General features: G+C 42.6%; 9 protein-coding genes and 1 pseudogene across 13 annotated transcripts; 4 read left to right on the top strand and 6 right to left on the bottom strand.

Annotated features, from left to right (window-relative positions):
* The first annotated feature begins 3,055 nt into the window (after window positions 1-3,055).
* Window positions 3,056-16,178, top strand: LOC106564912 (sodium-dependent phosphate transporter 1-B-like). The gene is made up of 11 exons (XM_014131420.2): window positions 3,056-3,349; window positions 5,038-5,749; window positions 5,904-6,044; window positions 6,212-6,297; window positions 6,598-6,694; window positions 11,149-11,268; window positions 12,522-12,755; window positions 12,892-13,411; window positions 13,577-13,762; window positions 13,889-13,973; window positions 14,233-16,178. Exons 2-11 carry the CDS (start codon window positions 5,389-5,391, stop codon window positions 14,386-14,388), a joined length of 1,986 nt encoding a protein of 661 aa, XP_013986895.1. The 5' UTR covers window positions 3,056-3,349; window positions 5,038-5,388; the 3' UTR covers window positions 14,389-16,178.
* An 8,388-nt stretch (window positions 16,179-24,566) lies between these two features.
* Window positions 24,567-29,965, bottom strand: LOC106564891 (prenylcysteine oxidase). 2 transcript variants are annotated; one of them, XM_045690214.1, is made up of 7 exons: window positions 29,697-29,965; window positions 29,189-29,333; window positions 28,741-28,947; window positions 28,454-28,628; window positions 28,101-28,324; window positions 27,802-27,954; window positions 24,567-26,584 (listed from the first exon to the last, which is right to left on the bottom strand). In XM_045690214.1, the coding sequence occupies exons 2-7, from the start codon at window positions 29,301-29,303 to the stop codon at window positions 25,914-25,916; spliced, it is 1,545 nt and encodes a 514-aa protein (XP_045546170.1). In that variant the 5' UTR covers window positions 29,304-29,333; window positions 29,697-29,965; the 3' UTR covers window positions 24,567-25,913. The 2 variants fall into 2 exon arrangements, with proteins under 2 accessions (XP_045546170.1, XP_013986859.1); XM_014131384.2 differs by having other exon boundaries at window positions 28,113-28,324.
* On the top strand, window positions 29,923-31,503 carry LOC106564906 (protein FAM136A). 2 transcript variants are annotated; one of them, XM_045690255.1, is made up of 3 exons: window positions 29,923-30,218; window positions 30,506-30,544; window positions 30,651-31,503. In XM_045690255.1, the coding sequence occupies exons 1-3, from the start codon at window positions 30,114-30,116 to the stop codon at window positions 30,891-30,893; spliced, it is 387 nt and encodes a 128-aa protein (XP_045546211.1). In that variant the 5' UTR covers window positions 29,923-30,113; the 3' UTR covers window positions 30,894-31,503. The 2 variants fall into 2 exon arrangements, with proteins under 2 accessions (XP_045546211.1, XP_045546205.1); XM_045690249.1 differs by having other exon boundaries at window positions 30,416-30,544.
* Window positions 31,504-31,604: 101 nt separating this feature from the next.
* On the bottom strand, window positions 31,605-38,991 carry LOC106564898 (germ cell-less protein-like 1). The gene is made up of 15 exons (XM_014131397.2): window positions 38,611-38,991; window positions 36,872-37,061; window positions 36,432-36,555; window positions 36,232-36,328; window positions 35,502-35,599; window positions 35,231-35,343; window positions 35,071-35,136; window positions 34,574-34,658; window positions 34,365-34,455; window positions 34,100-34,240; window positions 33,933-34,002; window positions 33,287-33,362; window positions 33,024-33,169; window positions 32,731-32,818; window positions 31,605-32,591 (listed from the first exon to the last, which is right to left on the bottom strand). Exons 2-15 carry the CDS (start codon window positions 37,045-37,047, stop codon window positions 32,451-32,453), a joined length of 1,512 nt encoding a protein of 503 aa, XP_013986872.1. The 5' UTR covers window positions 37,048-37,061; window positions 38,611-38,991; the 3' UTR covers window positions 31,605-32,450.
* Window positions 38,992-39,067: 76 nt separating this feature from the next.
* LOC106564883 (vitamin K-dependent gamma-carboxylase-like) lies at window positions 39,068-53,297 on the top strand (annotated as a pseudogene).
* Window positions 53,298-53,715: 418 nt separating this feature from the next.
* Window positions 53,716-65,939, bottom strand: LOC106564872 (sorting nexin-24). 2 transcript variants are annotated; one of them, XM_014131353.2, is made up of 7 exons: window positions 65,714-65,939; window positions 65,130-65,213; window positions 57,375-57,479; window positions 57,137-57,231; window positions 56,984-57,013; window positions 55,941-56,005; window positions 53,716-55,765 (listed from the first exon to the last, which is right to left on the bottom strand). In XM_014131353.2, exons 1-7 carry the CDS (start codon window positions 65,780-65,782, stop codon window positions 55,695-55,697), a joined length of 519 nt encoding a protein of 172 aa, XP_013986828.1. In that variant the 5' UTR covers window positions 65,783-65,939; the 3' UTR covers window positions 53,716-55,694. The 2 variants fall into 2 exon arrangements, with proteins under 2 accessions (XP_013986828.1, XP_013986836.1); XM_014131361.2 differs by lacking the exon at window positions 65,130-65,213 and having other exon boundaries at window positions 65,714-65,929.
* Window positions 65,940-68,176: 2,237 nt separating this feature from the next.
* LOC106564861 (protein-lysine 6-oxidase) lies at window positions 68,177-89,497 on the bottom strand. 2 transcript variants are annotated; one of them, XM_014131341.2, is made up of 7 exons: window positions 89,483-89,497; window positions 77,414-77,522; window positions 72,879-73,010; window positions 69,337-69,490; window positions 69,046-69,141; window positions 68,717-68,832; window positions 68,177-68,532 (listed from the first exon to the last, which is right to left on the bottom strand). In XM_014131341.2, the coding sequence occupies exons 2-7, from the start codon at window positions 77,455-77,457 to the stop codon at window positions 68,526-68,528; spliced, it is 549 nt and encodes a 182-aa protein (XP_013986816.1). In that variant the 5' UTR covers window positions 77,458-77,522; window positions 89,483-89,497; the 3' UTR covers window positions 68,177-68,525. The 2 variants fall into 2 exon arrangements, with proteins under 2 accessions (XP_013986816.1, XP_013986807.1); XM_014131332.2 differs by lacking the exon at window positions 89,483-89,497 and adding an exon at window positions 77,711-78,573.
* A 1,860-nt stretch (window positions 89,498-91,357) lies between these two features.
* Window positions 91,358-96,916, bottom strand: LOC106564853 (eosinophil peroxidase). The gene is made up of 13 exons (XM_014131319.2): window positions 96,780-96,916; window positions 96,366-96,525; window positions 95,563-95,747; window positions 95,290-95,422; window positions 94,959-95,088; window positions 94,626-94,832; window positions 94,114-94,477; window positions 93,676-93,836; window positions 93,202-93,460; window positions 92,907-93,077; window positions 92,468-92,705; window positions 92,057-92,333; window positions 91,358-91,977 (listed from the first exon to the last, which is right to left on the bottom strand). The coding sequence occupies exons 2-13, from the start codon at window positions 96,521-96,523 to the stop codon at window positions 91,963-91,965; spliced, it is 2,298 nt and encodes a 765-aa protein (XP_013986794.1). The 5' UTR covers window positions 96,524-96,525; window positions 96,780-96,916; the 3' UTR covers window positions 91,358-91,962.
* A 17,240-nt stretch (window positions 96,917-114,156) lies between these two features.
* LOC106564846 (prosaposin) lies at window positions 114,157-119,438 on the top strand. The gene is made up of 12 exons (XM_014131306.2): window positions 114,157-114,244; window positions 114,392-114,447; window positions 116,330-116,404; window positions 117,003-117,128; window positions 117,227-117,346; window positions 117,478-117,546; window positions 117,649-117,832; window positions 117,959-118,101; window positions 118,194-118,274; window positions 118,409-118,519; window positions 118,718-118,788; window positions 118,871-119,438. The coding sequence occupies exons 1-11, from the start codon at window positions 114,190-114,192 to the stop codon at window positions 118,751-118,753; spliced, it is 1,056 nt and encodes a 351-aa protein (XP_013986781.1). The 5' UTR covers window positions 114,157-114,189; the 3' UTR covers window positions 118,754-118,788; window positions 118,871-119,438.
* A 184-nt stretch (window positions 119,439-119,622) lies between these two features.
* On the bottom strand, window positions 119,623-131,218 carry LOC106564841 (S-adenosylmethionine synthase). The gene is made up of 9 exons (XM_014131294.2): window positions 130,901-131,218; window positions 124,602-124,679; window positions 124,250-124,372; window positions 124,008-124,120; window positions 123,735-123,878; window positions 121,867-122,085; window positions 121,502-121,684; window positions 121,159-121,292; window positions 119,623-120,973 (listed from the first exon to the last, which is right to left on the bottom strand). Exons 1-9 carry the CDS (start codon window positions 130,989-130,991, stop codon window positions 120,871-120,873), a joined length of 1,188 nt encoding a protein of 395 aa, XP_013986769.1. The 5' UTR covers window positions 130,992-131,218; the 3' UTR covers window positions 119,623-120,870.
* Between the last annotated feature and the right edge of the window lie 11,377 nt (window positions 131,219-142,595).

Genomic DNA, 142,595 nt, shown 5'->3' with positions numbered 1-142,595 from the left:
TGTGGCCTCCACGTGCCTGTATGACCTCCCTACAACGCCTGCGCATGCTCGTGATGAGGTGGCAGATGGTCTCCTGAGGGATCTCCTCCCAGACCTGGACTAAAGCATCTGCCAACTCCTGGACAGTCTGTGGTGCAACGTGGCGTTGGTGGATGGAGCGAGACATGATGTCCCAGATGTGCTAAATTGGATTCAGGTCTGGGGAACGGGCGGGCCAGTCCATAGCATCAATGCCTTCCTCTTGCAGGAACTGCTGACACACTCCAGCCACATGAGGTCTAGCATTGTCTTGCATTAGGAGAAACCCAGGGCCAACTGCACCAGCATATGGTCTCACAAGGGGTCTGAGGATCTCATCTCGGTACCTAATGGCAGTCAGGCTACCTCTGGCAAGCACATGGAGGGCTGTGCGGCCCCCCAAAGAAATGCCACCCCACACCATGACTGACCCACCGCCAAACCGGTCATGCTGGAGGATGTTGCAGGCAGCAGAACGTTATCCACGGCGTCTCAAGACTCTGTCACGTCTGTCACGTGCTCTGTGTGAACCTGCTTTCATCTGTGAAGAGCACAGGGCGCCAGTGGCGAATTTGCCAATCTTGGTGTTCTCTGGCAAATGCCAAACGTCTTGCACGGTGTTGGGCTGTAAGCACAACCCCCACCTGTGGACGTCGGGCCCTCATACCACCCTCATGGAGTCTGTTTCTGACCGTTTGAGCAGACACATGCACATTTGTGGCCTGCTGGAGGTCATTTTGCAGGGCTCTGGCAGTGCTTCTCCTGCTCCTCCTTGCACAAAGGCGTAGGTAGCGGTCCTGCTGCTGGATTGTTGCCCTCCTCCACGTCTCCTGATGTGCTGGCCTGTCTCCTGGTAGCGCCTCCATGCTCTGGACACTACGCTGACAGACACAGCAAACCTTCTTGCCATAGCTCGCATTGATGTGCCATCCTGGATGAGCTGCGCTACCTGAGCCACTTGTGTGGGTTGCAGACTCCATCTCATGCTACCACTAGAGTGAAATCACCGCCAGCATTCAAAAGTGACCAAAACATCAGCCAGAAAGCATAGGAACTGAGAAGTGGTCTGTGGTCCCCACCTGCAGAACCACTCCTTTATTGGGGGTGTCTTGCTAATTGCCTATAATTTCCATCGGTTGTCTATTCCATTTGCACAACAGCATGTGAAATGTATTGTCAATCAGTGTTGCTTCCTAAATGGACAGTTTGATTTCACAGAAGTGTGATTGACTTGGAGTTACATTGTGTTGTTTAAGTGTTCCCTTTATTTTTTTGAGCAGTGTATATATATATGGGGAATACAACCATCCCAGCTATGCGGATTTTGCTGCGAAGAGACAGAATCATTAGACCATTTGTTTTGGTACTGTCCATATGTAGCTTGTTTTTGGTTGCAGGTCCAGGAATGGTTGAAGAATTGCGACATTTACCTGAAGCTAACTCTGAAAATAGCACTGCTGGGTGATTTGAAAAGTCATAGTCAATCGATCAATAATATAATAATACTTTTAGCAAAAAAATGTATCTCAATTTACAATCTGTAGAAACAATGAGAATAGAAAGGTTCAGAACTTTTGTGAAACAGCACAGTTGATAAATATATGTCAAATAGAAATAAAAAATGGATGATGTTAAGAGATAGATGGGAGGGGTTGAGTGGAGCTGAAGGGTGGGACTAAAAACAAGATAACTAATGTAAAATATACTGTGTCCATAAAATGTGTATAGGTTCAGAACTTTAGTGAAACAGCACAGTTAAAAATATATGGCAAATAGAAATCAAACTGGATGGTCTTCAGAGATAGATGAGAGGGGTTGAGGGTAGCTGAAGGATGGGATTAAAAACAAACAAAATATAATTATTGTAAAATGCATTGTGTCCGTAGAGTGTATGTAGTGTGTATAAACTGGATTTAGAGGCCTAAGTGTTGTTGTCCATTAGTTTACTCCAATTAGGGGAGGGGTGATAGGGTTAGGGGAAAATAAGAAAGGAAAATGTATTTTACAAAATATATAAATATATATATATATATACAAAAAATATATATGGGGGATAGGAAATGATGCAGACAATTTCATTGATGTAAGCTACACTCTATCTGCAATATTAAAGCTGATCTACCTTCTAAAATATATATATATATACAGTACCAGTCAAAGGTTTGGACACACCTACTCATTCAAGGGTTTTTCTTTATTTTAACTATTTTCTACATTGTAGAATAATAGTGAAGATATCAAAACTATGAAATAACACATATCGAATCATGTAGTAACCAAAAAAGTGTTAAACAAATCAAAATATATTTTATATTTGAGATTCTTCAAAGTAGCCAGCCACACTTTGCCTTGATGACAGCTCTTGGCATTCTCCTAACCAGCTTCATGAGGTAGTCACCTTTAATGCATTTCAATTAACAGGTGTGCCTTGTTAAAAGTTAAGAAAAACCCTTGAGTGAATAGGTGTGTCCAAACTTTTGACTGGCACTGTATCAACAACAACAAAAAAGTTGCAGTCACGGGAAATAATGCATTGTTTATGAAGATGAAGAAAAAAAATCTTAATGAAAACAACAACAAATTTGACAGAGAGGTAGATGTACAATATTCCGATTTTGGGCCATCACAGATTTGCCCCCTGGGGTCCCAGGAGTCATTCCTATCAGTTGTGTGCTGTTTACTCCTGTATCAATGTTAATATGGCAAGCTGCTCCTTCCAGGATGTTTATTTATTTATTTTATCCAACCTTTAGTATGTGGGCCAAAACAAGGGAGGGGATGTTCTGATTAGTGGTGTAGTAGAGGGGAAACGCACTAAACCCAGTGAATTTAGAATTAGTTCAATTCGGCCTCCCACATGCTATTGGAAAATGTGGGTCTTGCCCATTTTGAGTTTGTACAATCTTTAACATTACACTTTATTGCGTGGGATGCTGCCATAGAGCTACACAACAGAACACTTTTCATCAATGAATCATGAGGTTACAGTGTAGGTCGATGATTGACAGATTTTCAGAATGGGGCTGGGCATGACGATGGGTGTTACCAAAGCGCCACCCTCTGATGCTCCATAAAGACTAGCACCCGAAATGTATAAATGCGGATATAACGGCTCGTGACGCAGTCAAACGCTGTTTTTACAGGAATATAACAGACTAAACGGCAAGAGTACGTTAATATACATTTTTTGCTTTATATAGTTATATAAATATTTTTAAATTCAAACTAGTCGTTTTCCGTGATTGTTCGTTTCCTGATCCCGCGCGCGCTACTGAGCAAGTTATGCGCGGGCTGAACATGTCCTAGTCTTCTTCAACATTGACAACATGTGGTAAGTTAAACATGTCCTTATTTATTTATTTTAAATAGTGCGGTTTTAATTGGTAACTAATTCACGTTTTTGTAACGTTGGTTACTGTGACTGATATTTATGTAAATAGCTTGCCGGCTAACGCTAGCAAACGTTTGTTCAATCATGATACTAGCTAACATTAACAAAAAAAGTTATTTCACATTGACCGTACATCGTAAGGATTATAAAGTCAGCTACCGAGCTATACTTTAGCTTAATTGTCATTCATTTATAATAATGAAGCGTCGCTAATAATAGCTAGCTTTCTAGTATAGTTTATATGGCGGGTATTGACTATTACATTGGTAAACCTAGTTAGGTAGACGACGGGCTACGGTTTAGTTGTTACGAACATGCGATGTTGCTGGTGCGAGTCATGATTGAATGAATTATGACACGTGCTCTGTGCGTCGTAGTTATAACTAGATGTCTCTGCAGTTTTAACTTAGCTAACGTTGTTACCCATCATGTTAAATGTCTAGGCAATAGTTATCAACTTCACGATACCCGAGGATGTTGAGTGCGGAGGCGATTCGTTTGTTGACGGAGTGTAACTTTAGCCTACCTCCGACTATAATCGAGTCGGTATCAGTCGATACTTTAGGCAGGCCAGCCTGTATGTAAATTATTGCATTAGTAACGTGTAGCTCACTACCTATGTTTGTCCTGTGTAGTTGCAATATTATTCGTTGGGTGCTGCAATCCGTATTATATTTTAAATATACAATTTTACACGCCTCCGCTAAGGGAACCGGCGTTATTTAACGCAGAACGGACAGCCCAGTCATTGAACGGCGCAATTTTAAAAGGTCACATAATAAAGTGATTAAACTACGTATCGCAGAACCCAAATAAAATAACTCCACTATACACAGGACCAACAGGGGTACAAGTTAACGTTACGTATGAAATAATGGATATGTTTTACGGCAAGTATCGACTGATACCGACTCGGAGGTAACCTACACTCCGCCAAAACTCGCCGCCTCCGCACTCAACTCCATCGGGCATTGTGGAGTTGAGAATTCTTGGCTATTTAACGTTAGCTGGCTAGTGTTATGTTGCATCGTCGTGTATACATTTCTCTGCTACGTTGGCAAGGAGTATATTGGCAATTTCTGTTATGTTGTCTAGCTGCGTTTGGTTAGTCTCATCCTGCGACATCCCCCAAAATGGCTTCCTTATTGCATTGTCTTCAGGCAAGACAGACTGTATCTATAGCGGTACCCATTCGGTCATTGCACGAGACAGTCTGGGAACGAAGTTGGCTCAATTGCACACATAGTAGCTCACCAGCTCATTTAGCTAAGTAGCGAGCAAAGTTTTGGCGTTAAAAGATTTAAAAACAGTTTTTTTTACTGAATTTCTTATTGAATGACCTGGCCACACTTTAATTTCGAAAGAAGTAGATATGGTCAGGCTCTAGGTTAGCTATTGGTACTACTGCTGTTTTGAGTAGGATTGCAAAATGGTTAACCATGTGTTTTTTTCGGGTTAGTGGAACCCTAGTTGCTGTGGTAGGATTTGAACATCATAGATTTACCTGCAGCTGGTCTCCTCTGACATAAGATTGTATATCAATGAATGATCTGAGGCACACTTCAAGCATTGAAGTTGGAAGAAGGGATGATTACTTAACATAGACATTTCTCCCTCTTGTCTTTCAGGATGTTCTGTCATTCACCTACAGTGACTGTTGAACAATGCATGTCTGTTCAGTCTGTGTGATTGCCCAAAGCCAAAGAAACCCTAACAAAGCTAGTAAAATTACAGGATAGCAATAATACTATACACTTTACCTCACCATAATTTATTGATGTTCAGTCAGGGACAGCACATAGGCTACTCTCAGTAGGTTCAGTTAACCCTCAACTTTAAGGGTTAGGGTTTCAAAGAGAAGTAATTGTATACACACATTGATACCTCATTTAATTTTGCTGCTAGCAAATATCACATTTATTTTGATATACATTCCCTTATATCGTGACATCAATCTTTAGAGCAATCAATCACGCACAATGGTTTCGACTACTCTTGCCACCCTTACCCTGGTGGGAACCACACTAGGGATCACGGCCCAGATCACTGGTGAACCACTGACAGACTACATGTGGCTTCTCATAGTTGGCTTTATCATCGCCTTCATCCTAGCCTTCTCTGTGGGGGCCAATGACGTGGCCAACTCGTTTGGCACGGCAGTGGGCTCTGGAGTGGTCACCTTGCGGCAGGCCTGCATCCTGGCCACTATCTTTGAGACCGTTGGATCTGTGCTTCTGGGAGCCAAGGTCAGCGAGACCATCCGCAAGGGCATCATCGACGTGGGCATGTACAACGGCTACGAACATGTGCTTATGGCTGGCTCTGTCAGTGCCATGTTTGGTGAGTAAAACAAATGATTATAATACCCCTTTGTGGGTAAGACATTTTATTTATTTCAATTTGGACATCTTGTGTATGGTTGTACTATGATGTAATGTTGAAATAGAGCTGGAACTGTTTAAATGGTCAAGTTGGCTTTTATGCTGCTTCTTAGGTTCTGCTGTATGGCAATTGGTGGCCTCTTTTCTCAAGCTGCCCATCTCAGGGACCCACTGCATTGTTGGTGCTACCATTGGCTTCTCACTGGTGGCCAGAGGTCAACAGGGGGTCAGGTGGCTGGAACTCCTTCGGATTGGTGAGTCAGCAGCTTCCATTGACCACAGCTTACTTTCTGATCCCCAGTAGTAAAATTAACAGCTTCTATTATGTGCATTGTTTTATTCAGACAACTTTGTACGAGTAATGCAAGTATCTGGTGTTCCTGAGAGCACTAAGCAATGCTTATTTTTGTAATCTCCACAGTTGCCTCCTGGTTTCTCTCCCCCCTTCTGTCTGGCATCATGTCAGGTGTCCTTTTCTACTTTGTTCGTATGTTCATCTTGCACAAGGTAAGCTGACAAATCTGCTTCTATCTAAATCTAGATGTTCTTCAATTGTATGAAGCTTCTTGTTGGAAATGCTTGTAGTCTGTGCCAGAACATAGATGTCCCAGACATCATAACAAGGTCATTATATTAAACAAATAATAAAGACACTCCTTGTTCTTTGGACAGGGGTATTATTCTCTGTGTAATCTCACAGGCCATTATGTTAAAATGTACTGACACACCACCTATTCTGCCATCGAATGTAAGCTGACAGTACAATGGGGAGCATGGTGTTTCTGATTTCTGTTTGTCCCTATGTAGAAAGACCCGGTGCCCAATGGTTTGAAGGCCCTGCCTGTCTTCTATGCTGTCACAATGATGATCAACCTATTCTCCATCATCTTCACTGGAGCTCCAAGTGAGTATCGTTGTCCCAGTCTGCCTTCACCATGCATGCCTGCCTACAGCCTAAAATAATCTGCTCCCTTAGCCAGTCGGATACCTACACTCTTTTTTTTTTTTCAAGACTGAACCAGACTGCTTACTGTTCTCGGAGAAGGCCTGTTATTTTAACCTGTTGTGTTTTGGGTCTTTTCTTGAATGTGGTTATCTCATCATGATAGAATTAAATTACAGAGAGGAGTACTTCACAACAGGGAGCTGGAAATAGGATTTATCTTTATTCTTGACGACAGTGTGTCCCTTTCCCACACAGAGGAAGCAACTGGGTGTCTTTTGCCTCCGTCAGTAGTCTCGTTGAGTAGGGCCATATAAAATCTGCCTTTGGGACAGAATCCAGATGTAAAAAAAAAAAAAAGAGAGAAACAAAATGCAACAATGATTTGTATTTTCCTGTGACTTTCTGAAACAGCACAGGAATGCCCCAGTCTGCGTGTTGTATGTCTGGTCTATACTTTGTGTAGCTGTTAGCGACAATGCTAATGATATCTGTCTGTTGGTAGATGGCAAGACATTCCCAAAAACTCTCAATTAAATGTTAGCTACAATGTAGCATATGCCTACATAGCAGAATGAAATCATGATTATTTGCATCAATCCATTGGCTATTTGTTTTGTAAACTATGCAACTACGAGTGCTATAGAAACACTGCTAACCAAACAATGGTCTCTAGCTGGTGCACATTTGCATTAAAGGGTAATTACACCCACATTTCTTAGCTATTTCTTTCCTTTCTCAGACACCAAGTGGTTTACTGATGTGGTTTATGCATTGGTGTAGACTTACAACATCCAATTTAGTTTTTTTCTATTAAAAAAGTGTGCTTTCTGGGAGCATATAACAGAAGCCTGGAAGAAATTGATTTCATAGGACCCTAATTGAGAGCACTGTGAATTTTAAGGTCTGCTATATTGGTAACTTTTTAGCTTTGAAACTCTAATTAAATGAGCAACTTTTGCTCCTTGTTTTCTTCTACCTACAGGACCGAACAGTTCAAGAATTCAACTGGCCTGGGCCATTAAATGAAGGCTACAGGCCAGAGTATGACTTGATGTGTATATACGCACATCAGCACACCCACTCAGAGGAGACCACATGCACTCAGTCACATAATGTATTGTTGTCAGTCACATCTACATGTGAGTGTACTGTACATGGGGACCTTTTACTCTGGGGTACCTCACATGAAGTTCCATACAGAGATTGCATTCCAGGAATCCTGCTCAATATATTCCCACACAACTGAGAAGAGCTCAGGGAGGGATTAATTGGAGAACCAGATATTACATAATGACATGTAGGCCTACTGTAGTCACACACTCGCTGAGGAGGACGTATCTTTACACATACTGGCACACTTTTAGACTCTGGCCACTGCCTGTAACTGGAGCCGGCTTATTACGGGGCTAATCCTGATCTTTAGCCACACTTGGTCGGTCAGTCACTTCCTCATGTTATAAGCACCTGGATTAAGAATTCAAGACAAGAGCCCATGATTAGCCCCTTCCCCCACTTCCCTTTTTTCCCCCTGTTCATTCAGGTGCATTGTATCCAAATGGGTTGTACTATTTCAGAACACATTTCAACTGTCCTCACATGAGAATCTTTTGAACCACAGAAATCACAGGATAAGTAATGGATTACATCACCTTTTTTGGCTCTGGAGTTGTGTAATAGTGGTGACTGATCTACTAGTCTAATACAGCCCCATTTAAACTCAATGGGTGAAGAGGGAGGCGGCCAAGACAGGGAACTGTACATTTTGTTTCCTGTTTTAGGACTGTTTCTTTTGGTTTAACAGGGTGGTGTGAAAGCACTCAGGCAATCCTGCAAGCGCGTTCCTATACACAATATAGCCGATCCTAGTGCCAGAGAGCTCAGTTGGAATGGGTGAAAAATGAATGTATCTCAGGCCTGAGAACTGAGGTCAAGAGTGGGTCATTTACAGAAGAGGCCTTGGTGTTCCACACCTTGTAAATCACCAAAGTTATTTTAGCACAGCTCTATTTAGTCATTAGGAAGCTGTACTATTGAAGGCTTTGCCGACAGAGGAAAGGGCAGTCACCATTTTATGAGCATGTCAACATTTAGCCTACGTTTGATTTGTGGAACCAACCAAGCAAATACTGGTCCCCTCTAGTTAGAGAATCAAATATATTTCTTCACTCACTTGGATAACCTGCCTGCCTTCACTACAAACTGTTCACTTTCAAACAGTGGACACACCCCTTGTTCCTATATTTCAATATGCTTTAGCTAGAATGCTGATTTTCTGCTTCGGTTCCCCTTTGGAAAACAAACAGTGGGTGGCTTGGTTGCTTAGGTTACACTAAACCATTGGGAAAATAGAAATGACTGATCACAGTGGAGCAGCTGAGAAGAATGGGTTTAATAAACTGAACTGTGACTCAGTATACACTGCATGCCAGAAATACTACAGTCTCTAAATGTCTGAATGGTACATCTTGATAAGGCATATTGCCTGTTTACACAAATTAAACTTTTTGGTGGGGCTCAATAAGCGGACACCAGCTCATTACCGGAGTAAACGGCAATTGAGAAATGAGTTTATAGTTTTCTGTGGTATAAGGCCCTTACTGATTTTTATAACATAATAGACTCTGATAGGCAAGCAATGCTAAATGCAACTGAAATAGTTTGGGTAGCCTACTTTTATGTTCATACAGTTAGGAAAAGTTGAGCGTTGACTTTTTTTTAAATTCTGTTTACTTTTTAGTCTATCAACATTGTTTATTCTACTAGTGGTAGGAGTGACACGAACTGGGACCATAAAGAGGATAATTGGCCAAAGCCACCCATCCCAACTATACAATTAACGGTCATGAGGGCTGGGGCTGAAATACTCTTGGGGGAAAAACGATAAACCATATAATTGTGTAATGTAGGCCACGGGATGCAAAGGTTTAGAAGGGAGGGGTTTGGAACGCAGCAGTTGTTAAATTCCACTTCCAGAGACCTCCATCATTCATCCCACTGGATGGAGTGGTGTAGACTCGCCCCTTTTTGTGGGTGTGTTTATTACAACTGGCCCGTTGCTGTTTTTTTAGCCCTTTTTTGTCTCTAGAAATGTACTCCACTATAGGTCATCAGCACGTACTGTCAACAAATGTCCCTCAGCACATACTGAATAATACAGACTCCATTCTCATCTTTCGGGGACACTTTGCCCACTGTTAATTTGGCCCCAGCCACCCCCTCCTACCCCACACAAATGTCTACTGGCCGCACCTGTTTTGGGCTGTCCCACGGTCACTGAGTCATTCTACACTAGTCTAATGGAAGAAGCCTCCGCTGTTCTTAGAAGAAAAACATTCTAACGCCCCCTTCCCATTTCCTCTGCCTCTCCCCTCCTGGAGGGGGTGAGTTTGTTGCGTAACTAAATACTCATTGCTCATGTGGCACGGCCTGCAGTCTCCTGCTGCTGCATGTGAGGATGAGTCAGTACAGACTACACAGGAGAGAGCATGATGGACTCTGCCCTTCAATGAACACCACGATGAGACACCGTTATCTCAGGGCCCTGGCCTTCCATTTCCTTTAGTTTTTCACATCCCAGCATACAGTAAAAAATATTATGCGTGGTCAAGGTAACCGCAAACGTGTAGCTTTAATTTTCGAGCTGCACTTTTGTTATTTACTCTATATTGCTGACTCTCCAACATGTCGCTTGCTGCCCCCCAGGGTAATCTGTCGTGGTCCTTTTCCCTGTCAGCAGCACGCACAAGACCGCATTGGCACCCCCACAAACACTATCGCAGTCTTGGCACAGTCTTTTATGCTACTGTGAACACTGTTAAAGGCTTCCTTCTATTTAAGTCCTCTCTCCTAACCTCTTTTTAAGGCACTCACTGTGAGAGGAGCATGTGAATGCGACATCCCTCGTCATTCACATGCTCCTCACCCACGGCATTGTGTAACTGTTCAGATATATGGGCACGCTACCGTGCCATATTTAACTGGGACGTGTGCCACTTGCTGTGGCCGTTCTTGTAGCTAGTGGTGAAGGTGTGTGTTTGAGGTGATGATATTTTCCCTGGAAATATGACCATGTGCAATGAGTAGATAACCATGGATGACCAAAGGAGCGTTCTAGCATTTCACCCTCTTAATGTTTTTCTCTGTACTCTATGTTAATTTGTTATCCTATTGAATCATTCTTTACTATGTTATGGTTGATATTGTATAATTTAGAGATGTTTTTTTTAAGGTGAATATTTATAATAGGAATGGGCTACTGTAATTCTAGCAGCTAGAGATGAGGAGCCAGGTCCAGATAAAATATTAGTCTGAAGACCTACTGTAAACCTTTAGAAAGGTAGCTCCTGCTGCCTTGTTTTTCAAAACCATCTTTCCTCTTTCTCCTTCTGTCTGTCACTGCTTGGTTACTCCAGTGCTTGGATTTGACAAGATCCCATGGTGGGGCACACTGCTCATCTCTTTGGCCTGTGGTGTGCTGACCGCCCTGTTGGTCTGGTTTATAGTCTGCCCACGCCTCAAGAAGAAGATTGAACGTAAGTCAATTTTCTTTCCCCTTAAGTTTGCCACACCTCTTACAAAGCTGTTCATTTATGGTTTTATTTGATTAGAGAATTTGAAGTACTCATTCCACGGTCTTACCTGGAAACTATGTTTGATTGGGTGCTGTTGAAGTACTGCCCTACATTTGGGCACGGAAAGTGTCAGAGATTAATACTGCGTGTGTGTGGCTTCAACCATTCACGCCAAGGTTTTAATCCAGCAAATGGATTCAGGGCCGCAGATATGTTGTTTTACACTAATTCTGTGTTCTGGCTTGTCTTGGAAGTACTCAAGTCTGATCTTTTTAATACAAATCTGCATTGAATTGACAAGGAGCTTAAAATGCAGGGTGACAATTGTGCTGGTCAAAAGTAGACCTGTCTATTAATAGTGAAAAGGAGTCGCATCACGTCATCTGAAATCCAGGATGAAAAGGTTAACCCTTTTCTTAAATAGCCTCCCTTTGAATGGGTACAAAAATGAAAAGTTAGATTTTATATAGTCTGTATTATCTTAACTTCACTATAAGGGGCCAATAGTTGGTCTTGTGAAAGGTTAATACATTTGCTGCTGATGTACAGCTGACATATCCGTGATAGAACTGTCTGGTAGGGTCCTATTCTACTAAATAGAGGTGCTTAATTGGTTCATAGTGATCCACTCATTGGCCTTTACCTCAACTAGAATAGCCATGGGTTGACTTAAAGTATTGACGCGAAGTTGGCACTGAATCACAGGGTTAAGGCTGCAGGTGACTACTGACGTAGCTCAAGCCGAAAACAAACTGCTGCCGCCTCAGCTCCTGTACTAACCAGTTTGGATGACGCAATCGGGTCAACTGGCTAGGAAGCAGACCAAACCGTTCTTAGGACTCACGAGGTGGACATATGTTTGCATTGAGTATCTGAAATCGCAAACAAAGTCATACAGGATACATCCACTTTCAGACCTTATCTACATAGGCCTACATGTAAAGGTTTTAGTCGATGGCACAATGTAAATATGCTAAAATTAGTACAGTCATTAGCCCTTTTCACCTGCGCTTATGAACACTTTGGCTCTCTCAAATTTGAATGCGTTTACCCCTATAGTAACTGCTTTTGTTTTTTTTCTCAGCTGGTTATGCAATTCTTGTGTAATTCTTAAATGTTGAGGTGTATAAGAACCAAATGTGCATGTTCCCTCACTGTACCGTATTCGTGTTTTGTCTCGAGCCCAGGCAGTCTAACTCCTCTTCCCCCTCCAGGAAAAATCAAGTCTTCCAGCCCCTCTGAGAGCCCCCTGATGGAGAAGAGGGAACTGAGGGAGGGGCCTGTACCCTGTACCATCCTGACGCCTGTCCCTGAGGAGCCCCCTTCACCCCCCTCCCACGCTGACCCAGACACACTCTCCCAACCTCCCCAAGAGGAGCGCAGGGTCACCTTTGGCATTGGCGATTCTGATGATTGTGACAAGGAGTCTGAGAACGGCAATGCCAATGGTGAGTCATGGGGAGGTTCTGGCTGCCTTGGTAAATAGGTTGGGAAGAGTTAGAAAACGAGAAATATTCTGTGAATAATAATGGTAATCCATGACTGACTACACTGTTGCTTACTTTAAAGTCTATTTTTAATCAGTCCCAAAAGTGCAGTTCAGCAACGGCCCGGCTCACGTCCCCAGCAACGGTTACAGCCAGTACCACACGGTGCACAAGGACTCCGGCCTCTACAAAGACCTGTTACACAAGCTCCACCTTGCCAAGGTGGGCGACTGCATGGGTGAGGCAGGCGACAGACCCATCCGCCGCAACAACAGCTACACCTCCTACACCATGGCCATCATCGGCATGCACGGGGACTTCCGGCCCAAAGAGGGAGAGTTCCACGCCAGTGAGGACAAGGGTACAGAGAAGAAGCGTGTGCGCATGGACAGCTACACCAGCTACTGCAACGCTGTGGCCGAGCACGGAGCTCCTGAGGGCCTGGGGGAAGCAGAGGTGACTCTGGAGATGGGAGAGGAGGACGCTGGCAGCAGCCGCAGCTCTCTGGAAGAGGATGGCCATGACCATGACCGCCCAGAGGTCTCAGAGCTCTTCAGGTTCCTCCAGATCCTCACAGCCTGCTTCGGCTCCTTCGCCCACGGGGGCAACGACGTCAGGTAGGGAGATGTTCCATCTAGGATGATTTGTCAAGATGAATAGTCATTTTACGGCTGTTTTTAAGTCTTTTTGGACTAGTAGTATTGTTGCTGCTTGTATGTTCATGTAGAGGGACTTTTTGTACTTGGTTTGTATTTGCGTAACCTAGTCTCTCTCTCCTGCAGCAATGCCATTGGTCCATTGGTAGCGCTGTGGCTGGTGTACAATAGTGGTTCTGTGAACTCCAGTGCCCCCACACCCATCTGGCTGCTGTTGTACGGAGGTGTTGGCATCTGCCTCGGGCTCTGGGTGTGGGGTCGCAGGGTTATCCAGACCATGGGCAAGGACCTCACCCCAATCACTCCCTCCAGGTATGTACCAGACTGACAAATCCAAGTCAGTCAAATGGCACCTTTACAACATAACATTCCCCACAGACCTGAGACTTGGACAGACAACCAACCGTTCACTCAATTCTGGATTTATTTTCCTTGCAGTGGTTTCAGCATTGAACTTGCCTCAGCCCTGACCGTTGTGGTTGCCTCCAACATTGGCCTGCCTGTCTCCACCACCCACTGCAAGGTAAGCTGTTCAGCCTCGGACACAGTGGTCTGACGGGGAGGAGGGCTGGGTAATGTGGAAGGCAGGGAGCAGTAAACAGGATGTCTGCTTTTTGGCAGTTCAAACTGGTTTTAATTTCCACTTTAAAAAACTAGAAAGCAAGATAAAAACTGAATCCAGTCAGCTACTGTTAGGGGGAGTGTTGTCCACGTCTTAATGGGCCATGGTTCCTAAGTGTTTAACAAAGGTCAGTGCGTCAATCGTGTGTGTGTGTTGCCAGGTTGGCTCTGTGGTAGCGGTTGGCTGGCTGCGCTCCAGGAAGGGTGTGGACTGGCGTCTGTTCCGGAACATCTTCATGGCCTGGTTTGTGACTGTGCCCATCTCTGGCCTGATCAGCGCTGCCATCATGGCCCTCTTCACCTATGTCATCCTGTAAGCCCAAGGCTTCCTGCACCCCACAACAGGGGAGGAGAAAGAACAAGTGCCCACTCGCACCAGGGGAGAGGAGGGGGAGTGAAAAGGAGAAGTGGTTGGAAGGCAATTATATGCCCCTAACCAACATACCTAAAGGAAGAAATACATGAAGAAATGTTAATGGTAAAAAAGGATGTTGTGATATTGGCCTGTGGTTTTTGGCTGTGTCATTCTCAACCTTAAGTGATGGTTGTTGGTTCCGCCAGATTACTTCCAATGGGACATTCATTTTTTCTGACTTGGCTGTATTTTTTTTGTGCTTTTCAATGCTCATGATCTTGTAAATAACTAATCAAAGCATTTTCTGATTCTCCACTACTTCCATTTTTTTATTGTGTAATTATGTACATACTACCATGTTCCTGTTTTTTTAATCTTATTTTACAAGTTCGTATGACACAATTACAATGCAGTATTGGCCTTTATTGAAAGATCTTTCTCCTGACCTACATAATAAAAATGCTCAAAGTAACCTAGAATAAGCAGTATTTTTAGGTTGAAAGTGAAGTTATTGGGGTGTTCACCACCTTTACATGCCATTGTCAAATGTGTTTGCGTATCTTTTTGTCACTAATCAAGTTAAGAATTGTGTGTGTGGAATTGTTTTTCCTCATGTGCAGGGGTGCTTGTTTTCCCCTCGCCCTTTCCTGATCAGAGTTTGACTGTCACTCAGCCATTCAGCAGAACCCTAGTCTGTGTAGAAGTACAGGAAACAATGCGCAAGCCCCTCTGAGCTGATTGTCTCAACTTGTTACAATGGTCCCTCAGATTTTCCTCTATTTTAGGTAAGTCACTGGCTCAGCATTATTCTAATGCAATAGATTGTTTTGTCAGACTACCTAATTTAACTGAAATGTGCTCAACATGAAACCAGACTGAGTAGACCCCTTTTGTTTCTCTACTTACCTATGCTCTTTGAGCACAGAGCAGGTGTTATGGTCCTGACCTCACCTAGCTCTTACCACACTGGCTCTTGGGACAAATTATAATTTATTCATTGGCAAAATGGCACATTTTTCTAAGTAATGTGTTGTGGTCTGAAACAGTCACACTTTCATATCGCTAGTTATTTTAAATAAAATTGTTTTAATGGCATTGTAAGAAGTTAATTGTCACTTTCAATTGTTTTGAAGCAAGTGAAGGTTAAAACGATGTAGTACCATACATCAGTATATATTCTGAGTCAGCTTTGGCATTATTCATGGTGATAGCAGACCTCTACTGAACACGAGGTTACCTGAACAAATATTCTGGTGGAATGTTGGTAAATGCTGAGGGGAAACATTCAAATAAAAAGACCATATATTTCCTGTTAAACTTGATTGCGTCAAACTAGATGGTGCAATGTGTTAGTTCTGCTCAAGCCTTCTGTAGTCTATTTTTGTTTTGCAATTTAACTTCAGAATGTTTACTTCCCTGTACTCATGCTCTGTGGAATGTACACTTGCATACACATTGGGTTACTCTTGCCACCTCCTCTCAGCTAAATGTTTTTATATCTGGTTGATGAGATTAGTGAGGTGGCAGGTTGCTACCCTAAACCTGGTGTGGGGACCTTGACCAGAGGCTCTGTTAGAAAAGGGGGGGGGGTGCTGTGATGCCATTGAGCATTGCCGTACTAAATGCATTTAGACTTATAAATGCTTTAGTTGCCTTTTTTTTTTTTGTAGGCACCAAAGAAAAGACTGGTTTGTTAAGCACAGACCGTCTACTCAGACTGGACGAAGGAAAATAAATACAAATTGAAAGCTATTACCTTGTATTTTCTATCTGTATTTAAGTTTTTATTTTATGAATTAAGGTGCTGTGAAAGACTCACTTCTCAGAAACGATGACATTTCAAATAAAGACCTATTGCATAAGGATGGTCACAGCAGTGTAATAGAATGGTAAATGTTTCTCTTTATTGACAAACTGTTCCGCTGCAGTGTTCCTCGGGTTCTGTAATGGAAGGTGGGGAGGTCTGCAGGCTCCGCCTCCTGCAGGCTCACTCTACCTCAGCTGTGATGCAGATAGTGAGAATTGATTCCTTTAGGTTCTGACCATCACACACATCCTACTCTCCCAGGAGTCTCAAAGCCTCGTTTATGACTCATCAACCAACCCCCATCGCTTCCTGACCTGAATCATTCTAGTACATAAGCTGTGAAAAGTCATTGATACGGAACATTAGGGCTCCTTTTATGCCCAGTAAAGTGAATTGTCACGTAAAGGGTAACCCCATGATCTAGAAACTAGTTGTAAATGATTACAATACATATTTATTTTCAGGGATCAAGACCCAAAGCCTAAGATGATGGACTGAACATGTAGACAATGACCTTGACTATTGACCTTGGTCCTATATTTTGTCCAAAATGTGCCTCCGTTGACTCATACAGGCTAGGAAAGGAACGGTGCATCTCGGGTCCATAAATAACCCAGGACACAGCAGATGATGCAGAATTAATTAAGCACAGATGAGCGTCTGGGGATAGGCATCTTAGAGTGCCCTGGATTTCTGTCCTAGAAAGTCTAAAAGCAAGGGGGGCAATATTCAAACAAACAATGTTGCTTCTGCTGTCAGTGTCCTAGCAGTTGTGCAGTAAAACCTAGGACTTGTAGTTTAACTAATTCAACTAGTTTATCTTGTGACTCGTTCTAGGACAGTCTCTCCATGGAGTGTTTTGGTCATGAGGTTACTAATAAAGTCTAGCTCTATGATGTGGTTTTCCCCATGAACTCACAGAGAGGAAATCTTGACCATATAAAGAATGCTTGACAACTGGTGTATAACGTTTATATTTTTTACAGTGATTCAGACTGGCTGGCATAGTTAACTTTTTTCACTGTCTTTTTGCAAAAGTAGCTTAACTATTATTCAACATATGTTGATGTGCTCACTACAAAGAGCAGTTTTTAGGACAACAAAGATGTCATTACTTGTTCGCGTGAGTGTAATAATGTGTTCACTGCCAAGATGCTATTATACAACCTTGGTAAATTTGTGCTTACTGTGTGTTGTAAGATTTCAGTTTTACCAGACGGAAATGTAGAGGGTAACTAGAGGGTAAACCGATGAAGCTCATTCCTTACCCGTCTATTTCATCCCACTTGGGACACAGTCTTTTCTGAATCAAGTCAAACCCCAGCAGTCTCACATTTTATGAGTGGAAATATTCAACAGCTAGAGCAAACGCATGCAGGCACATACATGGAACATGGATGGAACATGGATACTAGAGGGGTCAAATTAAGAAACGATCACCTTTGCAAGACGGGCAACAAGACCATTGTCAGTTGTTCAAACTATGACATGTACTAACAAGTAGATATCAGTCATATCCTACCTAAATTGCCCATTTCATTGGCTTAAACGTCGGCTTCAAGGTATTCTAGGAACGGACAGAAGACATTAAAATCATATTTTAACACAAAATGTAATACCAGTGAGTGATTGGCTAGTATTGGGTTTCAAATGTGTTGTGGATATTTTGTTACATTGGATATAATCATCTTCTCTGAGTAACTTGAGAAAACATGAGACTCCGAATGTTCTATGCTTACCTCGCTTGTGCCTCATACCTGTGAGGAAAAAGGTAACCCAAGGTTATAACCAAAGGTTATGAGGGTATATGTGTTTTTACATGACACACTATATACAGTGCCTTCGGAAAGTATTCAGACCCCTTGACTTTTTCCACATTTTGTTACACTACTGCCTTATTCTAAAAATTGATTAAATAAAAAATTAAATCCTCAGCAATCTACACACAATACCCCATAATGGAAGAAAAAAAAACGTATTTACATAAGTATTCAGACCCTTTGCTATGAGCCTCGAAATTGAGCTCAGGTGCATCCTGTTTCCATTGATCATCCTTGAGATGTTTCTACAACTTGATTGGAGTCCACCTGTGGTAAATTCAATTGATTGGACATGGTTTAGAAAGGCACACACCTGTCTATATAAGATCCCACAGTTGACAGTGCATGTTAGAGCAAAAACCAAGCCATGAGGTCGAAGGAATTGTCCGTAGAACTCTGAGACAGGATTGTGTCGAGGCACAGATCTGGGGAAGGGTACCAAAACAATTCTGCACCATTGAAGGCCCCCAAGAACACAGTGGCCTCCATCATTCTTAAATGGAAGAAGTTTGGAACCACCAAGACTCTTCCTAGAGCTGGAGGAAACCTGGCACCATCCCTACGGGGAAGCAAGGTGGTGGCAGCATCATGCTGTAGGGATGTTTTTCAGCGGCAGGGACTTGGAGACTAGTCAGGATCAACGCAAAGATGAACGGAGCAAAGTACAGAGAGATCCTTGATGAAAACCTGTTCCAGAGCGCTCAGGACCTCAGACTGGGGCGAAGGTTCACCTTCCAACAGGACAACGACCCTAAGCACACAGCTAAGACAACGCAGCAGTGGCTTCGGGACAAGTCTCTGAATGTCCTTGAGTGGCCCAGCCAGAGTACGGACTTGAACCCGATCGAACATCTCTGGAGAGACCTGAAAATAACTACAGCAGCGCTCCCCATCCAACCTGACAGAGCTTGAGAGGATCTGCAGAGACAGGTGTGCTAAGTTTGAGCCGTCATACCCAAGAAGAATCAAGGCTGTAATCGCTGCCAAAAGGGCTTCAACAAAGTACTGAGTAAAGGGTCTGAATACTTATGTGATATTGTGATGTTTTTGCTTCGTTATTATGGGGTATTCGTCTAGGAGCAACAATGGCTCAGCCACGAAGTGATAGGCCACACAGCCTCACAGAACGGGACCGCTGAAGTGCGTACCGCGTAAAAATCTTCTGTCCTCGGTTGCAACACTCACTACCGAGTTCCAAACTGCCTCTGGAAGCAACGTCAGCACAATAACTGTTCATCGGGAGCTTCATGAACTGGGTTTCCATGGCCGAGCAGCCGCACACACGCCTAAGATCACCATGCGCAATGCCAAGCTTCGGCTGGAGTGGTGTAAAGCTCGCCGCCATTGGAGCAGTGGAAATGCGTTCTTTAGAGTGATGAATCACGCTTCACCATTTGGCAGTCCGACTGACAAATCTGGGTTTGGCGGATGCCAGGAGAACGCTTCCTGTCCGAATGTATAGTGCCAACTGTATAGTTGGGTGGAGGAATAATGGTCTGGGGCTGTTTTTCATGGTTCGGGGCGGGCTAGGCCCCTTAGTTCCATTGAAGGGAAATCTTAACGCTACAACATTCAATGACATTCTAGACAATTTTGTGCTTCCAACTTTGCTGCAATAGTTTGGGGAAATCCCTTTCCTGTTTCAGCATGACAATGCCCACGTGCACAAAGCGAGGTCCATACAGAAATGGTTTGTTTAGATCGGTGTGGAAGAACTTGACTGGCCTGCACAGAGCCCTGACCTCAACCCCATCGATCACCTTTAGTGATGAATTGGAACGCCATACTGCGAGCCAGGCCTAATCGCCCAACATCAGTGCCCGACCTCTCTAATGTTCTTGTGGCTGAATGGAAGCAAGTCCCCGCAATGTTCCAACATCTAGTGGAAAGCCTTCTCAGAAGAGTGGAGGCTGTTATAGCAGCAAAGGGGGGACCAACTCCATATTAATGCCAATGATTTTGGAATGAGATGTTCGACGAGCAGGTGTCCACATACTTTTGGTCATGTAGTGTATTTTGTTAAAGATTAAGAGGTAAATACTCGCCATCTACATCCTCATCAGACTCAGACTCTGTTGGAAAACGGGAGAGTTAGGCTTATACATATACCTAGATAAATCTGAAATATATCATTTTTATAATCTACAGGTGTGTCTTGGAACACCATGCATTCAACCTTTCCTTACCCTCATGGTCTGCATCAACGTTTCTGTCTGCTGGAAAACGACAGGAGTAAACTTATGTCATCTGAACAAACTAAGCAAAAACCACGTGCCCATCAATAACTCATTTTTTCCCCTGTGAGTTTTGTAATAACATGTGACACATGCTCTTACCCATGTCCTCCTCCTGAGTGGCATTCTGCTCTGTAATTTTTTTTAAATTAAATAAATTATGACACGGCCCACATTTACAAAATCGTATGGTAAATCACATTTTATCTGTCACATGCTTCGCAAACAAAAGGTGTAGACTAACAGTGAAATGCTTACTCACGGGTCCTTTTACAACAATGCAGAGTTACAGATTAAAAATAGAAATATGGTTGATTAATAAGTATGCACATGCATACAGCAGACCACAGTGCTTACCAGTATTTTCATCTTGAACAGCCTCTACAGTAGACATATGAAAAATAACATTTGTTAAAAGAAAACGAGGTCAAATCGTATTATTTCACTATCAATAGGCCAAATGCACAAAAAGACAGATAATGGCTCTGATGTCCCCTTATTTGTTTTTAGAAGTGTAGGATTCCCTTACCCAAGTAGTGTACATCTTCACTATGTGCATTCTCTGTAGATGGAAGGAAATATGGAAATGATTGTTCCTTCATTGTGTTAATTAAAATGAATACAAATTATATGGCGAGACAATTTCAGACAGGTCATAGACTTAAATCATTTCCTGTGTCACTGTCTTACCATTCATTTGCGCTGCTTCGAACTCCTGATCTGAGGACAGAGAAATGCAGGGAAATGATTTTTGCTTAATGCAAACTTTAGCACTACGAGCCATTTGTGCCCTTGAGTACATAAAAGAGAGAAGTTCAGTCAAATTCATTTCAGTTGTTAACGATAAGGCAGTTGCTGTGCATGGAGCAGAAGCTCCTTTATACGCGTCTCTGAGATATGGATCATTGTACTTCTAATTTGCGGGTCACTTAGCTGCTCCAGCCCCACTGGAAAAAGTCAAAAACCTATGAGTTGACAGGAATGCACTCAACATCATCAATCAATCATCATCAATCATCCTCATTGTCATCATCCATAATGGGCTTCCTTACCATCCTCTGCAAATGTGTCCTTTTTTTCTGCCGATTCCAGGGATGCAGCGAGAGCTGGGGATGTCAGAAAGCAATTTATTATCAAATTTGAATATTATATTCTCCAACACAAATCATATGTGATTATATCTCACCAACTCATATTTTTCTCAGGCCATGTTATCCATCAAATGTAAGGATTCAATAGAAACCCAATCACATACAAATAGGCTACAGGCCTTATTTATAGGCCTTATATAGGCCTTATAGGCCTTATTTACATTACCATTGCATAATACAACATGAAACAGCATTCATCTCAGTACAATGCTTCATCAAATGACACAACTGAGGGATATTTAAACACACATATATTGGACATGTTATGAAATTAAGAATATAAACCACACAATTATCATACCAGTATGGAATCCTGTTGCGGCCAGAAAGAGGAATATGGGCACCTCGACTCTCATCTTGGCTCCGTGGTTGGTTATAGTGGGTGTTATAGGGTCAGTCCAAACTGGGTATTGTTTTTTTGTCGGCCAGTGGCCCTTTTATACTGTCTCTCTCATCACATGCTTGCATGGACAGGCGGCTGTGGTACCATTGTCCCTCCCTACCTGTGGGCATCTGGGTGGCACATCCCGGCCACAACACAACAGACGTGTCATTATTCAGGGTGTGAATGCCACCCATTGTCGGCTCCTCTGTCAGATGCCCCTTTATTTGGGGTGCTGGTGTGTGATTGGAAGGGGAGGGTGTTTGTAGGACGGTCTGTCCATGTTGTCAAAAGCAAACAATTTCCTATTTTTTATTGTGTATCATTGACACTGTGTTCTGATGTGGGGTACAGACCACCTCAGAGAGACAATTCATCCATTGTGCACAGACCTGATGATGTCATTTTTGGTACAGAGCATTCTGTTTTAATTCTATTTTGTTTGGGAACAGTGAATGATATCTGTATGACATGTGAACCCCTCACTGATCTCTGATAATATCATTGCTACTGTAACTTTTTTTCAATAATTTTGTTACGTAGCAATGTCACCTTTACTTTTAGTGACCAATTTCAAAATACAGTTGAAGTCGGAAGTGTACATACACTTAGGTTGGAGTCATTAAAACTCGTTTTTCAACCACTCCACAAATTTGTAGTTAACAAACTTTAGATTTGGCAAGTCGGTTAGGACATCTACTTTGTGCATGACACAAGTAATTTTTCCTACAATTGTTTACAGATTATTTCACTTATTCCAGTGGGTCAGAAGTTTACATACACTGAGTTGACTGTGCCTTTAAACAGCTTGGAAAATTCCAGAAAATGATGTCACGGCTTTAGAAGCTTCTGATAGGCTAATTTACATAATTTGAGTCAATTGGAGGTGTACCTGTGGATGTATTTCAAGGCCTACCTTCAAACTCAGTGCCTCTTTGCTTGACATGATGGGAAAATCAAAAGAAATCAGCCAAGACTTCAGGTTCATCCTTGGGAGAAATGTCCAAACGCCTGAAGGTACCACGTTCATCTGTACAAACAATAGTACGCAAGTATAAACACCATGGGACCACGCAGCCGTCATTCCACTCAGGGAGGACACGCATTCTGTCTCCTAGAGATGAACGTACTTTGGTGCGAAAAGTGCAAATCAATCCCAAAACAACAGCAAAGGACCTTGTAAAGAAACAGGTACAAAAGTATCTATATCCACAGAAAAACGAGTCCTATATTGACATAACCTGAAAGGCCGCTCAGCAAGGAAGAAGCCACTGCTCCAAAACCGCCATAAAAAAGCCAGACTACGGTTTGCAACTGCACATGGGGACAAAGATTGTATTTTTTGGAGAAATGTCCTCTGGTCTGATGAAACAAAAATAGAACTGTTTGGCCATAATGACCATCGTTATGTTTGGAGGAAAAAGGGGAAGGCTTGCATGCCGAAGAACACCATCCCCACCGTGAAGGACGGGGGTGGGAGCATCATGTTGTGGGGGTGCTTTGCTGCAGGAGGAACTGGTGCACTTCCCAAAATAGATGGCATCAATCGGAAGGAAAATTATGTGGATATATTGAAGCAACATCTCAAGACATCAGTCAGGAAGTTGAAGCTTCATCGCAAATGGGTCTTCCAAATGGATAATGACCCCAAGCATACTTCCAAAGTTGTGGCAAAACGGCTTAAGGACAACAAAGTCAAGGTATTGGAGTGGCCATCACAAAGCCCTGACCTCAACCCTATAGAAAATATGTGGGCAGAACTGATAAAGCGTGTGCAAGCAAGGAGGGCTACAAACCTGACTCAGTTACACCAGCTCTTACAGGAGGAATGGGCCAAAATTCACCCAACTTATTGTGGGAAGCTTGTGGAAGGCTACCCAAAACATTTGACCCAAGTTAAACAATTTAAAGGCAATGCTACCAAATACTAATTGAGTGTATGTAAACTTCTGACCCCCTGGGAATGTGATGAAAGAAATTAAAGCTGAAATAAATCATTCTGTCTACTATTATTCTGACATTTCACATTCTTAAAATAAAGTGGTGATCCTAACTGACCCAAGACAGTAATTTTTACCAGGATTAAATGTCAGGAATTGTGAAAAACTGAGTTTAAATGTATTTAGCTAAGGTGTATGTAAACTTCCGACTTCAACTGTATGAAGCAACCTTCAAAATATAGTTTACAAGGCTACCAATTACTTCACACTGGAAGGTAAAGCTACCCTTAAGAGAAAAGTGTTACCTTTACTACATCAAAACTACCTCATGAAAAATGTTATCTAAATCTTTAAATGTCATATAATACAAAGTTATGAATTCAAGAACACATCACTCTGGAGTCAGATGTTAACAGTGCAATGAGATCAGTGTGACAACCAGAAAGTGAGTGTGTGTTGACTGTAGTTGAAGTAGTTCTACTACCGAAAACACTACGATGATTTTAATTTAGTTAACTACTGCCAAGCTAATGCAAAATGTAGTTAAATTACTAGTTGAACGACATGTAGTGGAACTACTCCACAACACAGGGCAAATGGCGTTATCTGCAAATAAGAAAATGTGGTTTGTGCTTTGAATGTCCAGTTTGTTGAAGAACATGTGGCTATTTGCACCTTTGGGGCCTGGCAGAACATGTATTGTTTAATTAAAGATGACATTCATCACTTCAGTGTTATCTCTTTATTCTGATTGTAAACATTGATTTCAAGTCCCCAAGTCTCCTATTTACAAAAAATGGACAAAACAAGATTGAAGTCATTTAATTTTTCCTGGAAATCCATAGAAGACCATGTCAAATACAGCATAAAACATATCGCAATTACAAACTCTGATTTCAAATTAGTTTACAAAAGCTTGCATTTCCATGCCAACATTTGGGAGTCAAATCAGCTGATTTCAAAATACTGTCCCTCTTCCATCAATATAGTTAATGTCTAAACGTCTGGGAATTTTGCTATAAAATTTGTCATATTCTATATATCAAAGTGCACCATTTTCTATGGTTGTACAGTATCTAACACATTATCACAAACACATAGAAACCCCAAAAACCTCAAAAAGTGTGTTAGAAAGGCTAAACCAACAACGATTATTTTCAGAGTCATTCTAGACAAATTACAGAGACACGTGAAATTTACCTCCCAGAATAGAAGACAATATTTTCTGAAGGATACTTATCACTCACAGTAAAATAGATTTACTTTGTGTTCTTATATTTCACTTTGGTCCCAATGGAAGACTAGTTTCATGGCACAATTTGCTCATCACATAGATGACATAAACATACCTAAAACATGCCAAAAACAGAGACTAAATATTTTCTGAAAGCAAGTAGAAAGGCGGATTCCCAGATATAAAGAGCATTGCTTAGTAATTTAAAAGGCACAATTTAGAAATATGTAAATAGACTATAGTACATTTTCAAATGACATCAAATGATCAGTGCGAATAGGGGTTTGTTCTTCATGGGTGTATTCATAATTGTATAACACCAAAAACTTTGCAATAATCTGTTGGCCAATTTTCCTTGCAAGAACTATTCAATTGCACAGCCGCTTACATTTCACCAACCAATTTGCTTTACAACCTTTTCAACACTACGCCAGAGGTAGAGAGCTTGAGACGCAGCATGAAGACATACGTGGGTCTAGAGGAGCCACAGGGTACCTCATCCAGATGTATTTGACACATTTAGAAACGCAGAAAGTTAGCAGCACCATCTAGTGCAGCTTTATATGTGAAAACCCAATGCATGCACATATTAAACAATAATTGTACTTTTACCCTGCAGTATAGCATAGCTCGCTATGCTGATGTCACAGTGATCATTCTATTCAGCACAGTATTAGAATATCTCCTGAATATCTGATGAAAATGATGTGCTAATGTTGCAGTTGATATTATTTCAGTTGAATTTTTCAAATCAAAATATATCAATATAGTGGGTCAATGGATATAGCTTCATAATTGGGAAGAACACCCAATACTACTGTTCACGTACGCAGGAGTGTTTTAGTGTGAAATATCTCTGACTGATATTATTGCTGTATATTATTACTTTTCTCCACCTCTGTTGTCCCTCCCTCCCTTTTCAAAGCTCTCCTCTCAGACGTGTGTGCAGGTCCTCCTGATCGATTCTGCCCACCTGGGAGTTCCAGCGGTGATGTGCCAACAGTGCCAGGTTCCTGGCTGAGATGGCGCTCATCTCCATGGCGCTGGCTGCCCACTCCACAGCATTCAGGTAGTACAGGCGCTCATGGAGGATGAACGGAGGGGTCCTACGGTGAGGTGGATTGTAAGCGGGGTACGCCAGCCACTTCGTTTCTGAGGTGGAGTCCCATGATAGGAACATGTCCCGGAGCTGCTCCTGGGACAGAGGCTGAGGAGAGAACACCTTCCACACCTTGCTCTCGCTGGCTGGCGGGCGTAAGTAGCTTGGTGGGATGTGCACAGGGTCAATAGAGCTCAGGCTGTTGATGATGGAGCCCTTGGTGTCTGTGGTGAGAACGTCTGACACACTGAAGGTAGAGGGCTTCTCAGAGGTGCCCAGGTAGGACACGTTGAGGAGGCCGTGGACCAGGGTGGTGACAGTCTGGTGGTAGCGCCCAGGGTACTGGGAGGGGATGGGCGGGGAGAAGCCTGCAAAGGTGATGTCAGACTTTCCCTGGTGGAGAGGTGTGGCCACAATCACTATGTCATACAGGGAATGGGCGGAGCCAGAGTCCCCAACATAGTTTACCTCATAAAGACTGGCTGTGATACCTGTGAACAGGAAAGAGAGACTGAAAAGATTTGGCATGGGTCCTCAGATCTTCAAAAAGTTCTACAGCTGCACCATCGAGAGCATCCTGACTGGTTGCATCACTGCCTGCTATGGCAACTGCTCGGCCTCCGACCGCAAGGCACTACAGACGGTAGTGTCAAAGACCCCCTAGTCATAGACTGTTCTCTCTGCTACCGCACGGCAAGCGGTACTGGAGCACCAAGTCTAGGTCCAAAAGGCTTCTTAACAGCTTCTACCCCCAAGCCATAAGACTCCTGAACATCTAACCAAATGGCTACCCAGACTATTTGCATTGCCTGGCCCCCCCCTTTTACGCTGCTGCTACTCTCTGTTATTATATATACATAGTCACTTTAACTCTACCTACATGTACATATTACCTCAATTACCTGGACTAACTGGTGCCCCCGCACATTGACTCTGTACCGGTACCCCTTGTATATAGCCTCCATTTTTTTACTTAACACTTATTATTTCTTAAAACGGCATTGTTGGTTAAGGACTTGTAAGTAAGCATTTCACTGTGAGGTCTACACCTGTTGTATTCGACACGTGACAAATAACATTTGATTTGAGTAGACCCTTAGCAGCTACAGAACAGATTTTATATAACTTGCAGATTTATGTACTAAGTACCTGTGCTGTTAGTTACTTGAGGCATTTGTGTATATATACACATAATTGCACCCCCTTTTGCCCTCAAAACAGCATCTATTTGTCGGGGCATGGACTCTACATGGTATTAAGCATTCCACAGGGATGCTGGCCCATGTTGACTCCAATGCTTCCCACAGTTGTGACAAGTTGGCTGTATGTCCTTAGGGTGATGGATCATTCTCGATACAAGGGAAACTGTTGGGTGTGAAAAACCCAGCAGAGTTGCAGTTCTTGACACTCTCAAACTGGTGCACTTGGCACCTACTACCAAACCCCGTTCAAAGGCATTTAAATATTTTGTCTTGCCCCTTCACCCTCTGAATGGCACACATACACAATCCATGTCTCAAGGCTTAAACGTCCTTCTTTAACCCGTCTCCTCCCCTTCATCTACACTGATTGAAGTGGATTTAACAAGTGACATCAATATGGGATCATACTGCTCTTTCCATGACATAGACTGACCAGGTGAATCCAGGTGAAAGCTATGGTCCTTTATTGATCTCACTTTAATGTTTTGTACACTCAGTGTATGTACCTGCTTTAGATGGTCGCAACTTGACAGAGATAGCAGTGACTCGTGCTGGGATGAGCTCGGCCTTGCTGTGGTACAGGAGTCCTGAGCACACCTTCTTATTACCTCCGTCCACTGCCCACAGGCCTGGGTCTGCCCCTGCTAGAGACACCGCCCCTGGAGACAACATCACACCACACATTTCACAAGGATTAGTTCAGTTTCCTTATGTTTTCAAGATAAAAAACATTTGATTGGATGGCCACATAAGAGCACTCAGAACCACTTATCAGACCACTTTGGTGTGCATTTCTTTTTGTTACCTAAAAACCTACCCACAAATCCATTGATGCGCACACTTTGGCCATAGTTCACACGGGTGACAGGTGCCACAACGTCGTTGAGGAAGCTCTGAGAAAAGCCCTCCCCCAACATGGCCTCCTCCAGTGTCTGATTGGCTAGTGTGAGGAAATCGTCACCACCCATTGCATGCAGGAGCTTCTCCACACTGGTGAAGGAGTAGCCAAACTGCTGGTACTGGTAGATTCTGGAAAAACAAGAACCAAAACATCACATACCTACAATTAGCACTCTTCTCTCATTAATAATTTCATAATTTTCAAAGGTTTTGACTGCTGAGTTGTAAATAGACAGGTAGCAGAAACTAAAGTCTCACCTCATGAACTTATCCAGAACACTTTCCACCCACATCTGCATCCGCAGGAAGTTGAACCCGTACCGCCAAAGAAGGCGCAGGAAGTTCACAATAAACCAGTCACTCTCTTCAAAGATGAGCTCTTTTCCATTGAAGATGGCCATTTTTCCAGGGACATCCCGCCTCTGGGAAAGGCCTGAGAGAAACAGGGGAGAAATAAAGATGTGTGTCATTAGACTGTCTGTGCATGTGTACTGCAATCTTTCAGGAACAAGCAAGTGTGTCTCTCATAGGCCAACATGTCTCACCTAGTCTTTCAAGGAAGTGCTTCATGTGCAGATTTAGAGGGTGGATAACTGCGCCCCCCGTCTCGTACTCATAGTCCCCCATGTTGTGGGTGGCCAGTCGCCCCCCCACAGTGCCTGGCTCAAACACATCGATCTTCACCGCTGCCCCAAACTCCTGTCTCAGGAAGTAAGCTGTTGCTGTGCCACCGATGCCCGCTCCAACCACAGCTGGTAATAGAATGAAACCGCAATGTCATTAGAGGTCCAAGGGGAGTAAAATGAACAATTCATAAGTGAAAAAATGTGTGTCATGTAAATATGTGTAATAGAAATGCTCTCTGGGCCAATAGAACTAAATTCATGGAGATTTGTGAACACACCTATGCAGAACGGATGTACTAGTGTGTAGCCACACAACACTGGATGCCATTGACAATGGAATGTGGAGTCTGGACTAGGATTGGTTTACCTATCCTCTTGGGTGGATCTTTGTCTTCTGGAGCTGAGGCTAGACTCCTCCGTCCAGCTTGACAGAGCCCCAAGAACAGGAGTGCCCTGATTGACATGGTTCTTGAAATCATCATGGGTATTCAATTCCTTTCAAGAAAGGTTATCTGAGTAGAGATTTAAAAAAAAACATATTTCAATTACAAAAATAACATAGGCTACACATTCACACCTGATCAGTAGTCAGAAACATGTCACTTTAATATGATTGTGTGAATTGCTGGGTCAATTAAGGACAGACAGCATAGACTGGTGGTGACATGTGTACTATCAGTGTTTTCAATAAATGTGTTAATCTCTCTGGGTCAAAGGGCAGCACACTTGATCTTTTGAGGAGCAGTCTTTCATGGAGATGGGCATTTTTTACTGTTTGATATCTTAAAAACATAAATGATATGACCCCTCTTAGTTATTTGGCTAAAATCAGACAATTAAAAAGGTCTGATAACTGATAAGTGTACACTGCTCACCATTTCAAATGTCAGTAGAGGTGAAGACTTCTCAAGGAGTTCACAATGAAGTTTTACTAGCTACGAGTTTACAAATGATTTTAAAAACGAAGCAAGCTATTGACTTATCTAACTCGTAATTTGGTCAAATAAGTCGCTGAGAAACAAATATAGATCCCGCACAGTATTTTAAATTTAAAGTTAAGACTTCAAAGCGGAGACTTCGGTCACGTCGGTACCATATTGGGAACCGGAAATTACCAAGATAATGCCGGAAGCTAGAGTGGATGTGACGTTGTTTGTATTAGAACGGAGAGGCATGCTTTCAGCCTTCTTAACTTGCAATAACTTATCGTATGTAATTGGTGTGGCTGTTATTCAGCTGTGCATCGTAGCTAAACGTTATCTTCTAACAGTTCAGCTTAAATAGTCACTCAAATGAGAGCAACATTTGAGATGACAGAGGCACATCAAGCTCGTGTACTGAAAACCATTGAGGATATGGTTCAAAGTTTAGAACGGAACCACATTCGCAAGCTGCAAGTAAGTGGTCATGTAAATGCAATTTCAGCTATGTTCAAAACATCCAATATAATCCAGTATATTGTGCAGTGCATTATCAACAAATCACCCTCTCTTTCTCCATGCGTACATCATTTGCAACCTGTAATTGTCAACACTTGGGCTTATCAGGTGCCCAGTTCAAAAATGTAAGAAAATCTTTCTTGTGCATAATGTAGCCAGGGTCTCATGTTGAAGTGCAGTGCAGAGTGCTGCGAGCGCTCCATAGACACAATTGTATTGAACACTGCAACACCCCTCTGGCTCAGGCCCAAGGACTAGTGACCAATGAACTGGAGAAATTTCAGGTGAGTATTTTTTGTTTTAGTTGATAACAACTTGAATATCTTGTGACAGCCGATACAGAGAATGTGTAGCTTGATTGTGATTATTTTTCTGACTCTCCATGCCCAGGACCGGCTGACCAGGTGCACCATGCACTGTAATGACAAGGCCAGGGACCTGTTGGACTCTGGGGCCAAGGAGCCAGCCGTGCGGGCCCTGATGGAGAACTGTGTGGGCAGCTGTGTAGATGACCATGTCAACCTGATCCCCAGCATGACACAGACTCAAAGAGAACCTGAACTCTATTCCACAGTGAGAAGGGGAGAGCGTACAGCAGATGCACGAGACATCTTGGACTCCATGCTACAGTGACAAAGGGGTTCATAAAGTTTACTCTCGGACTGTAATAACAGCAAGGATATCTAAACAATTGGAAATGCAGTGTTTCCCCTATATGCATTTGAATAATAGATGCATTGATGTATGCCCAAGGAAGACCCCATAACCCCCCCTCTCCACACTAACTGCTGGAAAAAATCCTAGGCGTAACACTGAAATGGCAGATCCAATACCTCAGTGAGGGAAAGGGACATTTGGGGTTTACAGCTTGCAAGGGTGAGATTTGAGTCCATGTCAGCAAGGGTGGTGGGGATATACCTCTGCTCAGTCAGAAGAAACTACAGATCCCTTGCAAACTGGTTGGCCTACATGTTTCTGTGTGGAGCACTTACTGTTTATTGGTTTAACTTAGACCAGAGACATGCCAGATGAATGTTCTCAGCAGGCCTGTGACCACAGAATTGTCTAACATCAAAATACTGCTATTCGTGAACTGTGTGTGAGGGTAATTTATTACATTTCCTGATAACCTAGCTGTTGTATGATTGTCTTTATTCTGCCTGTGACTGTGCTCTTAATATCGGCAACCTGTTCTGTGAAACTTTCCCTCCATCAGTTTTTTTTATATAAAAATGTAAACAGGGAGGAATTGCATTGGTAATATATTTTAGCCTGAAATTCTTTAGCTGCGTCTTTTGGCAAGTCATCAAAATGTGAATTATAATGCAACACACACACCTTATACAGCTTTTGAAAACACCAGTTTTAATAACTAAGCATGTACAGCATAGTGAAACCTGTATAATGTACAAATGTATGCACAGACACTAACGGTGAACTAATTGACAGCATTTCAGTGAGGATATTACAGCACAAGTTAGTCATATGTACAGGATACACATGGTATACACTGTCCAACGAAATGCTTACTTGCAGGTTCATTTGACAATGCAGCAATACGATATGAATGACTGCAAAGTGTGAAGGTAAGCCCCCACTGTTGAGGAAACTGACAGATCAGTAAACTATTGTCAAGACTGCCATGTAACTTTGGTCCAAAATAAATCAATATGCACAACATCTTACAATACATTAAGGCAGGTATATTACAATTATCCAAAATGTAGACTAGAAATTAAAGTAATATTTTGAAAGTTTAAAAGCAGCACCATATTCTGCCATAGGTATTTGAAATTCACATCTAATTCAGACCCACTAGTGGCCAACATACTCAACTAGCAATACCGTATGTGTTAGTAATTACATAGATAGTAATGGATAATTCCCTGTGAGAGATGACCATGGTCACACTTCTGATAGCACCACAGCCCACCCGTGTGGACTATTTATTGGCAGTGTAAGTTTTTTTTCTTTCATTAAAAAAGCAAAATAAATATAAAAAGGCATATCAAATGAATGAAATCAAATAACCATAAACTGAAGAACAATGAATATTTTTGAAAAACAACGTATCCCAAAACACAATAGACTGGGCTAAAGAGCATGCAGATGCCAGGGCTGTGTGGGGTAGAAGCTGTGGGCCACAGCCTGGGGTCAGAGAGGGGACTGGTTGAGGGTGTGGAGCTGATATCAGGATACACTGCGGGCGCTGCTCTCTGGTTCAGGGGCATCAGGACGGCGGTCCATATGAGGAGATGTATACTGGAAGTTACAGCACACATAGAGGGGGAACGACAAGAGCCGACTGTCCAGGTTCATCACCACATACTCCTGGAAAAGAGACAGGAGTAGAATGTAAGTTACAGCCATAATTATTTCATCCGATTCAGGCAATACTTAAGACCGAGATGTGTTAATTTCAAGAGGGGAGGAAAGTTTCAGAACGTAGATTATGTGTGGTCTGACTGACCTGGTCTTTCTCCAGGGTGAGAAGCTGGTAACCAGTAGATCGACTACACACCAGCTTCCCACTATTATCAAAGGAGGCCAGGCGTAACCTGAACAGAGATGAACAGCGAATGACAGGTGAGGGGCTAGTCAGGCCTGACAGAGCACATGTAAATCACGTGGCAGTTATACAGAACATAATTATACCATTACTAATACACACACAATGCACTGCCAACCTTTGAAATCTATAGCTGTCCTATGCGTGTTGTGCTGATCACAGTCTAGGTCCTGTCTGCAGCGTGGAACACTAACCTGTATGCTAGATGCCTCCGAGGCTGCAGACTCACAGCTCCCCCACATGGCTGGCTCAGTGTATTCCTCTTGAACACTATGAAGCGGTTGGTGTAGGTCACTAGCAGGTCAAAGCCAAAGTTGAAACCTGTCCACCGCCAACAGTACTAAGCAAGAATAAAAAGTTAAAACATCCTCTTATTTTATCTTTGCTTTTAAGTGCTTATTATATGATTCAGAATAAATCATTTCCTTATTACACAGAGACTAATCGTTTGACTCACATCTCCATCTTTGGTCAGTTTCCTGCCACACCTCATACTGCTTGACTCAAACTCCTCCTTGTTGGCATCCTGTGGACTACAAACACAAATGTCTTACTATAGAAATAAATAGTAATGGCGTCTTTTTGAAGGCATCAACTCTGCCATGGTTCATTGGACAATGCCTACGTAGAAATTAATGTTTCTTTTTGGTTAAACGTGGAAAATAAGGTCTGTGGTAAACACAGGCTTAGGAGATCTTATACATTTTGTTCTGTGAAATTATCTTCGTCAGCTAATGTCACTTTTTGTGAATTTTGAAGCGTTTATGTAATAAATAAAAAACAAAGCACATAAAGGCTTCATAATTCATAAAGGTCATGTTAACTGACTGATATTATCTCACAGAACAAAACCTATAAGATCTCCTAAACCGGTGTTAACCTCAGAACTTATTTTCAGCGTTTATCCCAAAACCCTATTCTTTCCCCATTAATTTCCGCCATGGGGTGGCCGAACGAACCAGAGGTAACTCATTTCAGGGTTTTAGGACTACAAGCTGGCGAGCTCTATTCTAGCGGAAATATATTTTCAGTCACTGAAAGTGGCAGATTGGCATTAATGTTGTCATGGTGCGATATTGCTGGTTTGGAGCTCCAGTTCTCACCCATTGTCATTGTCGTGCTCCGTCCGTAGCATGGCAAACCACTGGCTCTTGTACACGGAAGTCAGCCAATCTGTGGTATGAGGAGTTGAACAGAGTAGATCAAAAATGACTACAAAAACAGTTAAGTGAATGTGAAACATAAACCACTATCCAATCATCAACCTTACCGGGTGGGAGAATGTTGTCTCTCTCCAGGATGCGTGCAGACGCCAGGTCGTTGATGATGTATTGAAGGCGCACGTGACTGAAGACGGGAGTAAAGGGAGCGCCGTCCTCTGTTTTTAAGAAGGGCTCCTCCTCTCCCAACTCTGCAACAGCATGCACGTAAGGTCCATTAGAAAAGACTGGTCAGCCAGCGTCTGTCTATTCTAAAACCCCTTGTTCAGATAGGCTTGTAGCTAGCTATGACATGCACTGTGGAACAGAACGTACCAGTTCTGCGTTTGCAAAGCCAGGTGTCAGCGTCAGCCAGCAGTTGCTTGATGGGACCGTCCCAGGATGGATTGAGCTGAAGGAACATCCACTGAGGAGAGGGAGAGTTACAAAGAGAGGGTATGAATGAGAACGAACAAATGGGGAAGGGGGAGATAAATCTACGGTCTTCCTTACAGTAGAGACAGCCCAAAAGGCTGAAGTAGTACCTTTTTCAGGGCTGTGTAGACGTCCATCTCCACCTGCATGACGAAGAGGTCAGACGACTGGATCAGCGGTTCCATCACGTCCGCTCTGCAGATACAGCACACACCCCGCTCACTGACCACACAACACGTAGCCTCTATTACCAGTATGTACAACAGTTCTTGTGCTTACGTTGCTTCCAGAGGCAGCTTGGAACTCGGTAGTGACTTACAGTTGACCGGGGCAGCTCTAGCAGGGCACAAATTTGATGAACTGACTTGTTGGGAAGGTGTCATCCTATGACGGTGCCACGTTGAAAGTCACTGAGCTCTGCAGTAAGGCCATTCTACTGCCAATGTTTGTCTATGGAGATTGCATGGCGGTGTGCTCAATTTTATACACCTGTCAGCAATGGGAATGGCTGAAATAGCCGAATCCCCTAATTTGAAGGGTCCACATACTTTTGTATATATAGTGTATGAGCCCTAGGGAAAAATATGAAAACATTAAAGAGACGCACCCTAGCTCCTTCATCAGGTCAACATTCTGATGGGTCATGAGGTTATTGAGGAGCCATTCCTGACACCTGCAGCAGACACACAAGCATAAGCATGTAGAGCGAGACGAAAATAATTAAAATGTGTAATATTATTCAATAGGAGTGTAATGATGGGGCTTACTTCTTCATAACAGAGTCCAGGCCGTAGATGCTGGCAGAAGAGTAATAGCCACACACAGTCTTGACACTAACGTTCTCTTTCATGGTCTCGCCACATTGCTGGATCAGACCATCCTGCAAAGACACAAAGGCATGGCTTTGATCATCTATTATCATTCAGAAAATTCCATTCCAGTAACTTTCAACCCACACATATCACTATCATCTCAACATTATATACAGTTACATTCCATGTAAAATATACTGTAGTGTGATAATGACCATCTACTGACCAGTTGGAGCATACAAGCTGCTGCTAGGATACTGACCACCCTGCTGGGCTTGATCAGAACATCATCCCGGTACAGAGATCCAAACACTACCTGCAGAGCTAAAAACACACACAACAAATGTGTATAGTAACTGCAAAAAAGAAGTTCAGTGACATAAACAAAGCGATTTGTAGTATTTTATTCCTGACAGCAGTATTGTAGTACTCGAGTCCGACTCGAGTCCCGATTTTGATGACTTGTGACTCAACCATTAGTGACTGGGATTCTCCTTTCTCGTGACTTGTATCTGCACTTGGACTGGCTACTATGATAAGCAGAATTTTAGCAGCACTGGGTGCACATATCTGCAAGGGTTCTGTTCTCTAGCAGTGGAAAGGATGCGCCACACCTGGCACACGCAGCCGACATCAGCTGGTGAGCTGCAGGGGAGCAAGTGATGATTGTGGGCAGACAAGTAGGCAGGCAGGCTCCGCTTCGATCATCGGCTAAGCGACACATCGCGCAAGCGACTGTCCTGCTTCCCCGTAACCACCAGTCAACTGTTTAGCTTTGCCTGGTTAAGAAACACAAAGTGCTTTAAGAAATTGAAAACAATACTAGTATCGAGTTTTTATTCGTGACTCGACCATTGATGACTCGGACTCCAGCCATAGGGACCTCTAGACTCGACTTGGACTCAAGGTTTAGTGACTCGACTACAACACTGCCTGAGAGTGACTTAAGTCCTCACCCTCTGTGTCGATGTTCTGGTCTGGGATCTCTAACGGTATGACCATCATGTTGGACTCCTTCCAGGATCCACTGAACATGCTGGAGAAATACCCTGACTACATAATTAAAACACAGGGAGGAGAGAGGGAGTGGAATGAGTCACAGGCATTGGCTTTGTTGAGACTTCAGTGTGTAGTGTACACAGAACAGTGCACTAACCTGGCACAGGTAGACTTTGTGCAGGTTCCACTCCTGCCCAAGGGCACAGATGCGGATGTCACTGTTCTCGCCGTTCAGGAACAAGGTCTGATAGATGTACTTAGAAGTGCTCTTTAGCTTCTTCCTGTTACAATTCCAAAACAAACCAGCAGAGGGCAGGCCAAGGTTAGAAACAGGCTGGCCATATGAAAGACATGAAAGATGTGTGAATACCTCACCTGTGCTGTGAAGGGCTCTCTACATAGTCTACGCAAACAGAGTAGACAGCGTCGCGTTCCAAAAATTCTGCCGCACACATGTACGTGGAACTACGTAGTGCGTGCCGCAAACGGGGCTCTGTTTGTGTAGACCTTTAGTGTGTTTTTCTCTTACTCTGTTTTGCTGTGTGTGTGTGTCACCTGTGTTCATGAAGTTGTGTGTATGCGTATGGCTCTTCTCACCTCCGTGGTGTGTCCAGTAAGGCATCTTCCTCATCAGGCTCACTGTCACAGTCGCAGTGTGCAGTCCGTTTCCTCTTTCTGCACTCACATCCATGCTTGCCACTGGCACATGCAGTCTCAACTGCTTCCTCCGGATCCTGGGAGGAGGCCTGCATGCGGCTGCCCAGGGTGCCCATCTCTCCCCTGTACACTACACACAAAACAAGACCGTCAGCATGGATGCATTGTAATTCATGAGCTTCACTACTCAGGGGTAAACTAGATTAGGTCACTTTTTTGTTGATGAGTAACTATTTCTTAAAGTTATCTAGGTTCAGACCAGGAGAACTTTCACAGTTGTTTATATACACTACATGACAAAAAGTATGTGGACACCTGCTTGTCGAACATCTCATTCCAAAATCATGGGCATTAATATGGAATTGGTCCCCCTTTGCGGCTATAACAACCTCCACTCTTCTGGGAAGGCGTTCCACTAGATGTTGGGACATTGCTGCAGGGACTTGCTTCCATTCAGCCACGAGAGCATTAATGAGGTCGTGCACTGATGTTGGGCGATTAGGCCTGGCTCGCAGTACGGCGTTCCAATTCATCCCAAAGATGTTCGATGGGGTTTAGGTCAGGGCTCTGTGCAGGGCAGTCAAGTTCTTCCACACCGATATCAACAAACCATTTCTGTATGGACCTTGCTTTGTGCACTGGGGCATTGTCATGCTGAAACAGGAATGGCCTTCCCCCAAACTGTTGCCACAAAGTTGGAATAAAATAATCGTCTAGAATGTCATTGTATGCTGTAGCGTTAAGATTTCCATTCACTGGAACGAAGGGGTTTAGCCCAAACCATGAAAAACAGCCCCAGACCATTATTCCTCCTCCATCAAACTTGACAGTTGGTACTATGCATTGTGGCAGGTAGTGTTTTCCTGGCATCCGCCAAACCTAGATTTGTCCATTGGACTGCCAGATGGTGAAGCGTGATTCATCCCTCCAGAGAACACGTTTTCACTGCTCGAGTCTAATACACCACTTCAGCCGACGCTTGGCATTGTGATGGAAACCCTGTTCATGAAGCACCTTACGAACAGTTATTGTGCTGACGTTGCTTCCAGATGCAGTTTGGAACTTAGTAGAGAGTGTTGCAACCGAGGACAGACGATTTTTACTCACTACGCGCTTCAGCACTCGGTGGTCCCGTTCTGTGAGCTTCGTGGCTGAGCCATTGTTGCTCCTAGACGTTTACACTTCACAATAACAGCACTTACAGTTGACATTGGCAGCTGTAGCAGGGCAGAAATTTGCCTAACTGACTTGTTGGAAAGGTGGCATCCTATGACAGTGCCACGTTGAAAGTGTCTTACTTCTTCAGTAAGGCCATTCTACTGCCATTTGTCGTCTATGGTGATTGCATGGCTTTGTGCTCGATCGTATACACTTGCCAGCAACGGATGTGGTTGAAATAGCCTAATCCAGTAATTTGAAGGGGTGTCCACATACGTTTGTATATAGTGTAAATGATAAACACAATTAAGTCCTGTCCTCTGACAACAATACTGCGGTAGCTAACAACGGTAGCAGGCTAACAATCTCAGGCACTGTGTCCAGCTATCATTGTTTTTGTTGTTGCCACAGCTCCTTAGCTAGCTACCTACAACACAGCTAGCTAGCTACTTTAGCGTACGACCGGGTAGCTAATACATGTAATAGCTAGATAATTTACGATATACAGAAACTTAATTTACCTGATATATATAACAAGGCAAACCCGTCGGCTAGCAAGCTTTGTTGACAATGAATTTAAGCACGCCTAGCTATGTTGCTAGCCAGCTCAGCTGTGACAGGTCACAGACGTAACTTAGCTACTGTTAGCTAGTACAGTACCTAAACAATAAGCCTCCTCAGCTAAATTTTTTGGGACAAAAAGGTAATTTAGCACCAGATATTGCGGAGCTAGTTAATCCGGCCAAATACGATCTACCAATAGCCTGAACATCATTAGTAATGTTTAAAAGGATATTTCAAGAACCATTGTCAAATTGTCTTCCTATTTTCCATAGCTAAAACGATGCAGATACCACAGGCTCAAGATTTGTCTTCTTCTAGCCTGCTAACTATGATGTGCCTCACGCGCTTCTGCGCATTGTTGCCATCTACTGTACTGTAGGTGATATGCAGATTTGGACAGGCTACCTGGTGCTAGCTAGTGTGGGAATATGTTTATATTGGATGATTGTTCAACCAGATTTATATATTTAAAAAATGTGTAGGTGACCAATGACCACTCCCAGAAACAATGCAATGTTATTTCAGGAGGTAATTTAGATGTGTTTTATTAACCATCTCCAAAGACCATTCTCATCCCAACCGCTGTGGTCATATCATTTCCAGGTCCCCACTAGCAGTAGTAGATGTGTTTCGTGAAGAAAAAAAAAACCAATAGACGCTGAGCACGGTTTCAGGTTCCCGGTCGACTTTCCATACAGCCTTCCTTTAAACACGGGCTGACACGTACCCAACTGTTTACTTGTGTTGAATAACTCCCCGGGAAAAGGAGGTGCCTTCTTCTGCTAGGTTGACCTCCCTGTCCATATATCTAGTGTTTTTTGTGGTTGCGTAACCGAGTTAAGTATGGAGGCAGGTTCGTGCGACAATGCTGCTGCAGGTATGTAACAATTGTTGCTTTGCAGCTCTGCTTTCAGTAAATTGTTACACTGTTTATAGCAAGGTGAGATTTAGTTTGAGTAATACGTTAATTACGGTGAGTGAGTTGCATTACATCCTTCTTATACGTGCAACATACGCAATGAGTTTATAATCAGGAAAAACTATTAATTGGGTCTTATGGTTTATAGTGCATTGTGGCATTTACATACAGTACACAACACATACCTATTGCATTCTTGTGAACAGTAGGGTAAAGATGTTTCTCTTCTGAAGTGTGAATTGGTATACATCTTTCCCCTTCTCGCTTAGGTACTCCTTTCATTGAGTAGTCTTCAGAACAGGGGGACTCTTCTGGGAGTAGTGATGAAGGGACCATGGACAAGGAGATGGCACCAACAGCAGAGAGGGTAGTGGAAAGTGAGAGCAGGATGAAGCATCTGTTTGGGTTTGAGAAGGAGGACCTGTCCTCCTGGCATCACCAGGTGTATCTCCTAAACCACCCGACTAACCCTGCTTCTCTGGGCATCTTCCACTTCGTGTTTGGTGACCTGTCAGTCATTTTCACTAAGCTTAGTTATCCTGAGTCAAAATGGCTGCAGGATCTGTCATTTTAATTTGTGCCTGAGGATGTAATAAATTGAATAAGAAGTTGAGTGTCATATGCTAGTCAAATCATCAGCTGGTGGTCAGGTGAGTGTAGTCTTGTGTCTGGCATTGGTATAGCATAGCACTTATAACACCAGATAAGTGGGTTCGATTCCCAGGCTCACCCATATGTAAAATGCATGCAAGCATGACTAAGTCGCTTTTGAGAAAACCGTCTGCTAAATGAAAGATATTATTATAATCTTCTGTCTCTGTCCTGCAGGCATGATAATGACAATAGACATCACACAGGAGCGAGGCCATAGCCACCTGGATGGGGCTCCCGTGTGCCGCATTTATCTCTTCAACTTCCTGCAGCCGCTGCCTCTTGATTATATGTACCTGGTCTATGTGGTAATGCTCTTTGGTAGGTCAAGTTCTGATTCAGTGATTAGAACAGCAACTGTATGCTGTCCCCTTTGTGTGTGTGTGTTTTAATGAGAGCATCAATGTTCAATTTCCATGTTTGTGTCTTCTTTATAGGTGCTGTGGGAATCATGCTGGGCTGTTTCTACCGCCTCTCCTGTCTCATGTTCATATCCACCTACTGGTACATCTTCTTCCTGGACAAAACAGCATGGAACAACCACTCTTACCTCTATGGCCTCATTGGCTTCCAGCTGACATTCATGGACGCCAACAGATATTGGTGAGTAGTTAATCTCTTATGAAACCATTGTACTAAAGAGTTGTTAGGTATAATATATTTGGTTGATTGACATTCTTTTTTTTCAGTATCTTTCTGTGTGTGTGTCATTGTATGCACACTTATGCACTTATAGTACCAGTCAAAAGTTTGGACACACCTACTAATTCAAGGGTTTTTCTTTGTCTTTATTATTTTCTACATTGTAGAATAATAGTGAAGATATCAAAACTATGAAATAACACATGGAATTATGTAGTAACCAAAAAGTGTTAAACAAAAATATATTTTAGATTCTTCAAAGAAGCCACCCTTTGCCTTGATGACAGCTTTGTACACTTTGCATTCTCTCAACCAGCTTAATGAGGAATGCTTTTCCAACAGTCTTGAAGGAGTTCCCACATATGCTGAGCACTTGTTGGCTGCTTTTCCTTCACTCTGCGGTCTAACTCATCCCAAACCATCTAATTTCAGTTGAGGTCAGGTGATTGGAGGCCAGGTCATCTGATGCAGCACCAAATGGGATGGCGTATCGCTGCAAAATGCTGTGGTAGCCATGCTGGTTAAGTGTGCCTTGAATTCTAAATAAATCACAGACGGTGTCACCAGCAAAGCACCCCCACCCCATCACACCTCCTTCTCCATGCTTCACGGTGGGAACCACACATGTGGAGATCACCTGTTCACCTACTCTGCGTCTAACAAAGACACAGCGGTTGGAACCAAAAATCTCAAATTTTGAATAATGTTCATTGCTCCTGTGTTTCTTGGCCCAAGCAAGTCTCTTCTTCATATTGGTGTCCTTTAGTAGTGGTTTCTTTGCAGCAATTCGACCTGATTCACACAGTCTCCTCTGAACAGTTGATGTTGAGACGTGTCTGTTACTTGAACTCTGTGAAGCATTTATTTGGGCTGCAATTTCTGAGGCTGGTAACACTTGATGGTTTTGGCGACATTTTCCGGATTGACTGACCATCATGACTTAAAGTAATGATGGACTGTCGTTTCTCTTTGCTTATTTGAGTTGTTCTTGCCATAATATGGACTTGGTCTTTTACCAAATAGAGCTATCGTCTGTATACCATCCCTACCTTGTCACAACAACTGATTGGCTTAAACACATTAATTAACTTTTAACAAGGCACGCCTGTTAATTGAAATGCATTTCAGGTGACTACCTCATGAAGTTTGTTGAGAGAATGCCAAGAGAGTGCAAAGCTGTCATCAAGGCAAAGGGTGGCTACTTTGAAGAAGTAGCCACCTTTTTCCATGTGTTATTTCATAGTTTTGATATCTTCACTATTATTCTACAATGTAGAAAATATTAAAAATAAAGAAAAGCCCTTGAATGAGTAGGTGTGTCCAAACCTTTGACTGGTACTGTATATTATTATTTTCAGATCAATAGATGGATTACTTAATCCTTAGAAATAGAATGCCCAAGTGCCACATTGGAACTATACTCTTCTGAGGTTTCAGGTCTGTGCCAAATGCATTATATTGAATCCAAGGAAACTTGTCTTCATTACTACTCTATTAAGCGTATCTGCCTAATTACATGTGTGTGATAAACCTTTAGGATGCTCCTATAATATGAATATCTTGATATTTGTCCTTGGCAGATTTTCATAGTATACTTCATTGTTGGAATCAAGAAATTGGATGCAGACTGGGTGGGGGGGATATTCCATGTCATACTTGGCACACCATTGGCTTTTTGACCCTTTCAGGTTAGTTAAACAGGGCCCTGCTCTGTCATGTTTTGCATGGATTATCAAACTGCCCCAATCTCACAATGTTGTATGCGTTTTATCCTGTGTGTCTGTCCCACAGGATGATTCTGCCTACTGAAATGGTGAGTCTACTGGTTGTCCATGGAGGTGGTCTTTGTCTGGATCTGTCTGCCGGCTATCTGCTGTTTTTCGACGCTACACGCCCTTTTGGCATTTTCTTTGTCAGTTACTTTCCCTGTATGAATTCCCAACTCCTCAGCATCGGTGAGAACCCATTGATTAATTGTATTTAGTTATCGTAACGAATGATCAAATATTATAATTCAAAATCCATGAGGGCTGCTTGTAATTACTAAGCATCGTCATTAAACGATTGCATTGATAAGTATTTCCTTATCACTTATCTTTTTTTATTTATATAAACTTTATTTTACTAGGCAAGTCAGTTAAGAACAAATTGTTATTTACAATGACGGCCTATCCTTGAGGGCAACATAATGCAAGCAGTCTCCTGTGACCCATAAAGCATTTTCAAAGCTATCTTTTCTATAATGATCCACTATTTAAGTTCATCTATAATCCCCTATTGATCACATTGTCCTTTATTTTATCTCCTGGTATGCTTGTCTACACCATGCTGGCCACGAGTCCTCTCTTCTGCTACCCCGACTGGCCCAGGAACTTCTTTAGTCGCTTCCCAGAGTTCCTCAGGCCAGTGCTGCCGCTCACGTCTCCTCCCCCACAGCCCAGCATCTCCTGTGTTTACCCAGAGACCTAAAACACCTCTACAGGATCCACTCTGCGCCCAAGGCCTCCAAAACACGGTTTAAACACAAGCTGGCAACTCTGTTCACCATTCTTTACATGGCTGAACAGTTCTTCCTGCCTTACTCTCACTTCATCACACAGGTACTACTGTAGAAATGGAGGATGAGTTTGTGATAAACTTGTAGTCCTTTCCATGTATTGAATTAAGAAAAAGCCCTGATTTGAATGTCACAGTTGGGAGTCACTGAGTGTACCGCTGTCAGCTAAAGTTATTTCCCAACTCTACGGGTTACCAGAATCATTTCTCAATCAGTGTCAACACTGCTATACGTCAGCACCAAACAGTAGTGTAGACTGTGTTGAGTCAGCAGAACGATGGGAGTTGCAGAGGGGTGTGGAAGGAGGCTTTGTAGAAGTAAAACTGGTCCATACATCCTGCTGTCCTGATCTGGAGTGCAGTTCTGTTTTTTATTTGACCTTTATTTAACTAGGCAAGTCAGTTAAGAACAAATTCTTATTTTCAATGACGGCCTAGGAACAGTTGGTTAACTGCCTTGTTCAGGGGTAGTAGAAAGGGATCTTATACGGTCTCTTTTGATATTCCTTATATACAGTTGAAGTCAGAAGTTTACATACACCTTCGCCAAATACATTTAAAGTCAGTTTTTCACAATTCCTGACATTTAATCCTAGTAAAAATGCCCTGTTTTAGGTGTTAGGATCACCACTTTATTTTAAGAATGTGAAATGTCAGAATAATGGTAGAAGGAATGATTTTTCAGCTTTTATTTATTTCATCACAGTGCCAGTGGGTCAGAAGTTTACATGCACTTAATTAGTTCTTGGTAGCATTGCCTTAAACAATTTATACTTGGGTCAAACGTTTTGGGTAGACTTCCACAAGCTTCCCACATTAAGTTGGGTGAATTTTGGCCCATTCCTCCTGACAGCTGGTGTAACGGAGTCAGTTTTGTAGGCCTCCTTGCTTTTTCAGTTCTGCCCACACATTTTCTATAGGTTTGAGGTCAGGGCTTTGTGATGGCCACTCAGTACCTTGACTTTGTTGTCCTTAAGCCATTTTGCCACATCTTTTGGAAGTGTGCTTGGGGTCATTGTCCATTTGGAGACCCATTTGCGACCAAGCCTTAACTTCCTGACTGATGTCTTGTGGATATATTGAAGCAACATCTCAATTTTCCTTCCTCATGACGCCATCTATTTTGTGAAGTGCACCAGTCCCTCTCTCAGCAAAGCACCCCCACAACATGATGCTGCCACCTCCGTGCTTCACAGTTGGGATGGTATTCTTCAACTTGCAAGCCTCCTCCTTTTCCTCCAAATATAACGATGGTCATTATGGCCAAACAGTTATATTTTTGTTTCATCAGACCAGAGGACATTTTCCAAAAAGTACGATCTTTGTCCCCATGTGCAGTTGCAAACCATAGTCTGGCTTTTTTGTTGCGGTTTTGGAGCAGTGGCTTCTTCCTTGCTGAGCGGCCTTTCAGGTTATGTCGATATAAGACGTGTTTTACTGTGGATATAGATACTTTTGTACCCGTTTCCTCCAGCATCTTCACAAGGTCCTTTGCTGTTGTTCTGGGATTGATTTGCACTTTTCGCACCAAAGTACATTCATCTCTAGGAGACAGAAGGCGTCTCCTTCCTGAGCGGTATGACGGCTGCGTGGTCCCATGGTGTTTATACTTGCGTACTATTGTTTCTACAGATGAACGTGGTACCTTCAGGCGTTTGGAAATTGCTCCCAAGGATGAATCAGACGTGTGGAGGTCTACAAAAACTCTCAGGTCTTGGCTGATTTCTTTTGATTTTCCCATGATGTCAAGCAGAGAGGCACTGAGTTTGATGTTAGGCCTTGAAATACATCCACAGGTACACCTCCAATTGACTCAAATTATGTCAATTAGCCTATCAGAAGCTTCTAAAGCCATGACATAATTTTCTGGAATTTTCCAAGCTGTTTAAAGGCACAGTCAACTTAGTGACCTGAAAATAGTTGTGCAGCAATGCTCCCCATCCAACCTGACAGAGCTTGAGAGGATCTGCAGAGAAGAATGGGAGAAACTCCCCAAATACAGGTGTGCCAAGCTTGTAGTGTCATACCCAAGAAGACTCAAGGCTGTAATCTCTGCCAAAGGTGCTTCAACAAAGTACTGAGTAAAGGGTCTGACTACGTATGTAAATGTGATATTTCAGTTTTTAGCAACAAACAAAGTTTGTGGTTTGTCATTATGGGGTATTGTGTGTAGATTGATGAGGATAAAAAAAAAAAAAAAACATTTTAGAATAAGACTATTGTAACAAAATGTGGAAAAAAGTCAAGGGGTCTGAATACTTTCCAAAGGCACTGTGTGTGTACATTGAGTGTACAACAAATTAAGAACACCTGCTCTTTCCAAGACAGACTGACCAGGTGAATCCATGATCCCCTATTGATGTCACTTGTTAAATCCACTTCAATCACTGGAGGTGAAAGGGAGGAGACAGATGCACAAAAATCATATATATTTTTTTACGTCTGCCATTCAAAGGGTGAATGGCCATGACATAGAATTGAAGTGCCTTTGAACTGGGTATGGTATTAGGTGCCAAGCATACCAGTTTGTGTCAAGAACTGCACCACTGCTGGGTTTTTCATGCTCAACAGTTTCCTGTGTGTAGGAAGAATGTTGGCTGAATGGACATCCAGCCAACTTGACACAAATGTGGGAATAATTGGAGTCAACATGCGCCAGCATCTCTGTGGAATGCTTTCGACACCTTGTAGATTCCATGCCCCAATGAATTGAGGCTGTTCTGAGGGCAAAAGTGTGGGGGAGTGCAACTAAATATTAGGAAGGTGTTCCTAATGTTTGGTATGTTCAGTGTGATATATACTGAACAAAAATATAAACACAACATGCAACAAGTTCAACGATTTTCCTGAGTTACAGTTCATATAAGAAAGTCAGCCAATTGAAATAATAAATTAGGCCGTAATCTATGGATTTGACTTGAGTGGGCAGGGCGCAGCCATGGGTGGGCCTGGTAGGGCATAGGCTCACCCATTTGGGAGCCAGGTCTCAACCAATCAGAATGAGTTCTTCCCCACAAAAAGACAGACAGAAAGAAAGAGACAAATACTTCTCAGTGTCATCAGCTGTCCTGGTATCTGGTCTCAGATGATCCCGCAGGTGAAAGAAGCCGGATGAGGAGGTCTTGGGCTGGCATGGTTACACATGGTCTGCTGTCGGACGTACTGACAAATTCTCTAAAACGACATTATGATGAACATTAAAATCTCTGGCAACAGCTGTGGTGGACTTTCCTGTAGTCAGCATGCCAATTGCAAACTCCCTCAAAACTTCAGACTTCTGTGGCATTGTGTTGTGTGACAAAACTGCACATTTTAGAGTGGCCTTTTGTCTCCAGCACAAGGTGCACCTGTATAATGATCATGCTGTTTAATCAGCTTCTTGATAATCCATCCACCAGACAGGTGTGACATACCTTGAGAAATGCTCGCTAACAGGGATGTCAAAAATATATATATAAACACAACATGTAAAGTGTTAGTCCCATGTTTCAAGAGCTGAAATAAAAGCTCTATTACATTTTCCATATGCACAAAATGCTTATTTCTCAAAAATTCTGTGCACAAATGTGTATAATTATTGCTTTTTGACCTAGGGCTATAACAACTGGACCAATGGCCTGTATGGGTACTCCTGGGATGTGATGGTTCACTATTGCTCCTACCAGCATGTCAAGACAGAAAAACAGGAGAGGTTGGATACCTCAACCCTGGGGTAAGCCACTGAACCATAACACCAATATAGAGTCATAAGAAAGGTTAGAAAGCAAAAGTGGAAAACATGGGGATTGTGACACTGAGGAGTATAAGCTCAAGTCGATTCATTAACCATTCAACATCCCATCTGAACAATGATGGCACTCTGGGTCTGATTTTTAAGTGAACTACATACAGAAAGTAATCAGCCCTACATACAGTAGGACCTCCAGAGATAAGAACACATTGGGAATGGAGGTCGCCCATAATGTTCATTCATTCACTTCAACACACCTTTGTAGAAATTATTGATTGCGTAAATCTTATTTAATTATGAACTTTTCTGTGACAATATCTGGGAGAAGGCGGATCTGAGTACCTTGTACTGCAATACTCATGAAGGTTTTGTGAATGTCTTATGTATACCCCATTCATGTGGTGTTCATGTTTTGTGTGTGCGTATTTACATGTTCTGAAAAGCTCTGTGGTGCTCCTGTAGGTGTTCACTCAGTCGGCGGTGGAAGGACCATGGGGACATGCTGAAGCAGTGTGCCACCTGCCTGAGGCGCCACCTGCCTCACTACAACATCTCTGACCCAGAGATCTACTTTGACATCTGGGTGTCCATCAATGAACGCTTCCAACAACGGTACTACATGGCCTTTTTGTGATCTTTCACATCCTCCACATGGATAGAAATGTTCTTCGCAGTTTGGTCTTGAATTCTCTTTTCCCTTCCATTAGGATCTTTGACCCCCATGTGAACATTGTGAAGGCAGACTGGTCACCATTCGGCCCAAATCCATGGCTCACACCTCTGCTGGTGGACCTCTCTCCCTGGAGGACCAAGTTTCAGGAGATCGAGGACTCTTTGGACAACCAGACAGAGATCGTCTTCATCGCAGACTTCCCAGGTTCGGGGTCTCCCCCTCTCCCTCATTGTTTTCCATTGAGAGTAATTATATTTGGGTAATTTAGCAGACTCTTATCCAGAGCGACTTACAGTTAGTGCAATCATTTTAAGATAGCTAGGTGGGTCAACTACATCACAGGCATAGTAAATAGACTTTTACTCAAGGTGAGGAAGGAGGGGGATTATTTAAGATACTCTTTGAAGAGGTAGGGTTTGAGGTGCTTTCAGAAGATCGGCAGGGACTCGGCTGTCATAGCTTCACGGGGAAGCTGGTTCCACCATTGAGGTGCCAGGACAGGGAAGAGTTTGGACTGGGCTGAGCGGGAGCTGCCCTCCTGTAGGAATGGGAGGTCCAAGAGACCAGAGGTGGTGTAGGGTTGGGGGTGTAGGGTTTGAGCATAGCCTGAAGATAGGGAGTGGCATTTCCTCTTGCTGCTCTGTAAGCAAGCACCATGGTCTTGTAGTGGATGCAAGCTTCGCCTGGAAGCCAGTGGAGTGTGCGGAGGAGCGGGGTGACATGGGAGAACCTGGGAAGGTTGAAAACCAGGAGGGCTGCAGCGTTCTGGATAAGTTTCAGGGGTTTGATGGCACAAGCTGGGAGCCTGCAGGAGCGAGTCACTGCTTTAATGTTTGCAGAGAACGACAGGGTGTTGTCCAGGGTCACACCAAGGTTCTTTGCACACTTGGAGGCTGACACTGTGGAGTTGTCAATCGTGATGGAGAGGTCTTTGAGTGGGCAGGCCTTCCCTGGGTGGAAGGGCAGCTCCGTCTTGTTGAGCTTGAGGTGGTGGGCCGACATCCAAGCTGAGATATCTGGCAGGCATGCAGATATGGGTGTCGCCACCTGGGTGTCAGAAGGGGGGAGAAGGAGAAAAGTAGTTGTGTCATCCTCATAGTAATGATAGGAGAGACCATGTGAGGATATGACGGAGCCGAGTGACTTGGTGTATAGAAAGAATAGGAAAGGGCCAACATGGTGATTACTGATTCCTCACCCAAAGTACATTTCAATCCTAATCATGCATGTGTTGGTTCGTCTTTCCTCTAGGTCTCCACCTAGATAACTATGTCAGTGAGGACCTGGGCAACACCAGTGTGCAGGTGCTGCAGGGCTTGCTGAATGTTGAGATAGTGGATGAGAAGAACTACACTCTCCAACCTGGAGAGCAGGAGCAGGTATACTCCTTCGTCACCCTACCTGCTTCAGCCAGCCTGTAATAACACCCTTCAATGGATGACAGCTGTACTGTAGTCATTATAATGGTGTGGAACTTACTGCTAAACATATGTTTCACATTCCAGTTGCCATGATGTAGCTAGGAGTACTCATTGTATGTGTGTGTGAGCAGCTTCCTGCTGGGGCCTACCATAAGGTGTACAGTGTCTGAGGAGCCGTCGTGCTACATGGTCATCTACGTCAACACCACAGAAGCAGCGCTACAGAGGAACTTCACTAAGCTGTTTGAACTGCATGAGCGGGTCCGCAACGGAACAGGTCAGGGCTTAAATATACAGCGCATTCAGAAAGTACTCAGACCCCTTCGCTTTTTCCACATTTTGTACGTTACAGCCTTATTCTGAAATTGATTATATAAATGTTCCTTAATAATATACACGCTACCCCACAATGACAAAGCAAAACTGTTTTGTGTGACATTTTTGCCCCTTTATTAAAAATAAAAAACATACCTTATTTACATAAGTATTCAGACCCTTTACTATGAGACTTGAAATTGAGCTCAGGTGCATCCTGTTTCCATTGATCATCCTTGAGATGTTTCTACAACTTGGAGTCGACCTGTGGTCAATTCAATTGATTTTGAATTTAGCCATGAGGTCGAAGGAATTCCGAGACAGGAATGTGTCGAGGCACAGATCTGGGGAAGGGTAGCAAAACATTTCTGCAGCATTGAAGGTCCCCAAGAATACAGTGGCCTCCATCATTCTTAAATAAAATAAGTTTGGAACTACCAAGACTCTTCCTAGAGCTGACCGCCTGGCCAAACTGGGCAATCGGGGGAGAAGGGCCTTGGTCAGGGAGGTGACCAAGAACCCGATGATCACTCTGATAAAGCTCCAGAGATCCTCTGTGGAGATGGGAGAAACTTCCAGAAGGACAACCATCTCTGCAGCACTTCACTAATCAGGCCTTTATGGTAAAGTGGCCAGATGGAAGCCACTCTGCAGTAAAAGGCACATGACAGCCCGCTTGGAGTTTGACAAAAGGCACCTAAAGGACTCCCAGACCATGATAAACAAGATTTAACTATTTGGCCTGAATGCCAAGCGTCCCGTCTGGAGGAAACCTGGCACCATCTCTACAGTGAAGCATGGTGGTGGCAGCATCACGCTGTGGGGATGTTTATCAGCGGCAGGGACTGGGAGACTAGTCAGGATCAAGGGAAAGATGAACAGAGTAAAGTACAGAGAGATCCTTGGTGAAAACCTGCTCCAGAGCACTCAGGACCTCAGACTGGGGTGAAGATTCACCTTCCAACTGGACAACGATCCTAAGCACACAGCCAAGACAGCGCAGGAGTGGCTTCGGGACAAGTCTCTGAATGTCCTTGAGTGGCCCAGCCAGAGCCCAGATTTGAACCCGATCAAACATCTCTGGAGAGAGCTGAAAATAGCTGTGCAGCAACGCTCCCCATCCAACCTGACAGAGCTTGAGAGGATCTGCAGAGACTAATGGGAGAAACTCCCCAAATACAGGTGTGCTAAGTTTGAACCGTCATACCCAAGAAGAATCAAGGCTGTAGTCGCTGCCAAAGGTGCTTCAACAAAGTACTGAGTAAAGGGTCTGAATACTTATGTAAATAACATAATTATACAATTTTTTTTTTATACAAACCTGTTTTTGCTTTGTGGTGTGTAGATTGATAAGGGAAAAAACTATAATACATTTTAGAATAAGGCTGCAACGTAACAAAATGTCAAGGGGTCTAAATACTTTCCGTATGCACTGTACACACAATAGGAACTAGCACGCAACATAAAGGAAGTGCTAAGCCAGTGTTTCCAAACCCTGGTCCTCCAGTACAAATGTTCATTGTAGCCCTGTACAAACACACGTCATTCAACTCATTGAGGGCTTGATGATTAGTTGACAAGTTGAATCAGGTGTGCTTGTCCAGTGTTATAATAAAATGTGTACTGTTGGGGGTACTGGGACCAGGGTTGGGAAACACTGTGCTAAGCTAACACATTGTCTTGTCCCTGCCTCCAGAGCTCCAGCCACTCATCACTGGAGACAATGATGACGGGTCAGAGGTCAATGTGATGGATCCCGTCGTCCGGCTGTTTCTATGCCGACAGCGACGAATTAAGGAAGTGAAGAAGCACAGGGAAGCCAACATGTTCGAAAGGCTGAACCGGTTTACTGTGGAAAAAGTACATGTTGCGGCGAACGTGAGTGTTTTGTTTTCATGCAACTACCAAAACCCATGGCAAAACTCATACTTATGTCTGTATTTGTCTCAATGTCCTTGTCCGCAAACAATTTCCCCATTAGGATTATAGTCATTATCCTGTCTTCACTTAAACCCATGCGATTCCTCCACTTTCCACTGGTATCCTGCACCAGCTTGGCGCGTTTCTATGTTTTGTAGTAAAAAAGGTAAATATAAGCGTTTCCAATGACATCATCGGTATGCATCATGATTTTAACCAATTGTCTACAAATTGGTTGTCACTTATCTTATCTATTTTACTACAAAACATAGAAATGTGCCATTTTCACATACACTACATGACCAAAAGTATGTGGACAACTGCTCGTTTAACATCTCATTCCAAAATCATGGGCATTAATATGGAGTTGATCCCCCCCTTTGCTGCTTTTACAACAGCCTCCACACTTCTGGGAAGGCTTTCCACTAGATGTTGGAACATTTCTGCAGGGACTTCCATTCAGCCACAAGAGCATTAGTGAGGTTGGGCAATTAGGTCTGGCTCAGTCGGCGTTCCAATTCATCCCAAAGGTATTCGATAGGGTTGAGGTCAGGGCTCTGTGCAGTACAGGCAAGTTCTTCTACCCCATTTCTGTATGGACCTCACTTTGTGCACGGGGGCATTGTCATGCTGAAACAGGAAAGGGATTTCCCCAAACTGTTGCCACAAAGTTGGAAGCACAGAATGTCATTGTATGCTGTAGCATTAAGATTTCCCTTCACTGGAACTAAGGGGCCTAGCCCGAACCATGAAAAACAGCCCCAGACCATTATTCCTCTTTCACCAAACTTTACAGTTGGCACTATACATTCGGACAGGAAGCGTTCTCCTGGCATCCGCCAAACCCAGATTTGTCCATCGGACTGCCAGATGGTGAAGCGTGATTCATCACTCCAGAGACCAATGGTTGTGAGCTTTACACCAATCCAGCTGACACTTGGCATTGTGATCTTAGGCTTGTGTGTGGCTGCTTTTGACCATGTTAATACCTCAAGGATCTGACCCTTTTCTCAAATTTCACCTAAAATGACATACCCAAATCTAACTGCCTGTAACTCAGGACTTGAAGCAAGGATATGCATATTATTGATACCATTTGAAAGGACACACTTTGAAGTTTGTGGAAATGTGAAATTTATGTAGGAGAATATAGCACTTTAGATCTGGTAAAAGATGTTTTTTTGTTGCGCCATCTTTGAAATGCAAGAGAAAGGCCATAATGTATTATTCCAGCCCATGTGCAATTTAGATTTTGGCCACTAGATAGCAGCAGTGCATGTGCAAAGTTTTAGACTGATCCAAACGCACATCTGTTCAAAATGGGGGAGACACCGATCCCGTCAAGGTTAATGTTCAGATGGTGCTGAATTCTCCTTAATGTAGACATTAGCATTTTAGGAAGGAGTACATGTCATATAAGGCACATATCTTTGAGGGTACCATGCGCTCTGTGTTGTAGGTTTCTGATGACAGCCATAGCCATGTGTAACCTGGTGGTGGGCCTCCCTCTGGAGCAGCTGACCAGGGAAGTAACCAGAGACAGAGGCCAACCAGGACGAGGTCTGCCACGATCAGCTCTAGGAGTATTGTTTGTGTGAGAAAATGTATTAGTAAATTAATTTAATGACAGTGAGAAGATGCTAGACTGTCAAAGGATTTTTGTAAAAGCCTGCATTGTATTTGAAAATATGTTTGGAATTGTGCAGGGGCAAGTTTGTTATGACTGATCCTCCTGTTTTACAAAAAAATACATTCCAAGATTGTTGGATTTAACTTATGCAAAATTAAACATGCACCTTCACAAAAGGTCTCTCTTTGCTATGCCTAACTTTGTCATTTGATTGAGGGTAATAATTGTGTTTACTTGATAGCTACCTACACATAGCTAGCTAGAATAAAATGTGTTAACAAGAAATTAATTAAAAGCAATACAAATAAAGTTGTCCAGTAGTGGTGGAGCTGAACTTCATATGCTAGCTTTACTATGAGACAAATGACATTGCGCATTATAAAACCTATGGTAACAAGTCAAACATTGTCTCCAAAATGCAGCTGGTACTTTTCTAATAACGTGATACAAAATTTGCATTCTCAGTGTTTTGAACTTTAACACTCATGCATGCTTCAGATTTTGGGTAAACCTTAAACGGGGGAAATGTAAAAGATTTATGAATATGTAGTCCACACAAATGCCAGGAAGTTTCACTCATTATTTGAGAAAAAAAAGAGAAACCGTTATTGAAATGTCATGCTTTATTGCAGTCTGTCTTAATCATGATATTTTACAGATTACTGTGCTCTGCCTAAAGTGCTACAGTACAACTCCACAGTGTCATTAATGGTAGGGTGTCATGGCACAAGATACATACTGTACAGGACATACATATGCTTTATACACACACACACAAGGAAGATACATAAAAAAACATTGGATTTGTTAACACTGGGCATGATTTTCTCTCAGTTGAAGTGGACAGTTCTATACATGACTTAAACTAACCCAAGTTTACCTTTCATTTAACAATTTTTTCACTAAGTGCGCTAGTGTCCACCTGGTCTCAATTCAGAGAACACATTGGATAGAAATAAAGGATGGCAGAGAATTCTAGTCAATAGAATGCCCAGACCATCCTCATATTTTAGAGTATCTATAGTATTAACCATCCATAATTGTCTAACGAATGACAAGTGCAAAGTAATGTTAGACCAACTAAACTCTACAAAAAAGTATCAACTGTGTATTATTACAGCACCGCTAAGAGTTTAGATCTGGAGAGCTTCAGTCGCTAAGTTGGATCAAAACTCTGGCATTTTAAAATGGCCCTTTGTTGTAGGTTTACAGCAGCAGTCCCACGTTCAAAAAGAGCAACAATGAACCACATTGTTCTTCTTTACAATAGAGACACACTCTAAGATAAGGCAGACAAACAAAATACATCTTATTACACAGACAAGTTCAGCTTCCCTTTTTATATTTCAGCTTTTTAACCACCCGTTTGACGCACTTGATCGGTTGCCCTTCATTAATTCATAGCTAATATAGAGTTAACCGTTTGACCTATTTAGGTTATTTCATCAACATATCACAGTGTAAAACCGTGAGGTCTCACCTTCATTTTAGGGAAATACCATTAGTAGATGCATACAGCCTGCCGGTCCATAAGGCTGAGTCTATATGCATACAGCCTGCCGGTCCATAAGGCTGAGTCTATATGCATACAGCCTGCCGGTCCATAAGGCTGAGTCTATATGCATACAGCCTGCCGGTCCATAAGGCTGAGTCTATATGCATACAGCCTGCCGGTCCATAAGGCTGAGTCTATATGCATACAGCCTGCCGGTCCATAAGGCTGAGTCTATATGCATACAGCCTGCCGGTCCATAAGGCTGAGTCTATATGCATACAGCCTGCCGGTCCATAAGGCTGAGTCTATATGCATACAGCCTGTCGGTCCATAAGGCTGAGTCTATATGCATACAGCCTGCCGGTCCATAAGGCTGAGTCTATATGCATATGCCTTAGCTCCATTTTCATTAACGGGGTAGTGTACCTAATAAACTTTGAGTGTCAGTATAGTATTCATTTTATGTGTCTGTGTCCATGAGTTTCTAGTGGATAGACCAATGGTTCAAGAGAAAATAGCCTAGTTAATGGGGGGAAAAAAGCATATTTAATATTAAACACCAATGTTGTTCACTAAATTGATGGTTAACATTTAGGATAATCCTTGACAGCATTGTCATAATTTATTTTAAAGTGATCTTATTTGATTATTTATTTTACATGTGATAAGGCCACACAGAAGGCCAGAGATTAGACACCTGTGATAATCTGATGTACTCAAATGGGCCACTAGATGTCTTGTAGTAGATTAAATAAAATCCTTGAAAATTACCAAATTCTGGTAGTTTACTGGTAACTTTTAAAATGTTCAGTAATATACCCTCCCTTTGCAACCATGATCATGATACAGTAGTGTTCATCTTTGAGTAACAATACTTCAGATAAGGCATCTCTCATAAACATATCCATTAATGCTGGGAAACAAACTACAAAATGACTATGAATAGATAAAAATGGTATATATATATCCACACACACACAACTATTAGAATAATGTTCACAAAATTGAGACGCTTACAAGTTGTACATTTCTGAATCATCCCTTTGTCGTCAAGAGTTAGTAAGTCCTCCAAACTGGCATACAGTAACTCTACCTTGGTTGAAGGTCTGGGTAAAATATTCCATGTATCACTCCTTCTATGACAACATTTGAAAATGTATCTACGAGGAGAAAAAAGTCAAACTGATTTGTTCTATACAATATTATGTTTCCCCTTCAAATGATTAGCTAATGTATTTACCTAATTAAATATTACGCAAAGAGATCTCACTTTAATATTGCAACGATATTGATTGTCTATTCATGGGCATGTGAAGATGTGTAAAGATGTGTTACCGTGGGTGGATGGGAGCAGGTAGGGGTCTCGCTGGTAGATCATGGTTGGCTGATGGGTCAGTTTACTACAGAGAGACCAGGGAGAAGGATAAGGGGGTTAAGAATCACAAGCCTGAATGCCAGACCTCTGACAAAATTATGCTGAATAGTTAGCCATTTTGACATTATACTTTGGAATTAACCTACATCACAAACTACTATAAACTCAAACTATACAAAGGTAAAATCCACCCAAAACCACAAATTATTTTAATTTACAGTGTTAAATAACACTAATATGTGAGAAGAATATTTGAGAACAAATATGTTTCATTTTGGCGTTATAACAAGGTTGGTAGAAGCATGGGGAATTTTTTTAAATAATAATTTAAAAATGAACATTTATTATTTAAAAAAAATAATATAAAAAAAATAAAAATCGCTGTTGAAATACGTTGCAGCTCAAGTCGATTACAAAATCCGCAATGCAATGCTCTCTCTATGGGCTAGCTAGCTAGAAAAAGTAGCTACACACAATATTACCAAAGACAATATCAGCATGTAACGGAGATAGTTAGCTGTAAAATCGCATAAACAAACTGCACTACCAATTTAGGAGTATACAATCTCACCATGTTCAACCTGCATTCCTATTGCCTTTCTATAATATCTCTGGCAACTGCACCATACAATGCACCCTGGACTAAAGAAGCCGACAAATAGGAAAAATGTGCTAGACCCTCCATTAAATTACAAATATCTCGAGGTAGGAATATCACTAAAATATGGTCAATGGCTCATTTGAGAGAAGACATCTTCCCGAGTTATGACATCAGCCAGTATTGAAATTTGACAATGTATGATAGGTTTTCGCAATCTAAAAGTCGTATTCCTATTAACTTCCAGTGTAGTGAGAGCAACTATTACGGTGCTACGTAATACCGGATTTCTGCCTGTTTGAACGCCAATAACACAGATACACATTAAATGACACAGGGAATTGATAGGAACAAATACAATATAACATTCAAAATGGATTAATCTTTCAAAATCACTTAACAAACCTTGACTCTTCAGATTCCATTTCAAATGACCTTTAATGAAAGAAAAACATTCAAGATTCAGAATCAGTTTGGGGATTTTTACATAAAGGCAGGAACTCTATTCTTGCGGAGAGGAGAGATGTTCTATATAGGGCACACTGTATAAAAACTCACCCACAACTTTCTGTTTTTGGCAGCGAGGGAAAGTGGCGGATGTTGAGGAAATCCAGGAATATCTTTGGGAGAACTTCATTCTCCATAATTATAGTCTGTTAAATAATGGACACAAGAAACAAAAGCAAATGGAATTTGGGGAAAAAAAATCTAATTGTACCATTTTAATGAGCTGTATTGATACAAAATATGGGTTAGAGGAAATAGTCAGTGTAAACCTGTAGGTGTTTTCCATTACCTGTAGGTAGAGTTCCAGACCATGTCTTCTCTGCTCCAGAACTTTGGGAACCCAGTTACGTACATGCTTAGAGGGGATCTCAGGCAGCTTTATGCTCTTCTTCAGCTGAAATAAGCACATTTCAAATTGAGCATGGTTACAGGGCATGGATTAGGGTAGAGGAAAAATTCAAAGCCTAGCTCAAGCCTAATTCCAGCTATTATGATTTTCATATCCTTCACCCATAGACTAAGGCTATTCCACTAATTATCACCCCACTAACCTAGTTCCAGCCGTATAACATTATTCACAATGATGACTCAGTATATGTTCTGAAAGTATTGTGGGCTCTGTTCTTGCACCAGGAATATACATAAAAGTATGTGGACACCCCTTCAAATTAATGGATTTGGCAATTTTAGCCACACCTGTTGCTGACAGGTGTATAAAATCGAGCACACCAACATGCAATCTCCATAGACAAACATTGGCAGTAGAATGGCCTTACTGAAGAGTTCAGTGACTTTCAACGTGGCACAGTCATAGGATGCCACCTTTCCAACAAGTCAGTTTGTCACATTTCTGCCCCGCTAGAGCTGCCCCGGTCAACTCCAAGTCAAATCAAACTTTATTCATCACATGCGCCGAATACAACAAGTGTAGACTTTACCGTGAAATGCTTACTTACAAGCCCTTAACCAACAGTGCAGTTCAAGAAGAAAATATTTACCAAGTAGACAAAAATAAAAAGTAACACAATAAGAATAATGAGGCTACATACAGGGGGCACCGGTACCGAGTCAGTGGTACAGGCTAGTTGAGGTAATCTGTACATGCAGGTGGGGGCGAAGTGACTATGCACAGGTAACAAACACACAGCGAGTAGCAGCAGTGTACAAAAGGGGGGTGGGGTCAATGTAAAGTGTCCGGTGGCAATTTTATGAATTGTTCAGCAGTCTTATGGCTTGGGGGTAGACGCTGTTGAGGAGCCTTTTGGTCCTAGACTTGGCGCTCCGGTACAGCTTGCCGTGCGGTAGCAGAGAAAACAGTATTACTTGTGTGACTGGAATCTCTGACAATTTTATGGGCTTTCCTCTGACACCGCCTATTACACTGCGTGCACAATTATTAGGCAAATTGTATTCCTTGGGATTCATTTTGTTGAACAAACACAATGCTCTCAGTCAATCCAAAATGTTATCGAACCTCAAACCTGAATGTTTAACAAAGGAAAAGTGAGTTGTCTTTCTCAGGGAAATATACTGCTCAAAAAAATAAAGGGAACACTTAAACAACACATCCTAGATCTGAATGAAAGAAATAATCTTATTAAATACTTTTTTCTTTACATAGTTGACTGTGCTGACAACAAAAATCACAAAAATAATCAATGGAAATCCAATTTATCAACCCATGGAGGTCTGGATTTGGAGTCACACTCAAAATTAAAATGGAAAACCACACTACAGGCTGATCCAACTTTGATGTAATGTCCTTAAAACAAGTCAAAATGAGTCTCAGTAGTGTGTGTGGCCTCCACGTGCCTGTATGACCTCCCTACAACACCTGGGCATGCTCCTGATGAGGTGGCGGATGGTCTCCTGAGGGATCTCCTCCCAGACCTGGACTAAAGTATCCGCCAACTCCTGGACAGTCTGTGGTGCAACGTGGCGTTGGTGGATGGAGCGAGACATGATGTCCCCAGATGTGCTCAATTGGATTCAGGTCTGGGGAACGGGCGGGCCAGTCCATAGCATCAATGCCTTCCTCCTGCAGGAACTGCTGACACACTCCAGCCACATGAAGTCAAGCATTGTCTTGCATTAGGAGGAACCCAGGGCCAAACGCACCAGCATATGGTCTCACAGGGGTCTGAGGAGCTCATCTCAGTACCTAATGGCAGTCAGGCTACCTCTGGCGAGCACATGGAGGGCTGTGTGGCCCCCCAAAGAAATGCCACCCCACACCATGACTGACCCACCACCAAACCGGTCATGCTGGAGGATGTTGCAGGCAGCAGAACGTTCTCCACGGCGTCTCCAGTGCTCAGTGTGAACCTGCTTTCATCTGTGAAGAGCACAGGGCGCCAGTGGTGAATTTGCCAATCTTGGTGTTCTCTGGCAAATGCCAAACGTCCTGCACGGTGTTGGGCTGTAAGCACAACCCCCACCTGTGGACGTCAGACCTTCATACCACCCTCATGGAGTCTGTTTCTGACCGTTTGAGCAGACACATGCACATTTGTGGCCTGCTGGAGGTCATTTTGCAGGGCTCTGGCAGTGCTTCTCCTGCTCCTCCTTGCACAAAGGCAGAGGTAGCGGTCCTGCTGCTGGGTTGTTGCCCTCCTACGGCCTCCTCCACGTCTCCTGATGTACTATCCTGTCTCCTGGTAGCGCCTCCATGCTCTGGACACTACGCTGACAGACACAGCAAACCTTCTTGCCACAGCTCGCATTGATGTGCCATCCTGGATGAGCTGCACGACCTGAGCCACTTGTGTGGGTTGTAGACTCCGTCTCATGCTACCACTAGAGTGAAAGCACCGCCAGCATTCAAAAGTGACCAAAACATCAGCCAGGAAGCATAGGAACTGAGAAGTGGTCTGTGGTCCCCACCTGCAGAACCACTCCTTTATTGGGGGTGTCTTGCTAATTGCCTATAATTTCCACCTGTTGTCTATTCCATTTGCACAACAGCATGTGACATTTATTGTCAATCAGTGTTGCTTCCTAAGTGGACAGTTTGATTTCACAGAAGTGTGATTGACTTGGAGTTACATTGTGTTGTTTAAGTGTTCCCTTTATTTTTTTGAGCAGTGTATATAAGTGTGCACAATTATTAGGCAACTAAATTACAAAAATAATTTCTCTCAACTCAATTGTTTATTCTCAATTTTTAGAGTAAGTGTAACAGATAAGTAACACAAAATGACAATTATATAACATTTTTGGCCTTTCAAAAATATTCAGTGACCAATATAGCCACCCTTATTTTCAATAACTGCCATGAGCCTTCCATCCATGGAGTCTGTCAGTTTCTTGATCTGTTCACGATCAATTTTCACTGAAGCAGCAACCACAGCCTCCCAAATGCTGTTCAAAAAGGTGTATTGTCTTCCATCACTGTAAATCTCACATTTGAGAAGGGCCCACAAGTTCTCAATAGGATTTACGTCAGGTGAGGAAGGGGGCCAGGTCATTATTCAGGCGTCTGAGGCCCTTGCTGGCTAGCCAAGCAGTGGAGTACTTGGATGCATGTGATGGAGTATTGTCCTGCATAAAGATCATGGCCTTCTAGAATGCTGAGGACTTCTTCCTGTACCACTGTTTGACGAAAGAATCTTCCAAAAACTAGCAGTAGGTTTAGGAGTTGAGTTTCAGTCCATCTTCAACCCGAAAAAGGTCCAACTACCTCATCCTCAATGATAGCAGCCCATACCAGTACCCCTCCTTCACCTTGCTGGCACCTGACTCAAAGTGGTGCCCTGTGTCCATTACTGATCCAGCCAGGGGCCCATCAAGAGTCACTTTCATTTCATCTGTCCATAAAACCTTTGAAAAATCTGTCTTCAGGTATTTCTTTGCCCAATCTTGACACTTCAACTTATGAATCTTATTCAGTGGTGGTCTTGTTTCAGTCTTCTTGACCTTGGCCATGTCTCTGAGCACTTGACACCTTGTACTTCTGAACACTCCAGGTAGGTTGCAGTTCTGGAATACGGTGGCACTGGAGGATAATGGGTTCCTGGTAGTTTGACGTTTAATTCTTCTCAAGTCTTTTGCAGTTAATTTGCGCCTTTTCTTCCCCATGCGTTTTTTGCGCCCCAGTTGACTATTCACTACAAAACGTTTGAATGTCCGGTGGTCACACCTCAATAGTTTAGCTATTTAAAGAGTGTCGCATCCGTCTGAAAGGCATTTTATATTTTTGGTTTTTCAGTGTCAGTTAAATTTATTTTTTGGCCCATTTTACCTGAGGTAATGAGGCTGCCTAATAATTATGCACACCTTGATATAAGGTGTTATTCACTTTCGCCACACCCTCCCTCATTACACAAATACATATCACCTGAAAATGATTAAATCCAATAAGCATTCAAGTTTATATGGTTTGGAGTTTGAAAATGTGAATAGAAACAATGATAAGATCAGAATACTCACTTGCCTAATAATTGTGCACGCAGTGTATATAGGTCCTGGATGGCAGGAAGCTTGGCCCCAGTGATGTACTGGGCCGTTCGTACTACCCTCTGTTGTGCCTTACGCTCAGATGCTGAGCAGGTGGTGATGCAACCGGTCAGGATGCTCTCGATGGTGCAGCTGTAGAACCTTTTGAGGTTCTGGGGGCCCATGCCAAATCTTTTCAGTCTCCTGAGGGGGAAAAGGTTTTGTCGTGCCCTCTTCACGACTGTCTTGGTGTGTTTGGACCATGATAGTTTGTTGGTGATGTGGACACCAAGAACTTGAAACTCTCAACCCACTCCAGTACAGCTCCGTCGATGTTAATGGGGGCCTGTTCAGCCCTCCTTTTCCTGTAGTCCACGAACAGCTCCTTTGTCTTGCTCACATTGAGGGAGAGGTTGTTGTCCTGGCACCACACTTCCAGTTCTCTGACCTCCTCCCTATAGGCCGTCTCATCGTTGTCAGTGATCAGGCCTACCACTGTTGTGTCATCAGCAAACTTAATGATGGTGTTGGAGTCGTGTTTGGCCACGCAGTCGTGGGTGAACAGGGAATACAGGAGGGGACTAAGTACACACCCCTGAGGGGCCCCCAGTGTGTTGTTGCCTACTCTTACCCCCTGGGGGCGGCCCGTCAGGAAGTCCAGGATCCAGTTGCAGAGGGAGGTGTTTAGTCCCAGAGTCCTTAGCTTAGTGATGAGCTTCGTGGGCACTATGGTGTTGAACGCTGAGCTGTAGTCAATGAACAGCATTGTCACATAGGTGTTCCTTTTGTCCAGGTGAGAAAGGGCAGTGTGGAGTGCGATTGAGATTGTGTCATCTGTGGATCTGTTGGGGCGGTATGCGAATTGGAGTGGGTCCAGGGTGTCCGGAAGGATGCTGTTGATGTGAGCCATGACCAGCCTTTCAAATTACTTCATGGCTACTGACGTGAGTGCCACAGGGCGGTAATCATTTAGGCAGGTTACCTTCGCTTCCTTGGGCACAGGGACTATGGTGGTCTGCTTGAAACATGTAGGTATTACAGACTCGGTCAGGCAGAGGTTGAAAATGTCAGTGAAGACACTTGGTCCGCGCATACTTTGAGTACACGTCCTGGTAATCCGTCTGGCCCAGCGGCTTTGTGAATATTGACCTGTTTAAAGGTTTTGTTCACGTCGGCTACTGAGAGCTTAATCACAGTCATCCAGAACAGCTGGTGCTTTCGTGCATGCTTCAGTGTTGCTTGCCTCGAAGAGAGCATAACAGGCATTTATCTCGTCTGGTAGGCTCGCGTCACTGGGCAGCTCACGTCTGGATTTCCCTTTGTAGTCCGTAATAGTTTAAGCCCTGCCACATCCGACGAGTGTCTGAGCCGGTGTAGTAGGATTCAATCTTAATCCTGTATTGACGCTTTGCTTGTTTGATGGTTCATCTGAGGGCATAACGGGATTTCTTATAAGCTTCTGGATTAGTCTCCCGCTCCTTGAAAACGGCAGCTCTAGCCTTTAGCTTGATGCGGATGTTGCCTGTAATCCATGGCTTCTGGTTGGGATATGTACATACAGTCACTGTGGGGACGTGGTCGTTGATGCTCTTATTGATGAAGCCGATGACTGAGGTGGTGTATTCCTCAATGTCATTGGATGAATCCCGGAACATATTCCAGTCTGTGCTAGCAAAACAGTCCTGTAGTGTAGCATCTGCGTCATCTGACCACTTCCGTATTTAGCGAGTCACTGGTACGTCCTGCTTTAGTTTTTGCTTGTAAGCAGGAATCAGGAGGATAGAATTATCGTCATATTTGCCAAATGGAGGGCAGGGGACAGCCTTGTATGCATCTCTGTGTGTGGAGTAAAGGTGATCTAGATTTCTTTCCCCCCTGGTCGCACATGTGACATGCTGGTAAAACTGCATTAAAGTCCCCGGCCACCAGGAGCACCGCTTCTCGGTGAGCATTTTCTTCTTTGCTTACAGCCTTATAGAGTTGGTTGAGAGCGGTCTTAGTGCCAGCTTCGTTTTGTGGTAAATAGACGGCTATGAATAATACAGATGAGAACTACAGCTTATCATAAGGTACCCTACCTCAGGTGAGCAGTACCTCGAGACTTCTTTAATATTAGACATCGCGCACCAGCTGTTATTGACAAAAAGACACACCCCCACCCCTCGTCTTACCAGAGGTAGCGTCTCTGTTCTGCCGGTGCATGGAAAATCCTGCTAGCGCTATATTGTCCGTATCTTCATTCAGCCACATCTCGGTGAAACATATGTTACAGTTTTTAAATGTCCTGTTGGTAGGATCATCTTAATTGTAGGTCATCAATTTTATTTTCCAATGATTGCACGTTAGCGAGAAGAATGGAAGGCAGTGGGAGTTTACTCGTTCGCCTCCGGATTCTCAGAAGGATGCCCGATCTGCGTCCTCTTTTCCGGCGTCTTTTCTTCACGCAAAAGGCGTCGTTCCAGTGAAAGCAGGATATCCTTCTCGTCGGACTCGTTAAAGGAAAAAGTTTCTTCCAGTCCGCGGTGAGTAATCGCTTTCTGATGTCCAGCAATTCTTTTAGGTCATAAGAGACAGTAGCAGTAACATTGTGTACACAATAATAAGAAAAAAAAGTTACGCAAAAGATATTACAAATAGCACAATTGGTTGGAAGAATGTAAAAGGTCAGCCATGTTCTTCGGCGCCATCTTAGAATGGTGTGTTGTTATTGTGAAGTGGAAACATCTAGGAGCAACAACGAAGTGATAGGCCACACAAGCTCACAGAACGGGACCACCGAGTGCTGAAGCGCGTAAAAATCGTCTGTCCTCTCACTACCGAGTTCCAAACTGCCTCTGGAAGCAACGTCAGCACAAGAACTGTTCATCGGGAGCGTCATGAAATGGGTTTCCATGGCCGAGCAGCCATGCGCAATGCCAAGCGTCGGCTGGAGTGTTGTAAAGCTCGCCACCATTGCAGTGGAAAAGCGTTCTCTGGAATGATGAATCATGCTTCACCATCTGGGTTTGGCGGATGCCAGGAGAATGGTACCTGCCCCAATGCATAGTGCCAACTTAAGTTTGGTGGAGGAGGATTAATGATCTGGGGCTGTTTTTCATGGTTCGGGGCGGGCTAGGCCCCTTAGTTCCATTGAAGGGAAATCTTAACGCTACAGCATACAATTACATTCTAGACGATTCTGTGCTTCCAACATTGTGGCAACAGTTTGGGGAAGACCCTTTCCCGTTTCAGCATGACAATGCCCCTGTGCACAAAGCGAGGTCCATACAGAAATGGTTTGTCAAGATCGGTGTTGAAGAACTTGACTTGCCTGCACAGAGCCCTGACCTCAGCCCCATCGAACACCTTTGGAATAAATTGGAATGCCGACTGCGCCCAACATCAGTGCCCAACCTCACTAATGCTCTTGTGGCTGAATGGAAGCAAGTCCCCGCAGTAATGTTCCAACATCTAGTGGAGAGCCTTCCCAGAAGAGTGGTGGCTGTTATAGCAGCAAAGGGGAGACCAAATCCCTATTAATCCCCCATGATTTTGTAATGAGATGTTCAACAAGCTGGTGTCCACATACTTTTGGTCATAGTGTAAGTCAGTCAGTGGTACACAAACTCACTATTTTATGCAGGTTATGGAATTCACTGTAGCGTTTCTCCACTGTATGCTGTCTACCATTCATTAGCACCTCAATTTTAAAGACCTGGTGATGAAAAGAAACAGCCATCATGGTTAGGAAATGTGAACGTACAGAGAGATATGCCTTGAATCAATTCACAATCGACAGTCATGGCCATTTAAAAACAACATTTTCCAACACAATACATTAATTACACCAAACTGCTCTTTAGTGACTTTGCTATCAAGGAAAACAACCGGGAGGTCAGGGAACGTGTTAAAGCAGTTGATTGATGTTTCACATCCTGTCAGTGTTATGGTCAAAAACGTTTTTACTGTCTGTAAAATTTGTGAAATGGAATGGATCGCGCCAACCGGGTCTTCTCTACTCTCACTCGGTCTAGTCACGTCAAATAAACGTTAGTTGACAGCATTGGTTGACAGTTTGCCTTGAGAGTCGCTAACAATACTCAAAGTTAATAAATATGCTATTGGTTTGTTTTCAACCATTTGTTGCAAATTTGCAATGTTAGCTATGATTTTTGTTTTGCGGAGGCTTACTGGTGCAAACATTCAAGATCTTACCGTGTACCCTTTCTCCATCGGATTGTCCTCTGAGCGGAACGATGGAATGGAAATCCTGACGTTATGCATTTTGGCAAAACAAACCCGAACCTAAATGCATAAAATCCTGAGTTATATATTAACTTTCAGACACATAGGGAGGCTTTGGTAGCTAGCTACGGCTAGTGTTGGAATGGATTCTTCTTCTTGTTGTTTCTGTAGTGTGGAAGTGGCAAAAAGTCACACTGCTCCCATCTACAGGGGTGGAAAGTTATTACAACGCGAGACGACCAATATGTTTCTAAAATCAATCAACTGCGTGAAAACCTGCTTGAAAATCTATATTTTTGAAAAACAAAATCACAATGAATGTCAATGATTTATTCAAGTAGATTTCCTGGAATACATCAAAACGTTGCAGTTATATCTTCTTTCATTGCATAAATATCAAACAAAACAGGAAAAAAGAGACCACTAGCAGACTAACCATAAGCACCAGCATTTCACAACACAAACAATGTTTTAGAGCACGGGCGCAGTATGTACTTCCTTATATCTAATAATTTTCAAACCCTTAGGGTCATACAAATAATCTAAAGTGACCTTGAATTTAAGTTGTAAACATACAGTTGAAGTCAGAGGTTTACATACACTTAGGTTGGAGTCATTAAAACTCATTTTTCAACCACTCCACACATTTCTTGTTAACAAACTATAGTTTTGGCAAGTCGGTTAGGACATCTACTGAGTGCATGACACAAGTCATTTTTCCAACAATTTTTACAGACAGATTATTTCACTTATAATTCACTGTATCACAATTCCAGTGGGTCAGAAGTTTACATACACTAAGTTGACTGTGCCTTTAAACAGCTTGGAAAATTTCAGAAAATGATGTCAGGGCTTTAGAAGCTTCTGATAGGCTAATTGACATCATTTGAGTCAATTGGAGGTGGACCTGTGGATGTATTTCAAGGCCTACCTTCAAACTCACTGCCTCTTTGCTTGACATGATGGGAAAATCAAAAGAAATCAGCCAAGACTTCAGAAACAAAATTGTAGACCTCCACAAGTCTGGTTCATCCTTGGGAGCAATTTTCTAACACCTGAAGGTACCACGTTCATCTGTAGAAACAATAGTACGCAAGTATAAAACACCATGGGACCATGCAGCTGTCATTCCGCTCAGGGAGGAGATGCGTTCTGTCTCCTAGAGATGAACGTACTTTGGTGCGAAAAGTGCAAATCAATCCAAGAACAACAGCAAAGGAGCTTGTGAAGATGCTTGAGGAAACAGGTACAAAAGTATCTATATCCCCAGTAAAACAAGTCCTATATCAACATAACCTGAAAGGCCGCTCAGCAAGGAAGAAGCCACTGCTCCAAAACCTCCATACAAAAGCCAGACTACGGTTTGCAACTGCACATGGGGACAAAGATCATACTTTTGGAGAAATGTCCTCTGGTCTGATGAATCTAAAATAGAACTGTTTGGCCATAATGACCATCGTTATGTTGGAGGAAAAAGGGGGAGGCTTGCAAGCTGAAGAACACCATCCCAACCGTGAAGCATGGAGGTGGCAGCATCATGTTGTGGGGGTGCTTTGCTGAGAGAGGGACTAGTGCACTTCACAAAATAGATGGCATCATGAGGAAGGACAATTATGTGGATATATTGAAGCAACATCTCAAGACATCAGTTAGGAAGTTGAAGCTTGGTTGCAAGTGGGTCTTCCAAATGGACAATGACCCCAAGCATACTTCCAAAGTTCTGGCAAAGTCAAGATATTGGAGTGGCCATCACAAAGCCCTGACCTCATTTCTAAAGAAAATTGTGGGCAGAACTGAAAAAGCGTGTGCGATCAAGGGGGCATACAAACCTGACTCAGTTACACCAGCTCTGTCAGGAGGAATGGGCCAAAATTCACCCAACTTATTGTGGGAAGCTTGTGGAAGGCTACCTGAAGTGTTTGACCCAAGTTAAACAATTTAAAGGCAATGCTACCAAATACTAATTGAGTGTATGTAAACTTCTGACCCACTGGGAATGTGAAGAAAGAAATAAAAGCTGAAATAAATCACTCTACTATTATGACATTTCACATTCTTAAAATAAAATGGTGATCCTAACTGACCTAAAACATGGAATTGTTACTAGGATTAAATGTCAGTAATTGTGAAAAACTGAGTTTAAATGTATTTGACTAAGGTGTATGTAAACTTCCGACTTCAAATGTACAAGCTACTAATAGCAAGCAAATGTAAATAATAATATTAACAATAACAGGGTGAAAGGGATGAGATGTTTGATGATATGATTGACATAAAACACATAAAATGATGAGGGAAATGGCACGGGTGAAAAATCTGCATCTTACAATGCGGTACATTCTGTGCTCTTAAAGCAAGCTGAAGATGGATTCCATACAATGTGGTGCTGAATATTGTGTAATTGATATGTAAAAACAAGCAATTTCTCACTTGTGAGCTTTGAATGTCTGAAATTCCATTTATTTGATTTACGCCATTTAAAACCTGTCAAAACTATTGTAATGTAGTATACTTTCAATTTGAAACCTATAAATTCAATTAATAGTTTATTGCACTTATAGAATGGCTTTAGAAAAACATGTTTAACTTAGGCATGACATGAACCTCTGAGTTTTGGTTTACGTTCACCTGAAAAACGAAGTCAAACTTGACAAGAGTGTGACCATTCTTACACATTTTCAGTTAGCCATGTGTGTCCACATTTTGTTCAAGATGTTTTCTTGGCTGTCATGGAGTTTTTACAGAAATGCTTCTCAGTGGTTTGGAGAATGACTTCCCCCTCTTAATATCTGAGAAGAAAAGAAGAAAGCATTTCGTCACACACAGCATAATATATCTTGTAATGTGAGTTATGATTAATCACGTGTTGAAGCATCATGGGCCCGTTTTCCAGACCTACGCCTACTCCTGACTCTTGCACTAAAAAACATGCACAATAGTTTGTAGAATGAGATGAGGAGTTTTAAGACTCACTGTGAGACGTGACATCCTGAAACATAGGCATAGTTGCCAGTATAGCGAACCTCACAGCGCACAATGTTGTTGCTGTAGTCAGACTCTGGAACCTGATAGCTGGGGTTCACACTAATCTAAAACACAGAAAGAAAGGGGTGAGAGTACAAATGTTTCATATTTCATAAAGACAATGAAAATGTGGTCTAAAACAGTTGCAACATTGATTCCGAACACAGTCAAGGCATTTCAAATCAGCCTTTTTGCTTCTCAGAGCTGGTGTTTGAATACCTTGGGACACGTTGTTCAGCACCAAAGTGCCAATAATGTCATCTGTTTTTGTGACAAACCTTCAGGACGTAGTTCCCAGGTTTCACATCTGTAATATCGATCCACTGGCAGTCGATGTCTGCGTTATAGGTATCATAACATCCTGGACTCAGGCCCTATGATTAGACAACAGTAAGCAGCCCTCTCATGCCATTACAGACAGAGTATTCGACTGTAAGTAAGCATCTCTGCTGGATATCATAGCCTGGTACTGAACAGCCATACAATCTACAGAGAAATAGTAAATGTTGGATATCCCTTTGATTCGATTGGTCAACATAACATAAAGCAACACGTGTTGTGTCGGTAACCTGGGTGTGTGAGGTGCAGGCAAAGCGTCTGTAGTAGCCGTAGTCACAGGAGCTGTCCTCCAGGCAGAAGCTGGCCTTGTGTCCCTCGGCCACACTCCTCCCACCTGAATCCAGCAGGTCATAGTGGCTGAACTCATCCATGCTGTGGTAATGCCTGGAAAGAAGCAGGACAATGGAGTTTGATCAGTGGCTAAATAACTGATTCAATCACTTTGTCATCACTTTGGCTGGCATTCAATCAAACATGTAGGTAGAAACTGAGAAAATAATGTTGTTCCAATGCAGAGAAATACATCAAATCAAAGTTTATTTGTCACGTGCGCCGAATACAACAGGTGTAGACCTTACAGTGAAATGCTTACTTAAAGGCTCTAATCAATAGTGCAAAAAAGGTATTAGGTAAGTAAAGAAATAAGAACAGTAAAAAGACAGTGAAAAATAACAGTAGCGAGGCTATATACAGTAGCGAGGCTATATACAGACACCGGTTAGTCAGGCTGATTGAGGTACTATGTACATGTAGATATGGTTAAAGTGACTATGCATATATAATGAACAGAGAGTGGCAGTAGCGTAAAAGAGGGGTTGGCGGGTGGCGGGACACAATGCAGATAGCCCGGTAAGCCAATGTGCAGGAGCACTGGTTGGTCAGGCCAATTGAGGTAGTACGTACATGAATGTATAGTCAAAGTGACTATGCATATATGATAAACAGAGAGTAGCAGCAGCGTAAAAGAGGGGTTGGGGGGTGCACACAATGCAAATAGTCCGGGTAGCCATTTGATTACCTGTTCAGGAGTCTTATGGCTTGGGGGTAAAAACTGTTGAGAAGCCTTTTTGTCCTAAACTTGGCACAGTACTGCTTGACATGCGGTAGTAGAAAGAACAGTCTATGATGGGGGCGGGGGTTTTTGACAATTTTTAGGGCCTTCCTCTGTCACCGCCTGGTGTAGAGGTCTTGGATGGCAGGCAGCTTAGCCCCAGTGATGTACTGGGCCGTACGCACTAAACTCTGTAGTGGCTTGCGGTCGGAGGCCGAGCAATTGCTGTACCAGGCAGTGATGCAACCAGTCAGGATGATGCTCTCGATGTTGCAGCTGTAGAACCTTTTGAGGATCTCAGGACCCATGCCAAATCTTTTTAGTTTCCTGAGGGGGAATAGGCTTTGTCGTGCCCGCTTCATGACTGTCTTGGTGTGTTTGGACCATTCTAGTTTGTTGGTGATGTGGACACCAAGGAACTTGAAGCTCTCAACCTGCTCCACTACAGCCCCGTCGATAAGAATGGGGGCGTGCTCGGTCCTCGTTTTCCTGTAGTCCACGATCATCTCCTTATTCTTGGTTACATTGAGAGATAGGTTGTTATTCTGGCACCACCCGGCCAGGTCTCTGACCTCCTCCCTATAGGCTGTCTCGTTGTTGTCGGTGATCAGGCCTACCACTGTTGTGTCATCTGCAAACTTAATGATGGTGTTGGAGTCGTGCCTGGCCATGCAGTCGTGGGTGAACAGGGAGTACAGGAGGGGACTGAGCACGCACCCCTGGGGGGCTCCAGTGTTGAGGATCAGGGTAGCAGATGTGTTGCTACCTACCCTCACCACCTGGGGGCGGCCCGTCAGGAAGTTCAGGATCCAGTTGCATTGGGAGGCGTTTAGTCCCAGGATCCTTAGCTTAGTGATGAGCTTTGAGGCTACTATGGTGGTGAACGCTGAGCTGTAGTCAAGGAATAGCATTCTCACATAAGTGTTCCTTTTGTCCAGGTGGGAAAGGGCAGTGTGGAGTGCAATAGAGATTGCATCATTTGTGGATCTGTTTGGGCGGTATGAAAATTGGAGTGGGTCTTGGGTTTCTGGGATAATGGTGTTGATGTGAGCCATTACCAGCCTTTCAAAGCACTTCATGGTTACGGATGTGAGTGCTACGGGTCAGTAGTCATTTAGGCAGGTTGCCTTTGTGCTCTTGGGCACAGGGACTATGGTGGTCTGCTTGAAACATGTTGGTATTACAGACTCAATCAGGGACATGTTGAAAATGTCAGTGAAGACACCTGCCAGTTGGTCAGCACATGCCCTTAGCACACGTCCTGGTAATCCGTCTGGCCCCGCAGCCTTGTGAATGTTGATCTGTTTAAAGGTCTTACTCACGACGGCTACGGAGAGCGTGATCACACAGTCGTCTGGAACAGCTGATCCTCTCATGCATGCTTCAGTGTTGCTTGCCTAGCATAGAAGTGATTTAGCTCATCTGGTAGGCTCGTGTCACTGGGCAGCTCGCGGCTGTGCTTCACTTTGTAGTCTGTAATAGTTTAAGCCCTGCCACATAAGATGAGTGTCGGAGCCGGTGTAGTATGATTCAATCCTGTATTGATGCCTGTTTGATGGTTCGTCGCAGGGCATAGTAGGATTTCTTGTAAGCTTCCGGGTTAGAGTCCCGCACCTTGAAAGCGTTAGCTCTACCCTTTAGCTCAGTGCGAATGTTGCCTGTAATCCATGGCTTCTGGTTGGGGTATGTACGTACAGTCACTGTGGGGACGACATCGTCGATGCACTTATTGATAAAGCCAGTGACTGATGTGGTGTATCCTCAATGCCATCGGAAGAATCCCGGAACATATTCCAGTCTGTGATAGCAAAACAGCCCTGTAGTTTAGCATCTGGTTCATCTGACCACTTTTTTAAAGACAGAGTCACTGGTGCTTCCTGTTTTAATTTTTGCTTGTAAGCAGGAATCAGGAGGATAGAGTTGTGGTCGGATTTACCAAATGGAGGGTGAGGGAGAGCTTTGTACGCGTCTCTGTGTGTGGAGTACATGTGATCTAGATTTTTTTTCCCTCTGGTTGCACATTTAACATGTTGATAGAAATTTGGTAGAACTGATTTAAGTTTCCCTGCATTAAAGTCTCCGGCCACTAGGAGCGCCGCCTCTGGGTGAGTGCTTTCCTGTTTGCTTATTTCCTTTTATAGCTGACTGAGTGCGGTCTTAGTGCATTTTATACTGTTTCAGGTACAGGTCCAGTCAATGAGGCTGAGACCTACAAATCAGTTGTACAAAAACAAGCTGCAGGATGTAGGTCAATATGTACCCCGTACTTGATGTTGGTACAGTATGTGACTTACCTCAGAGTATAGCTATGAGCTGAGGTAATGTGAAATGCAGATACTTTTGAATGTATTCATTAAGACAAGGTTAGAGACTTTTCCCTCTGAATGTTCTGGCTACACATCCAGCATCACATTCCTCATATGCAGCAGATGTTATGGGTTGGAGTCAAATATTTAGAAGTGGAAATTGGAGTCAAAAACATTGACATAGACTTTTGCATTGCTATATATTGCCAGACAATTCCGTCTGATGAGACCAGTATGTTGATGATCAAAATGTGGACATTAATCTACTCTGTGTGTGAGAGAGAAGAAATAAGAAAGAGTGAAAGAAAACAGAGTGTTTGTGTAACTGGCAGACAGAGACGGAGACAGAGAAACACACATTTCCAGAGCGAGGTGGAAATGGCATATAGACAAACAGACATTGAGAGAGACTCACTGGTGACAACTGTGCCATTCCCAGGAGTAGCGCGGTCTGCTTGGCAGGAAGTCAGCCGTCCCTTGGTTCTTCACCCGTTGTGGGAACCTCAGCAGCATCCGGGTGTCATAGTCTCTGGCGCTGTAAGCCGAACTGCCCCCCCAAAACAACATCAACAATACAATTGAATACAGAACTGAATACAGATTTGAACACAGAATGGGATCGAGTGCATTCATAAGCCATATACACTCTACCTCCTTTTTAAGAAAGCGTATGATCTTACATTTCTGGGAAAGGTTTGGAAGAGGGAGGAGTGGTTCCTTTCAAAAAGGATATGGCTGTTTGGGTTAGTTTTGATAATGAGTTTACAGTCTGGCTAGTGATGATTTTTCCACGTAAACTGCAGAGCGTTTAAATGATTCGTTGAATTCTACCATTCCACCCAACTGGTGGTAGGATTCTATTTATCCACTAAATGCATCCCACTGGGCACACCATGTCATTTCAACATGGACATTTGGGTAATATTCCATCGAGATGTTGATCAATAAGATTTCAACCTTTATTCACCCACTCAAAAATACAAGCAGAAGTTTGCTGAATTCCCAATGTGTTGTCACCATGCTTTCAACCATCTAAAAGCACAACCAAATTCCAATAGAAAAACAATGTTTGATTTTTGGTTTAGTTGTCATCTAAATGTGCTATCACTGCACTTTCAACCATTTAAAATCACAAAGTAAAATGGTAATACAATGTCAGTTATTACAACAACTTAAAGGGACAGTTCACCCAAATTACAAAATGACACATTGGTTTCCTAACCCTGTAAGCAGTTCTAGGACACGGTATTACAGCAATTCATGCTTTGGTTTAGTGTCCCTGACACTGTTATATCGGTCCCATGACTTGAATGGGATTTGTGCAACAAATGCTAAAATGTTAGCATGTGGAAAGAGTGCCAGGGAAACTAAACCAAAGCATGAATTACTTTCATCATGATTGCTGTCAGACTGCTTACAGCAGTGGTCACCAACCTTTTCTAAGTCAAGATCAGTTTCTGAGTCAAAATGCAAGCTGAGATATAACGCTAAGATTTTTATTTTACGTAACTTAAAAAACGTAAGCCTATGAAACATTAACCTATTAAAAACAGTAAAACAGTTCTGTAGCAATGAGGTTTGTGCAGTACGTTATAGGCCCAATACATTATCACTGCATATTGGCTTTGCTTGAAATGCCCTGCCAATGCGTTGTAGTTCACACCATTTTTTAAAATTACATTTCAAATTTGAGGTAGGCTATATGATCACATTGGTAATAGATCCGTTGTTGTATTACTTGTGAGGCACAGCTCTGTGAGCGTACATTTTAATATTTAGTGGGCTGATGATGCCTGCATCTGATGGTCAGTCTCAGCGGAGGGAGAGAATAGGAGACTGGAGTCCGCCTCTCAACGTCCCTCCCCTCTCCCTTTCCTTTGCTGACCAAAAAGTGTGTCTTCCAGCTGATGGCGAAACTCAAGTCCCACAGCATTATTCCTGCCTCATGCACAAATTCATGGTGTTACTCCTATGAACAGAGAAAGTGAAATATTCATCTAATAATAACGCAAGCCTATCTATACACTTTCCTACTCATTGCAGCTGCAGTGTTGGTTGTAGTGCGAGTCGAAGTAGGAAGAACCCGCATTTTGATAGCCTATAAAAGTGTTGGATAAAAAGTGTTGACAGTGCCGAGTAAGAATTTAAATTCACTCATAAAACAGCAGCTATTTGCTGTGTTCATTGACAGTCTCTCTCTAGTCATGGTTTTAAAATATTTGAAATCTAACAGTGACAACTTTGCTGTAGCTTTCTTTTAAGCCTGCTACTTTACTGCAGACATGGTAATCTGAGCCATCCGATTGGCCAGCGGTAGGCCTATAGTGCACTTGATTTGCTCTCCGGGCCTGCTGAGAAGGCAGAGTTTGTACCTTCAGACACATGAAATGGTTCAACATTGGATCACCTCACCTACCCAGCGCGCAGGGCAGCCTAATTGGGTGCATCTACCGCTAAGAGCGCGAGACAAATACAAAAAAAAAAACAGGAACCCAAAGTGTTTTCTTTGTTTTTTTTACAGAAATATTTGGCAATCGACGAGGAATGCCTTGGATCGCGATCGACTGGTTGGTGACCACTGGCTTACAGGGTAAGGGAACCAATATGCAATTTTGTAATTTGGGTGAACTATCCCTTTAATGTGGTATCACTGTGCTTCATCTAATAGCACAACCAAATGACCTGTATAGCAGTTGAGATTACATTAAAAGTACATAGTGCAAGGGATCAATGCTGTTCAAGATTATGCAGATTATTACAGCTATTGTGAAGATCGCTACAGACCTACGACCTTTGAATGCTATCTTGAACATGCACACCTTCGATGATTACATAAGAAGACATTTATAGTTACAGTAGGCTAACCTCAAAATGTGGTCATGGATGTGTTACTCATTTTAAAGTAGAATAAATACTGTTACATTAGTTTGTAAGATAGCCTCAATTTAAGGCTATTTACTGTATTACAAAAATATTATTGAATTGTGTCTTGTTGACAACACTACCAAATACCAACATTTAAAGGACATCTAATGCTTAGATAGTTTAATCTGAGCCACTTGCTTAATCCTAATCTTTATCTTTTATTTTTGGTTTACTTGGAGACTTGAATCCAACATATCATTTGTTAACTTGTAAAAAAGTTAATAGGCTATTAAATGTATTGCAGAAGTGATATTGTGTTTGGTTATCAACAAATTTCAGTATGTCTACAAATTAATAGTTTATATGTTGGATTCACATCTCCATCTCAACCAAGAATCACAGTTAAAGAAAATGAATAAATCAAATCATACTTTATTTAAAGTACATTTAAAGTTTGATTTAATTTCAGTTAGTCCTATTCACTTAGATTTTTGGTTGCGATGGAGACGTGAATCCAAGATCCATAAATTATTAATTTGTAAACAAACTGAAATTGAAGCCAGAATAAATTACTGGCAGATATCGAGCTATCCAAGCAGACGATACATCTCCTTCAAATGTTGATATTTAGTTGCAATGACAACTAAACACAATTCAATATCCAGTTTGTCTCCATCGCAACCAAAAATAAGTTAAAGAATAAGACTAAATCTAATCAAACTTTAAATGCACTTTAAATAAAGTTTGATTTGATTTAGTACTATTCTTTAACTTTGATATTTGGTTGAGATGGAGACATGAAACCAACATATTAAATGATTAACTTGAAGATGAAATTTGAAATCAACAAATGTTTGAAATCCTAGGCCTATATACACTGAACAAAAATATAAAACGCAACATGTAAAGTGTTGGTCCCATGTTTCATGAATTAAAATAAAAAATCCCAGACATTTTCCATATGCACAAAAAGCTTATTTATCTAAATTTTTTTGCACAAATGTGTTGACATCTGTTAGTGAGCATTACTCCTTTGCCAAGATAATCCATTTACCTGACAGGTGTGGCATATCAAGAAGCTGATTAAACAGCATGATCATAACACAGGGGCACCTTGTGCTGGGGACAATAAAAGGCCACTCTAAAATGTGCAGTTTTGTCAGAAAATCCAATGCCACAGATGTCTCAAGTTTTGAGGGAGCGTACAATTGGCATGCTGACTGCAGGAATGTCCACCAGAGCTGTTGCCAGATAATTAAATGTTAATTTCTCTACCATAAGCTGCCTCCAACATCGTTTTAGAGAATTTGGCAGTACATCCAACCACTAGCGGTTCTGGGGGGGGCAGTGCCCCGTGACAACAATTTTGGACCCCCCTAAATGTGGAGTATGAAATCATTTTTACATAAGTAATTTTTGCTAGCATTCTTTTTTTACATCCGTTATTAGACATTGGAAACTCGGAACACTAATTTAACCCACACATTTTCTAGAGGGATGGCTTTAGGCGGAACACAACAGAATCGTACCATATGCATCTGCATTATGAACATGGTCTTTTGCCTGCTAATGCCTGCAATGCAGTGAAGAAAACGATATGACAACAATAACGTCTAATGTAACTGGCCCCTCTAACAGTACAACTGGCCCCAGCTTGCCCCCCCCCCCCCAGTTGAAATGGTCTAGAACCGCCACTGCGTCCAACCGGCCTCGCAACCGAAGACGACGCAAGCCCAGTACATCCCATTTATACTTAAGTATACTGACACTTAAATATATTTGAGCAATTACATTTACTTTTGATACTTAAAAAAACGAATATTTTTACACTTTTACTTGAGTCATTTTCTATTAAGGTATCTTTACTTTTACTCAAGTATGACAATTGGGTAATTTTTCCAACTTTGAAATTATGTTGACTTTGATTCAACCAGTTAGCGCCCAGTGGGAAGTGTATGCTGCTCTAAAGTAAACCAAAACCGCAAACACTCAAGTGTTAAGACTCACACACATTCTGACTCACACCTTGAAGTTGTTGGACAATAACCTTCTCTTTAAATCCCATAGAGTTTGTTCCAGTAATACCTTGACAAGCAATTCTCTTCGTTTGCACATCTGAGGTTGTACATAGGAACTCTCTGGACATATACGGAGGCTTGGATGTAGTATGCGTCCGGCACAAGATCAGGCAGACCTAGAGGGGATATATTTGTTTTTATCACAAATGATTGTAATATCAAGAAAAAACGATGACACAGACCGTATCTTTTTAATCTTTTTACAGCTACATGTAGGCTACTGGACAAAATATTCTGGCACTGCAGCAAACGCATTCCAAATTCCAACCCTTCAAACATGCTGTCCAATAGTCCACCGTCTTACCGTTCTCATGGTACCCTGTACCATACCCAGGTCTCTCTCTGCGCCTGGGACTCTCGTACACGTCATAGTAATTGTAGTAAGGATTATCTGAATCTGAGGTCTTGTATGGGTTGTAAGGATCATCCCCTGCCATCACGTCTTCTCTTCTCGGCGATGGGGACAGTTTGTCCTGTGTCCCATTCGTCGTGCCATTTGCCTTAGTTTCTGCATGGCCACTTGGATGGACATCCTGATGCTGGTGCCCCTGTCCCCTCGGGGGCCTTGGAACTTGAGGTGGTAGCCAGCGCGGGCGTGCTCCTGCACTGGACACTGTGTGGGTAGACGAGGGAGACTGTCTTGAGGAGTCAGAAGGCTTGTTAGCTTCCCCATCTCTAATGATGGTGACAGGTCTCTCCTGCTCTTTATTGGCGCCTCTTTGCTTTGGTGGTCGATATTCTGAGCCGTGACTCAGAAGGCTAAAAACGTTACCATTGTGCGCCCATTGTATTGTCTGCCGTATACCTGGCACTTGGTTATTAACTTGTCTTGTCTCTGGTGGATGCCGCTGAGATTGGACAGTTTGCAGTATCCAAATGAATAAACATACGTGCGCACAGGCATAAAAAATGCCAAATTTACACGCGCCCATAATACAATTAATTCAACTAAATAGATTGACTAATAAGAGATATTTTAATTTCTGTGGTCTAGCATTTGTACTTTGAAACTAAAGTACATTAAAGTAAGTCTAATTTACACCAAATTAAATCCTGAAAAATCTGCAACAGTATTGCTATGTTCTCCACGCAACTTCACATCGTTCTGTTCCGAGGTTTGCAGATGCGCTAAGAGTGGAGAGGAGGAGTTTAACATTTGACGTTTCTAATTCGGTTTTTAGACAAGCTCGGTGCTCATGTAATAAATAGACGGAAAGGCTACTTGACACCGACCCTCCAAATGGCTCTGCTCCAGAGTTGGATAACAGAAAACCATGTGTTATGGTTTTTCTTGCAATGTCTGAAGTTACATAACTGTCTGACATAAGGCTTTGTGTAATGTAATTCGAAAGAGGGGAGGATGTGTAGCCTAAAAATTAACCATGGAGTAAAATGACCATTATACAGCATTTTGTAAATGAAATATGATTGTTTAATTTGCTTTTAGATACATTTATCTAAGATACATAGTGGCTCAATGAATCAACAGGTCCTTCAGTAAATACCTATGTCACCCTGATATATTACGAATTGCAATTTGTACAGTATGTTACAAATTTGCAAAACGTACAATATTGTACAAATTTGCAAACACTTATAATATGTTGAGGCAAATTTGTACAATATTGTACGTTCTGGGTAATCAAGGTGGAATCACTGATGTGTAGACTTTGCTAATGACTGCTTATGTCTTGGAAAAACACAACACAGTAAAAGCACGTCTTTCTGCAATTATCCCACCCAGGAGAATATCCTGGGAGAAAACACCGCACGCACGCACGCAGTATTTTATAGTCAGACCTTAGTTGGGAAGATTCTGATGGCCTTTTTCTCATAGCATGTGATAAGAAAATAACAAGTTCCTCAGCCAGATTAACAGGAACGCAAATGTTATGACAAATAGCACTTACTCTGTCGGATGAACTCTGACAAAAGTGCAACCCATTGTGCCAAAATCTCAGCACATCAACTTTCTCATAGGAGGAGCTCTGAAATGTAAACAGGATTGCATGATGGGTTTACATGTCATTGGAAAGTCCACTCCCAAGTCCCATCAACCTAAACTGAACAAAATATTCCAGTTATACTTTTCCAATACCCTCTTTCTTTTTGGCCCTTCTTTGGCAATGTGATTATCTTATTTCCAAGCTTTCCAGTATGATTTTATGTCGCAGTTATTTTATGCAATGAACACATTGAGGTCTCTGTGTTCTTTGACTTGGGAGTGTTTTATTGTGGCCTCTGGTTGCAGTGTGACCACGTTGACCCCTAAAGTCCTGTACAAATCTAAACCTTTACTCTTCTCTTGCAGTATGCCAATGAAAACACTTCCCTGTTGTTAACACTAGGCCTAGGGACATAATACATGGTTGGGAAATCTTAATCAATGGTTTTCATTTCTCTCTGTCTAGCCGTCTTTATACATGACTGACCACAGTAGCCACGACTGCACTGCAGTACCAGATGAAAAAAACACAACACAATCTAATCTCTCAATCCACAGCCAACACTGCTGTACACTATCAAAATACACAAAGTACAATGTACACTAAGAATCCTGAAACTAAGGGAGCAATGTTATATCCACACCCACATGTGACATTAGGGGACAGGTTGTAGCAAACCAATATACTGCATATTTTTTATGTCACATAGTTTTGTAATAGGAATGTTTTCCATTGGACACTGGGCACTTTCTATTAGTCATTCATTCAACAGTATTGTACATTGCAGATAGACTAATCAATGTGTCCACAAAGCTCTTTTCATCAACCACAAAAAGACAAAATATGGAAATATGGAAAGAAGCACTTGTTTTTAACCTCCTAAAATTATAATAAATGAACATATTGTATTTTTGCATAAATTGGCATAGAATTTGTCATTGACCTAACACTGTGGAAAAATCCTACTTTATAGAATAGGCCAGCCAGTAGTGATTTATAAAAGTCTGCTTTGCACATCTGCTTTCCGACAAGCGTCACATGACTTCACATCATCCCTTGTGTAAGCTCTCTAAATCAAATCAGAGCCAAGAGGCATTATTTGACTTCCCCAAAATGTGCCCGCCAACCGTCTTGGAATTGAATAGCAGACATTTGATCCCGTGAGGTGGAGTAGCCATTGGATATAGTCAAAACACAGTTCAATCTGAAATAAGCAACAAAGACAACTATGGGGATACAATGATCTATTTAAATGTACAGGGCTCTCAAAAGGAACAGTACCCTTAGTGAAAAAACAGGCTTCTAACAAACAGTTGTGACAAACCTTTGGCCAATTTGCAGCAAACTCAGTATGAATATGCAAATTAGATCAGGTTTTTGGTTGCTGTGTGTTAACTACATAAACCAAATCACATAGAACTTTAAATGAACTTGCTTCCCACAGAGAAAACTAAACTAAACATACAAAATATACCAAACAACGTATTCAATGTCTTAACAGATACAAATAAATCCAATACAACTTGAAGTCATCAGCATGGTAATGAAGAAAAGAGCAAAGACTGGATATTTCCCCCAAAAATATTAAATAAACAATTTATATGTTGCTACAACATTTACATTAGAGAACTGTGAACACCATGGGGATATTGACTGTAGGATGTTTAAAGGGGCAACTACAGAATTTACATCAGCCAAGTGATAACTGAGCAATAGCTTTCAACCAATGGAAGTTTAAAAGATAATTAACAACAGTGAAATAATTAAAACAGAAAATTCAAACACAGTTCAGAACTATTGACTTTTCTGAGTGAACTTTGGAGAACTTTGAACCCTGTAGAAGTCCTTCGTCCAAAGTTTGTTGAATGCATGCACTGAAACAATCTGAAAACACACAACAACAAAAATGTGGATACTGAAAACATTTTCTATTTTGGCATCTTAAAAGGTAGACTCAGCAGCTAATGAGCGGGTTCGGCTTTGGAAAAACGGAGTCAGCTGTTACGAAGTTACCTTGGTGTTGCTATGCTTCTCACTGAAACTGGCTTTCTAAATATTTTTCAGCAAGGAAACAATGTTTCTGCCGTGTACAAATGCTATATAAACAAACGATGTAGCTAGCATAAACTGGGACTTAGGCCTACTAAATCTCCCTTTAAATGTGTTGCCAACTGTTCCTAGAGAGGCACAGTGTACAAGATTTTCCTCCAGCCATGCCTCAACACAATTGGTTCAAACTAATCATGATATTCAATCTAGACTGGGGACTTCATCATTAAGAGACAGTTGTCTACTAGTTGTCTTTGGTTCCTGACTCAGGTGTATAAGGCTTGCGTGGAAGAAAACCAACCAAAAATGGTGTTATGCCTAATATGGCAATTCAAAAATGAATTCATGTTAGCTTTCATTTCAAAGCCATGTGTGCAAGAAGCTTTGACTTGGTGAACACATAGTTCTCTGTCCTCAGATTGATTGAAGGCCAAAATCAGTTTTTTGTTATCTTGTAACTGATTGCTAATAGAAAGAGAGAAGGAACAACATGATCAAGATGTGCTAGCTACTAGTTCAAAGCAATGAAAGATCTAATTGTTACAAAGAATGAATGCATTGGCTACATTTATGAGAATAACACATGCATTTGCATTCCTTACCAAGCTTGAAGAGGACACGCTCATTTATCACTCAATAAAAGTGTTATGAGGGACTGCACCACAAACATCTTTCCAGGGAGTTGATGCATCCTCCTCCCAATACAGCCCCTTCCAACACAACGGGTAGGGGAGGGGTATCCATCTGCAAAAAGTAAAGTCTTGCTTTGACGTCAAGTCAGCTCATATTGTTGTAACCTTAGCTGTTGTGCTAGCTAACATACTACTGAACAGTGACACTAGCTTATTGACATCCATATTGGTATTAAAAGACAAACGTATTCACCTAAAAATACAAGTGTTTACGCAAATCATTAGTTAGCTAGCTAGCTATCACATTAATTGTGCAAAAATACGATAGATTAAAACTGGTATCAACAAAATGTGTTTCTCTCTATACCATAAAGCATGACATTGCTAACTGGGGATCAATTAGACAACACAATTGTTTTGTTTATAGGAAGCTTAATGAATAAGTTAGACACTCACCTGAACACTTTGGTAGGTAGCAAGCTAGATAGTTTGGTTTCCATTTTCCAAAATATTTTTCTAAGCCCCCTGATTGGTCGTCAACGGTTACTTGTCTTGGAACTCATGTGTTCATCAGAAACGGCTTCTGATGAACAGTTTGCCTCTAGTGACAATAAATATTATTGTTGCCAAAGGTTTGCCGCAGATTCACCAGTAGTGGCAAACATTTGCGAACTTGCAACATTTTGTGGCACACTATTTACAGTGCCTTCAGAAAGTATTCACACCCTTGACTTTTTCCACATTTTGTTGTGTTACAGCCTGAATCTAAAATGTATTAAATTGAGATGTGTCAATAGCCTACACACAATACCCAATAATGCCAAAGTGGAATTATGTTTTTAGAAAGTTTTACAAATTAATAAAAAATCAACAGCTTAAATGTCTTGAGTCAATAAGTATTCAACCCCTTTGCTATAGCAAGCCTAAACAAGTCACATAATAAGTTGCATGGAGTCACTCTGTGTACAATAATAGTGTTCAACATGATTTTTGAATGAGTACCTCATCTCTGTACCCCACACATACAATTACATTTAATGTCCCTCGGGCGAGCAGTGAATTTCAAACACAGATTCAACCACAAAGACCAAGGAGGTTTTCCAAAGCTTCGCAAAGAAGGGCAGATAGATGTAAAAATAAAGTAGACATTGAATATCCCTTTGAGCATGGTGAAGTTATTATCAATACAGCCAGACACTACAAAGCTACAGGAGTCCTTCCTAACTCAGTTGCCGGAGAGGAAGGAAACCGCTCAGGGATTTCACCATGAGGCCAAACAGTTACAGAGTTTAATGGTTGTGATTGGAGAAAACTGAGGATGGATCAACAACATTGTAGTTACTTCACAATACTAACCTAAACGACAGAGTGAAAAGAAGGAAGCCTGTACAGAACAAAAATATTCCAAAACATGCAGCCTGTAAAACTGCAAAAAATGTGACAAAGAAATACACTTCATGTCCTGAATACAAAGCGTTATGTTTGGGGCAAATCCAACACTCTTTCTAAATTATCTGCCGAAATTGTTGCAACCCCTATTACTAGCCTGTTCAACCTCTTTTTCGTATCGTCAGATTCCCAAAGATTGGAAAGCTGCCGCAGTCATCCCCCTCTTCAAAGGGGGTGACACTCTAGACCCAAACTGCTACAGACCTATATCTATCCTACCCTGTCTTTCTAAGGTCTTTGAAAGCTAAGTTAACAAACAGATTACCGACCATTTCGAATCCCACCGTACCTTCTCCGCTATGCAATCTGGTTTCAGAGCTGGTCATGGGTGCACCTCAGCCACGCTCAAGGTCCTAAACGACATCATAACCGCCATCGATAAGAGACATTACTGTGCAGCCGTATTCATCGACCTGGCCAAGGCTTTCGACTCTGTCAATCACCACATTCTTATTGGCAGACTCGACAGCCTTGGTTTCTCAAGTGATTGCCTCGCTTGGTTTACCAACTACTTCTCTGATAGAGTTCAGTGTGTCAAATCGGAGGGCCTGTTGTCCAGACCTCTGCCAGTCTCTATCGGGGTGCCACAGGGTTCAATTCTTGGGCCGACTCTCTTCTCTGTATACATCAATGATGTCGCTTTTGCTGCTGGTGATTCTCTGATCCACCTCTATGCAGACGACACCATTCTGTATACTTCTGGCCCCTCTTTGGACACTGTTAACTAACCTCCAGACGAGCTTCAATGCCATGGCCTATTTATTGCCTTAACTCCCTTAACTTACCTCATTTGCACACATTGTATATAGACTTTTTGTTTTCTTTTTTTCTACTCTATTATTGACTGTATGTTTTGTTTATTTCATGTGTAACTCTGTGTTGTTGTATGTGTTGAATTGCTATGCTTTATCTTGGCCAGGTCACAGTTGCAAATGAGAACTTGTTCTCAACTAGCCTACCTGGTTAAATAAATAAAAACAACACATCACTGAGTACAACTTTTCAGATTTTCAAGCATGGTGGTGGTTATGGGTATGCTTGTCATCGGCTAGGACTAGGGAGTTTTCTGGGATAAAAATGAATGGAATAAAGTTAAGCACAGGCAAAATCCTAGAGGAAAACCTGGTTCAGTCTGCTTTCCAACAGATACTGGGAGAATAATTCAACTTTCAGCAGGACAATAACCTAAAACACAAGGCCAAATCTACACTGGAGTTGCTTACCAAGACGACATTGAATGTTCCTGAGTGGCCTAGTTACAGTTTTGACCTAAATTTACTTGAATATATATGTCAAGACTTGAAAATTGTTGTCTAGCAATGATCAACACACACCTTGAAAGAGCTTGAAGTATTTTTAAAAAGATAATGTGGATAAAGAGGATAAAGCTCTTAATAAAGATGTACCGAGAAAGACTTACAGCTGTAATCGCTGCCAAAAGTGATTTTAACATGTATTGACTAAGGGGTGTGAATACTTACGTGAATTAGACATTTCTGTATTTAATTTAATACATTTGAAAAAATGTCTAAAAACACATTTTTCCATTTTCATTATGGAGTATTGTGTGTAGATGGGTGAGAAAAATAACAATTTAATCAATTTTGAATTCAGGCTGTAAAACAACAAAATGTGGAATAAGTCAAGGGGTATGAACACTTTCTGAAGACACTGTAATTTGGAGCAAATTTGCAGGAGTTTTGCCACAAATTAACTTTCCTGTCTTTGGAAAGTATATCAGTGTCAAATTATGTTAATTGGAAAAACAAAAGCAGCCTCAAAAGACATGTAAACAATGGTACATATTTTTTTATTGTTTTCTAGCTGGAGCAGGCTAGTACTCCTATCAATGTGGTTTTCCATTCATCTGTTAAAGCATTCAAATAGAAAATGTGTATTTTCCAGTTAAGTTATATATACACACTATAGATTTATTATAAGTAGAGTTCTATTTCCAGTAAATCGAACAGACGGTCTATCTTTCCAGAGGAAAAAGGAGGAAAGAAATGTTGTCATTTGAACATGATTTGATTAGTTGGCTGTAATTGCCAAGACTTTTATGATTCAGCATACCAATAGTTCCCCAAAAAGTGAAAATATGCGTAGTTGTTTCTGGGTTGGTTCCTCTGTTCCACCGAACAGCAGAACCATCTGTACTGGCCACTGTTTGTCAAGTAATTTATTGAATCGCTCCATGCAGACTGCTCTCTCTGGTAAGGGCAGCACAGTGTTCCTAGCCAGTGGAACCACATATGCAAGCCATTAGCCAAGTTCCTTTGTCCACGTGGCTTGAATTCTCGCTTTCCGACTTTGGGCACAGACAGCCTTGTGGACACGTTACGAATTATTCAGACTGCCACTTCTAAAAAGTATTGGATAAGAAACTTCTGTCAGCAGTAGGAAATGAGGCTGCAGGAACTGACATCAACTGCATCCTAATATCTCAAGCAAACAACTTCAACTGGTAGATCAGAGCCAGCTTGTATAGGATATAGGCTATGGCAGAAATATACCAGTGTTTGATTTTTTTTCACCTTTCAACATCAAGACAAAGATATCCCACTCGGCAAAAACTGGTTGAATCAACGTTGTTAACACGTAATACAAAATAAAGATATATATATATATATATATATTTTGTATTATATATATGATGAGTGAAAAACAGAGATATCACTGTAAGGGAATTTCTTATTTTTTAAATCCAACTTTTAACCTAAATCCAATGACATGGTTAAATATTTTACATTTTACTTTGAATTCACATTAGTTGACAACTCAGACAAATGTAAATCAAAACTAGATGTTAAAATGACGTCTGGGCACAGTGGGATATGTTTTCCCTACCTCTAAACGTCCTTGTTCAAATTGCTCTGCTTAGTATGGGCTGCTTAGTGGTGATACTATTATGTCTTCCTCCTGTCCCTCACATACACAGCTTATTATTTTCCTCCCTCAAGTATTTTATCCAGTCACCGTTTCCCAATCCACATCCCCTTTGCAACATCAGTCAAATTATCTTCTGGTCATAATTTCCAACACCACCAAGCATTTGAAACTAGGCTTCCACTTCTATACTGCAGACAAATAAACATCAAGATGGAAATGGTCAATGTTTTTTCTTTCATAAACTGCTGGTTTCGATTACTCAACTCAATTTAAGAGTATAGAACTGCATCTTGGCAGCACACACATATACACATACCACAGGCTACGTGGCATTCTGCACGTGTAGGCTTCCAAATATCAGTAGGCTTATACACAGCATCCAGGAGGAGCCCCTAACTGAGGCAGAGATGAACCCCAGAGACCCCCACACTGTACTGCCCCAGCCCACAACTACACTGGAGCTGCTAGTTTCACTCCTACTCCATAATGATCAGTTCTTTTCAACCTCCTAAAGTCTGGCATCTGAAATACATGGGAGGAGGCAGTCTGTGGCTCAAAGTGAACCCTGGACTTCTGAATGTTGGCAAATACTAAACGCGTAATGTAATGGATGTCTCATTAATTTATCTTCTTTCCAGGACAATCACCATAAACTGTGTGCATTGTCTGGGTAATATGGAAGCAAAAATTGAAAGAAATGGACAGGATATAGTAAAATCAAGAAAGACATGTGAGGGGGGGAAGAGTGATATAACAGAGAAGCCAGGTCAGAAGGGTAATCTGAAGCAAAATTACACTTAAGATATTTCAAGTTTCCTTTTTGTTGTCCTGTTCAGTTCTATAACTGCCACTGCATTCGCAGTGGTCATAATTTGCGGTCACTACAGCTCACTTCACCAAAGCTTAGGAATAGCACATTGACACCATCTACTGGGCATATAATATATTGCAGCCAACCAGCAAACAGGTGGTGGCCCTTTATTTTGGAAGTGTGCAACACTGGCACTTATCTTGTGGAAGATGTTGCAGGTACCAAACAGAGAACCAATAGTATCTTGGTGGACATTTTACAGAGCAGTTGCATTTTAAAAGACCTACAAAACATTATTTGTGTGTCTCTAGTAGTGGTCTCACCTTTTATTGAGGACGTGTAGAATATGTTTGTGTTCTCCTCTGATCCTTGGCTTGCAGTCAGAGGCACATCCAAGAAACTCCATCAAAATATACATTTTGAGATGACACACCATGACACGTTAGGAACAGAAAGCTAAACGACAGGTAGCTTTAATCGTAATAGGTTGTCTTGCAAACAGTGCCTTCTCACCCACCCTAAACCAAATCCAGTGAAATTGCACATACAGCACTGTACAGCCACTATTTGAACACAGCCTTGACCTTCAACAAAGAGTAGCCTCTATCAATCAGAAACTGTCCGGGTAGGAGGTAGCACATTTCTTTCAAAGCTATGTATGGGATTGAAACAACAAAATGCAAGTCCAGGGCATAGGTACATTCATAGCTATCCTTTATAAGATATATGATGGCCAAGGAGGAAAACACTGAAATTGAGCTGGCCAACAGTGGAGGTAAAACAGTATAGGAAAATCTATCAGTGTAGGCCGTCATATTGTAAATAAGAATGTTCTTAATTTAATTAAGGATCCGCCTGTTTTTTTGTACCATCATCTTTGAAATGCAAGAGAAAGGCGATAATGTATTATTCCCACCCAGGTGCAATTTAGATTTTGGCCACTAGACGGCAGCAGTGTATGTGCAAAGCTTTAGACATCCAATGAACCATTGCATTTCTGTTCAAAACTTTGTATCAAGACTGCCCAAATGTGCCTAATTGGTTTCTAAATACATTTAAGTTCATAACTGTGCACTCCTAAAACAATAGCATGGTATTCTTTCACTGTAATAGCTACTGTTAATTGGACAGTGCAGTTAGATTAACAAGAATTGAATGTTTCTTCCCATATCAGATATGTCTATGTCCTGGGAAATTTTCTTGTTACTTACAACCTCATGCTAATCACATTAGCATGTCTGGTCAATTCAATGTCTGGTCAGAACACCCGTTTCACAATAGAACACAGAATTCTCTGCCCGGAGAACCGAAACATCCTCAACGTCCACAGTGTCTGGAGAAGCTTTACAGACCCTGGTGAAAGTTTGTCATTTGTGTAGTGCAGGGATGGCTGATGTGCGGTGAGTCTCCATCCCTAGCAGGGTCTCCAGCAAGTTTGAAGAATTCATTGACCAAGTACTCATTTGTTAAATCCTTGCAGAACTCCGTTTGCAGACTGGCTCCCCCCAACCAAACAGCAGATTACTGGATGGGCAACAGCCACAAACTGAACACTCCCATGACACGCACAGAACTCTGCTATTACATACTTCACTAAACTGACCAACGCACACAACACATAGCCCAGGGGCCTTAGAAACAGCTACTTAAGAACTCTAAAGATGTATTTTGTTAAGCTGCCACCCCAAACCTTAGCTGTGTTCGAATACTCATACGAACCGCACTATTTGTGACGTGAATTGAGTATATGCTATGCTTATTGGTCCTAGTTAGAATGCCAAAAGTTCCCGGATGACGTACTAAATTCGCCAAAATACGAAGTATGCATGCAGTGGACTCCATTTCCCTGCTTTTAGGGTCCATAATGCAATTCTTCAGAAAATGAGTGTGGCTTCATAACTTTTCAGTTTTTAAGATAATGGAAGAAAATATGCAGCCGAAGTCCGACGACAGCGGATACAAATGTATTGCTTTAACTAATGACAAATGTTAAGAAAATGCTGAGCTGTTACGTTGGTATAAAGGGTCAGGAGACAGGCGCAGGAATGCGTAATAGTTTTTAAAATTATTTACCCAAATTACAGCGAGCCTTGTACAGGCAAGGGGACGAAGAGCAAACAAACACGTATACAAAACACAGGGTTGAGACCCAAACAAAAGAGCGAAGAGTACCTCAAAGAAATACACGGGACGAGACCCGAAAACACAAGTGCACAATGATACAACACGGGATGAGACCCGTATTCATCTGCACAATACAAGCGACCCGAAAGCCAAAACAACAAGGCACAGATACTCACACGACCAACGGACATTGGAACAATAATCGACAAGACAATGGTGAACAAAGGGCACACTTATACAATTACTAATCAGGGGAGAATATGAGGACCAGGTGTGCGTAATGACACAGTTCAGTTTCTAGAGGCCGGTGACGTAGACCTCCGAAACTGGTGCAGCAAAAGTACTGGAGGCATCTGTGACATGATCAATGTAATAAAGTAATGACTTTTCAAATAAGTTACTTTACACGTTATGTTGGCTGACAATTTGTTAGCTATGCTATCCATACTAACCCCATAGCATTACAGAAGTATGTACCGGTATGTTAGCTAGTTACCTAACGTTCATCGAACTTACATCTAACTTGCCAGGTAATATATTAACTATCTGCTAACTTACTACCCAACGTTTATTGACTTAATTATTTACATCATTCTTAGCTAAGTGGAATAGTTGTACGTTTCAATGGCTATCTACTGAGATTTCAGAGCCCTCTAGTGCAGAATAACTGATACATTTACGAAACACCTGTTGAATATGGCCGGTGTCAGTAAACATCAGCAAAAAAGTTGTTGCCAGCAGCACTGTTACAGTCACCAACACTCTGGATAACATGAAAACAGCCTAACCAGCTCTGCTATGGTGAGTAAAATGGGCAGAGTGAGGTGTTCTCTCATTTGTGTTTGGAAGTAGCTAGCCAACATTAGTCAGTTAGCTTGGGTGCTTGGCTGCCGTTGAAAGCTCGGATCAACCTTACTCCTTGGCCAGTGTGCCCTCTGAACGCTCCGAGAGCGAAACGCTCTGGATTTACTAATAGCAATCTGACAACGCTCTGGATTTACTAATGGACAATCTGACAACGCTCTGGATTTACTAATGGACAATCTGACAACACTCTGGATTTACTAATGGACAATCTGACAACACTCTGGATTTACTAATGGACAATCTGACAACGCTCTGGATTTACTAATGGACAATCTGACAACGCTCTGGATTTACTAATGGACAATCTGACAACGCTCTGGATTTACTAATGGACAATCTGACAAAGCTCTGGATTTACTAATGGACAATCTGACAAAGCTCTGGATTTACTAATGGACAATCTGACAACGCTCTGGATTTACTAATGGACAATCTGACAAAGCTCTGGATTTACTAATGGACAATCTGACAAAGCTCTGGATTTACTAATGGACAATCTGACAATGCTCTGGATTTACTAATGGACAATCTGACAAAGCTCTGGATTTACTAATGGACAATCTGACAACGCTCTGGATTTACTAATGGACAATCTGACAACGCTCTGGATTTACTAATGGACAATCTGACAACTCTCTGGATTTACTAATGGACAATCTGACAACACTCTGGATTTACGAATGCCGAGAGCGCACTTTGAATTTATGAAAACACCCGAAATCGCATTTGTTCTGCAAACAGGCTAGCAAGAGGTATCATAGCAACAGCATCAACTTCACGGTAGACAGGAGAAGCTCTAGTTACTGAAACGATACCGTTCATTTACAGTATACTAAAATGATCTAATAGTATATAGTATGTAGTATATACTCATTAAGTATGTAGTATACAGTATGTTAGTATGGGTATTCGAACACAGCTCCTGTCTTTGTAGTATTGTTGTTTTGTATATATTGCATATTTTACATTGTATTATATTAAAAGTGTTTTGCTAGTTTAGGATTTCACTATTTTGTAATTATTTATGATTGATGATATGATTGTAAATTGGTGTACAGTTCAGTTTAGGACTGCAAGAAACCAATAAAACTTACTACAAAAATAATCTGTACATGCATTTGCACAAGTGACAGGCAACTTCCAATTTATTATTCTATGCTACAATGGCGTTCTGCAAACAAACATTAGAGGTTCATTTTTATTTTCATTTTCTGATGCAGTACATATTCATACAGTTAGACATATTCAACATATTTCAATCAAATGAAATGTTTGTTAAATAAATCATAAAAAGCAGTAAAGAAAATAGGAGTGCAGTACACATTTAAATCATTACACAATTCAGGAAGTGTGCTTCATTTAACAAAGTCGAATGATAACTGACTTGAACGTATGCTACGAATATAATCTAATACTGTTAAATTTGTTGATAATAAACTAATTACAATTATACAAAATGTGCAACTAAAACTTCTAACTGATTTACTGTAGTCCTACATGTTCAGTGCCAATGTATACTTTCGAGGCGGTGTGTATAGAGGAATTCAGCATTAGTTTTTCTTTCTGTTTAGTAATAACTTTACTTTATAATTTGTAAACGTTTTGATAAAATATTTGGCATTCCTTTGCACAAATCAATGCATTGCAATTCATACGTTAAGCTACTCCTTGGATTTTTGCCTCGGAATGAATAAACACAAAAAGTAACAAAAGTTGTCGGCCAGCTGGACAGAGATGGTGGAGGGCTGCTGGATGGCGTTGCTGCTGGGCCCCTGGGATCCGGGGGGGCTCACTTCAGGGGGATCTAGAAAGGAATACAGAAAAAGAGGGTGATTTTTGGAAAGAGGGGTGGATGGGTTATTAACTGATTTTGAACCAATTACCTTGTTATCCTGGTCTGACTGCTCCGGCTCCTGTTCCTGCTCCTGGTTCTGGTCCTGCTGTTTGGTCTTAGTTGGTCTCACAATCCAGGCTTGGAGGTTGAATTGTGGGATACGGTTGCAGTCGATGATACGGTTGGTCCCACGATTGGGGATCTTGAAAGGGTTACTGGTGACTTGTAGAATGCCAGTGTTGTCACACATGATCCGAGCCAGAGAGGCACAACTAAGGGCAGCCCTCTGTGCCGAGGTAAAGACGCCTGGGTTTTCATACCACAGCCTGTGGATCAACAAGCATGATGAGGACATGAAACACACATGCATACTCTGACTGACAAACACACACTCAAACAACCACTCCCTCTCACTCACACTCAAATATGCAAGCTCGCGCACACACAGACACACACACACCTGTCTCCCTGGCGAATCCTCTGGAACTGGGTAGCTATGAGGCAGGCGAAGAGAGGCCCGACCCGGCCTCCTCGTACAAAGGGTTCAGCCACGCCCCCCATCCACACGTCAATGTTAGCTGGGGTGCCGTAGAGCTGCAGCAGTCTGCGGGCCAGGTCTTTGTTGTTCAGAACTACAGCCAGCTGAGCCTGGTTCCTAGGAGTTGAGAGTCCACAGAATTTACGCCAAGCATTGTAGCCTAGGTTGGGCGACAGAAAGAAAATAATTAGTGCATGGAACAGATTGATAGAGCTATATTGAGGAAGAGAGAGAGATGAAGGACATTTTAGAGTTGGTGTTCACATGCGTAAAGGATAAACTGTAATATGAGTATAACGGTATAGATGTATTTATCTGTGGTATCAGTATAGTTTGTAGAGGGGATAAGGCAGGTGTGTACCAGGCAGGCCATGGTCACGTCCCCGCTGCATGTTGAGGGAGCCCAGGTCCAGAGCCAGGTGTTGTACGAACTGGAAAAGTTTCTCCCTCAGAGCGTCCACCATCATGTGATCCTGGGTGTTCAGCTTAGCAGGCCGACCCACCAGACCTCGGATCAGAGGGTCGATACCACCTGAAGGAGGACAGAGAGAGAATTGAATATTTAAATGTTTATCCTTTTCTACCATCAAAGTTAATTAGTTAACAATTGGCAAGGGTTCTACATAGCATCCCTATGATTATCTCCCACCACTCACCCTCAAACACCAGCCTCCAGGGGGTGAAGAAGGCCTTGAACAGAGGCACACTGGGGAACTTGGCATTTTCCCTGTAGTTGCTATCCAGGCGGGACAACATGGGCTGGATGGCCAGGTGGGCAAAGCGGTATGCTGCTGTAGCAAACACGTTGGCAATGCTGGGATCAATCTTCTCATCGTAGCCAGGGTAACGGCCGAGCTGGCGGGCCATGGTGTCTGGGCCCACGATGTGCGGCAGGTAGTGCTGGAACACAAACACCTAGGAGGGATTGAAAGGAAGAGCGTGAGAGAGACACATTTGTAGATGTGTATGTGATAGGGAAGCTGTGTCTGTGAGAATATTCAAGAATATTTACGTGTAAGAATGAGAAGCAGAGGGAAAGAGAGTGTGTGTTAGAGAGTATACACTGGACGAGTAGCGGAGAGAAGGAACTGCCACCCTGAGTATCAGTGATATGTGTCTATTTGTGGTACCTGGGTGTAGGCACCCATGATCTTACGGGCCTCCTGATAGAGTGTCTCAGCATCCCATTGTGGGTTGAGGCGACGCAGGGCACGGGCCAGACGGTTGTGCTCTCGCATGAACATTGTATGAATAGATGTTAAGGCTATGTTCTCATCCACACGGGCATCACCTGGCAGACAGAGAATGACTTGTTTGTCTGTGTCTGGGCAGCTATTGTACATGACGGTTAAAGAATTGCTTTAATTAAAATGTGAAGTTACTGGAAGAAAATGTTGAGCCGTGGTCTCATTCTGTTCTTTAGACTTTCACTTAAATATACTGTACATTGGTCTATACTCCTCAAACAAACAGAGTTAAAATGCTAACCTGCAATAATGCAAAACGGGGTGCAACTTAGTATTAAGAAGATGGTCTACTTTTCAGACAAACAAAGTTAAAAGGCTAACCTGCAATGAAGCAGGGCACCTCCTTGGCATTGGTTTGGTTGGTGACTCTCTGACGGGTGGCACACATGTTACCCGTCACTTTCGTGAAGGGTAGCAGTTCACGGCCATTGTCTGTGAACTCTTTGTTGACACGCAGCAGGCCCCCATCGTTGGTAAGGTCACGGAGGTCACGCGCCAACCCCTCCTCAGAGCCGTACACCTGCCCCAAGTCCAGGAAGGCCGTAAGGGTATTGATCTGCTCCCTCTTGTTGGCCACGCCACCGAAATTGAAAGCAGACTCCCCTGTGCCGCACACGGGCGCTGATCGGAAGACCGGGATGCAGCTGTCTCGGCCAGTGGGCAAGCGTGGGTCTCTGGGAGGAATCTGGTCATGGAGGAAATAACAGACGTTGAAGACCTAATAATCCATGGACCATGGATAGAAAATGGCAAGATATACAGAGATGGCTGTATAGTCATAGTGCATGCTGTAAGTGAAGGCTGTGGGATGTGATGTGAGAGCTGTGACTGACCTGGATGGGGAAACAGGGTTCGGAGCGTTCACAGCTCTCGTCACAGTCCAGGCCGTTGCTATAGGAGCGGATGCTGGGGGAGAAGGGCGTGAACGTCAGGTCATGGTCATTCCACTGGCCAAAGAGGGTGACCATATGTGTGAACTCGCGATCGCACTTAACACCAGCATCATTGGTCGCCAGGATACGGTTAGAGACCTCCCTTACCTGCAAACACGGAGGGAAGGAGAGAAAGAGGGCAGAGGGAGAAGGATAAATACAATTATGTTACTTCATACATAACTTGTGGTAACATAGTAGCAGTTTTTCCAACTATATTTTTTGTCATCATACCAGAGGGAGTATAAAGTTGTTGAAGCGTGTGTTTCGCTCCCAGCCTCTGGGTCGAGAGACCCCATCGTCATACTGAGCAGGCAGCCAACGAGTGAAGGGTGTATTTGAAGCTCCAAGACGAGGGTACTTCCTGATAAGCATGAAGAAAATACACAGAAACTTCACTTGAGAAACTCAAGGGATATGGCTACATCTATTCACTCAGCCGACCTCAGACATAGTGTACACATAGTGAACTTCCCCTTACATTCCACCCTACACAACTTCTGTGTGCAAAGCTTTCAGATTGTTGCATGAAAGTATTAAACCCGCCATGCCCTGGTGCTCTTACAGGTTGTTGCAGACGCTAGTGGCTGTGCGGTACTTGTTAACGTTGGGTGTGGTGTGGCAGGAGGGTTTGCTGACACGAGCTGCACAGCCAGTTACCCGGACAATGGTGTCTAGCTCCTCTGGTGTGAGCAGGTCTGAGAAACAAGAGAGAGGGATAACAAAAACTTGTATGTGTACTTATTACGACAGTGTGTGCCTATATCTGAGTGAATATGTATTCTAAATTTCTCACGGAGTGAATGTGTGTGTATGTATGATGGTGTGTATTACTGACCTGTTGCGTTGAGCGAGCGTTTGTGCAACCTGTGCGTGCTGTGGACTTTCTCATGGATCAGTCTCAGGGTGTTCTCCAGGTAGTCTGCAGACCGTACAGCAGAGCGTGTGTCCCTGGCAGGCTGCTTCAGGAGACGCAGGACATCTGAGGGCCTGGTGGACTGCCCACGCACTCTCTCCAGACTCCTGACAAGAAGATGAAGTTATGAACAGAAACATGCTCCTGAGATTGAATAAAATCGCAGTACAGAGGCAGATTTAGTACTAATGCCATACAAACGTAATTCAATGTTTAACAGATGCCCCTCTTCCCTTCATCAAAAATAAAATACAAATCTGAAAAATGTAAAAGTTTTACTGAAAAATTGCATGGTTATATCAAACATTCGGTCCTAATTCTTCCATTGAAGAGATTCACAACTTCCTCTCTGATTGTGACAGAACTATACCTATTTTAGGCTCCCTCAAGAGGCTAGTAATTTCTTGATTAGGTTGCTCAGTGTTGAACTAAGAAGTTAACACGAGGGTCTATAATTTTTTCTCTCTAGCCTCACTTTAAAAAAAATCTGTTAAGCATTTCATTAAATCTGTATGGCCTAATAATTAGAAATGATGAGAAATTGAAATGATGAAACCATTATTTTCTAAAGGAAATACAAAAAGTAAAATAAATGGAAATAAAGAGGAATAAGAAAGACTTCCGTAGTGCAAATCCATCTGTTCGACTGAGTGAGACAATTTTGCTAAATGCACATAGTGACACTATTGCTGCTATCTACAAAGACAACTGTCAGGTTCACTCACTTTTCTCTGGAGTACTTGTAAGCTTCATCTACGAGTCTCTTTGCCTCCTCCACTGAACTTTGAATGAATGGGCTACCCAAGCTTTCCTCTGTAGACAGGTCTGGCTGGCTGAACATCAGGCACAACCCCAATGCCAGGAGGGAGGGAAACGGCTTCATCTCTGAAAAGCAAAAAGGGCTTCATCAGATCATCTTTCGAAAAACCATGCTGTACTCTGAAATGTCATGTGGCCCTTAGCTGTTTTTCAGATTGTGTGAGAGAGAACTTTTCAGAAAATACTACTTTTACACAATATTAATAACAGATTCATAGCACATGGATCAGAATTACCATGTATAACAGACAAAAAAATGGAACCTGATTAATAGACAAGAATGAAACATGCTGCATAAAAAGTGTATACAATTGTCTTACCTTTGTTTTAACAACTGTTGTTGTGAAGTCTTGTTGAGAAGTCAACACTTGCCTGAAGATGTATGGTGCTCTCTCTAACTATTCTATTTATAGTTAATGTTGCAAAGCCTCGCCTCCTGTCATCTGTCATTTCTGAGGTGTCTGACTGAATTATGCACAGTGCCTTCAGAAAGTATTCATACCCCTTGATTTATTCCACATTTTGTTGTGTTACAGTCAGAATTCAATCTACAATCTACCCATCTACACACATTACCCCATAATGACAAAGTGAAAACATGTTTTTTGAAATGTTTTAAAATGTATTGAAAATGAAATATAGAAATATCTCATTTACATACAGTAAGTATTCACTCCTCTGAGTCAATACTTTGTAGAAGCACCTTTCGCGGCAATTACAGCTGTGAGTCTTTTGGGGTATGTTTTTAAGAGCTTTGCACACCTGGATTGTATGATATTTGCCCATTATTCATTTAAAAATTCTGCAAGCTTTGTCAAGTTGATTGTTGATCATTGCTTGACAGCCATTTCAAGTCTGGCCATAGATTTTCAAGCAGATTTAAGTCAAAACTGTAACTAGGCCACTCAGGAACATTCAATGTCGTCTTGGTGACAAGCATACCCATAACATCATGCAACCACCACCATGCTTGAAAATATGAAGAGTGGTACTCAGTGATGTGTTGTGTTAGATTTGCCCCAAACATAACGCTTTGTATTCAGGACATTAAGTTTATTTCTTTGCCACATTTTTTGCAATTTTACTTGAGTGCCTATTTGATCATGGTATTTGATTCCCTGCAGGATTATTGTCTTGCTGTAGCAAGCTGACTCAAATTAAGATCCTACATCTATAGCTTTAGTCTGTTGTCATCATGCTTTTGCTTAATGTTGTTTCCACACAGAAACTGTTACTTGAGAAGCGACCTACATAGGGAAGTAAGATCATGAACTCTTAACATGACTAAGGTAATTAACATGACAATGGCAATTAACATGTCTACGGTAATTAACATGACTAAGGTAATTAACATGTCTACGGTAATTAACATGACTAAGGTAATTAACATGGCCAAGGTAATTAACATGGCTAAGGTAATTAACATGACTAAGGAAATTAACCTGACTAAGGTAATTTACATGACTACAGTAATTTGAACTAAAACAGCCACACCAATGCTTTGGACCTGGTTAAGAAATTGAAACATTTTCATCCTGATTTCAGAGTGACACTTATTGATGTTATCATATGGAAGGTGCCAAGATTTATAGTTTTCTTCATTCGGTAAAGTTACATAGCCTAGACTCACAGGGGTATTCAACTCTGACCCTACGAGGTCCGGAGCATGCTGCTTTTCTGTTCTACCTGATAATTAATTGAACCCATCTATTGTGCCAGGTCTAAATCAGTCCCTGATTAGAGGGGAACAATAAAAACAAGCGGTGGAACCGGCTTCGAGGTCCACAGTTGAGTTTTAGAGGTAGAGGATACTTTGCAACATTATACATGAAGAAGAATTTATGGTATGTAGTATGCCATGCCTTTTTTCAACACAAGATACTATCATTATAGAATAGAAGAGGTCAACACACCATTAAAATAATGTAGCTATCTTAGTTATTAATGATGCAAGGGTTGCCTCATAACCCGCAGTCGGGCAGGTTTAGGGTCATGAAATATTATGTGGATGAGAATGATCGGTGGCGGGTGGGTGGCGGCTGGGTTGAATAAAGAGAAAACAATACCTTTTAAAAATCCATAAATGTATCATTTTTAGGCAATTTATAGGCTACATTTAGGTTTTTCTTTCATTATTTTAAGCTATCTGGCATTAGTACGTAAGCCTACGTATTGTTAGGGCCTAAAGGCGTTGAATGCTTTCCAGTCTAAACAGTTCGGAAGAGTTTGTACATATATTATGATGACATGTTGTGACATTATTGTTCGTTTTGGACTTCAGGCACACACCATTTTTTCTTGGACCAACCCGAAGTCGGTAGCTGAAGTCTAAGACCATTTCTTTGCTGATTGGTAAACAGTTGGGATTCTTCAGTAAAGTCTTTATTGTCATTCAATGAGAAATGACAAATTTTCATGCACATTTTTTTTATTGAGAAATACTGCACAAAACATCTTAGTTAGATGTAAAATTGCGCGACTAAGATCTCCTCTGCAAAAACGTCAAAAATAATGACAGATTTCTTGAGTAGGTTAGATTAATTGTGACGTCATCTCAAAATAGACAAACAATACTATTGCCGCTTTTTTCTCTCGGGAGTATGCTAGCACACTCGCTCTGTTCCCGTAGGTGACTTCGGCTAGCCGCCAGCCGAACTGAAGCATGCCTTAAATGTAGGCTATGTGCGCCAAATATACTACACGCAAATCGCCAATTGCTTTAGGGAATGGGCAGAAAAAGTTAACGTTGATCCAGAGGGGACAATGTCAGAGTTTAATTCAATATTAGAAAAGCTGTGAGTTAACCATAAAAAGAGGGAATGACTAGACTCCTAGTCTCTGCCGCTGAAAAACATCCCCACAGCATGATGCTGCCACCACTGAGCTTCACTGGGGAAGGTGCCAGGTTTCCTCCAGATGTGACACTTGGCATTCAGGCCAAAGAGTTGAATCTTGGTTTCATCAGACCAGAGAATCTTGTTTCTCATGGTCTGAGAGTCTTTAGGTGCCTTTTGGGCAAACTCCAAGTGGGCTGTTATGTGCCTTTTACAGAGGAGTGGCGTCCGTCTGGCCATTCTACCATAAAGGCCTGATTGGTGGAGTGCTGCAGAGATGGTTGTCCTTCTGGAAGGTTCTCCCATCTCCACAGAGGAACTCTAGAGCTATGCCAGAGTGACCATCTGGTTCTTGGTCACCTCCCTGACCAAGGCCATTCTCCCCCGATTGCCTAGTTTGGCCGGCGTGCCAGCTCTAGGAAGAGTCTTGGTGGTTCCAAGCCTCTTCCATTTAAGAATGATGGAGGCCACTGTGTTCTTGGGGACCTTCAATGTTGCAGAAATGTTTGGTACCCTTCCCCAGATCTGTGCCTCGACACAATCTTGTCTAGGCGCTCAACGGACAATTCCTTTGACATCATGGCTTGGTTTTTGCTCTGACATGCACTTTCAACTGTAGGACCTTATGTAGACAGTTGTGTGCCTTTCCAAATCACGTCCAATCAATTGAATTTACCAAAGGTGGACTCCAATCAAGTTGTAGAAACATCTGAAGGATGCTTAATGGAAACAGGAGGCAACTGAGCTCAATTTCAAGTCTCATAGCAAAGGGTCTGAATACTTATGTAAATAAGGTATGTCATTTATTTTTTGCAAACATTTCTTAAAACCTGTTTTCGCTTTGTCATTATGTGTATTGCTAAGGAAAAAAATGCATGTAATCAATTTTAGAATAAGGCTGTAACGTAACAAAATGTGGAAAAGGTCAAGAGGTCTGAATACTTTCTGAAGGCACTGTACTTCCCACGGCTATGATTGACACTCCCCAGAAAAAGAAGTCCTCTGCAATATTTCAATGACATTTTTCAAAAACAAAATAACATGTATTTAAGTATGTTTTTGATATAAATGGGAGATTAACATTAGAACTTTAAAAAAAAATTATACTTTAAGGAGATATTTTAAACATAGTTCTTATTTGTTTTTATGTTTAGCTCACATAATATAATTTAAAAAGTGTCTGTAATAGAATACATTTGTCAAAAACAAATGTAGACAGTAATAAAGGCATTTCTATATCTTCCAAAATATATTTTTTAATGGTTGGGGAGTGCCAAGATGGAGGTGCGGTGTCTTCAAAACCCCTGTCAGTCATAGTGTATATACAAATCATTGGTTATTAGCAATTACAGGCGGGTGCGTGTGAACAGCTGCTCCGTGCACCACCATTAGTTATATCATTTTTATTTTCATTTTCTGATGCAGTGTATATTTATGCAATAAAACACAGAAATACAGTATTTCATTAAAATAAAATATTCGAAAAATAAACCATAAAAAAATGAAGAATATAGGATACAGATGCAGTACACATTTAGATCAGTACAAAATTGTGTGCAGTACAAAAATTGTGCAGAATCTTTCATTTAAAAAGTCTGGTCATGACTGACTTGAACATAGGCTACGAATATAACCTAATACAGTTACAGTTGTTGATAATAAACAAATTATATTTCCGAGATAAGGCGGTGTGTATAGAGGAATTCAGCAGTTTCTGTTCACTAATACATTTACTTTATAAAGTAAAAACATTTGCTATTTTTTCATCTGTTTGCATTCTTTCACACAATTCAAATACATGACAATTCTTACAGCACTCCTTGATTTTTTTTGGTCATAGAATAAATCAACAACACCTAAAACACCAAATGATCAGTTTGCAGAATGCAAAGAAATCTCTTTAAAATCCTGTTAAAAATGACAAGAGGCCTTACTACTGTAGTTAATTGACCTTGACCAGCTGCAAGGAGTGCATCAGATTTCCTGAGAATCAGCTGGCTGACGGAAGGCCATTGACACAACTGATTGTTACGCCACAGGTCCGCCCTATTAACCGCTGTGCAGAAGAAGGGAAACGTGTTAGATACCAGGTATTGTGCTGGTGGTTAATAACGCCCCTGACTCTGTGTTGTAATGGTTCCACCTGTTGTAGACAACCTGACAGAAAACTGTAAGTGTGAGGAAGTGGTCGGCCAGCTGGACAGAGCAGACTGAGAGCTGCTGGGTCCTTGGCGTTTGGGGGGCCTCACATCAGGGGATCTAGAAAGGAATACAGAAAAAGAGGGTGATGTTTGGAGAGAGGGGTGGATGGGTTATGGATGAATTAAATGTCACCTTGGTGCAGAAGTATTGAGTTATTAACGGATGTTGAACCAATTACCTCGTTGTCCTGGTCCGACTAGCACTGATGCTGTTGTTGTTGTTGTTGTTGCTGTTGCTCCTGATCCTCCTCCTGGTTCTGGTTCTGCTGTCTCTCTCTCCAGGCTTGGAGGTTCAATTGCGGGATACTGTTGCAGTTAATGAGTTTGTTCTTGCCTTGGATGAATGGGTCATTGGACACGACTGTTATGCCAGTGTTGTCACAGATGATCCGAGCCAAAGAGACACGACTCAGGGCAGCCCTCTGTGCTGAGGTAAAGACACCTGTGTTTTCATACCACAGCCTGGGAATCAACAAGCAAGAAGGGATATGAGAGACACTTGCAATCATACTCTGGCAAACACATGCTGGAACAACCACTCTATTTTTTTGGAACGGGGCATGCATATTTAAGATGGTGAGGAAAGCACTTTTAAAGAATAACCAGGCATCCTCTACTGATGGAATGAGGTCAATATCTTTCCAGGATATCCGGGCCAGGTAGATTAGAAAGGCCTGCTCGCTGAAGTGTTTTAGGGAGCATTTGACAGTGATGAGGGGTGGTCATTTGACCGCGGACCCATTACGGATGCAGGAAATAAGTCAGTGATCGCTGAGATCCTGGTTGAAGACAGCAGAGGTGTATTTGGAGGGCAGGTTGGTTAGGATGATATCAATGAGGAATCCTGTGTTTACGGATTTGGGGTTGTACCTGGTAGGTTGATTGATAATTTGTGTGAGATTGAGGGCACCAAGCTTAGATTGTAGGATGGTCGGGGTGTTAAGCATGTCCCAGTTTAGGTCACCTAATAGCACAAGCTCTGAAGATAGATGGGGGGCAATCAATTCACATATGGTGTCCAGGGAACAGCTGGGGGCAGAAGGTGGTCTATAGCAAGCGGCAACGGTGAGAGACTTGTTTCTGGAAAGGTGGATTTTTAAAAGTAGAAGCTCAAATTGTTTGGGCACAGACCTGGATAGTAAGACAGATCTCTGCAGGCTATCTCTGCAGTTGATTGCAACTCTGCAGTTCTATCTTGTCGGAAAATATTATAGTTAGGGATGGATATTTCAGGGTTTTTGGTGTTCTTCCTAAGCCAGGATTCAGACACGGCTAGGACATCCGGGTTGGAAGAGTGTGCTAAAGCAGTGAATAAAACAAACTTAGGGAGGAGGCTTCTAATGTTAGCCTGCATGAAACCGAGGCGTTTACGGTTACAGAAGTAAAAAAATGAGAGCGCCTGGGGAATGGGAGTGGAGCTAGGCCTTGCAGGGCCTGGATTAACCTCTACTTCACCAGAAGACCAGAGGAGGAGTAGGATAAGGGTACGGCTAAAGGCTATAAGAACTGGTCGTCTAGTACGTTCGGATCCGCCCTCTTCGGTGGCGACTCTGGTGCTGGGATCGTCGCCGGAAGCTCCGGACCATGGATCGTCGTCGGAGGAACCGGACCGTGGATCATCGCCGGGGACTCCAGACCGTGGATCGTCACCAGAGGAACCGAGCCGTGGATCGACGTAGGAGGTTCTGGACTGTGGACCGTTGTGGGAGGTTCCGGACTGTGAACCGTCGTAGAAAGTTCTGGACTGTGGACCGTCGTAGGAGGTTCCGGACCGTGGACCGTCGTAGGAGGTTCCGGACTGTGGACTGTCGCAGGAGGTTCAGGACTGTGGACTGTCGCAGGAGGTTCAGGACTGGGGGCCGTCGCCGGAAGCTCTGGACTGGGGGCCGTCACCGGAAGCTCTGGACTGGGAATCGTCACCGGAGGCCTGGCGCATGGAGCTGGCACAGGACGTACCAGGCTGGGAAGACGCACTGGAGGCACGGTGCATGGAGCTGGCACAGGTCGTACCGGGCTGTGGAGGCGCACTGGAGGTCTGGAGCATAGAGCTGGCACAATGTGTCCTGGACAGATGACAAACTTCGCACGGCAAGTGCTGGGAGCTGGCACAGGACGCACCGGGCTGTGGAGGCGCACTGGAGACATAGTGTGTAGAACTGGCACACATTGTACCGGAACAATGACACGCTCCTCAAAGCGAGTGCGGAGAGCTGGCACAGGACGTACTGGGCTGTGGAGACGCACTGGAGACTTGGTGCGTGGAGCCGGCACAGATGGTACCGGACAGATGACACGCTCCTCAGGACAAATACGGGGAGCTGACACAGGTGGCATCGGACGACTAACATGCTCCTCAGGGCGAATGTCTTGCCTCCCCAGCCAAACCAACAGCTCTTTCGCTTCACTCTCTTCACATTTCGCCAACCACTCCTCGAAGGTCTCTATCTCACCCCTCCGTTCTCTCTCTCTCAATCTATCCAACGCTTCCTCCATGGTCTCTAACTCACCCCTCAGCGTCGCCGACCACCCCGTGTGCCCCCCCCAATTTTTTTTTTTGAGGTTGCTTCTTGGGCCTACGTTGTGACCGCGAGCCCCGATGTCGTCGCTTTTCCTCCTTCGCTGCTTCCGCCTCTTCCATGGCAGGCTTTTGTCTCCTGCCATTATTTCCTCCCAAGTCCAGGATGTCCTCCACTCCTGGCTTTCCTCCCAGGCCCAGGATCCCTGCTCCTCCTGGGCACGCTACTTGGTCCGTGGGATCTTCTGTCACGACCGTTGTTGTAAGAATCGGATCAAAATGCAGCGTGGTTTAGGTTCATCATCTTTATTACGTGAACGGGCACAAAAAAACAATAAAGAACAAAACGAACGTGAAGCTATGAAGTGCTCAAGGCAACTATACACAAACAAGATCCCACAACTAACAGGTGGGAAAAAGCTGCCCAAATGTGATCCCCAATCAGAGACAACGATAGACAGCTGCCTCTGATTGGGAACCATACCAAGCCAACCTAGAAATAATGAAACTAGAATGCCCACCCTAGTCACACCCCGACCTAACCAAAATAGAGAATAAAGGATCTCCAAGGTCAGGGTGTGACAAAGTGCTATACAGAAACCCAGCCTAAAACTCCAAACAGCAAGCAATGCTGATGTAGAAGCACGGTGACTAGGAAAAACTCCCTAGAAAGGCCAGAACCTAGGAAGAAACCTAGAGAGGAACATGGCTCTGAGGGGTGGCCAGTCCTCTTCTGGCCGTGCCGGATGGAGATTATAACAGTACATGGCGAAGTTGTTCAAATGTTCATAGATGACCAGCAGGGTCAAATAATAATAATCACAGTGGTTGTAGAGGGTGTGACAGAGGGTGCAACAGGTCAGCACCTCAGGAGTAAATGTCAGTTGGCTTTTCATAGCCGAGCATTCAGAGTTCGAGACAGCAGGTGCGGCAGACAGAGAGAGTGGAACAGATTGATAGAGCTATATTGAAGCAGAGAAAAATTTAAAAGATTCATCTTGAAGGCAACATTTCTTACCCAACAGATTTGGCGTCAACAGACCTTCTTCGCTGAAAAAAACAGCATGGCCAATCTGGTCACCAGCCTTTGCTGTGTTTTGGACACTGGTGAAATAAAATGTAAATGAAATAAAACATTTATTTGTCACATGCCGAATACAACTGGTGTGGACTTTAGCATCAAATGCTTGCTTACGAGCCCATCTCAATGACGCAGAGTTAAAAAATTCTATAACAAAAAAAAAAGTGGTATCAGAATGGTGGTATGTGGACGTGCGTACCAGGCAGGCCATGGTCACGTCCCCGCTGCATGTTGAGGGAGTTCAGGTCCAGAGCCAGGGCCAGACGGATTACCAGGACTTATACTCTCAGCACGCGCTGACCAACTGGCAAGTGTCTTCACTGACATTTTCAACCTGTCTCCGACCAAGCCTGACCAACATGTTTCAAGCAGACCACCGTAGTCCCTGTGCCCAAGAACACTAAAGCAACCTGCCTAAATGACTACCGACCTGTAGCACTCAAGTCTGTAGCCATGAAGTGCTTTGAAAGGCAGGTCATGGCTCACATCAACACCATCATCCCAGAAACCCTAGACCCACTCCAATTTGCATACCGCCCCAACAGATCCACAGATGACGCAATCTCTATTGCACTCCACACTGCCCATTCCCACCTGGACAAAAGGAACACCAACGTGAGAATGCTATTCAAACAGCTCAGCATTCAACACTATAGTGCCCTCAAAGCTCATCACTAAGCTAAGGACCCTGCAACTAAACACCTCCCTCTGCAACTGGATCCTGGACTTCCTGATGTGCCGCCCCCAGGTGATAAGGGTAGGTAACAACACATCTGCCACGCTGATCCTCAACACGGAGGGCCCCTCAGGGGTACGTGCTCAGTCCCCTCCTGTACACCTTGTTCACCCTCGACTGCATGGCCAAGCACGACTCCAACACCATCATTAAGTTTGCCGACGACACACCAGTGGTAGGCCTGATCACCGACAACGATGAGACAGCCTATTGGGAGGAGGTCAGAGACCTGGCAGTGTGGTGCCAGGATAACAACCTCTCCCTCAACGTGATCAAGATAAAGAAGATGATCGTGGACTACAGGAAAAGGAGGGCCGAGCACGCCACCATTCTCCAAAATGGAGGAGAGATTGACTTCATCACTACTTGTATTTGTGAGAGGTATTGACATGTTGAATGCCCATGCATACCCCACAAAACATGCCACCAGATGTCTCTTCACAGTCCCCAAGTCCAGAACAGTATATGGGAGGCGCACATTACTACATAGAGCCATGACTACATGGAACTCTATTTCACATCAAGTAACTTCTGCAAGCAGAAGAATCAGATTTAAAAAACAGATAAAAATACACTTTATGGAACAGTGGAGACCGTGAAGAGACACAAACACAGGCACAGACACATGCATACACACACGATAATATACGCACTATACACACATGTGGATTTTGTGTTGTAGATATGTGCCAAGGCAGCAGCTAATCGGGATCCCATAATAATTACAAATACCCCTCAAAGGACATCCAGCCAACTTGACACAACTGTAGGAAGCATTAGAGTCAACGTGGGCCAGCATCCCTGTGGAAAGCTTTCGACACCTTGTAGAGTCCATGCCCGACGAATTGAGGCTAATCTGAGGCCAAAATGGTGGGGGGCAACTCAGCATTAGGAAGGTGTCCACATCAGGCCTGGAAGTCACATTATGATGGCTTGCAAAGTGATGTATAATTCCTATTGGGATCTAGACAGAGTTAGGATATCCAACAAGTAGAATTGTTAATCACCCGCAACCTGCGTTCAGAATGACTGCCAGGGTAGGGACGATTGAATACTGAGACTACCTCAATCATCTAAATCCAATTACTAATAGATTGGATTAGTTTAGAAAACTGTATGTTATTTATCTTTGTTAGGCATCAAATTAAATCAACCAATCAATGTACTTGCAAAAACACAGACATTACATTAAACAACAATTCTGAAAATCTCCCTGCAATAGAGCATGCTGGGAAATATTATATATGGTTCTATGTAAAACCCCCGTTCCAAATAATTATTCTTGCCTTCCAAAGAATCATCAAAGTACCCGTTCTTCTGACCAAAACAGTTCTTGGTAGAACCCTATCCCTCTGCAAAGAACCCATTTGGAACCCTTTTTTGTAAGAGTGCAGAAAAGGGCAAGATATACAGAGATGGCTGTATAGTCGTAGTGCATGCTGTAAGTGAAGGCTGTGGGATGTGATGTCAGAGCTGTGACTGACCTGGATGGGGAAACAAGGTTCGGAGCGTTCACAGCTCTCGTCACAGTCCAGGCCGTTGCTGTAGGAGCGGATGCTGGGGGAGAAGGGCGTGAACGTCAGGTTATATATAACTTGTGGTGACATAGTAGCAGTTATTCAAAATACATTTATTGTCATCATACTAGAGGGAGTATAAAGTTGTTGAAGCGTGTGTTTCGCTCCCAGCCTTTGGGTCGAGAGACCCCATCGTCATACTGAGCAGGCAGCCAACGAGTGAAGGGTGTATTTGAGGCTCCAAGACGAGGGTACTTCCAGATAAGCATGAAGAAAATACTATTTATATTTATTGATGTTATCTTAGGTCACAGTAACAATGTGTCGATGCAGTGCATTTGGATAGAAACATTTCTGGTATGCAACGCAATTTTAAAACTATTTTGTGTTGTTCTTTGTGGAATAAGGGAAGGGAACAAAAAAAAGCCCTTGGTAATATTTTATCTGTGATGATAATGTTTGTTCCATGATTAATCGTCCGAGTATAGGGTTTGTGTCTGGTCAAGGCATGAACATTCAGACCCATCTCAAACAATGATACTGCAGTATTATCTGTTTCTGAACACATAGACCAACATAGAGTTTTGTTTTGCATGGCTGATTACTAATTGCTCGGACCTGCCAATGTGACAGACACATAAGAGCATGGTTGCAACACACAGTGTTTCCTGAGGCATGCCACTCTGTCATGTTCACCAGCCTCTATGGCACCATGCAGTCATGAGTCTTTTGTTTCCCTGTTGCATTCGGGATCCTCAGAACACGTTTTGCATAACCACTAACAGAAATATCTCTGGGGAAACTATGAGTCATTTTGTGATAGCCTACATGGCCCACACTGGAACGTGTTTAGCCAGTCAGGAGCGGAAAGTTCACTTTGAGGTTTTAGTCAGATTTACCAATAAATTATTTATCTTTGGCCAATACAATGACACAGCGAAAACGAAATAGAGGCCACATGATTGCACCAGTGGTGAGATCCTGGCAGACTGTGGAGCACTTAGGTTCCTCCTAGCCTCAACACCTTAGGCCGCATGCTTCCATGGCCTATTCAGTCCTCTCAGCATCCAGCCATCAAGAATCAATGTAAATACCTTGAACTATACTTGAGGTATGGCCCAAGAAGTGGGTCATTAGTGAGATAAAATGTATCCCGTTGCACAACATGGATAATCACCATATAGACCATATAGGTTCTACAATAAGGAAGTGCCCCTGAGAACAGCCTTAACAAATGGACATAAACTATAATAGTTGATATTCTAATCAGACCTGGGTTCAAATACTATAAAGGGTATGTCAATTACATTCGAAGACATTCGGTAGTAATTATTTTGATATTTCTTCTTTGAAAATACAAGTAGTTGAGTATTGGAATGTATTTGGAAATGCACTTTGAAAGTATTGGCATGTATCAGAAAATACTCAAATACACAGACAAGTGTATTTTAAAATACAAATATGTAAACACTCCATCCATTTGAACCCTGGTCTGTTTGGTATGTGAAATAACATATTTGGAAATGGTTTCAAATAGTATGCTATTTATAGGACATTATTTTAAAATACTTAAAAATACTTCCAATAGAAATAGTTGATTCGGGCAACATTATTTGAAAAAACTCAAAATACAAATAATCAAATACAAATGTATTTCTATTTTAATATCATAACTGAATACATTTCTTATCGTATTATGCAAATTGATAAAAAAGAAGACAACCTCCCCTGCAATGTACACTATCGTTCAAAAGTTTGGGGTCACTTAGAAATGTCCTTGATTTGTAAGAAAATACATTTTTTGTCCATTAAAATAACATCAAACTGATCAGAAATACCAGTCTCAAGTCATCAGTGAAGAGGCAACTCCGGGATGCTGGCCTTCAAGGCAGAGTTCCTCTGTCCAGTGTCTGTGTTCTTTTGCCCATCTTAATCTTTTATTTTTATTGGCCAGTCTGAGATACAGCTTTTTCTTTGCAACTCTGCCTAGAAGGTAAGCTAATCCAAGATTATCATTTTAAAAGGCTAATTGATCATTAGAAAACCCTTTTGCAATTATGTTAGCACAGCTGAAAACTGTTGTCCTGATTAAAGAAGCAATAAAACTGGCCTTCTTTAGACTAGTTAAGTATCTGGAGCATCAGCATTTGTGGGTTTGATTACATGCTCAAAATGGCCAGAAACAATGCCCTTTCTTCTGAAACCTGTCAGTCTATTCTTGTTCTGAGAAGTGAAGGCTATTCCATGAGAGAAATTGCCAAGAAACTGAAGATCTCGTACAACGCTGTGTACTACTCCCTTCACAGAACAGCGCAAACTGTCTCCAACCAGAATAGAAAGAGGAGTGGGAGGCCCCGGTGCACAACTGAGCAAGAGGACAAGTACATTAGAGTGTCTAGTTTGAGAAACAGACGCCTCACATGTCTTCAACTGGCAGCTTCATTGAATAGTACCCGCAAAACACCAGTCTCAACGTCAACAGTGAAGAAGTGACTCCGGGATCCTGGCTGGGATTAAAAATAAAAAATAAAAAAATTAATATAAGACAAAACACACATCATGACAAGAGAGACAACACAACACTACATAAAGAGAGACCTAAGACAACAACACAGAAAGGCAGCAACACATGACATCACAGCATGGTAGCAACACAACATGACAACAACATGGTAGAAACACAACATGGTAGCAGCACAAAACGTGGTACAAACATTATTGGACACAGACAACAGCACAAAGGGCAAGAAGGTAGAGACAACAATACATCATGCAAAGCAGCCACAACTGTCAGCAAGAGTGTCCATGATTGAGTCTTTGAATGAAGAGATTGAGATAAAACTGTTCAGTTTGAGTGTTTGTTGCAGCTCGTTCCAGTCATTAGCTGCAGCGAACTGAAAAGACGTGCGACCCAGGGATGTGTGTGCTTTTGGGACCTTTAACAGAATGTGACTGGCAGAACGGGTGTTGTATGTGGAGGATGAGGGCTGCAGTAGATATCTCAGATAAGGGGGATTGAGGCCTAAGAGGGTTTTAGAAATAAGCATCAACCTATTGAGCTGTTGTGGGAACAGTTTGACTGTATGGTTGTCAGTGTCAGTGTAGTGGAGATGAGGAATAGAGTCAATCGCAGGACACCGAACTGAGTAAAATATACGTATTTACTCTAGAAAAGCTCATCAGTCAAACAGTCAAATCCACGCAGGGATAAAACAATAATGACAAACACAACTAACACGATCAACAGGAAAATAATAACGCACAAAACATCATGATAACCAGAGGGTTTAAATAGGGAAATAATCATAACGAAATGGGAACCAGACATAACAAATGGACAAAGAAACATGGATCGGTGGCAGCTAGAAAGCCGGTGACGATGACCGCCGAACGAACAAGGAGAGGCACCAACTTCGGTGGAAGTCGTGACAATGGTACGTAAGAAGTGCCCATCAAGCCAATCCAACTTGTGGTAGGTGCTTCAGGAAGCATGGGGTGAAATCTCTTCTGATTACCTCAACAAATTGACAACTAGAATGCCAAAGGTCTGCAAGGCTGTAATTGCTGCAAATGGAGGATTCTTTGTCGAAAGAAGGACACAATTATTATTTCAATTAAAAATCATTATTTATAACCTTGTCAACGTCTTGTCTATATATCCTATTCATTTTGCAACTCATTTCATGTATGTTTTCATGGAAAACAAGGACATTTCTAACTGATCCCAAACTTTTGAACGGTAGTGTATATTTTCCAACGGGGCTATACATCTGGGTGGTTTTCTTCTCTCCTAAGTAGCCTCGTTTCACTGCCAAAAATAAAATGAAACCATTTAGTGTTCATCGAAATAACAACACAATGTGAAATACAGGTAGCCTAGTCAAATAATTAACATCCAATCACATTAACCATTACTCTCTTGCGGGAATTCCACCAACGGTCCGTATGTAGCTGCTGCTCATTCCGTTTGCTCAAAAATGTACAAATGGTTCAAAAAGGTAAGGCCTGCGTCCATAGAGACACATATCAGCTCTACTGATAGTACTGCTACTACCAGCAGTGCTACACCTGCACCTGTCGACGACCCAAGTTGTTCTGCTTCCACGAGCACATCCAATGCTAGCATCAGTAATTCTACATTTGTTGTTAGCCCAGCTAGCATGGACACTGACAGTTGTGAATCTGATGCAGCCGAAGAGCTACTGCTCCCTTACCCGGGAAAGCACCGAACAACAGACAGGGATGTTGGACCATCAAAGAGGCGCAAATATGATGAGAACTACATTGATTTGGGGTGCACTTATAATGGGAGTAGTGCCTTTCCTCAGCCACAGTGTGTTATATGTGCAAAAGTACTGTTTCACAACTTGATGAAACCTTCACTCTTGCGCAGACATTTAGAAACAAAACATGCTAATTTGAAAAACAAGCCACAGGAGTTTTTTGAGCGAGAACTAAGACGACTTTCGAGTAGTAAGACGTATAAAATCAACAGATACCATTAATAAGAAGGGGCTAGAAGTGTCTTATGTGGTGAGCTACCGAGTGTCTAGGACAGGCAAGCGCCATACTATTGTGGAGGACGTAATTATTCCTGTTGCCGCGGATATGGCTGGGTCAATGGTGGGGGGAAAGGCCCAAAAAATATACCGACAATGCCTTCATCAAACAACACTGTTTCACGACGCATCAGTGACATGGCAGGAGATGTTATGAAACAATTACTGCTTCGCATACAAGCCACCGAACACCGTTTGCTCAAAAACACGACTGGCCTATCTGGGTGATGTTTTATCTCGCCTGAATCATCTGAATCTAGGATTACAGGGAATCTCCGCAACTATATCAACGTGCGGGACAAAATTGAGGCTATGATTAAGAAGTTGGAGCTCTTCTCTGTCTGCATTAACAAGGACAACACACAGGTCTTTCCATCATTGTATGATTTTTTTGTGTGCAAATGAACTCAAGCTTACAGACAATGTCAAATATGATACAGCGAAGCACCTGAGTGAGTTGGGTGCACAATTACGCAGGTACTTTCCTGAAACGGATGACACAAACAACTGGATTCGTTATCCCTTTCATGCCCTGCCTCCAGTCCACTTACCGATATCTGAACAATAGAGCCTCATCGAAATTACAATATGCGGTTCTGCCTTGGTAAATCGCGCTGTTAAGACATTGATGCCCTTTCCAACCACGTACCTATGTGAGAGTGGATTACATGCCGTCCATGGGAGGGGTGCGTCACTTGAGTGGGTTGAGTCACTGACGTGGTCTTCCTGTCTGGGTTGGCGCCCCCCCCCTTGGGTTGTGCCATGGCGGAGATCGTTGTGGGCTATACTCGGCCTTGTCTTAGGACGGTAAGTTGGTGGTTGGAGACATCCCTCTAGTGGTGTGGGGGCTGTGCTTTGGCAAAGTGGGTGGGGTTATATCCTGCCTGTTTGGCCCTGTTCGGGGGTATCATCGGATGGGGCCACAGTGTCTTCTGATCCCTCCTGTCTCAGCCTCCAGTATTTATGCTGCAGTAGTTTATGTGTCGGGGGGCTAGGGTCAGTCTGTTACATCTGGAGTATTTCTCTTGTCTTATCCGGTGTCCTGTGTGCATTTAAATATGCTCTCTCTAATTCTCTCTTTCTCTCTTTCTGTCTTTCTCTCGGAGGACCTGAGCCCTAGGACCATGCCTCAGGACTACCTGGCATGATGACTCCTTGCTGTCCCCAGTCCACCTGGCCGTGCTGCTGCTCCAGTTTCAACTGTTCTGCCTGCGGCTATGGAACCCTGACCCGTTCACCGGACGTGCTTGTTGCACCCTCGACAACTACTATGATTATTATTATTTGACCATGCTGGTCATTTATGAACATTTTAACATCTTGACCATGTTCTGTTATAATATCCACCCTGCACAGCCAGAAGAGGACTGGCCACCCCTCATAGCCTGGTTCCTCTCTAGGTTTCTTCCTAGGTTTTTGGCCTTTCTAGGGAGTTTTTCCTAGGGAGTTTTTCCTAGCCACCGTGCTTCTTTCACATGCATTGCTTGCTGTTTGGGGTTTTAGGCTGGGTTTTTGTACAGCACTTTGAGATATCAGCTGATGTACGAAGGGCTGTATAAATAAATTTGATTTGATTTTGATTTGATTTGATTCTCGGCCCTCACTAGCATGAAAACTAAATACAGGCACTGTATTTGGAAAATGTGTGGAAAATTATTTAAGACTGAGTCTCTCTCCAATACAACCCACCATTGCAGAGTTATGTGCATCCTTTCAAGCACACCCTTCTCATTAACCTGTGGTGAGTTAAGAGGGTCTACACCAGAAGTGAATGGTTATCTGTTGGAGGAATGTATATGGTAGAGGCAATTAAGCTTGGAATGTACTGAGTGCAGGGAAGATGATCATATGTTGGCAGGCACTGGAGAGCACCCAAATCGGGGTATATATATTACCACTGGTGAAAATATGTTTTTGTCTTTTGCAGCTGTATTGACACAATGGGTGAATAAACTTGGTTTAAGTTTTACTGATTGTCTGTGAGATTTAATAGGTTCATTTAGAACCTAACACTTTCAAGCATTCAGTCAGGGATGTCTAGTTGTAAATTAGTTTTGTTAGAGGATCCACATACTAAAATTACAGCTTCTATTGAATTGGGACCAACATTATGTTTGTACAACTCAGTTCCGCAATACCAAAGAGAATACATAAAGCTTATCACACTTTTCTGTCAAGCTCTGATTGGTGAGGGCTTTATGTGGCAGGTGGACCCTGTCTATACCCCAGTTCTACATTGAGCGGGTGTTCATTTTTCAAGTAGAGTCTTTAAGGGAGAGACTGACTGATGATGGCATTTTTCAAGCTTGTATTCGTTGTCTTAATTGCTTACCAGACCACAGGTACGAGTCCGCTATACATTATTGACATATAAATTAATGTTTTAATTCAATTAAACATGTAATTAAAATGTGTAGTCTTGTTCATGAGACATTTAGAACTATAAATGGAGGGCTCAAGTATTTAATAATCTTTTAATATTTCCACAGCTCTGGCGAGGGTTGTCACTGGGGAGGAAACACAAAACGCCTGGGACAAGCTGAACGTAAGAACTATTGTTATTTTGGAACAATGATTCCCCCATTTAACCCCCAAAATATAGCCATACTAGTGTATGCAACATATTGTGCTGCCTACTGTACTAACAACCAACTGGCAAGGTTCAAAGCAGATTCAGAAAGCTAACAAATATGGTAAGAAAAAACTGAAATGTGTATTACTGGGACAAAATTACCGTTTGGGCACACCTACTCATTCCAGGTTTTTTCTTTATTTGTACTATTTTCTAAGTTGTAGAATATTGGTGAAGACATCCAAACTATGAAATGACACATATGGAATCATGTAGTAACCAAAAAAGTGTTTTAGATTATTCAAAGGACCCACCCTTTGCCTTGATGAGAGCTTTGCACAGTCTTAACATTCTCTCAACCAGCTTCATGAGGTAGTCACCTGGAATGCGTTTGAATTAACAGATGTGACTTGTTAAAAGTTAATTTGTGCAATTCCTTTCCTTGTTAGTACGTTTGAGCCAATCAGTTGTGTTGTGACAAGGTAGTGGTGGTATACAGAAGATAGCCTTAATTGGTAAAAGGCCAAGTCCATATTATGGCAACAACAGCTCAAATAAGCAAAGAGAAATGACAGTCCATCATTACTTTAAGACATGAAGGTCAGTCAATCCGGGAAAATTGAAAAAACTTTGAACGTTTCTTCAAGTGCAGTCGCAAAAACCATCAAGCACTATGATGAAACTTGCTCTCATGAGGACCGCCACAGGAAAGGAAAACCCAGAGTTACCTCTGCTGCAGAGGATAAGTTCATTAGAGTTACCAGTCTCAGAAATTGCAGCCCAAATAAATGCTTCACAGAGTTCAAGTAACAGACACATCATCAACTGTTCAGAAGTGACTGAGTGAATCAGGCCTTCATGGTCAAATTGCTGCAAAGAAACCACTACTAAAGGACACCACCAACAAAAAGAAGAGACTTGCTTGGACCAAGAAACATGATCAATGGACATTCGTCTGGTGGAAATTTGTCCTTTGGTCTGATGAGTCCAAATTTGAGATTTTTGCTTCCAGCCGCTGTGTCTTTGTGAGACGCAGAGTAGGTGAACGGATGATCTCCGCATGTGTGATTCCCACCGTGAAGCATGGAAGAGGAGGTGTGATGGTGTGGGGGTGCTTTGCTGGTGACACTGTCAGTGATTTATTTAGGATTCAAGGCACACTTAACCAGCATGGCTACCACAACATTCTGCAGCGATACGCCATCCCATCTGGCTTGCGCTAAGTGGGACTATAATTCATTTTTCAAGAGGACAAGTACCCATCACACCTCCGGGCTGTGTAATGGCTATTTGACAAAGAAGGAGAGTGATGAAGTGGTGCATCAGATGACTTGGCCTCAACAATCACCTGACCTCAACCCAATTGAGATGGTTCAGGATGAGTTGGACTGAAGAGTGAAGGAAAAGCAGCCAACAAGTGTTCAGACTGTTGGAAATGCATTCTGGGTGAAGCTGGTTGAGAGAATGCCAAGAATGTGCAAAGCTGTCATCAAGGCAAAGGGGTGGCTCCTTTGAAGAATCTAAAATCTAAAATATTTAAAATAATTGTTTATATAAAGAATTGTTTAACACTTTTTTGGTTATGACATGATTCCATATGTGTATATTTCAATTTCATTTCTGTATTCTTGTTAAAGAAGAAGGTAGAAAACAGTCAGTTTATAAAAGACAGGAAAATATTTTGCAACACGAAAGAACAGTTAATTAAAATCAAGCACTGCTTTTCAGGCAGTGCATTTTCAGGAATAATATAAATGTCCACTTATATACTGAGTAGAATAAATGGAGGTCTTTTCCTCAGTATCCCACCACAACTTTGTGTTAGCATTCTTCTCTTTTCCTCTCCTCCGCTCAGAAATGGGACAGCTGCCAGGACTGTGCCCAAATAATTGAACTTCTTACAGCCCTTCTCTCCAATCCAGACATGCAGGTGAATACATCAGCAGAACACACCTGAAGCATACATGTTGTAATTCATAAAAACACCAATAAACACTCACAACCACCCATAAACACCCGTAACCACCCATAACCACCCATAACCACCTATAACCACTCATAACCACCTATAACCACCCATAAACACCCATAAACACCCATAACCATCAGATCGCTACAGATCGCTACAGGTGAATGCATGTCCATTCACCTGGTTCAGTTTTTGTTCCTGGTTGTCAAAGTAAGGTTGAGGATAGAGTCTTGAGGTTTCTTTTGAACAAACCAGAAGGAAACACAGACTTTCAGTTCCTGATATGGTTTTCACCTGTAACACCCCTATGACGGCCATCTCAAACCCTCACTCTACACTAGAAGTGGTACAGTATGTGCATTTCTGTTCTGCACTGCTGTGGAATTAGAGACACCCTGTTTTCTATCTAAACATGAAAAGAAACTACTAAGTATTTTACTGTAGCTTTTGATACTTTCTTTAATACGTGTTAATGATTGTAGAAAACAATAAATATACTTAATTCATCTCAAAGTGATTTCAGGGTCTTTCTCAACCTCTGCCACTCCTCCATCCCCAGACCAAGATCAGGAGCGAGCTGGAGAAACTGTGTGACCACATGCCAGGTCCTGCAGCACCTAAACTGTGCCAGGAGCAGGTGGATAAGAACCTCCCCCTGTCCTTCACCTTCTTGACCAGCTTCGTCGTAAGTGTTAGTGGGAGGTTGAGAAAGATCCTGGTTTGTACTTCTTCAAATAATTCTGACTGAATTAGCCTAAGTTAAGCTTCTCTCCTCTCCCACAGAATCCAGCTCAGGTGTGCTCCGTGTTGGGACTGTGTGGCTCCCAGTCAGAGGGCCAGCAGCATGACCTGCTGACCAATCACATTCAAGACACTCTGAAGTCAGCCATGTCAATGACAAAGGTGAGACAGAAAGAACAAGACTAATGCTCTCTCTCTCTGACCTATTCTGTGTCCTGCTGACTGTTTTTGTCTGTCTGAACCTGACTGTGTTTGTCTGTCTTCATCTTGTTTTCTTTCTCTCTATCTACCAGGTGCAGTTCTCACCACAATGTACCCTCTGTGTTTATCTCATCAAGTTACTGAAGAGTATGCTGCCAAAAGTAAGACATGCCTTAGAAATACAGTTACTGTAGTGATTACATTTATTTAAGGCATACGCACACACAAACACACACATGCCCTGTATCTGTTTCCCCTCCCAGATGGCTGTGATTGATATGCTGGGGAAGGTGTGTGGCATTCTGCCCTCATCTTACAGACATCAGTGTGTGAACCTGATAGAGAAGTATGGTAAGATGCTGATGGACATGCTCCTGAGCTACATCACCCCTGAGGCCATCTGCACCCTCATCCAAGTCTGTCATGGCATGGAGACGCTTGTCAGTGGTGAGTTCATAACCACTTCCTCGTTCATCTTTCCTGCCCTGCACCACCACCGCATAGTCACTTTTCTCTCTATCCATTTCCTCTTTTATATTTCCTTGTTTTGAAATTACTTTCTCTCTCTCTCAGAGAGTGCTCCTCTGTCTGACTGTGACTCCTGTCTGACCCTGGCGGTTTTGACCCATCTACACCTGGGCTCCAACGCTTCAGAACCCCAGACCGCCTCCTTCCTGGGCTCCGTCTGCCAGCTCCACCCCAACGCCCTCCCTAAGGTCAGCCCTGCCCCCTGGTCTACATCGCCCCTCATCTCACATAGGAGCCTTATAGAAGCCTCTGGGCTCATGTCTTATTTCTCTCTTTTCAGTGTGACGGCTTCACCCAGCTCCATGGCCACCAGCTGAAGGGGGTTCTGGGTAAACCAGAGTCTGCCCTTAATGTGTGTGAGGTATGTCATATTTAGATTCACTCAACTACATACTGTAAGATAACATGAAATTCACTTAAATCCAAGTTTCTATGGGTTGGGTGGGGATGTACTGTAAGTGGCTGTGAGAGTAACTCGAGACATTTGTTTCTCAGAGGGTGGGTCTGTGTGGGGGAGTGAGAGAGGCAGGAGAACAGAGAGAGGACCCATGCATTCTGGGCACCAGCTACAGGTGCAGAGACCTAAAGACTGCCCTGGAATGCGGGGTAAGGCCACCAAACAAACCCAAAAAGTTTTATTCAACCTTTCTTTTAGCAGGGAGTCCCATTGAGACTAAGGTCTCTTTTTCAAGAGAGCCCTGCATTATATAACAAATTACACAATATAAAATACAAAAAGTATAGTACTCATTTCAAAACAGAACAAAGGTGTTTAAATCTTGGCATGCAATGTGTCTCATGCAGACAGTGTCCTTCTGCCAGAAGTTTGTGTGGAAGTAAGAACCTTCACCCAGCACCTACTCACAAAGTGGATGGTAAGTTGACTTGACATACAATATTTGTTTCAGAAAACTGGTTGTTACAACTCAGGTAAATGTGGGTCCACTCTCTTTTCAGAATGACGATCCAAGATTTAGAGCCTGCAGCCTTTGCTACAATGAATGACCCCAAAGCGTTCAACATCAAATTGTAAATATTTGATATTTACTGTGTCAATATCAGATAACATTTCCTGCAGACATGGACATTGATTGCACTGAGTATTTTGCCAATGATATTTTATAAAGCTCTTTTGTCCTTTTATCTGCTGTACACAACAGACTCTGTATGAACTCTACAGAGCAAGTTTTAATTAATTCCTAGGGCTGGGGATTTCTCAAGAGGACACAATGAAGATATTGAAACTAGACATTCTTTATATTAGCAGTAAAGGTGGCCTAGAAAGGTACTGGGGAAATGATTAGATTAAACAAGAGCTGAGGTGTTGACACACCAACGATATAAGGAACTACTGACTTGCAACGTGTATGCTTGCGATTTTAGCTGTAGATGGGTCATACAATCCTTCTCATTAGTTGTATTCATGCCCATTCTCTTTGTTACTGAAATGTTAAAAATAAGGTGTGATCAGAGCTAAACAACTATATCAAGTAATTTACTCAAATAAAAAACTGTTTCCTTTACAGCTACTGACCCTTGTCTAAATGGTGCAGTGCAATCCAAACACTGTACATTACATTGTCCTCATTAGGAACATGATATTCTACCTCTCCCAATTCAGTTGCTTCTCTGTTATAGTTCCCATGGAGGTTAGTGCTGCAAGAGTAGCATGTTGACGAGAACCAAAAAATAAAAAGACACTTACAGAATGCCAGAATAGACTTTTATTCAAAGACTTCCCATGTGGGACAGCGTTTCAGGTCTTCCGGAAATGGAACATTTGAGACAAGGGAAGAGGTGTTTAGGGGTCAAGAGACAGGCTATATCACATGTGATGGGTTTGGGTGGCGAGGGAGGGAGGGAGGGAAAACACTAGAAAAGGCACTTTTTCACCTTCAGTAACCAGACTGACAAGAAAGTAGAGAAAACAAGAAAGACCCAGTCCCCACAGACCCACTAGAGAGCATTGTAAACAAGGCCGGTTTCTCTGTACAACACCAGCCAGACTTTTGCTACCATCTGTGGGCCTACGGGAACAAAAATATTACATTTGTTTTACTTCTGGGAGGTCAGTCATCTCACAAACCCTTGTCGCTGAAATATAAATAACACTGGCGAATGCTTAGAGCACCACCTTGTGGCCGCAACCCAAAGTTTTTCTGTAGAACACTTCAGGAACCAGGCTAAAGACAGCCCCTCATCAGGAGTGACAAGCTGAGTTTCTCTGTAGCCACAGTCTACGGAGGGGGGAGTGCCTCACATGACATCTTCAAGTGACAAAGAAGGAGATAGAACTAGAGATATGGAAGGTGCATCCCAACAAGCCAGCGGTCATTAGCAGCTTCTGACTTCTCTGTAACACATCAGAAAACATGGTCTGAAGGGATGACACTTCCAAACAAGGTACCATATTTTACGACAAACTCACGTCCCTCTTCACCAATTACATTTTTGGTTACGTCTAACAAAATGGCAAAAACGTTTCTTACATTTTTATAAAAACAGCTAAGGGGACAAGAGTTGCATCCTAACTACCCAATTACTCCTAGCAATCTTCAACCCTAAATGTGCCATGACTTATTTGTCCCAATGGAGAAACATTGGGTGGGGGTTAGGTACAGGGAGGAGGGAAGGGGGTAGTCTTTAAGCTAACATTCCACTCCTTGGCACATGACATGGAGTACAGGGAGTGGATAACCTAAAGATGCTGGTAGACAGGCTAGGGTGAGAATATATTTCTGTGAAGTCAAATCACTACAGAACAGTCAGAGGGAAAGACAGGGAAATGGATTTCAAGGAGTGTGCAAGCAATTTCAAGTGGGTAGAGAGGAGGGGACAGAGGTGTAACATTTTTCAATAAGGGAGTAGACAGCGTTTGGGGGGGGGGCATTCTTCCCTCCCAGAGTGTGTAGGTTTTTCTGTAGTACACCTACAGCTCTGGGTGGGAAGGTTGGGGTTCAGTATTTAAGCTTTTTAGGGACCTCCCAGGGGAAGGCCTCCCGCCCAAAGTGGCCATAGGCAGCGGTCCGCTGGTAGATGGGCTTTTTCAGGTCCAGCTCCCTGGAACAGAGAAACACAATAAGGTGTTGGGTAAATAAATAAATGCATAGATTTACCAGAGGGCAAACCAAGCTGTCGTCGCCATTTAAATGTAGAACCCCTCCGCCAACGAGGACCAGCTTTGACCCCATGGAACCCCTTGCTGACAAAAAGTGTTGCCGGCAGCCACCATTGTTCCGCACTACCTGACAATGACACCAGGGCGGAGGTCAAAGTTCTTCTTGACAATGTCCAGCAGCTCCCTCTCGCTCTTCTGGGAAGTCCCATAGTGGAAGATGGAGATGGACAGGGGATGGGCCACTCCAATGGCATAGGCTACCTGAAAACACATCCACTTATTAACAAACAGGATCAAGATTTACATGACAGGTAATTATAACATATGCTACCTTTACTTTTCATCTCATTGCAATTCATAACAGCTAGAAGTGAATGACTCGCATAAGGTTCAAAACATGACTCCACAAGCTGAAGACCACAAAACAAAAAGACAAACCGTTAGGTAACAGCCATTAGCTCATTCCTCACCTGGACCAGTACACGCTTGCAGAGCTCAGCTTTCACCAGGGACTTGGCCACCCAGCGGGCAGCATAGGCAGCAGAGCGGTCCACCTTAGTGTAGTCTTTCCCAGAAAAGGCCCCTCCACCGTGGGCTCCCCAGCCTCCGTAGGTGTCCACAATGATCTTACGTCCTGTCAGGCCAGCATCACCCTGTGAAGGGGAGAGGAAGAGTAAGCCAAGTAGCCCAGGACAGCCTTGGAAGTGTCTGTATCTCGTGTTGATAAGAGTGCCTACTTTTTAATATCTGACTGACAATGTACCTACTTAATCACATCTCTATGGATCATTTCTTTCTTCCCCTACATCGTCTATGGGTCTAGAAAATATCTCACCTGAGGACCTCCGATGACGAAGCGGCCACTGGGCTGCAGGTGGTAGATGGTGTCGTCATCCAGGTACACGGTGGGCACCACAGCCTTCACAACCTGCTCCTTCAGCACGTCCCGCATCTCATCCAGGCAAATGACCTCGTCGTGCTGCACAGACACCACGACAGTGTGCACACGCACTGGAAGCATGGCCCCACGGTCCTGCCTGTACTGAACAGTCACCTAGAGAGGGGGAGACCAGGTATGAAATGTAATTCAAAGTGTACAAGCATGTTGTACAAGGTAAGGCACTAGGATATCTGCATACGAGTGGAGATAGCTGTGCCTGAAGTGTGCCTGTAAGGACTGCTTTATAACATACTTCTGGAAATGAATTTCCATGAGTTGTCAGGAGATCATATTTTTACTTGATTACAACCAAAATGAAAATAATTCCACTAGACTAGTCTTTCTGGTTCCACCCCTGTGTATGTACATAATCATTTTTTTTTATTTTTTTTTTAAGATGTCCTTTTCTGCCAACTGAACATAATCTTCTGGTAACCAAAGAAATACTCCTGCCTTGCCCAATGGGTGAGTGCATTTCAGACCTTAACCCATAAGAGTCTAAACCAGGAGGGGTGGGGGTACTACTAAGCTATATGGAATGGTTTTAACAAGGTCATACCAAGGATCATTTTGCTATTTGATTTAGAATTGTAAGACTCCTTTAAGTACATTTAAAAAATATATCTAAAACTATAATTTGATGTAAAACTATTTATGACCTTACTGCTATTAGCCCATACCAAAGCCTTGAATAACACATTCACTAAATGGAACAGATAGCGTGGTGGATGAATCAGAATTAGTTGGGTAACATAGATAATTAAGATGTCTTATCTGCATAATATGCTTATATGAGATACTTGTTATTAGAATGTATCCCTTTGGACTGGTGTTGGCAGTTCAGCTTCTTCCCTCAGCTGGGGCTCAGTCACCTGGGGCCCAGAGAGGGGAGAGGTCAGGCTTGTCTTTCACATGTCCCTGGTGCTATGCAGAATATCAGAAAGGGAAGAGGACAGGAGGGAACATTGTCTTCATATGTGAATGTATCTGTTAAACCATGTGAAGGGACGGTGTGATTAATGGGGAATCAATTACTGGTTTCCACAATGTCTGTGCGCCAGTCACTCCCTCCTTTGGCCTTGGGGGATGTGTGTGGTAGTGTCTATAGAGTTTACAATTGATTTATGCCATTGGATGAGTTGGTGTTTTTGTGCTAGGAGTAACAGGAACAAGATGGCAACCTTGTCTTAGGAGCCAAACTGAAGGATAATTTATAGCGAATGCCCTCTGGCTACGGGATACTCCTTTCTCATTCATAAAGTCTCACTTTGTGAACTGTTCCTAATATCTGTGGTTTGTTATGTCGACTAGAGGGTGGATCTTTGCTATAAAAGATCTCAGTAGCCATTGTGTTGCCACTCAACAGATCATTAGAAATGGTGAATCGTTGAAAGTCATTGCTATTGCAAAGCTCTTATTATTAAAGATGTAGTTTAAGTATAACTGACCTGTGTGATAAGTTTGTCTCTCCTCATTTGATAATACAGAAATTAACCACCACAATAGCCCCCCCCAAAAAAAAGTATGTTCTGAAGAGTCTGTCCTATATCTGAGGTATAAGATCAGGAATGTTTTTTTATATTTTATTTTTTACATGTATTTAACCCCTTATTTTTGGCACTAAACAGTCTAAGCAGAGGGTTCTACTAAGCTATATAGATTTGCTTTAAGGTCATTCCAAGGAAAATTTTGACATTTGATTTTGAATTTTAAATGTCAATCCCTGCCGTATTTGGTGTGTAGACTGCGGTGCTGAATCTAACCTGAGTTTTGGAGTCTGGTCTCAGCCAGGGCAGGGTTCCGTTGCGGCGCAGTTCAGCCATCTTGGCATTGAGCTTGTGGGCGAGGACGATGGTGAGGGGCATACACTCCTCAGTCTCATCAGTGGCATAACCAAACATCAGACCCTGTAATGCAAAACACAGTCAAGCACTTGGTGCGGAGACAAAAACCATAAACACTAATATGCAGTTGAGCATGAGGTCCAGTCAATTAGTCACCGACTCACAAACGGTCAACGACAAGAGCCTTCTAACCTGGTCTCCAGCCCCCACATCCTCCTCTTTGCGGTCCAGGTGAACACCCTGAGCGATGTCAGGGGATTGCTGCTCCAGGGCCACCAGGACGTTGCAGGTCTTATAGTCAAAGCCTATGAGAAGGGAATAGAGTCATACCTCAGTGTTACTTACTGTCTGTATCTCTTTGCCAAAGCTAACCCTGTGACTTCTTAAAACCATGTATTCAATTCAATCAAATCAGAGCAAATTTGCCATAATACCCTTGGATGAGTCATCATAGCCAATGTGCTTGATGGTGTCCCTGACAACCTTCTGGTAATCTACACTGGCCCTGGAGGTGACCTCCCCTGCCAGTAGAATCATCCCAGTCTTAGCCACCGTCTCTGAAAAGATGCAGACCGAAAGATAAAGCATGTGAGCAAAAGACTGGGGACAGATGGAGGGAAATCAAGTGAAGGAAAGTGAGTGAGTCTAAGGTAAAGGTGTGCATTAGCTAACTAGGATGACGAAGGGGGGGGGGCAGAAGCAAGGGCATGTTACAGCATCAGACAGTGCAACATGGACAAACATACAGTAACATTTTCTTTTTTTATAGATGTGATTGATCCTTACCGCATGCCACTTTGGCATCAGGGTCCTGCTTGAGATGCGCATCGAGCACAGCGTCGCTGATCTGGTCACAAAGCTTATCTGTCAAACAAGAGAAACGAGAGTTATGGGCTGTATCCTGCAGCAAAAGAATATCCTGCTAAACAATTCCCCAGACAGGTTATGCCTGCAAAACCAAGAACCTTATGGACCAAACTTGCAACACAAGCCAGACTCCGCAGCCAAGTATACCGTGCATTCGGAAAGTATTCAGACCTCTCCACATTGTTACATTACAGCCTTACTCTAAAATGGATTAAATTGTTTTTCCCAGTCTCATCAATCAACACACATTACCCCATAATGACAAAGCAAAAACAGGTTCAGACATTTTAGCCCCAAAAAAATGAAATATCAAATTTACAGAAGTATTCAGACCCTTTACTCAGTACTAGAGGTCGACTGATTAATCGGAATGGCCGATTATTTGGGGCCGATTTCAAGTTAACAATCGGTAATCGGTATTTTTGGACACCGATTGTGGCCGATTCAACAACCAAAAAATTGTTTACGCCTTTATTTAACTAGGCAAGTCAGTTAAAAACACATTCTTATTTTCAATGACGGCCTTGGAACGGTGGGTTAACTGCCTTCTTCAGGGGCAGAACGACAGATTTTTACCTTGTCAGCCCGGGGATTAGTTTTTGCAACCTTCCGGTTACTAGTTTAACGCTTTAACCACCTGCCTTACATTGCACTCCACGAGGAGACTGCATGGCAGGATGACTACCTGTTACGCGAGGGCAGCAAGAAGCCAAGGTAAGATGCTAGCTAGCATTAAACTGATCTTATAAAAAACAATCAATCTACACATGGTTGATGATATTACTAGTTTATCTAGCGTGTCCTGCGTTGCACATAATCGATGCGGTGCCTGTTAATTTCTCATCAAATCACAGCCTACTTCGACAAACGGGTGATGATTTAACAAGCGTATTCGCGAAAAAAAAAGAACTGTCGTTGCACCAATGTGTACCTAACCATAAACATCAATGCATTTCTTTAAAATCAATACACAAGTAGATATGTTAAAACCTGCATATTTAGTTAATATTGCATGCTAACATTAATTTCTTATAACTAGGGAAACTGTCACTTCTCTTGCGTTCCGTGCAAGCAGTCAGGGTATATGCAGCAGTTTGGGGCGCCTGGCTCGTTGCGAACTGTGTGAAGTCCATTTATTCCTAACAAAGACCTTAATTTGCCAGAATTGTACATAATTATGACATAACATTGAAGGTTGTACAATGTAACAGGAATATTTAGACTTAGGGATGCCACCCGTTAGATAAAATACGTAACGGTTCCGTATTTCACTGAAAGAATAAACGTTTTGTTTTCGAAATGATAGTTTCCGGATTCGACCATATTAACGACCAAAGGCTGTTTTTCTGTGTTATTATGTTATAATTAAGTCTATGATTTGATAGAGCAGTCTGACTGAGCGATGGTAGGCGGCAGCAGCAGGCTTGTAAGCATTCTTTCAAACAGCACTTGTGTGTTTGCCAGCAGCTCTTCGCTGTGCTTCAAGCATTGAGCTGTTTATGACTTCAAGCCTATCAACTCCCGAGATTAGGCGGTGTAACCGATGTGAAATGGCTAGCTAGTTAGCGGGGTGCGCGCTAATAGCGTTTCAAATGTCACTCGCTCTGAGACTTGGAGCAGTTGTTCCCCTTGCTCCGCAAGGGCCGCAGCTTTTGTGGAGCGATGGGTAACGATGCTTCGAGGGTGGCTGTTGTCGATGTGTTCCTGGTTCGAGCCCAGGTAGGGGCGAGGAGAGGGATGGAAGCTATACTGTTACACTGGCAATACTAAAGTGCCTATAAGAACATCCAATAGTCAAAGGTATATGAAATACAAATGGTAGAGAGAGAAATAGTCCTATAATTCCTATAATAACTACAACTTCTTACCTGGGAATATTGAAGACTCGTGTTAAAAGGAACCACCAGCTTTCATATGTTCTGAGCAAGGAACTTAAACATTAGCTTTTTTACATGGCACATATTGCACTTTTACTTTCTTCCCAACACTTTGTTTTTGCATTATTTAAGTCAAATGGAACATGTTTCATTATTTATTTGAGGCAAAATTTATTTTATTGATGTATTATATTAAGTTAAAATAAGTGTTCATTCAGTATTGTTGTAATTATCATTACAAATAAATTAAAATACATTAAAAAACAAATTGGCCGATTAATCGGTATCGGCTTATTTTGGTCCTCCAATAATCGGTATCGGCGTTGAAAAATCCTAAATCGGTCGACCTCTACTCAGTACTTTGTTGAAGCACCATTGGCAGCGATTACAGCCGCAAGTCTTCTTGGGTATGACGCTACAAGCTTGGCACACCTGTATTTGGGGAGTTTCTCCCATTCTTCTCTGCAGATCAAGCTATGTCAGGTTGGATTGGGAGTGTCACACCCATTTTCAGGTCTCTCCAGAGATGTTCGATTGGGTTCAAGTCCGGACTCTGGCTAGGCCACTCAAGGACATTGAGTCTTGTCCCGAATTCACTCCTGCGTTGTCTTGGCTGTGTGCTTAGGGCCATTGTCCTCAGTTGGAGGTCCTGAGCAGGTTTTCATCAAGGATCTCTCTGTACTTTGCTCTGTTCATCATTCCCTTGACTGACAAGTCTCCCAGTCCCCGCTGCTGAAAAACATCCACACAACAGGATGCTGCCACCATGCTTCACTGTAGGGATTGTGCCAGGTTACCTGCAGACTGACCTCTTTGGCCTGAATGCCACATCTTGGTTTCATCAGACCAGAGAATCTTGTTTGTCATGGTCAAAGTCCTTTAGGTGCCTTTTGGCAAACTCCAAGCAGGCTGTCATGTGCCTTTTAGTGAAGAGTGGCTTCTGTCTGGTCACTTCACTACCATAAAGGCCTGATTGGTGGAGTCCTGCAGAGATGGTTGTCCTTCTGAAAGGTTCTCCCGTCTCCACAGAGGAACTCAGGAGCTCTGTCAGTGACCATCGGGTTCTTGGTCACCTCCCTGACCAAAGCCCTCTCCCCAGTTTGCTCAGCTTGGCCGGGCGGCCAGCTCTAGGAAGAGTCTTGGTGGTTCCAAACTTCTTCTGTTTAAGAATGATGGAAGCCACTGTGTTCTTGGGTACCTTCAATGCTGCCAAATCTCTGTAGTACTCTTCCCCAGATCTGTGCCTCAACACAATCCTGTCTGGGAGTGCTGGACAATTCCTTTGACCTCATGGCTTGGTTTTTGATCTGACATGCACTGTCAAATGTGAGACCTTATATAGACAGGTGTGTGCCTTTCCAAATCATATCAAATTTACCACAGGTGGACTCCAAGTTGTAGAAAAACCAAAGATGATCAATGGAAACAGAATGCACCCAAGCTCAATTTCGAGTCTCATAGCAAAGGGTCTGAATACTTATGTAATAATAATCTATTTTAGAATAAGGCTCTAAAGTAATAAAATAGGGAAGGCGTCTGAATACCTTCCGAATGCACTGTATGAGCGACAGCTGCAAAGACCTACAGTAGCCACATTCCTAACAGCAATACATTCACACCCTGGCCTGCAGCCCTGCAGGGACACAGGGACAGTTATTGGATCAAGCCTCTACAAGACCTCACAACACCAGCACTATGTTGAATTCAATTTAATGGATTATCATATGCGCTGTATCGTTACCAGTGACCGCTTTCTCAAAGCAGTTTCTTGTGCCAAAAGGTACATGCGACAAGCTGCCCACAGTTGCACTGCAGTCCCTGGAGAAGAGCTCTAGGCCTATATTTAGAATGGAGATAATCAGCTGCAATGAAGCTGTCCCCCTCCCCCATATGTCGAGTGAGCACGGCACTTAAACTTGTACTGGACAGCTGTAGCCAGAACACCTGGTTAGCTACTGTAATGCAAATGGAAATTTAGTGGACTGACTTAGCATTAGCAAAGACAAAAAATGCAAAAACATGTTTCAAAAAAATATTGAAATCCTTGTTCACCTAAGTACTCAGACCATTTGCTATGAGACTCGAAATTGAGTTCAGGTGCATCCTGCTTCCATTGATCATCCGAGATGTCTACAACTTGATTGGAGTAAACCTGTGGTAAAATCAATTGATTGGTCATGATTTGGAAAGGCACACCTGTCTACACAAGGTCCCACAGTTGACAGGTCACGTCAGAGCAAAAACCAAGCCATCAAAGAAATGTCCGCAGAGCTCCGGGACTGTCGAGGCACAGATCTGAGGAAGGGTGCCAAAACATTTCTGCAGCTTTGAAGGTCCAAGAAGACAGTGGCCTCCAACATTCTTAAACAAAAAGTTTGGAACCACCAATACTCTTCCTAGAGCTGGCCACTTGGCCAAACTGAGCAATCGGGGGAGAAGGGCATTGGTCAGGGAGGTGACCAAGAACCAGATGGTCACTGACAGAGGAACACTGGAGCTCTGTCAGTGACCATCTGGTTCTTGGTCACCTCCCTGACCAAGGCCCTTCTCCCCCTTCCAGAAGGACAACCATCTCTGCAGCACTCTACCAATCAGGCCTTTATGGTAGAGTGGCCAGACAGACACCACTCCTCAGTAAAAGGCACATGACAGCCCACTTGGAGTTTGCAAAAAGGCACCTAAAGACTGAACATGTGAAGCAAGCATCCCACCTAGCCCATAGAGGTTAATACTTTCTGAATGACCTGTATTTCTATGCTTTGGTTATGTACACAAGCTTCAAACAGCTTAACATACAATACGTTTGGTAATGGAAAATATATTTCACAGTGGTTTAGATGGTAATGATTCACTATACTTGTTTTTTTTGTCAAACTGAAATTAGGCTAACTATTAGAATTGTAGCAACCAGGAAATGGCAGAGTGACTTTTACAGTGAATCTTTAATAATGCTTTAGTAATTTTGTATAAAATTCCTCTCGTTTTAATTCCCACTAACGTAAGTTGAAATTGAACTGTTTTAAACTTCTGGCTTCCCACTGTATTGTGTTTTTGTGCAGCCCAATACAATAGGGTAGGGTGTCCACCCCCACAGCCCAGTGGGTACTACCAAGACATATGATTCTTCATGTTCTGAATCATTCAGTGTGGTCTCAACATTTAATTACAACTATATCGAAAAAGTCAGATTTCGTAACCTAATACATACAATAAACACCGGGTTCCTGAGTGGTGCAGCAGTCTAAGGCACTGCATTGCAGTGCTAGAGTTGTCACTACACACCCGAGTGCGCTTTCTCGGAGTGAGAATTTTAAACGCTGTAGTGCAAAATCAATATCCATGTTACCTGTATATTTGTTTACGTTCTCCAGATTCCACGAAGATTAGTTCAGCCGTAAGCCTGTCAGTTAATTTATCCTTAATTCTTGCACAGCATCCAGCCTCGGTGACATAGTTTTCCAGAGTTTTGACCACTTTTCTCTAGTTGGCCTCCATTGATTTAGTCACTAATTTTGGCCATCCTACAAGGGTAAAAACTCCACTAACGTTTGACGGATTATGATAGACAAAGTTTGGACCATTGGTTTTCTTAGAGGAGTATGCGTTTTTGAACGGATATCCTAAATAGGGAGCAATGTTGTCGTGTAAATACACCAGCGTTGTTATTATATGTTACGCGGACCCATGCTTCTGCCAATCAAAATGTCACCGACACAACTGAACCGCACTGTAATTAACTGGTATTGACAGTCGGAAAGCTCAGCTAACCCAGTGAACGGATAACAACAACGAGTTCGCGGTCTATTGATGCAACACCTGTGTTTGACTCCGGCAAATGTACATATACATTTACTGTAAGAAAAGAATATATCAAAACAATATGGCATACATGTTCAGTTTTTCAACGAACGTGCCACCCAACAGTGGTGATTTAACAATCCAGACAAGTAATTTAGTGACCTACTTTTCTGGATTAGCATTATCTGCTACTAGCTAGCTAACTAGACACCACATGCTAGGGCAAAGGCATCCCGCGTGGCCTGAACATAAACTATAAAGAAATGGGCCTGATCCTATCGCGTGTTGCCCATTCATAATATCGTCCGTCTCAAAGATCAGAAAATGTGAAAACATTGTCAATTAGCTAGCTGACGAGCCATACAAACAGTATATTAAGTAACGTTATGCGTGTTCGTAAAAATGCCTGGTACCCATTTTTTAGCAATTTGTTAATGTAACGTTAGTTGTTACTGAATCTACGCCATGACCTTGTGTCGAAAAATAGAAACTAGTTAACGTTACCTAGCTAGCTAAAATAAGACCGTCGCATTGCAAACTCACCTGGATGACCTTCTCCAACAGATTCAGAGGTGAACAAAAAGCAGTCTTCATCAATGAGCGAGTTATGGAAACCGTTCAATTGCCGGTTCATTTTAAAGGAATTGTTATTTGCCGAGTTATAACTAGCTGGCTACCTAAAATGTGTCAATGGTGGTTTAACAAAATATGATTTGTCTGATAGTAATTATAATGCCCAATAAAAAATAAAAAACAATACCAGCCTCTGAAGACTAGTTATTTTACCGGTGTTCTCGAAAAACAAGTTGGTGGTGGTGTTATTTATCCTTTTTCTCGCGTCTTCTTCTTCGGGATTGGGTTGGCGGATCGCATTCAACTTTTAAGGTGCATACACTGCCACCTACTGGAGTGTGAGGCCAGTCACAGCCTAACTACATAAAATTATCTTCTTTAATCATGTTCCTCTAAGAAAGTAAAATAGAGCCCTAGACACCACTTCCCCCCCACTACACCACCCAAACCCCAATCCAGCCTCTCTAACCCTTTCACACAGTCTCTCCCTATCTACATCATACAATTCACAAATATCAACACGTGCTCCACCGTTTCCTTCTCTAAACACTCATCACACAGACCTGTTTCATGTCTCCCTATCATCCACAATGTGGCAATCAAACATGTGCTCCCAAACCATAGTCTACTCCACACAACTTCCTCTCTAGTACATCCCATACTGACCGATGCACGCAATAAAATTGCCTCCCCTTACTACTACTACTATCCCATCCCTGCCGAAGATCAAGCCCTTTTGCCCAGATTAAGGACTTGACTTCCCTACGACCCAGCGGGACCTGAATAGCACCGGAGGTTGATGGCCCCTTAGTTGGGAGGACGGGCTCGTGGTAATGGCTGGAGCGGAATGAGTGGAATGGTATCCTGGTTTCCATGTGTTTGATGCCATTCCATTCGTTCTGTTCCAGACATTATTATGAGCCGTCCTCCCCTCAGCAGCCTCCACTGCTGAATATCTACCCCCTCTCTCCTCATAGCACTCTTAGCCACCACATCAACCTTCTCATTACCCTCCACACCCACATGGGCAGGAACCCAACAAAAGCTTACCTCCACTCCCATCCTCTCCAATCCCATTAACAGCACCATCATCCACAACCAAGTCTCCCCTATTCAACCTGAGCGTCTTCACACTACTCAACACTGCAGCCGAATCAGAGCAGATCACCACTCAGAGTGTTTTCACCTCCTCTACCCATCTCCAACCTATAATCATGGCCATCAACTCTGCCGTATACACTGACACATAATCAGTTAACCGCTTACATACTCTAATGTAAACACCCCAGCCACCACCCTTCCACTGTACATATCCTTAAAAAGGAATCAAACCGATGATCTATATATCTCTCCACACACCATCACACGTCCTCACCTGCCCTCAATCATGTCCACATCTACACTTGGTTTTGGAAACAGCCACAGAGGAATGTTGCCCAATGCAATTGCCAGCCCTATCTCTTTCTCCCCCAGTCCATATTCTACCACCGTCTGTCTGATTGTCCATTTGTATGCTCTGTGCTTACACCCTCCTCGCTCCCAGTATTCCTCAGTTGCCGTGACTGCAGGATGTCATTCTAATTTCCCTTTCAACCTCACCCAGTACGGTGATGCAAGTTTGTCCCACCTTATGCTCAGTGGCAGTTCCACACTGTCCACCTGCAATGTCTCAACAGGTGTCGTCCTGAAGGCACCCACACACAATCTCAGGGCCCTTGCTGTATCCTATCCAGGCTCTGTAGTACTGTTTTGGCTGCCGATCCATATACAAAGCACCCATAATCCAAAAATTACCTGATCAATATACAACAGTGTTTGTCTATCTGATCCCCAATCATATCCTGCCTCTGCCCTCATGAGGTTCAGCACCTTCCTACACTTAATTTCAATATACACAATGTCTCTTCCACATAAGCCTCTAATTTTTTTTACATTTTAGTCATTTAGCAGACACTCATATCCAGAGCAACTTACAGTAGTGAATGCATACTTTTCATCTCATTTCATATATTATTATAATTGCTTTTCTTCTCTGTACTGGCCCCCCGTGGGAATCGAACCCACAACCCTGGCGTTGCAAACACCATGCTCTACCAACTGAGCCACATCAAACCACATACCTAAATACTTAAACTCAAGACACCCTACCTATATCCTGACCGTATATTTGCAGCTTAGCATCTTTAACCTTCCTCCTAGAAAACACCATAAAGCAGGACTTGGCCACAGACATCCTAAACCCACACGTTAAAGACAAATCTTCCACAACTCCCACAGCTTCTTGTATCTTCCTCATCAAATATTTCACATTCCCACCTCTCTTTGCCGCTTCATCAGCATACAAGGCCAGACCCACTCCCTGTCCCAACTCCTTAAATATGTCATCCATCATCAGGGTGAACAACACTGACTAACTACACTTCCCTGAGGAGTACCATTGTCCACTTCAAACCGCATTTACAATTCTGACCCACCCTCACCCATATGACTTGATCAAACAGGAAGTCCCTGATCCAGTTATACAGATGTCTCCCAATACCCAATGCACTCAACTTGATCAACAACCCTTCCCTCCACATGGTATCGTAAGCTTTCTCAACGTCAAAATACACAACACTCATCACCTGTTTTATTGTCAAGGCCTTGGCTATCTCTGTACTAACTGTCACCAGGGCATCCATGGCAGAACTCCCTCTCCTGAAACCACTCTGTGCTCTGGTCATCAAACCCCTAACTTCCAAGAAATACATAATCCTACTCACTATAATCTTTTCATCAACTTACACTGCCCGCCCTAGGAGAATCTTGGTTTTACAAACGACAACACCACCGCATGTTTCCACCCAGCAGGTATCACCCCAATCCTCCACACTTTATTATACAACCCTAACACTGCTTCCAACACACTGTTCGGTGCATGCTTAAACATCACATAACCCACCCTATCTTCTCCAGGAGCCGTCCGCCTGCAGCTCTACAATGCCCTTGTCATCTCAAACATAGAAAACTCTGCATCCATAGCTTCTCCTGACTCCCCGTTTTTCTTTAAAACATTTCCATGCTCCTTTAACTTTTCCCCACGTCTCCTCCTACTCTCATCACACAGGTGCTAACATATTTGAACCGCTGCAAATGCACCACCTAGGACATTTTCCTTTCCTTTACTTGATACAGCTGTGACGTTTCCTTCTACAGACACTGGAATTCCAGCAATTTTACTGTTCCCCAACATAAAAATAAATAAATCCAAACTGCACTAATTTCGGTCCCTCTACCAATAGTGGAGCAAAATTCCCGCCATGCCTCTGCCTTTTTGCCCTCTTAATCGTTCTTTATCGCTCTCTTCCTTTGATACTCCATGAGATTCGTTTTCTGTCAATCCATTCACTCATATGTACCCGTAGAGCTATATACCCTTCCTGCACCACCTTTGAGCAGTCATCTGTCCACCATGGCACCACCCTCCGTCTTCCTCCCCCCGAACACACTGGAACAGTCACATCTGCAGCTGATATAATTACAGATGTTACTGCCTCAGCGTTCTCATCCACAGACCCCTCCATTGATACTGTTTGTCCCGCCCGCTCACACAGGTACTTGAACATCTTCCAGTTAGCATTCTCAAAGCACCACCTCATGTTATTACCTCTACTCTGCACACACACACCATTATTGACCTTACATCGAACCGGAAAATGATCACTCATCACTTCCCATTCACACCTCCCTGCCTCCGCCGAAGGTACCAACGTCAAGTCCAAGCATGACTCCACATTGATTCTTGTCCCCCTCCCATCATTAACACCCACTAATCCCCTTTCACCAATAAATTCTTCAGCTCTACTCCCATTGTTATCTTTAGGCATACTTCCCTAGAATTCATTATGGGCATTAAAATCACCACACCATATTACCTTCCTACCCCTACATGTCCTATCAATCCCTTCTAACTATGCTAACATGAACGGTTTGCAGGGGTTGTAGAAATGAACTATTACAATCTTACCCCTACTCCTATATACTTCTATTCCCACACATTCCATTTCTTGTACCTCCAATACTCTGTACGCCATCCCCTCTTTAACGAACGTAGCACAACCCCCACCCGACCCCTCCACTCTATCATACCGTACCAAACTGAATCCCGGAATCACAAACTCCAGTTGAGGTTTGAGCCATGTCTCTTGTATACATACTACATCTGGTACTACATCCATGTCATATACAAACTTCTTAAACTCCTGCCCATTAGCTATTAAGCTTCTAGTGTGTCACGTCCTGGCCAGTATAAGGTCAATTGGTATGGTAGTTTGGTCAGGACGTGGCAGAGGGTATTTGTTTTATGTGGTTCAGGGTGGTGTTTTGGGAAAAGGGCGTTTGATTTAGTATTTCCGGGTTTTTGGTTTATGATCTATGTTTATGTAATTCTATGTCTAGTCTAGGTAGTCTGTTTTCTATGTAGAGTTAATTGGGGTGGACTTCCAATTGAAGGCAGCTGTGTGGTGTTGCCTTTGATTGGAAGTCCTATATTAGTTGGGTGTGTTTGTCTGTTTAATTGTGGGTGATTGTTCTGTGTTGAGCCTTATGCTTTGCCAGACTGGTTGTTGTTGTTGTTGTTGTTGTTGTTGTTGTTGTTGTTGTTGTTGTTGTTGTTGTTGTTGTTGTTGTTGTTGTTGTTGTTGTTGTTGTTGTTGTTGTTGTTGTTGTTGTTGTTGTTGTTCGTTCGTTCTAGTGTTTTGTTATTTTGGTATTCATTTTGAAAATAAATAAACGTCAAGATGAGCCTGCACTTACCTGCTGCGTTTTGGTCCTCCTTCACCGACGACAAGCGTGACATAGTGTTTCACTGAAGGACCTCAAAAACCATACTAAATAGGATGTTCCGACCCATCACCTCTTGGCTGATTCAACATCTCATGCATCATTACTCCAGTTGCTTCTGTAATTCCCAGGAAATCTTTGGCCTCGCGTACCACCACGTCTATGCTTGCAGACTTTTTGTTAACCTGATCACTCATATTCATCACCCTACACATGAACGCCAAGAAATCAACCCTGTTCACCACCAACGATTCTTTTGTAACCGCACACTGATATTTCATGGAAACCGAGTTTGTGCGAGTCCCTCAGCTCCCCCTTCCATCGGACTCCGCTGTGCCAATTTCTTCACAGGTTCTGTACTTTGAACTCTCCGTGCTGCTTCAGCATATGCTACCTTGTTTGTGATCTTATATCTCAGTATCTCCTCTTCCTGCTTCAGTACTATACAGCACCCAAATGCAGCACTATGTTTCCCCGACATAGTTACAGATGCTTGCCTTAACCTCAACTCCACACTTGCCATATTCATGCGGTCCCCCACACTTCGCACAACGTCTCTGCCCCTTACAGATGCCAGCCACATGTCCCATGCGTTGGCACTTAAAGCACCAAAGCGACTCTGGCACAAACTCCATAACATACAAGCTGATGAATGCTAGATGTGCTTGTCTCGGAAGATTCACTTCAAACTCTAGCAGCGTCATAGTGCTTTCTACTCCACCCTACCTTTACTTACTGTTCATTCGCCTCGCCTCAACCACTTTCCCTCCGGTCACCTCCCTCTTAAATTCCTCCATTGACACCTCCATTGGTACTTCCGCAATGACCCCTCTCACTTTCACCCTACTGCAAGGGATTTGGCATTTCACCCCACCTCCATTTAGAGCCTCCATTTTCTATATCTTGTCCCTCTGAGCTATATTAACTGCAAATATCAATACCTTTCCTTTCCCTACGGACCTTGCATCTTTTACATGTCATATATCTGATTTAATGGCCTTGACAATGTTATCAGATGTAACACTCTGCTGGTTGGCTGAGGAAAGACCACCATTACTCTGTTCTCCTGTACCTCATGTCCCTGCATGTTTGCTTTTCTAGATTCCCCCCCATCTGTGGTAAATCCACCCTCATCCCCTTTTCTGAACCTTTTCCTGTTGTTTTTTCCATACAGTCATGTCTAGTGAATCGGTCAAAACTGTTGGGGCATTGGGCATTTTTATGAGAGAATATCTCTCCATGCCTCTATCAGTAGAATTCCGTGACAGCGAATATCAGCATCAGTTCCTGTACTCTGACCAAAGTCCTGTACATTTAATGGGGAGAGATCTCCTCTGTATATTTGGAAGTAACATTATGTGTAAAACAGAGGGGTTAACAGTAACCCATGAAGAGGGACATGATGATTATCTGATGTTGATGTCTAAGTTTTGTGACTGGTACTATTCATGGGATGTTACAAATGACTGCACTACACTTGAGTGTGTTCTTTCATTTAAAAAAAAACCCTGGAATCATGCAGGCAGCTTCATGTCATATACAGACTTGCATTGCATTTCCCACTTCTCACCATTGACCAGGGACCTCCACTTTGAAGAATCTTGGCTACCACAAGTGTATCAGTCAGAGCAGTTGATATGTGAGAAAATGTATTGCAGTAGTGATTTCGGAGCTTTATGGGTTAGTTTAACCCCTGCACAGAAAAAGTGATATCTGTTTGAGAATAGTGTGCCTCATGTGTCTATTGCTAAGTCAGACCAAATTGAGTGGGAGGATACTGGAGTTTGGATGACAGGGGTGTCGGGAAATACTGATTGGCAAACTATGTCTGGTGGGTCACAGTTCTCTTTAGGCACTGCTGCCATCTAGTGGCCAAAATCTAAATGGCACCTGAGCTAGAATAATACATTATGGCCTTTCTCTTGCATTTCAAAGATGATGCAAGAGAAAGTATTATCTTTTACCAGATCCATTGTGTTATATTCTCATACATTCCTTTCACATTTCCACAAACTTCAAAGTGTTTCCTTTCAAATGGTACAAAGAATATGCATATCCTTCCTTCAGGGCCTGAGCTACAGGCAGTTAGATTTGGGTATGTCATTTTAGGTGAAAATTGAAAAAAAGAGGCGGATCCTTAAGATGTTAAGCACTCGCCTTGGAAGGCAGTTCCATCATGTTGCCACAATGTCTGTGCTCACGTGGGTGTGGTTACTGACTCAGCAAAAGCTTACATGAAAAACTATTCTCCTCTAGAAGGCTAAAATCACATTTAATCTTCACACAAATAGTTTAATATTTAATCATATAACTTTTACAACATTTTGATGTAAATCTGATAATTGGGATGTATACATTTGTAGAGTTACAGTTATTTAGTTATACAATCCTTAATGATATCACAAAACAATACATTTTTGACAGGATTTATTGTTTGGATCCCCACCAACCATTCCAGACATTTGGATTTGAAAACGAATGTTCCAATGCACAATATTTTGATGTTTGAAGTTTTGGAAAGAGTTTCTCTCTACACACAAAGGATTTTTGACTTCTCCACACTGCAGTGCAAAAGAGAGAAAGTTTACGACCGGCCGTTAAAGTCATATAACCGGCCCCACTCCCCCCTTCCTCTCTGGTGGAAGAGAGTGGGGTGCTGTCTTTGATTCTCACCCAGAAGGGAAAGTTATGAAATGACGCTGTGCATGCGAGAGCCCCAATTGTTCCAAACCAGACTACACTGCTATCAGCGGTACCAGCAACAGCAAATTGGTTTTCAGTTGTTGACCTGGCTAATGCTTTTTTCAGCATTCCCGTCGCACCAGAGTCACAGTTCTGGCTTGCATGCATGTTGTTAAATCGCCACTGGACTTGGACGGTGGCGCTGATGGGGTACACCAAATCCCCCGCATTTTTTTCTTCCGCATTGGCACAGCATTTTGAGGGTTTCATGCCCCCCGAGGGGAGCAAGCTGATACAGTACGTCGACGATTTGTTACTGTGCTCTGAAACCTTTGAAGCATGCAAAATTGACACCAGAGCTCTGTTCATGATTTTAGCAGAAAATGGCCATAAAGTCTCATAGAAAAAGTTGCAACTTGTCTCCCAATCAGTAAAATATCTGGGCCATGACATTACTCCAAATGGTAGGCAACTGGGCTCAGAGAGAGTCAATGCAATTCTGTCTGTGCCACAGCCAGTAACAAAGCAGCATATGATGACACTTACTGGAATGGCAGGGTACTGCAGGGCATGGCTGCCTGAATATGCAGAGGTTGTCCAGCCATTGTCTGGTCTAATTTACGGTCACAAGATGGCAATGAATGACAAGATAAAATGGACCCCTGAAGGACTGGACTCTATTGACAGACTGAAACAATTGTTGACTTCTTCTCCCTGTTTAGGATTGCCTAACCACTCTAAACCTTTTAACGTTTTGGTTTGTGAAAAGAATGGGTTCATGTCGTCTGTCCTTACACAGGAACATGGTGAAAAGCAGAGACCTGTGGGATACTACTCCAAGAGACTTGACAGTGTGGTGAGGGGGCTGGTGTGTTGTCTTAGGGAAGTAGCAGCTGCTACAGAAGCAGTTTTGGCATGTGCTGATATTGTAGCAATGTGCCCACTAACTGTTCATGTCCTCCATGCTAAAGAGATGTACCATTTTGAACCCGGCAACTCTGTTGTCTACCGAAGATGACGGGGAACCACATGACTGCACCGCTCTGGTGGTGCTGGTGTCAAAACCACGTTCTGACCTATCGGATATACCACTACTTAATGCTGATTTTGAATTTTTTGTAAATGGCTTTGCACTGCGATCAGATAATGGACCGCCATTGGTGGCATAAGCAGTAACTTCTGCTTCCACTACACTGGAGAGCACTAAACTCCCCTCTGATCTGTCAGTACAGGCAGCTGAATGATTTTTGGTACATTGTGGAGACAGCGTGGGTTCCTCACCTCCTCTGGAAAGACTATTTCCCATTCAAAACTAGTGGACAATTTGTTAAAGGCTATTATTTTGCCTTCGGAAATTGCTGTTTGTAAATGTCAGGCTCATACTAACTCTTCTGACCCTGTCTCGAAAGGAAACACAGTGGCTGATCTATCTGCGAAAGCTGCCAAAACACTCCTCTGTCTCACCCATTCTCCAGATGATCTTACTTCCTGTTTCTGTAAAAAACATGTTTTCTTTACAGGACGTTTCTGACCTGCAATTGTCTGCAGGCCTGGTGGAACTTCGCCTATGGAGAAACAATTGTATATATGACCCACAGGAAAATCTATGGTTGGGATCAAATGGCCTGACAGTTTTGCCTCGCTCCACTTTTCCATATATGGCTAAGTTGGCACACGGTCGAGAGCATGTGTCAAAGGGGGAGTTGTGGATATTGTAAATAATTTTTGGTTTGCTCCTGGGTTTTCAGTATTTGCTGAACAATTTGGTGCAAAATGTGTGACATGCATGAATAACAATCCAGGGAGAGGTGTTCCTATGTCTGTATCAGCTCATCCAAGGCCCGAAGGGACTTTTGAAAATTTGATGATGGATTTTATTGAACTAACTCCATGCCAGGGGTACAAATATTGCCTGGTAATAGTTGATGCATTCTCTAAGTGGGTTGAAGCATTTCCATGCAAGCATGCACAGCAATGACTGTTGCAAAGAACCTGCTGTGAGAAACCATCTCTAGGTGGGGTCTGCCGTCCAAATTAACATCAGACAACAGCTCACATTTTGTAAATATGGTAATACAGAGCCTGTCAGAAAGGGTACAGATTGACCTAAGGACACATTGTAGTTATCATCCACAAAGTGGGGGGCTCGTGGAGAGAGCCAACCAATCGGTAAAAGTGAAATTAACTAAACTTATGGCTGAAACTGGACTGTCATGGGTGACATTGATACCCCTGGCTTTGATGTACATGTGCGGCCGAGCGCACTGTACCACTGGTTTGGCACCACATGAGATACTCACAGGAAGACCCATGAGAATGTTAAACATCGCTTTCCCACAAAACAGGTTGACTTTGATGGGCTGCGACGACCAAATGATCTCTAAATAATGTTCTGAAAGCTATCTTTTCCAGGGTGAAAGCAGCTCTACCACAAGCGAAAGAGAGGGGTGTCTACACAAACTGTAGCCTGGTGATTGATTGGTGATTAAGGATCTGCGCAGGAAGTACTGGAACCAAAAGCGTTGGACTGGCCCATTCCAGGTGCTCCTGACAACCCAGACTGCTGTGAAGGTTGCTGAGACATCAACGTGGGTTCACGCCAGCCACTGCAGGAAGGTGCCATATGATCCAGTTCCAGATGTACTGGAGGATGGGCCTCCGCCTGCCACTACCTAGTTGGCCGTGGGAGAATCAGGATGAAGTCAGAAGAATCCTGGTATTTGCATTCTAAATGCCACCGCAGTCCCACAGTGGGAATTAAATAACAGCCGCTCCAGCTCGAGCCAACGCCAGGCTCAGGACAGGAGTCCAGTAAACAATAGCCGCTCCGATACCAGAAGAAGCAGGAGGTCAATGCATCCTCCTGTTATGTATGTAGTCTTTTTCCACACTCAGAGATCTCGCCGTTCTTACAGTGTTCAGTAGAGGCCAGCATTAATGACACTCTATATGCACTGGAAGTGCTCTTCTTGAATGAAACTTCATGGGGTAAACCTTCACAGGGTTAAACTTTGAAGGAAAAATGCTTTAATGGTGATTTGGCATCGACAAAAGATATGAGAGACGGATTTGATTGTAAACGTTGGTGTACCAAAATTGTTTTATAACCTAGACACTGTGTACCAGAACCAATTCTAATCCAACCCCGGGGAACCCCATTCCAAACCTGCCATTGTCACAACCCAAGTAATATCTCCATACCACAATCTAATGAATCCTATTTGGGAATGTCAACATATGTTAGTTATAGAGTCTTCCCAATAGGATGTAGCTGGATAAATGGAACATGCGATTCTAACTGGCCCGGTAAACTGAATGTGGGGCAGACCACTATTTCGACAGAAACAGACGAGTGATCTCCACAACAATAAGGCTCAGCCACGTTTACTGATCATTATTGGATCTGTGGTGATAAGGCATACCTTTATTTAGCAACAATTGGACAGGGTGCTGTGTTTTTGGTAAATTAAATATCTCCATTGTTGTAATGCATAAAACAAACTATCCCATTCCAAGCAGATTAAGACGGATTAGGAGGAGCATTTCACAATTGAATGATGTTTCAATTGCTGGATAATGCCCTCACTATGCCATTGCTTGATGATCATGCTTTATCTGAGGATGATGATGAGAATAATGATGATGTGAATAAATGATAGAATGCCTGATTTTCAAGATCAATTTCCTATTCCTGATTACGTATCTGATGATGAGGACCCCAACCCTGATTTTAGGGCTGAGGGTATTGAACTAATGGTCCACTCAGTTTATAGAAAATCTCCCACAAGAAAGTTAGATGTTCTTGGTGTAAAAATCAATGAATGTTAAGGATGGACATTTTCATCATGCTGACCCATACCATCGTGCATGGTGCCAGCGTGATGACTGTCCTATTTGCTGTAATGAAGCTTGTGTGCGAGTTTTTTTTCATGTTTAATTTTCTGTTCCATATTGACTGTTTTGATTAGAAAGGTCTAAAACTCAGCAACCCAAAGGAAGGATGTTTACCGTGGATGAAATGTCAGGCTCCAGAAAGATGTATTTGGTTTGTTTAAATGTATTGAGCGCACCTGAATATAAGCCGCACCCACTGAATTAAAAAAAATATATGATTTTGAACATAAATAAGCCGCAGGTGCCTACCGGTACATTGAAACAAATG

The sequence above is a fragment of the Salmo salar genome, chromosome ssa01 (assembly GCF_905237065.1).
Source record: "Salmo salar chromosome ssa01, Ssal_v3.1, whole genome shotgun sequence".
Taxonomy (NCBI): domain Eukaryota; kingdom Metazoa; phylum Chordata; class Actinopteri; order Salmoniformes; family Salmonidae; genus Salmo; species Salmo salar.
Note: the sequence above shows the minus strand (reverse complement) of the source record. Positions and strands in the feature narration are given on the sequence as shown.

Excerpts from the sequence above, each read along its gene's own strand:
- LOC106564912 (XM_014131420.2), top strand. The coding sequence starts at position 5,389 with ATGGTTTCGACTACTCTTGCCACCCTTACCCTGGTGGGAACCACACTA. Across the intron at positions 11,269-12,521 it reads CCTCAAGAAGAAGATTGAAC|GAAAAATCAAGTCTTCCAGC; the intron begins GTAAGTCAATTT and ends TTCCCCCTCCAG. Across the intron at positions 13,763-13,888 it reads ACCCCAATCACTCCCTCCAG|TGGTTTCAGCATTGAACTTG; the intron begins GTATGTACCAGA and ends TTTTCCTTGCAG.
- LOC106564891 (XM_045690214.1), bottom strand. The coding sequence starts at position 29,303 with ATGATGATTTCAAGAACCATGTCAATCAGGGCACTCCTGTTCTTGGGG. Across the intron at positions 28,325-28,453 it reads GTTCTGGATAAGTTCATGAG|AATCTACCAGTACCAGCAGT; the intron begins GTGAGACTTTAG and ends TTGTTTTTCCAG. Across the intron at positions 26,585-27,801 it reads GTTGCGACCATCTAAAGCAG|GTATCACAGCCAGTCTTTAT; the intron begins GTACATACACTG and ends TCCTGTTCACAG.
- LOC106564906 (XM_045690249.1), top strand. The coding sequence starts at position 30,114 with ATGAGAGCAACATTTGAGATGACAGAGGCACATCAAGCTCGTGTACTG. Across the intron at positions 30,219-30,415 it reads ACCACATTCGCAAGCTGCAA|CCAGGGTCTCATGTTGAAGT; the intron begins GTAAGTGGTCAT and ends TGCATAATGTAG. Across the intron at positions 30,545-30,650 it reads ATGAACTGGAGAAATTTCAG|GACCGGCTGACCAGGTGCAC; the intron begins GTGAGTATTTTT and ends CTCCATGCCCAG.
- LOC106564898 (XM_014131397.2), bottom strand. The coding sequence starts at position 37,047 with ATGGGCACCCTGGGCAGCCGCATGCAGGCCTCCTCCCAGGATCCGGAG. Across the intron at positions 34,241-34,364 it reads GCTTTGCAAACGCAGAACTG|AGTTGGGAGAGGAGGAGCCC; the intron begins GTACGTTCTGTT and ends ATGCTGTTGCAG. Across the intron at positions 32,819-33,023 it reads CGGAGGCATCTAGCATACAG|GTTACGCCTGGCCTCCTTTG; the intron begins GTTAGTGTTCCA and ends ATCTCTGTTCAG.
- LOC106564872 (XM_014131353.2), bottom strand. The coding sequence starts at position 65,782 with ATGCATAACGTCAGGATTTCCATTCCATCGTTCCGCTCAGAGGACAAT. Across the intron at positions 57,014-57,136 it reads CCAAAAACAGAAAGTTGTGG|GTCATTTGAAATGGAATCTG; the intron begins GTGAGTTTTTAT and ends CTTTCATTAAAG. Across the intron at positions 56,006-56,983 it reads ATGGAATCTGAAGAGTCAAG|TAAACTGACCCATCAGCCAA; the intron begins GTTTGTTAAGTG and ends GTCTCTCTGTAG.
- LOC106564861 (XM_014131332.2), bottom strand. The coding sequence starts at position 78,338 with ATGGGCGCGTGTAAATTTGGCATTTTTTATGCCTGTGCGCACGTATGT. Across the intron at positions 69,491-72,878 it reads GAATGGCACAGTTGTCACCA|GCATTACCACAGCATGGATG; the intron begins GTGAGTCTCTCT and ends GCTTCTTTCCAG. Across the intron at positions 69,142-69,336 it reads CCTGCACCTCACACACCCAG|GGCCTGAGTCCAGGATGTTA; the intron begins GTTACCGACACA and ends GTCTAATCATAG.
- LOC106564853 (XM_014131319.2), bottom strand. The coding sequence starts at position 96,523 with ATGAAGCCGTTTCCCTCCCTCCTGGCATTGGGGTTGTGCCTGATGTTC. Across the intron at positions 95,748-96,365 it reads TACAAGTACTCCAGAGAAAA|GAGTCTGGAGAGAGTGCGTG; the intron begins GTGAGTGAACCT and ends TCTTCTTGTCAG. Across the intron at positions 94,833-94,958 it reads ACAACTTTATACTCCCTCTG|GTAAGGGAGGTCTCTAACCG; the intron begins GTATGATGACAA and ends CCGTGTTTGCAG.
- LOC106564846 (XM_014131306.2), top strand. The coding sequence starts at position 114,190 with ATGATGGCATTTTTCAAGCTTGTATTCGTTGTCTTAATTGCTTACCAG. Across the intron at positions 116,405-117,002 it reads TCTCCAATCCAGACATGCAG|ACCAAGATCAGGAGCGAGCT; the intron begins GTGAATACATCA and ends CTCCATCCCCAG. Across the intron at positions 118,102-118,193 it reads ACCCCAACGCCCTCCCTAAG|TGTGACGGCTTCACCCAGCT; the intron begins GTCAGCCCTGCC and ends CTCTCTTTTCAG.
- LOC106564841 (XM_014131294.2), bottom strand. The coding sequence starts at position 130,991 with ATGAACCGGCAATTGAACGGTTTCCATAACTCGCTCATTGATGAAGAC. Across the intron at positions 123,879-124,007 it reads ATGTGGGGGCTGGAGACCAG|GGTCTGATGTTTGGTTATGC; the intron begins GTTAGAAGGCTC and ends TTTGCATTACAG. Across the intron at positions 122,086-123,734 it reads GACCAGACTCCAAAACTCAG|GTGACTGTTCAGTACAGGCA; the intron begins GTTAGATTCAGC and ends CCCCCTCTCTAG.